The sequence below is a fragment of the Ranitomeya variabilis genome, chromosome 8, assembly GCF_051348905.1.
Source record: "Ranitomeya variabilis isolate aRanVar5 chromosome 8, aRanVar5.hap1, whole genome shotgun sequence".
In the NCBI taxonomy this organism is placed as follows: domain Eukaryota; kingdom Metazoa; phylum Chordata; class Amphibia; order Anura; family Dendrobatidae; genus Ranitomeya; species Ranitomeya variabilis.
In genome coordinates, this window is record NC_135239.1 from 540470 (window position 1) to 684648 (window position 144179).

General features: G+C 51.1%; 2 protein-coding genes across 2 annotated transcripts; one reads left to right on the forward strand and one right to left on the reverse strand.

The window, feature by feature from the left end:
- Nucleotides 1–46931: 46931 nt before the first annotated feature.
- Nucleotides 46932–56209, reverse strand: LOC143787281 (G2/mitotic-specific cyclin-B1-like). The gene is made up of 9 exons (XM_077275840.1): nucleotides 56058–56209; nucleotides 55845–55985; nucleotides 50340–50438; nucleotides 50052–50228; nucleotides 49570–49728; nucleotides 49254–49490; nucleotides 47605–47745; nucleotides 47425–47535; nucleotides 46932–47122 (listed from the first exon to the last, which is right to left on the reverse strand). Exons 1-9 carry the CDS (start codon nucleotides 56076–56078, stop codon nucleotides 47018–47020), a joined length of 1191 nt encoding a protein of 396 aa, XP_077131955.1. The 5' UTR covers nucleotides 56079–56209; the 3' UTR covers nucleotides 46932–47017.
- Nucleotides 56210–56637: 428 nt separating this feature from the next.
- On the forward strand, nucleotides 56638–111680 carry ATPAF1 (ATP synthase mitochondrial F1 complex assembly factor 1). The gene is made up of 9 exons (XM_077275841.1): nucleotides 56638–57001; nucleotides 74237–74345; nucleotides 108572–108613; nucleotides 108787–108849; nucleotides 109877–109927; nucleotides 110007–110054; nucleotides 110349–110444; nucleotides 110544–110651; nucleotides 111418–111680. Exons 1-9 carry the CDS (start codon nucleotides 56787–56789, stop codon nucleotides 111556–111558), a joined length of 873 nt encoding a protein of 290 aa, XP_077131956.1. The 5' UTR covers nucleotides 56638–56786; the 3' UTR covers nucleotides 111559–111680.
- The last annotated feature ends 32499 nt before the right edge of the window (nucleotides 111681–144179 follow it).

A 144179-nucleotide genomic window follows, 5' to 3' on the forward strand; every position in this document is an offset into this window, starting at 1 on the left:
GGATCAGCTGACGTTACTGAAACCCAATAACACTGGGTCGTATGTTTTGACTGTGCAGACGGCACTTCTGAGCCTCAACTGGCGGTGTTGGAGCACAGGAATTTAAGTTCAGGTGGTAGAAAGATGAACACAACAGGAGACCTGGATAACGTATACAGTGACCTAATTATTTAATCAGGAGGAGGAGTGGCAAATTCCTGCGAGATCCAGGCCTTGTTCATTTTCAGGAAAGTAAGCCGGTCAACGTTATCGGAGGATAGTCGCATGCGACGGTCAGTTAGTACACCACCTGCAGCACTAAAGACACGTTCCGATAATACACTGGCTGCAGGGCAAGACAGCACCTCCAATGCATACTGGCTTAGCTCTGGCCATGTATCCAGCTTTGAGACCCAAAACTTGAAATGAATCTGAAGACCCACCTCTTCCGACAAGCCTACAACCTGCAGTAACCACCGATCAACCAACCGCTGCACGATCAGCTCTATCCTCACCTACTGTATTCTCACCCATCCCTTGTAGATTGTGAGCCCTCGCGGGCAGGGTCCTCACTCCTCCTGTACCAGTTATGACTTGTATTGTTCAAGATTATTGTACTTGTTTTTATTATGTATACCCCTCCTCACTTGTAAAGCGCCATGGAATAAATGGCGCTATAACAATAAATAATAATAATAATAACTTGAAAGGGGAAGAGCCGTCTGGGAGTACAGCAAGAGGGCAAGACATGTAGTCTGTCACCATCTGACGGAACCGTTGCCTCCTGCTGACTGGAGCCGTCTGTGATGGTGTAGACTTTTGTGGGGGGCACAGAAAACTGTGCCACAGTTGGGCCATACTGGTCTTGCCTTGGGCAGAGGCACTGCTTCTGCTCCCTCTTTGTGCAGAGCCTCCACCACTGCCTGGACGCACTGAGCTGCTTTGGAATGCACTAGCAGCACTTCTCTCAGTTGGAATGGAGAAGATGATGGAATTGACCAGTGTGTCTTGGTACTCCCGCATTTTTCGCTCCCGGTTCAACGGTGTGATGAGGCTTTCTACGTTGTCCCGGTAGCGAGGATCGAGGAGGGTGAACACCCAATAATCAGACATGTTGAGAATGTGGGCGATGCGGCGGTCGTTTCTCAGGCACTGCAGCATGTAATCCACCATGTGCTGCAGACTGCCAACTGCCCAAGAAACGCTGTCCCCTGCTGGAGGCGTGATCTCTGCCTGCTCGTCATCACCCCACCCTCGCTGTACACACTGAGTACTGGACAATTCGGTAACTCCCTCCTCTGGACGGACGTCTTCCTCCTCCATTGACTCCTCCTCATCCTCCTCACAAACTGTCCCCTGCCTACGCGTTTGTGAGGAACCACGTGGCGCTGACTGTCCAGAAGATGATGGAAATGGTGAATCCTCATCCTCCACCTCTTCCACAACATCATCCCTTAGCGCTTGCAGTGATTTTTCAAGCAGGCAGATAAGGGGGACAGTCATGCTGACTAGTGCATCATCTGCACTCGCCATCCGCGTGGAATAATCAAAGGGACGCAAAACCTGGCAGACGTCATTCATAGTGGCCCACTCTGTGGTTGTGAAGTCTGTACGGCGCTGACTGCGACTTTTTTGCGCCTGAAGCAGCTGGTACTCCATTACAGCTTGCTGCTGCTCACACAACCGCTCCAACATATGTAACGTGGAATTCCACCTGGTAGGTAGGTCACATATGATGCGATGTTCCGGCAGGCGGTGTCGGCGCTGCAGAGCCGCAATGCGCGCTTTTGCCGTGCTGGAACGCCGCAAGTGAGCACACTCTAGGCGGACCTTGTGCAGCAGTGCATCAAGATCCGGATAGTCCCTCAAAAAGCTCTGCACGACCAAATTGAGCACATGTGCCAGACATGGGATGTGAGTGAGGTTGCCGAGGCCCAGAGCTGCCACCAGATTTCGGCCATTATCACACACTACCATGCCTGGCTGGAGATTCGCTGGCACAAACCACACATCGCTCTCCTGCTTGATGGCATTCCAGAGCTCCTGCGCTGTGTGGCTACGATTCCCCAAAAAAATTAATTTCAAGACGGCCTGTTGACGTTTGGCCACGGCTGTGCTCATGTCGGTCGTAACAGGTACACGTTCATCACGGGTCCATGTGGAGGTGGACTGTGACGGCTCCTGCAGCGATGATTCTGAGGAACTGGTGTAAGAGGAGGAGTCAATGCGTACAGAATGGATTCCTGCAATCCTTGGAGTGGGCAGGACACGTCCTGCGCCACTCGCACGGTCTGTACCTGGCTCAACGACATTAACCCAATGGGCAGTGAGGGAAAGGTATCGCCCCTGTCCATGTTGACTGGTCCACGCATCGGTGGTGAGGTGGACTTTGCTACTGACGGCGTTCAGTAGCGCGTGTTTTATGTGTCCCTCCACATGCTTGTGCAGGGCAGGGACGGCTTGCCTGCTGAAGTAAAAGCGGCTGGGCACATTGTACTGTGGGACTGCCAATGACATCAAGTCACGGAAGCTGTCAGTCTCCACCAGCCTGAATGACAGCATTTCCAGTGACAGCAGTTTGGCAATGCCTGCAGTCAGAGCCTGTGCTCGTGGGTGGTTTGACGAGAAAGGCCGCCTTTTCTCCCATGCCTGTACTACCGATGGCTGTAGACTGGGCTGGGAGTGTGTGGATGACTGGGAAAGTGGTGCTGCGGGTGGAATTACAGCGGGTCTCTGGACAACAGGGCCAGAGGTTCTTCCACGGCGATCCTGGGAGGAAGCCGAACCAGCTGCGTGTGAGCTAGAGGAAGAGGCAACACGAGCTGAAGAGGTGGTAGCTGCCGCTGTTGGTTGGCCTACCTCTTCAGTGTGTTTTTCTAACTCCGCCGGGTGCCTGTTGCGCACATGTTTCCACATGTTGGAGGTATTGAGGTTGCTGACATTTCGACCTCTTTTGACTTTTTGATGACACACGTTGCATCTGACATAGCAAATGTCATCTGCAACTGTGTCAAAAAAGGACCAGGCACTGCAAGTCTTGGGAGCGCCCTTTTTGGCTTTTGGAAGAGACATGCTCCTAACGGGTGCCAAAGCGGAGGCTGCAGGATCCGCAGTCTTCCCCCTCCCTCTCCCTCTTTGGGCCGTACGGGGAATCTCTTCCTCAGAGCTGCTCCCACCACCTTCCTGTCCCTCACGCCAAGATGGGTCGAGGACCTCATCATCTACACTACCCTCTGCCCCCAACTGCTCCTCCTGGGTAGTCTCAGCAGCAGAGCACGCACCAGTAAGTGGCACCTGAGTGTCATCATCAGCTGATGCGGCCTGCGATGTGGTGACCGGAGCCACTGGCCCACCCGCCTCTTCAGAGGAAGACAGTAAAAGCTGTTGGGCATCACTGCACCCTGCCTCTTCTTCCATTTCTCCAATGCTGCTTGGCTGGCCCCCTGTTTCCAAGCCAAGAGATTCAGAGAACAGAAGTAGAGACGGCTCCTGTCCTGGGCTCTCTGTCTGCCTGGGCAATTTGGCAGGTGGTGAAGAGACAGATGGCTGCTCTCCAGTGCTCTGTGTCTGAGAGGATGTGGCACTAATGGAAGTTGATGCATTAGCTGCCATCCATCCGACAACAGCTTCAATTTGGTCTTGACGCAGCAGCGGTGTACGGCGCTCTGACACAAAGCTGCGCATGAACGACTGTTGCCTGGTGAAAGTGGGTGCTGATGAGTCACCGGTGCCCGCAGCAGGCACAGAATCCCCACGTCCCCTCCCTGCTCCGCGCCCACGCCCACGCCCACGTGCCTTACTCACTGCCTTCTTCATCTTGGTTGACTGATAAAGATAAGCAGAAAAGTACTAACGGATTTGTGTGCTTATTCCTGAGCAACTCCTCCTAACAGGTATAAGAAACACTAATTTTCTAAAGTGTGGACTAGACTTTAATATGAGCTAATGTGGCCTACAGAAATGTAAAGTGGTGTCACTGGTGTGTTTGGTGAACTTTATTATTTATTTCTTTTTTGGGGGCTGAACTGACAACAGATAGAGCTGCAGTCACACAGAGACCGTGCAGACAGACGTAAACGGCGCTGCAAGGCCCAAAAACCCTCCTCTACTTTATCCTATGTAGTGTTTTTCCACAAATTAGCTGGAGACGGGTGGAAAGACACTAATAGGATTTTTTTAAATTAATTAGCAGCAGACTACACTACTTGAAAAAAAATTTAAAATTGATTTGGCGGTATGACGCAGTGAACAACCCTGAGCTGGAGACAACCAGGCTACGGCTGCTCACAGACTACAGGGCGAGCTGCAGTCACACGGAGACCGTGCAGACAGCCGTAAACGGCGCTGCAAGGCCCAAAAACCCTCCTCTACTTTATCCTATGTAGTGTTTTTCCACAAATTAGCTGGAGACGGGTGGAAAGACACTAATAGGATTTTTTTAAATTAATTAGCAGCAGACTACACTACTTGAAAAAAAATTAAAATTGATTTGGCGGTATGACGCAGTGAACAACCCTGAGCTGGAGACAACCAGGCTACGGCTGCTCACAGACTACAGGGCGAGCTGCAGTCACACGGAGACCGTGCAGACAGCCGTAAACGGCGCTGCAAGGCCCAAAAACCCTCCTCTACTTTATCCTATGTAGTGTTTTTCCACAAATTAGCTGGAGACGGGTGGAAAGACACTAATAGGATTTTTTTAAATTAATTAGCAGCAGACTACACTACTTGAAAAAAAATTAAAATTGATTTGGCGGTATGACGCAGTGAACAACCCTGAGCTGGAGACAACCAGGCTACGGCTGCTCACAGACTACAGGGCGAGCTGCAGTCACACGGAGACCGTGCAGACAGCCGTAAACGGCGCTGCAAGGCCCAAAAACCCTCCTCTACTTTATCCTATGTAGTGTTTTTCCACAAATTAGCTGGAGACGGGTGGAAAGACACTAATAGGATTTTTTTAAATTAATTAGCAGCAGACTACACTACTTGAAAAAAAAATTAAAATTGATTTGGCGGTATGACGCAGTGAACAACCCTGAGCTGGAGACAACCAGGCTACGGCTGCTCACAGACTACAGGGCGAGCTGCAGTCACACGGAGACCGTGCAGACAGCCGTAAACGGCGCTGCAAGGCCCAAAAACCCTCCTCTACTTTATCCTATGTAGTGTTTTTCCACAAATTAGCTGGAGACGGGTGGAAAGACACTAATAGGATTTTTTTAAATTAATTAGCAGCAGACTACACTACTTGAAAAAAAATTAAAATTGATTTGGCGGTATGACGCAGTGAACAACCCTGAGCTGGAGACAACCAGGCTACGGCTGCTCACAGACTACAGGGCGAGCTGCAGTCACACGGAGACCGTGCAGACAGCCGTAAACGGCGCTGCAAGGCCCAAAAACCCTCCTCTACTTTATCCTATGTAGTGTTTTTCCACAAATTAGCTGGAGACGGGTGGAAAGACACTAATAGGATTTTTTTGAATAAATTAGCAGCAGACTACACTACTTGAAAAAAAAAAAAAAAAAAGAACAGTATGAGGCAATGAACCACCCTCCCTGAACTGAATACAACCAGCTATGGATGGCCTATTTGGCTGCACTCAGACTAGAGAGTGGGCTGCACTCACACACACACACACACACAGACCTTGCAGATCGCTGTGAAAACAGCGCTACAAGGCAAAAGCAAGGTGAATAGTAGGTGAACACAGCGGTTGCTAAATTAGCCTTTGGAAAGCACAAAGAAGCAAATCGCTATCTCTAAACTGTCCCTCAGTCAGCAAACAGCGTCCTGTCACTAACTGAATTCACAGCAGAGTGATCGGAAAATGGCGCCAGCGACTTTTAAACTGCATCATGACATCATTTCAGCAGCCAATCACAGCCTTGCCAGTAGTTTCATGCCCTCCATGCTAAACAGGATGTGCCCACACTTGGAATCATTCTCATTGGCTGAATTTCGGAATTTTGAATCTGGGAACTTCCGATTCCGGTATCCGATACGCGGCAAGTATCGGAATCCCGGTATCGGAATTCCGATACCGCAAGTATCGGCCGATACCCGATACTTGCGGTATCGGAATGCTCAACACTACTCATGACTGACCTTGTGCTGTGGGGGAGGGGCACACATCTAGATGCATATCACACCCGTCTCGCAGCTAGACCCAGGACAAAAAGACAAGGGAAGACTGATGTCTCACTCACCTATCTCCCAGCCCAAAACCAAGGCACTACCCCTGTGGTGACCTCACTCAGAGGCTTAATCCTCCCCTTTCTTAGAGTTATGACAAACCATTTCTATACATAACTCGATGTATGAACCCTCGTATAAGAACGGCACAATGATCAGGATGTTCACATCAGGGGGGTTCTTTTAAGTATAAACACAGCGTAGATACACGACCCACTTATGGAGAAATCCGCTTATAGCAACTCGTTGGATTTAGCTCCTAGCAATTTCAGTGAGCTATAGATCTCTCGATGGACATCCGGAATATATAATCCTTATATCTCTAGCCCTGATCAGTGCCAGTATACATAACTTTAAAAGAACAATAGAGTACCTTGCAGTTTGGAAATGGCTTTACCAGTTTTAGCTAGTATCAGGCGGGAGGGGGGATGAGGGGCTTTGGGAGACCGGCTTTCGCAGCACAAAGCCATAAAAATTCCTGACAGCTGGTCTCATATTACACTATATAACAAGGGGGGAGGGAGGTTAAGACAGTGAAGAGCTTTCTAGGCAGAGTGAAAAGGGGGGGGGGGTCAGAAAAGCCCACAGTGTGTGTCTGAAAAGCCATGGACCTTTTAGGTATATACTCAAAACATGTTGTACAAAGAAAACGTGTGCACAGCTGACTAATGGTGCTCAGGTAGGTTCCTAAACCGTAATGAATAAAAATAGAACCGGCACTCAACTTAGTGTAAAGATTGTTGGTGATTTTATTCTATCACAAACAGTAGCATAACAAAACGTTTTGGTCCATACAAAAGACCTTCATCAGTTGCGTACTGAGGGCTGTGATACCGGGGGTAGCTGAGACCCAAAAGAACATGATCGGGGTCGGTTTTTACTGACCCCTGTGTCACGATCGCCGGTATTAACAGTTTACCGGCGAACGCAAAAAAAAAAGTGCGATGTGTCATTATCTGTCCTCTGATGTGATCGCACATCAGAGGACAGAGAAATAGGGGGATTGGGGACCCTGTCATACTTACCGGTGTCCCTGGGTCCTCCTGCTTCCCCTCCTGGCGGCCGGCTTCTTCGTCCGGTAAGAAAATGGCGGGCGCATGCGCAGTGCGTCCGCCGTGATATGCCGGCCGGTAGAGGAAGATTCTTCCTCTTGTTTCATTTTGGTCACTGTGATAGATCCTATCACAGTGATCAAAATAAAAAAAAATAGTAAATAATCCCCCCTTTATCACCCCTTTAGTTAGGAAAAGATAATAAAATAAAAAATGTATGTATTTCCATTTTCCAATTAGGGTTACAGTTGGGCTAAACTGAGTTGGGCTAAAGTTAGGGTTAGGGTTGGGGCTAAAGTTAGGGTTGGGGTTAAAGTTAGTGTTGTGGCTAAAGTTAGGGTTGGGATTAGGGTTAGGGTTGGGATTAGGGTTTGGATTAGAGTTAGGGTTGGCATTATGGTTAGGTTTGGAATTAGGGTTAGGTTTGGGATTAGGGTTAGGGGTGTATTGGGATTAGGGTTAGTTTGAGGTTAGGGTTGAGATTAGGATGATCCAGCACTCAAGAGTCAGTTTTTAGCAGGTTTGAATGACCGGGTTAAAAATTTGCTCATTGCATATCTTGCACCTGCTACGCTTGACGCTGTTATGCAATTAGCTATCTGGGTGGATAGAAGATTAAAAAGTAGACAGAATGAGGAGAAGGTTTCAATTTTTCTGGAGAGCCCCGTTGACTGTGGGGATCCGATGCAACTTGGGGCAAAGTCCTCTCACTCCCAGCGAAGGCAAAGAAGATTCTCTGAGGGGCTATGTCTTTATTGTGGTAAGGCTGACCATTTTATTAAGCAATGTGAAGGATGCATGGACAAGGAAAAGAGAAAAAAAGGTCAATCAGAATAACCCTCCCTTTCACGTTGCATTTTTACGGTCGGCAGGAGTTTCTTTTTCTGGTAGTTCTACCTGTCATGGTCATTCCATTGGTTTTCAAGTGATGGTGGACTGTGGTTCTGCACTTAATTTGATTGATCAACAATTTCTAGACAAGTGTAAGATTGATTCTGTACCTTTATCATGCCCTTTTCCTGTAGTGGCGATTGATAACACTTCTCTAGAGCATGGGTGCGTTTCTTGAAAGGTCACCGGGTTTCCACTCACTGTGATTATGGAACATCAGGAATCTTTAGATTTGTTTGTACTTGATAAATTGCCTTTTTCAGTTGTCCTGGGGTTACCCTGGTTAAAGATGCACAATCCTGTACTGGACTGGTCATCAAGTACGATAAGATCCTGGGGTCAGGAGTGTTATGGGAAATGTTGTGATATACACATTGCTGCTGTTGTGAAAAATGAGCTACCTGTAGCTATTCAGGAATTCTGGAAAGTATTTTCGGAAGTGGAGTCACAAGCTCTCCCACCTCATAGAGATTACGATTGCGCTGTTGAGTTCGTCCCAGGTGCTACTCTCCCTAAGTCTTGTTTATTTAATCTGACTATTCCCGAGAGGGAGGCCTTAAAGGAATACCTGCAGACTAGTCTTGCTGCAGGTCATATAAGACCCTCTAAGTGCCCTGTGGCAGTGGGGTTCTTTTTTGTCAAAAAAAAAGCTGGGGGTCTTAGGCCATGTCTGGATTTCAGGGAGATTAATAAGATCACTGTGCGCAATCCTTACCCATGGCCGCTATTTCCGGATTTGTTTAACCAATTAAAAAAGGAAGTAGAAAGCACTGGCGCTCCTGATAGTTCCTAGTGGGGGAACAAAAATTGCTGAATGTAGAGTGCTGCTGGTGATTGTGACAGGTGCTGTGTAGACCTGTAAAGTATATCAAATGAAAAAAAAAAGTGGTATTTACCTGCGCTGTCTACAAAAACGAACAATAAAATGAAAAATAGATGAATAAATGAATAAGAGAGCACTTACTTAATGAGTAATCATTGGTTATGCAGTGGATGTTTTAATAGGTCCTTAAAGTACTACCAGAATCTTAAGGGAACGAGAAGAAAAAAAAAAAAAGGTGTAAATGTTTGTATTGGTGAATGTAGTGAGACTAAATAGATTTATAATATATACTCACTCAGATATTAAATGGAAATGTGCAATGAAGAGACGTGATCCCTGTGTATCTGCAATTGATGCGGGTATTGTGATGACCACGGTTGCTTGATCTTCAGAGGTTTAAAGTAGATGCCCCTGCTTAAGTAGATGTACAACCTTTATAGGTATGGTTTTAAATAAATGCGGTCTAGTTTTCCCAGTACACAATGAACTTACTGCTGGTGAGAGTAGCGCAGTATATACAGTATAGTATATACTGTAGTATATACAGATATACTTTTTAAGCTTTTTTCTATAATCAATAAAGGATTTTTTTTTTTTTACATTCACCAATAGTGTTGAGCGATACCTTCCGATATCGGAAAGTATCGGTATCGGAAAGTATCGGCCGATACCGTCAAAGTATCGGATCTAATCCGATACCGATACCTGATCCCAATGCAAGTCAATGGGACGAAAATATCGGAATTAAAAGAAACCCTTTATACACTTGTAGGTTCATTCTACATGAAGGAAAACAACTAAGAATAATGTAGGATGTATTGGGGGACGTGGCGGAGATATTAAAGGCACAGAGGTTTAGCCCAATGTAATAGAATAGCAGGATTTTGCGTTTTTTTTTATGACGTTCGGCGTTAGAAAGAATTTGACTATGTTAATTTTTTTTTTAATGTCAGATATTGATGTTTCACTGCTTCCACGCCCTTCACCTTTTTTTTTACTTCTCCCACGCTTTCTTCTTAATTATCCTCATCATCAGCTTCTTTGACATCAACTTCTTCACCTTATTCATCTTCTTCTTCATCTTCTACCTATTATTTTTTGGGTTACATTGTTCATATTGTTTTTAGTTTACTATTATCTTCATCATATTCTACTTCTTCATCATATTCTTATTTGTGACAGGCATTCCCGTAGTTGTTATCTATAAAAGTTTGAAGATTACACCTTCCGTTCTGCCTGTCACAAAACAGTTACATTTGTCCGCGTTCAGTTTGGCCTGCAGCATCAGGCTTTATCCAGGGGCACCACGAGGAGGAACGGACTCACCCCCATACACTGCTTAGTCTTCTTCTGCTTATAATTTACATAATATTTTTTGCTCTGATATTTTGTGTTATGCTTAATGTCCTTCTGCTCTTTGTTCTGCAGCCTCTTGTTCTTCTGCTTCTCGGTCTTCCAGGTCGTCGTCGTCTCCAGGGTCGTCGTCTCCGGGGTCGTCGTCATCGGGGTGGTCTCCGGGGTCGTCGTCATCGGGGTGGTCTTCAGGGTCATCGTCTCCAGGGTCGTCGTCATCACGGTGGTTGTCGTCTCTGGTGTCGTCGTCATCTTAGGGGTGGTCTTCCGGGTCATCGTGTTTAGTCTCTTGAACTTGGAAATGTAGCAGAAGGTACAAGAAGGCTGAGAAAATGCCGAGAACCAGCTGATGGAACTGGAACTCGGATGGCTACCCGAAGGTCCAAGAGCCAATGGAACGACCGAGGACCAGCTGACGTTACTGGAACCCGGTTACTAAGCAGGAGGTACCTGTGCTGAAAGCACTACCAAGGACCACCTGACGTTGGTGGAACTCAGATACCCAGAGGGAGGCACCTAAGCCAAAGGCTCTGCCCGGAACCAGCTGACGGTACTGGAACCAGGATGGGGAGCAGAAGGTACAAGAGCAAAAGACACTGCCGAGAACCAGCTGACGGTGCTGGAACCCGGATGGGTAGCCGAAGGTCCAAGAGCCAATGGAACTACCGAGGACCAGCTGACGTTACTGGAACCCGGTTACTAAGCAGGAGGTACCCGTGCCTGAAAGCACTACCAAGGACCACCTGACGTTGGTGGAACTCGGATACCAAAGGGAGGCACCTAAGCCAAAGGCTCTGCCCGGAACCAGCTGACGGTACTGGAACCAGGATGGGGAGCAGAAGGTCCAAGAGCAAGTGTCTGCGTGGCTTTTGCAGGACACGTTGCCGGCTGCACAGCAGGGGAACAGCTGGCGGTGCTGGACCCCACTGACACATTGGCGAGGTGTTTGGCTCTGTGCAGCCAGCACTTCCGGACAGCAACTAGCGGTGTTGGAGCCCGGGCTCTGCAGGGGGAGCAGAGTGTAGGCCGAAGCCTACTTGAACCAATTTCAAAGGTAACCTTTAACCCCCCCTCAGGGGTTAGAAAGTAGAAGAGCCACAGCTTATGCAGCAGTAGTGCTGCACAAGTCAAAGGTTGCTCTTTTAATTTCGCTCCTTGCACACGCTGAATGAAACACGTATAACATTTAGCCCTTTATACAGTCAAACTGTGTTGGAGGCGCGAGTTCCCTTTGTAATGAGACGCAGCACAGATGTCAAGAATCCCACCTTGGTGCTGGGTGCAGCCTCCTGAGCGTTGTTATTTGCTGTACAGGAGTCTGCGCTGTCGTGTTATCCCCTGGCCTAGCGCTGTTAGCGCTGCCCATCTTCTGACATCATTTAATGTCGGCCGGTGCGGTTCGCGATGACCATGAATCCCAGCCCCGCAGTGTCTTAACATTGTAAAAACACTGCGGGGCTGGGATTCAGGGCCTGGCGCAGCACATATGTTGGCCTCTCACACTCGGGTCCTTACACCCGCTTCAGACTGTGCGGCGTCATCTGATCCCTTATCGCATGCCACGGCCATGAAGCCGCACAGTCCGAAGAAGGCGGAAGGAGAGGAGGGACAGGCGAACTGATGCACTGATCCTGCCCATCAATCACACCCTCGCAGTCCCAATAAATAAGACACCGAGGGGCGTTGTGTGGGTCAGGGCGGCCGCAGAGGCGCAGCCAGCCAAACAATGATGCCAGAAGACGGGCAGCGCTACCAAGGGGGTTGCAGCGTGTCATTACAAAGGAAAGTCACACCACCGGGACGGTTAAATGGTCACACAGAGGACACATTGCAGACGTGTTTTCAGTTCCACATGTGCGAGGAGAATACGTTTCTGAGCCACCTTGCACACATGCAGCATTACCGCTGTACAAGGTGGCTGGATAACGTAAAAACGCCTGGGGGAGGGGGGACAGGTTCCCTTCAATTTCAGTTCTTGTGTCTGCGTGGCTTTTGCAGGACACGTTGCCGGCTGCACAGCAGGGGAACAGCTGGCGGTGCTGGACCCCACTGACACATTGGCTGGTGTTTTTCTCTGTGCAGCTAGCACATCTGGGCCCCAACTGGCGGTTTGTTAGAGCCCAGGGTCAGCAGGAGGAGGAGGAGCAGGAGCAGGGGGAGGGGAGTGTAGGCCGAAGCCTGCACTGGCGGCAGCTTTGGGTCTGTTGTGTCTGCGTGGCGGTCGCAGGACACGTTGCCGGCTGCACAGCAGGGGAACAGCTGGCGGTGCTGGACCCCACTGACACATTGGCGAGGTGTTTGGCTCTGTGCAGCCAGCACTTCCGGACAGCAACTAGCGGTGTTGGAGCCCGGGCTCTGCAGGGGGAGCAGAGTGTAGGCCGAAGCCTACTTGAACCAATTTCAAAGGTAACCTTTAACCCCCCCTCAGGGGTTAGAAAGTAGAAGAGCCACAGCTTATGCAGCAGTAGTGCTGCACAAGTCAAAGGTTGCTCTTTTAATTTCGCTCCTTGCACACGCTGAATGAAACACGTATAACATTTAGCCCTTTATACAGTCAAACTGTGTTGGAGGCGCGAGTTCCCTTTGTAATGAGACGCAGCACAGATGTCAAGAATCCCACCTTGGTGCTGGGTGCAGCCTCCTGAGCGTTGTTATTTGCTGTACAGGAGTCTGCGCTGTCGTGTGATCCCCTGGCCTAGCGCTGTTAGCGCTGCCCATCTTCTGACATCATTTAATGTCGGCCGGTGCGGTTCGCGATGACCATGAATCCCAGCCCCGCAGTGTCTTAACATTGTAAAAACACTGCGGGGCTGGGATTCAGGGCCTGGCGCAGCACATATGTTGGCCTCTCACACTCGGGTCCTTACACCCGCTTCAGACTGTGCGGCGTCATCTGATCCCTTATCGCATGCCACGGCCATGAAGCCGCACAGTCCGAAGAAGGCGGAAGGAGAGGAGGGACAGGCGAACTGATGCACTGATCCTGCCCATCAATCACACCCTCGCAGTCCCAATAAATAAGACACCGAGGGGCGTTGTGTGGGTCAGGGCGGCCGCAGAGGCGCAGCCAGCCAAACAATGATGCCAGAAGACGGGCAGCGCTACCAAGGGGGTTGCAGCGTGTCATTACAAAGGAAAGTCACACCACCGGGACGGTTAAATGGTCACACAGAGGACACATTGCAGACGTGTTTTCAGTTCCACATGTGCGAGGAGAATACGTTTCTGAGCCACCTTGCACACATGTAGCATTACCGCTGTACAAGGTGGCTGGATAACGTAAAAACGCCTGGGGGAGGGGGGACAGGTTCCCTTCAATTTCAGTTCTTGTGTCTGCGTGGCTTTTGCAGGACACGATGCCGGCTGCACAGCAGGGGAACAGCTGGCGGTGCTGAACCCCACTGACACATTGGCTGGTGTTTTTCTCTGTGCAGCTAGCAGTACCGGGCCCCAACTGGCGGTGTTGGAGCCCGGGGTCAGCAGGAGGAGGAGATGGAGCAGAGTGTAGGCCGAAGCCTGCACTGGCGGCAGCTTTTGGGTCTGTTGTGCCTGCGTGGCAGTTGCAGGACACGATGCCGGCTGCACAGCAGGGGAACAGCTGGCGGTGCTGAACCCCACTGACACATTGGCTGGTGTTTTTCTCTGTGCAGCTAGCAGTACCGGGCCCCAACTGGCGGTGTTAGAGCCCAGGGTCAGCAGGAGGAGCAGGGGGAGCGGAGTGTAGGCCGAAGCCTGCACTCGAGCAAGTTGAAAGGAAACCTTTAACCCCCCCCCCCCAGGCGTTTGTAGCTGAAAGAGCCATTGTGTACAGCACTAATGCTGGAAAAGGTAAACTTAGCTCTTTTAATTATGGTCCTTGCACATGCGGAACCTAACAGTTATGAAATGTGTCCCCTCACAGCGTAAAACCGTCCGGTAGGTGGAACTTTCCTTTGTCGTGTGACGCAGCACAGCCATCATTTTTACCCCCTTGGCGCCGTGCGCCGCCTCCTCAGCGTTGTTTGAATCTGTCCCGGAGCCTGCGCTGTTAGGTTAGCCCTTGGCCATGCACACATGTTGCGGTGCCCATCTTCTGACATCATTTGGTGTCAGGCTGGCTGCGCCTGTGCGGGTGCGCTGGCCGAGATCCCGCCTCGCAGTGTCGTCTAATGTAATCCCACCGCGGGCCTGTGATCCGTGCCCGTGCGCAGTGCATATCCTCGCCTCTCACTCCCCTCCCTACGGCTTTTTCAGACCGTGCGGTGTCACGGCCGTGGCATGCTATTAGGGACCAGCTGACATCGCAAAGTCTGAAGAAGCCGTAGGGAGGGGAGTGAGAGGCGAGGATATGCACTGCGCACGGGCACGGATCACAGGCCCGCGGTGGGATTACATTAGACGACACTGCGAGGCGGGATCTCGGCCAGCGCACCCGCACAGGCGCAGCCAGCCTGACACCAAATGATGTCAGAAGACGGGCACCGCAACATGTGTGCATGGCCAAGGGCTAACCTAACAGCGCAGGCTCCGGGACAGATTCAAACAACGCTGAGGAGGCGGCGCACGGCGCCAAGGGGGTAAAAATGATGGCTGTGCTGCGTCACACGACAAAGGAAAGTTCCACCTACCGGACGGTTTTACGCTGTGAGGGGACACATTTCATAACTGTTAGGTTCCGCATGTGCAAGGAGCACCACGAAAAGAGGCACTTTTTCCCTTTGCATCATTACTGCTGCACAAGGTGGCTCCTTCAGTAACAAACGCCTGGGGGGGGGGGGGGGACAGGTTCCCTTAAAGTAAACTTGTTGTGACTGCGTGGCGGTCGCAGTACACGTTGCCGTATACACAGCAGGGGAACAGCTGGCGGTGCTGAACCCCACTAACACATTGGCGAGGTGTTTGGCTCTGTGCGTACAGCACTTCTGGACGGCAACTGGCGGTGTTGGAGCCCAGGGACAGGTGGAGGAGGTTGGAGGAGGTTGGAGGAGGTAGGAGGGATTGCCACACACACAGCAGGGGAACAGCTGACGTTACTGAACCCCAATAACAGAGGAGGGACTGTTGACTGTGCGTACAGCACTTCTGGACGGCAACTGGCGGTGTTGGAGCCCAGGGACAGGTGGAGGAGGAGGAGGAGGTTGGAGGAGGTAGGAGGGATTGCCACACACACAGCAGGGGAACAGCTGACGTTACTGAACCCCAATAACAGAGGAGGGACTGTTGACTGTGCGTACAGCACTTCTGGACGGCAACTGGCGGTGTTGGAGCCCAGGGACAGGTGGAGGAGGTTGGAGGAGGTTGGAGGAGGTAGGAGGGATTGCCACACACACAGCAGGGGAACAGCTGACGTTACTGAACCCCAATAACAGAGGAGGGACTGTTGACTGTGCGTACAGCACTTCTGGACGGCAACTGGCGGTGTTGGAGCCCAGGGACAGGTGGAGGAGGTTGGAGGAGGTTGGAGGAGGTAGGAGGGATTGCCACACACACAGCAGGGGAACAGCTGACGTTACTGAACCCCAATAACAGAGGAGGGACTGTTGACTGTGCGTACAGCACTTCTGGACGGCAACTGGCGGTGTTGGAGCCCAGGGACAGGTGGAGGAGGTTGGAGGAGGTTGGAGGAGGTAGGAGGGATTGCCACACACACAGCAGGGGAACAGCTGACGTTACTGAACCCCAATAACAGAGGAGGGACTGTTGACTGTGCGTACAGCACTTCTGGACGGCAACTGGCGGTGTTGGAGCCCAGGGACAGGTGGAGGAGGTTGGAGGAGGTTGGAGGAGGTAGGAGGGATTGCCACACACACAGCAGGGGAACAGCTGACGTTACTGAACCCCAATAACAGAGGAGGGACTGTTGACTGTGCGTACAGCACTTCTGGACGGCAACTGGCGGTGTTGGAGCCCAGGGACAGGTGGAGGAGGTTGGAGGAGGTTGGAGGAGGTAGGAGGGATTGCCACACACACAGCAGGGGAACAGCTGACGTTACTGAACCCCAATAACAGAGGAGGGACTGTTGACTGTGCGTACAGCACTTCTGGACGGCAACTGGCGGTGTTGGAGCCCAGGGACAGGTGGAGGAGGAGGAGGAGGTTGGAGGAGGTAGGAGGGATTGCCACACACACAGCAGGGGAACAGCTGACGTTACTGAACCCCAATAACAGAGGAGGGACTGTTGACTGTGCGTACAGCACTTCTGGACGGCAACTGGCTGTGTTGGAGCCCAGGGACAGGTGGAGGAGGAGGAGGAGGTTGGAGGAGGTAGGAGGGATTGCCACACACACAGCAGGGGAACAGCTGACGTTACTGAACCCCAATAACAGAGGAGGGACTGTTGACTGTGCGTACAGCACTTCTGGATGGCAACTGGCGGTGTTGGAGCCCAGGGACAGGTGGAAAAGCAGAGGAACACAATGTAGGCCGAAGCCTGAGAAAGTCGAAAGGGAACCTTTAACCCCCCCCCAAGGCGTTTGTAGCTGAAAGAGCCAGCTTGTGCAGCACAAAAGATGCAAAAGGAAAAGGTGGCTCTTTTCATCATGCTCCTTGCACACGCAGAACTAAACACTTATAAAATGTGTCCCCTGCAACCGTAAAACCGTCCCGGAGGTGGGACTTTCCTTCGTAATGTGACGCAGCACAGCCGTCATTCCTACCCCCCCGGCGCCGCGCACCGGCTCCTCAGCGTTGTTTTATTCCGTCCCGGAGCCTGCGCTGTTATGTTATCCCGTGGCCAGGCACACTTAGCGCTGCCCATCTTCTGACATCATTTGGTGTCAGGCTGGCTGCGCCTGTGCGGCCGCGCTGGCAGAGAGCCCGCCTCGCAGTGTCTTCTGATTTAATCCCACTGGGGGCCTGGGATCCATGGACATGCGCAGTGCATATCCTCGCCTCTCACTCCCCTCCCTACGGCTTCTTAAGACTGTGCGGTGTCACGGCCGTGGCATGCTATTAGGGACCAGCTGACACCGAACAGTCTGAAGAAGCCATAGGGAAATGAGTGAGAGGTGGAGGTTCAGATATGCACTGCGCATGTCCATGGATCCCAGGCCCCCAGTGGGATTAAATCAGAAGACACTGCGAGGCGGGCTCTCTGCCAGCGCGGCCGCACAGGCGCAGCCATCCTGACACCAAATGATGCCAGAAGACGGGCAGCGCTAAGTGTGCCTGGCCACGGGATAACATAACAGCGCAGGCTCCGGGACGGAATAAAACAACGCTGAGGAGCCGGTGCGCGGCGCCGGGGGGGTAGGAATGACGGCTGTGCTGCGTCACATTACGAAGGAAAGTCCCACCTCCGGGACGGTTTTACGGTTGCAGGGGACACATTTTATAAGTGTTAAGTTCTGCGTGTGCAAGGAGCTAAACAAAAATAGCTACCTTTTCCTTGTGCAGCATTACTGCTGCACAAGGTGGCTCTTTCAGTAACAAACGCCTTGGGGGGGGGGGGACAGATTCCCTTACATTTCAGTTGTTGTGTCAGCGTGGCGGTCGCATGACACATTGCCGGCTACACAGCTGGGGATCAGCTGACGTTACTGAAACCCAATAACACTGGGTCGTATGTTTTGACTGTGCAGACGGCACTTCTGAGCCTCAACTGGCGGTGTTGGAGCACAGGAATTTAAGTTCAGGTGGTAGAAAGATGAACACAACAGGAGACCTGGATAACGTATACAGTGACCTAATTATTTAATCAGGAGGAGGAGTGGCAAATTCCTGCGAGATCCAGGCCTTGTTCATTTTCAGGAAAGTAAGCCGGTCAACGTTATCGGAGGATAGTCGCATGCGACGGTCAGTTAGTACACCACCTGCAGCACTAAAGACACGTTCCGATAATACACTGGCCGCAGGGCAAGACAGCACCTCCAATGCATACTGGCTTAGCTCTGGCCATGTATCCAGCTTTGAGACCCAAAACTTGAAAGGGGAAGAGCCGTCTGGGAGTACAGCAAGAGGGCAAGACATGTAGTCTGTCACCATCTGACGGAACCGTTGCCTCCTGCTGACTGGAGCCGTCTGTGATGGTGTAGACTTTTGTGGGGGGCACAGAAAACTGTGCCACAGTTGGGCCATACTGGTCTTGCCTTGGGCAGAGGCACTGCTTCTGCTCCCTCTTTGTGCAGAGCCTCCACCACTGCCTGGACGCACTGAGCTGCTTTGGAATGCACTAGCAGCACTTCTCTCAGTTGGAATGGAGAAGATGATGGAATTGACCAGTGTGTCTTGGTACTCCCGCATTTTTCGCTCACGGTTCAACGGTGTGATGAGGCTTTCTACGTTGTCCCGGTAGCGAGGATCGAGGAGGGTGAACACCCAATAATCAGACATGTTGAGAATGTGGGCGTTGCGGCGGTCGTTTCTCAGGCACTGCAGCATGTAATCCACCATGTGCTGCAGACTGCCAACTGCCCAAGAAACGCTGTCCCCTGCTGGAGGCGTGATCTCTGCCCGCTCGTCATCACCCCACCCTCGCTGTACACACTGAGTACTGGACAATTCGGTAACTCCCTCCTCTGGACGGACGTCTTCCTCCTCCATTGACTCCTCCTCATCCTCCTCACAAACTGTCCCCTGCCTAAGCGTTTGTGAGGAACCACGTGGCGCTGACTGTCCAGAAGATGATGGAAATGGTGAATCCTCATCCTCCACCTCTTCCACAACATCATCCCTTAGCGCTTGCAGTGATTTTTCAAGCAGGCAGATAAGGGGGACAGTCATGCTGACTAGTGCATCATCTGCACTCGCCATCCGCGTGGAATAATCAAAGGGACGCAAAACCTGGCAGACGTCATTCATAGTGGCCCACTCTGTGGTTGTGAAGTCTGTACGGCGCTGAGTGCGACTTCTTTGCGCCTGAAGCAGCTGGTACTCCATTACAGCTTGCTGCTGCTCACACAACCGCTCCAACATATGTAACGTGGAATTCCACCTGGTAGGTAGGTCACATATGATGCGATGTTCCGGCAGGCGGTGTCGGCGCTGCAGAGCCGCAATGCGCGCTTTTGCCGTGCTGGAACGCCGCAAGTGAGCACACTCTAGGCGGACCTTGTGCAGCAGTGCATCAAGATCCGGATAGTCCCTCAAAAAGCTCTGCACGACCAAATTGAGCACATGTGCCAGACATGGGATGTGAGTGAGGTTGCCGAGGCCCAGAGCTGCCACCAGATTTCGGCCATTATCACACACTACCATGCCTGGCTGGAGATTCGCTGGCACAAACCACACATCGCTCTCCTGCTTGATGGCATTCCAGAGCTCCTGCGCTGTGTGGCTACGATTCCCCAAAAAAATTAATTTCAACACGGCCTGTTGACGTTTGGCCACGGCTGTGCTCATGTCGGTCGTAACAGGTACACGTTCATCACGGGTCCATGTGGAGGTGGACTGTGACGGCTCCTGCAGCGATGATTCTGAGGAACTGGTGTAAGAGGAGGAGTCAATGCGTACAGAATGGATTCCTGCAATCCTTGGAGTGGGCAGGACACGTCCTGCGCCACTCGCACGGTCTGTACCCGGCTCAATGACATTAACCCAATGGGCAGTGAGGGAAAGGTATCGCCCCTGTCCATGTTGACTGGTCCACGCATCGGTGGTGAGGTGGACCTTGCTACTGACGGCGTTCAGTAGCGCGTGTTTTATGTGTCCCTCCACATGCTTGTGCAGGGCAGGGACGGCTTGCCTGCTGAAGTAAAAGCGGCTGGGCACATTGTACTGTGGGACTGCCAATGACATCAAGTCACGGAAGCTGTCAGTCTCCACCAGCCTGAATGACAGCATTTCCAGTGACAGAAGTTTGGCAATGCCTGCAGTCAGAGCCTGTGCTCGTGGGTGGTTTGACGAGAAAGGCCGCCTTTTCTCCCATGCCTGTACTACCGATGGCTGTAGACTGGGCTGGGAGTGTGTGGATGACTGGGAAAGTGGTGCTGCGGGTGGAATTACAGCGGGTCTCTGGACAACAGGGCCAGAGGTTCTTCCACGGCGATCCTGGGAGGAAGCCGAACCAGCTGCGTGTGAGCTAGAGGAAGAGGCAACACGAGCTGAAGAGGTGGTAGCTGCCGCTGTTGGTTGGCCTACCTCTTCAGTGTGTTTTTCTAACAACGCCGGGTGCCTGGTGCGCACATGTTTCCACATGTTGGAGGTATTGAGGCTGCTGACATTTCGACCTCTTTTGACTTTTTGATGACACACGTTGCATCTGACATAGCAAATGTCATCTGCAACTGTGTCAAAAAAGGACCAGGCACTGCAAGTCTTGGGAGCGCCCTTTTTGGCTTTTGGAAGAGACATGCTCCTAACGGGTGCCAAAGCGGAGGCTGCAGGATCCGCAGTCTTCCCCCTCCCTCTCCCTCTTTGGGCCGTACGGGGAATCTCTTCCTCAGAGCTGCTCACACCACCTTCCTGTCCCTCACGCCAAGATGGGTCGAGGACCTCATCATCTACACTACCCTCTGCCCCCAACTGCTCCTCCTGGGTAGTCTCAGCAGCAGAGCACGCACCAGTAAGTGGCACCTGAGTGTCATCATCAGCTGATGCGGCCTGCGATGTGGTGACCGGAGCCACTGGCCCACCCGCCTCTTCAGAGGAAGACAGAAAAAGCTGTTGGGCATCACTGCACCCTGCCTCTTCTTCCATTTCTCCAATGCTGCTTGGCTGGCCCCCTGTTTCCAAGCCAAGAGATTCAGAGAACAGAAGTAGAGACGGCTCCTGTCCTGGGCTCTCTGTCTGCCTGGGCAATTTGGCAGGTGGTGAAGAGACAGATGGCTGCTCTCCAGTGCTCTGTGTCTGAGAGGATGTGGCACTAATGGAAGTTGATGCATTAGCTGCCATCCATCCGACAACGGCTTCAATTTGGTCTTCACGCAGCAGCGGTGTACGGCGCTCTGACACAAAGCTGCGCATGAACGACTGTTGCCTGGTGAAAGTGGGTGCTGATGAGTCACCGGTGCCCGCAGCAGGCACAGAATCCCCACGTCCCCTCCCTGCTCCGCGCCCACGCCCACGTGCCTTACTCACTGCCTTCTTCATCTTGGTTGACTGATAAAGATAAGCAGAAAAGTACTAACGGCTTTGTGTGCTTATTCCTGAGCAACTCCTCCTAACAGGTATGAGAAACACTAATTTTCTAAAGTGTGGACTAGACTTTAATATGAGCTAATGTGGCCTACACAAATGTAAAGTGGTGTAACTGGTGTGTTTGGTGAACTTTATTATTTATTTCTTTTTTGGGGGCTGAACTGACAACAGATAGAGCTGCAGTCACACAGAGACCGTGCAGACAGCCGTAAACGGCGCTGCAAGGCCCAAAAACCCTCCTCTACTTTATCCTATGTAGTGTTTTTCCACAAATTAGCTGGAGACGGGTGGAAAGACACTAATAGGATTTTTTTAAATTAATTAGCAGCAGACTACACTACTTGAAAAAAAATTAAAATTGATTTGGCGGTATGACGCAGTGAACAACCCTGAGCTGCAGACAACCAGGCTACGGCTGCTCACAGACTACAGGGCGAGCTGCAGTCACACGGAGACCGTGCAGACAGCCGTAAACGGCGCTGCAAGGCCCAAAAACCCTCCTCTACTTTATCCTATGTAGTGTTTTTCCACAAATTAGCTGGAGACGGGTGGAAAGACACTAATAGGATTTTTTTAAATTAATTAGCAGCAGACTACACTACTTGAAAAAAAATTAAAATTGATTTGGCGGTATGACGCAGTGAACAACCCTGAGCTGCAGACAACCAGGCTACGGCTGCTCACAGACTACAGGGCGAGCTGCAGTCACACGGAGACCGTGCAGACAGCCGTAAACGGCGCTGCAAGGCCCAAAAACCCTCCTCTACTTTATCCTATGTAGTGTTTTTCCACAAATTAGCTGGAGACGGGTGGAAAGACACTAATAGGATTTTTTTAAATTAATTAGCAGCAGACTACACTACTTGAAAAAAAATTAAAATTGATTTGGCGGTATGACGCAGTGAACAACCCTGAGCTGCAGACAACCAGGCTACGGCTGCTCACAGACTACAGGGCGAGCTGCAGTCACACGGAGACCGTGCAGACAGCCGTAAACGGCGCTGCAAGGCCCAAAAACCCTCCTCTACTTTATCCTATGTAGTGTTTTTCCACAAATTAGCTGGAGACGGGTGGAAAGACACTAATAGGATTTTTTTGAATAAATTAGCAGCAGACTACACTACTTGAAAAAAAAAAAAAAAAATGGACAGTATGAGGCAATGAACCACCCTCCCTGAACTGAATACAACCAGCTATGGATGGCCTATGTGGCTGCACTCAGACTAGAGAGTGGGCTGCACTCACACACACACACACACACAGACCTTGCAGATCGCTGTGAAAACAGCGCTACAAGGCAAAAGCAAGGTGAATAGTAGGTGAACACAGCGGTTGCTAAATTAGCCTTTGGAAAGCACAAAGAAGCAAATCGCTATCTCTAAACTGTCCCTCAGTCAGCAAACAGCGTCCTGTCACTAACTGAATTCACAGCAGAGTGATCGGAAAATGGCGCCAGCGACTTTTAAACTGCATCATGACATCATTTCAGCAGCCAATCACAGCCTTGCCAGTAGTTTCATGCCCTCCATGCTAAACAGGATGTGCCCACACTTGGAATCATTCTCATTGGCTGAATTTCTGAATTTTGAATCTTGGAACTTCCGATTCCGGTATCCGATACGCGGCAAGTATCGGAATACCGGTATCGGAATTCCGATACCGCAAGTATCGGCCGATACCCGATACTTGCGGTATCGGAATGCTCAACACTATTCACCAATACAAACATTTACACCTTTTTTTTTTTTTTTTCTTCTCGTTCCCTTAAGATTCTGGTAGTACTTTAAGGACCTATTAAAACATCCACTGCATAACCAATGATTACCGTATTTTTCGGACTATAAGATGCACCGGACTATAAGGCGCACCCAGGTTTTAGAGGTGGAAAATAGGGAAAAAAATATTTGAAGCAAAAAAATGTGGTAAAATATTTAATAACATACTATTATATGTGGTGTTATTATATATAATAGTATGTTATTATGTTGGAAGCTGCGGGACCAGTGTGGTGTCTGTCAAGTACTATATGAAGATGCTGGAGGGTGAGTATAAGAATGGGGGCACAGGGCTGATATTGAAAGCACCACTCCAGCACTGCAAAATAGTACTGGAGTGCTGCTTTAAAATCCCATGGGAGAACTATGACTCCCAGCATGTCCTGCAGATCCTATGACATGCTGGGAGTTATAGTTCACCAAAGGAGTGGCAGAGTGCTTTATTGTGTTTTGGAAAGACTAACCTCTTAATTGTGGCAGCCAGCCACACTGTGGTGAGGTAAAGCATCCCATGACTGCACACAGAGCCCTCCCTCTTGTTGCCTCTCCACAGCACAGGTAATGAGGAAGCTGCAGATTCTAGTGGCGAGCCTGAAGGACCTGTGATGATGTCAGGAAGAGGGAGGGCTTTGTGCTGCCATGTGATGCTCCAGCCCGCCCACTCCTGACATCATCACAGGTCCTCCTTGTGCACACTGACAGCACTCAGCTCCAGCCCAGGAAGGTACCAGCGATCTCTTCCTCCCCTGGACACATGGATCTCCCCAGCTGCTGCAGGAAGCAGCGCTGAGGAATCTATGTGTGTCGCTGCTTAAGTGCAGTATTCATTTGCTGCTCCCGGCTCACCGCTCAGCTGATAGGTGGGCGGGGAGTAGCTAATGAATATTCACTGCACTTAATCATCGGGACCACATGGTTTCCCCAACAGCTGATTCCCGGCAGTGGGGACATTTTTCTGCCACCTGAAGTGGGATATCATTGCGATCCCACTCGCTGCTGCCCCCCTCCCACATGCTACATCCCTACCATAAGACGCACCCACACTTTCCTCCCAAATTTGGAGGAAAAAAAGTGCGTCTTATGGTCAGAAAAATACGGTACTCATTAAGTAAGTGCTCTCTTATTCATTTATTCATCTGTTTAACTAATTAGTTGGAGCCAAGTGGTTCTCTAAGATCGATCTCCGTGGGGCATATAATTTGCTGCGGGTTAAAGAAGGCGATGAATTTAAGACAGCCTTTAATACCCCGGAAGGTCATTTTGAGTGTCTAGTTATGCCTTTCGGCCTTACAAATGCTCCGGCGTTCTTTCAAAATTTAATTAATGACATCCTGAGACCGTTGATCGGTAGGAGTGTGATTGTTTATTTGGATGATATTTTGATCTATTCGCCCGATCTGGAGTCACATTGGCAGAGAGTCCGTGAGGTTCTGCAGATTCTCAGAGAAAACACACTCTTTGCTAAACTGGAAAAATGCGAGTTTGCGGTACAGAAAATTTGTTTTTTGGGGTACTTTGTTTCCAGTGATGGTTTTGAGATGGACCCAGTGAAGGTTCAGTTGGTATTGGAGTGGCCTAGACCTGAATGCTTGAAGTCGATTCAGAGATTTTTGGGGTTTGCTAATTATTATAGAAAATTCATAAAGAATTTTTCTGTTATCACAAAACCCCTTACAGATCTTACTAAGAAGGGTTCCAATACTGTCCAATGGTCCCCTGAGGCTGTTAAGGCTTTTGAGCATCTCAAGGAGAGGTTTAGCTCTGCTCCTGTTTTGATCCAGATGAGACTAAGCCCTTTCTGGTAGACGTGGACGCCTCATCAGTAGAAGTGGGGGCTGTTCTGTCCCAGGAGGGAGAGGATGGGTTGCATCCCTGTGCTTTCTTTTCCAAAACATTTTCAGCGGCGGAGCTCAACTACAATGTTGGGAACCGAGAATTGCTGGCTATTAAGCTTGCATTTGAGCATTGGCAACATTTTTTGGAGGGCGCTAGACATCCTATACAAGTCTTTACTGATCACAAGAACCTGATCTGTCTGGATGCTGCTAAGCATTTGAATGCCTGTCAAGCTAGGTGGGCATTGTTTTTTGCCCGGTTCCATTTCTCTGTGACATATATACCTGAGACAAAAAATATTAAAGCTGATGCCTTGTCTCGAAGTTTCTCCCCAGCGGTTAATACTGAAAAGGAAGAATCTATTCTGTAGAGAGGAGTGGTGGCAGCATTATGTTCTGAGTTGGAAAATAGCATTCTTAAAGCCCAGGATGCAGCACCAACTAACACTCCGTATGGGAAATTATTTGTGCCTAAAGCCCTGAGGAGAGTCTTGTCATGAGTCTTGTTTGACGGGTCATCCAGGGATTGCCGAAACAAGAAAGTTGATCAGTCAGAGTTTCTGGTCGCCAGGGTGGCTAAGAGAAATTGTCAAGTGGGTGCGTCAGTGTACCGTGTGCGCTAGGTCTAAGGCTTCTCATGCTCCGGCGGCAGGGTTGCTTTGCCCTTTGGAGGTTCCTAGTTCTCCATGGACACATCTTGCAATGGATTTTATCACCGACCTGCTGGTCTCTGAGGGTTTTTCTGTTATCTGGGTCGTGGTGGACCGGTTTAGTAAGATGTGTCATCTGGTCCCGTTCAATAAATTACCCTGCGCTAAGACACTTGCCAGGGCATTTGTGAAAGAGATTGTCAGACTCCATGGTGTTCCCACGGACATTGTCTCCGATAGGGGACCACAGTTTGTGGCTCGCTTTTGGCGTGCCGTTTGTGACAGACTTAAGGTTCATTTGTCATTTTCGTCGGCCTATCATCCGCAGTCCAATGGACAGACCGAGAGGAAGAACCAGGACTTTGAGCAGTTTTTGAGATGTTTTGTAGAGGACAATCAGGAGATGTGGTCAGAATATCTACCATTAGCTGAGTTTACTCTCAATACTCATACGTCTTCTTTGGCTGGGTGTTCTAATTTCTTTTGTTGTATTTGGAAGAATCCATCTTTTGTTTTTTTCTAGGATTGGGGTGGTGGTGCCTGAGGAGGAGAGTTTTTCTGGAAATTTGGAAAGGGTTTGGACCAGTGTGCGCCATAATATTAAACAGACTAATAGGAGGTCTAAGAAATTTTTTTACAAGAAGGGAGGCCAAGTTTGTTGTTGGGGACATGGTTTGGTTGTCCTCTAGGAATCTGCGTTTGATGATCCCTTCTAAAAAGTTGGGGCCGAAGTTTGTAGGACCTTTCAAAGTGGTTCACATTGTTAATTCGGCAGCGGTGAGATTAGACATTCCTTCGTCTTGGAGAATTTATTCAGTTTTTCATGTATCTTTGCTGAAGAAGGTTGACACGCCAGATAAGGTGGCTATGCCGTCTGCTCCTCCAATTGGTGGAGACTGCGAGTTTGAGATTTCACGCATTCTTGATTCTAGGTGGCATAGAGGAGGGTTACAGTATCTTGTGTCCTGTAAGGATTTCGGTCCCGAGGACAATTCCTGGGTGAAAGCTGTGGACGTCTCAGCCTCAAGGTTAATTAAGGCTTTTCACAGATTTCCGAATAAGGCCCGGCCTAGAGGATCTGGGGGATCCTCGTTAAATAGGAGGAACTGTTAGAATCTGATTAGTTTGTTACTATCCGCCATTTTCTTTGGTCTTTTTACTCTGGTGCAGGGTTTGTCTTGGGTCAGATGTTTGTTTCACTCTTTATTAACCAGCACCTGCCTCCCAGTCCTTGCTGGACAACAGTGTTTATCTGCTTGAGCTGTAGCTTGGTGCTTTGCTTTGTGTTCTGTGTGTGTTATTTGTGCAGTACTGGTACCTCTGGTTCTGCTAGCCTTAGTTTCTGTTTTCTATTGGTTTCTGCAGCCTTCTCTGTGTTTTCTACTAGGAGGTGACCCGTTTTTTGTACCCAGTCCTTAGTTGTTTTAGGGAACCCCTTCCCCTTATCTACAGGTCTTCGCTTGCGATTAACCTAGGATCATTGGTGGGTCTATTCGCAAGGAATGGGTCCACTCCATCGTAGGGTTTCAGCCTAGTCATAGGGCAGGGTCAGTTTTCCCCCTTCTACCTTAGTCCTGTGTTAATCAAAATAAGCAAGGCCTGCACCCCCAACCAACTAAGGAACAGTGCAGAAATAATCAAGATAGGTGCCAAAATTAATTGAAAATCATATAAGAATGGAACACCATAGCAAAGTAATATTAAAAATAGCAAAAGTTTATTAGAAATACTATTACATAAAATAACCAAAACAGGATAAACTAAAACAGGGATATGACAAGGTAGACCAAAAGTAGATGGCACCACAGAGCAGAAAAAGAACCCAGTCAGGTATATACTAAAAGTGTAAAGAACATGCTCAAAGATCAGATACCAGTATTAGTGCATAGTCACAAAAGTATCAGAAATAGTGCACAGGGGGCTGTAAACCGCCCTTAAGACTTAGAGCAGAGTAAAACCAATAAAGTCACTAAGTGCTAGAAGCAAATTACCTGAGTGGGTTCTGGAGCTCTGAGGTGCCACCGTCCCCAACGCGCGTTTCGGCGCTATAAGCCTTCTTCCGGGGGATGGCATCCAGAACACACCAGAGTCTTTAAATAGGAGAACTTGCCCAGTAAAGTTAATTCAGCTGTCATAATCACCGTATAGAAGCGGCGCATGTGGACGCCGACACAACCGGAAATGGGCGCGGGCGAGGACGTCACCAGGTGAGCCAACCCAAACGCGAGGCCCCGCCCACACGAGATCACGTGAGCGGAGCCCCGCGCACAGGAACGAACACCCAGATGAAGACGCCGTCACACACGTCCAGTTACCAGGGGCAGGCGCACATGCGCACAACAGTGAGGTAAGAATTGGAGGACAGCAGCCATAATATAAAAATGGAGTGCAATACAATACATTGCAATAGTTATATGGTCATAAATAGTGCTCAGAAAAGTGAAAATGAGACCAAAACAGTGATACATGGGTATATATAAAGGGAATAATAAGAATACATGTACCAAGACATATAAAATACGCATAAGATGTACAATAAAAAGAACAATAAATACATAGAAAAACAGCAAAATGCATATTTAAAGTGCAAAACGTGAAAAATCCAGCGTGGATCCATAGTGAAGTGGCTGATTGAAGAAAGTTAGTTTTCTCCTCCAAAGCTGAATAAAGGCAAGTGAACACCAAAATAGCGACAAAACTAAAACAATGGAAAATGAAGAGTAAAGACTGTTAAAATAATAAAAGACACACCATAAATTAAGATGCCATTAAAAAACAAATCAGCAAAGGAGATCAAGGGATTTTCAAAAAGGGAATAAAGCTTAAAACCTCATTCAAACCCTGTGGCTGTAGGGTACGGAGTTTCCAGATCCAAAATGATTCTTTTTGCGCCAAAAGGCGACTCGAATTACCCCCACGTAAACCAGAAACAATGCGGTCAATGCCCTTAACCCGGAAGCCAGAGGGATCACAGGAATGAAAATTCCTGAAGTGGCGTGGAATGGTTTTTAAGGCTTCAATATTTTCCTCCTCAGCAGCAGCTAAGATGTCGCGAACATGCTCCCTTGTTCTTACCTTGAGAGCTCGCGTGGTGAGGCCTACATAGATTTTGCCACACGGGCAAGAAGCATAGTACACCACCACTGTGGTTGTACACGTAATTGCTTGTGTGATTGTGAAAGTGCGGCCATCAGAAGAAGAAAAATCTCGAGCTGTCAAGATGTTGGGGCACGCCACACATCTACCGCATGGCTGACAACCCCAGGTATTCACCCGGGGAGGCAAACCTGAAAAAATGGGAGGTGGGGGAGGGGGCACCAGGTAACTCCTTACAAGATGATCACCCAAATTTTGGGACCTACGAGCCGTAATAGAAGGTTTGGAAGGTAAATATTGCTTGAGAATGGGGTCCATCAGAAGGATCGACCAGTATTTGGAGACTACATCATACATATTTTTCCACTGGGAATGGTATTGTGTAACCAGTCTTACCTGAGTATTTTCTTTATTGGTACCAGGGGAGTAGAGGAGTTGATGTCTCCCAGTGTTTCGGGCTCTATTGTAAGCTCTCTTAAGGCACCTCTTACTGTAACCCCTCTCCAGGAAACGATCCATCATTTCACCAGCCCGTACCTCGAAGTCCTCATTGGATGTACAGAGCCTCTTAATACGGAGGAACTGGCCTACAGGAACAGAGTTGATCACATGGGGAGGGTGGGAAGACGTAGCATGCAGTACAGAATTGACTGCCGTGTCCTTACGGAAGGCATCGGCAAACAAAATACCATCAATACCCCTCCTCACAGTGACATCTAGAAAATCAATCGAATTGAAATCAAATTTAAAAGTCAAATGAATATTCAAATCATTCAAATTCAATGCAGAGAAAAAATTCTGTAACTCAAGAGGAGTACCCCGCCAGATCATAAAAATATCATCAATGTAGCGGGTCCAAAAAATGACCCGCTCCATTGATGAACCCTGATCTGACGAGAACAGGTCCTTCTCCCACAGCCCCAGGAACAAGTTAGCATAAGCTGGCGCACAGGCCGCGCCCATCGCAGTTCCCTGGAGCTGCAGGTAGAAGGACCCATTAAAAAGAAAAAATTTTTTAGTTAAAAGAAATTGTAACAGAACAAGCAAAAATTTGTTGTCACTGGAGGAGAAGCTGGTCATAGACAAAAAATACCGGACCGCCCTCAAACCATCCTGGTGGCGAATATTAGTGTACAATGACTCAACGTCACAGGTCACAAGAATCATATCATCATCAATGTGCACGGAGTCTATTTTCTTTAGAAAATCCGAAGTATCCTTCAAGTAGGAAGGAATAGTCTCCACCAGGGGCTTGAGAAACGAGTCGATATATCTGCCGATGCCCTCCGTAAGCCCACCCACCCCAGAAATAATTGGCCTACCTGAAGGGTTACGAACATTTTTGTGCACCTTTGGGAGAAGGTACAGTGTAGAAACACGTGGGTCTTTCACCAGTAGAGCATCCCGTACTTGTGTGGTAATGGTACCATCATCAATGGCCCTTTGTAAAATTTTGGACAATTCCCCCTTATAAGAAATAAGAGGGTTAAAAGTTAATTTCTTATAGCACGAGGTATCCCTAAGCATACGGAAAGCCTCTGCAAGATACATCTTTTTAGGCCAAATCACAACATTCCTGCCCTTGTCAGCCGGTTTAAAATCTGGATCTGGATCTGGAAACTCCGTACCCTACAGCCACAGGGTTTGAATGAGGTTTTAAGCTTTATTCCCTTTTTGAAAATCCCTTGATCTCCTTTGCTGATTTGTTTTTTAATGGCATCTTAATTTATGGTGTGTCTTTTATTATTTTAACAGTCTTTACTCTTCATTTTCCATTGTTTTAGTTTTGTCGCTATTTTGGTGTTCACTTGCCTTTATTCAGCTTTGGAGGAGAAAACTAACTTTCTTCAATCAGCCACTTCACTATGGATCCACGCTGGATTTTTCACGTTTTGCACTTTAAATATGCATTTTGCTGTTTTTCTATGTATTTATTGTTCTTTTTATTGTACATCTTATGCGTATTTTATATGTCTTGGTACATGTATTCTTATTATTCCCTTTATATATACCCATGTATCACTGTTTTGGTCTCATTTTCACTTTTCTGAGCACTATTTATGACCATATAACTATTGCAATGTATTGTATTGCACTCCATTTTTATATTATGGCTGCTGTCCTCCAATTCTTACCTCACTGTTGAGCGCATGTGCGCCTGCCCCTGGTAACTGGACGCGTGTGACGGCGTCTTCATCTGGGTGTTCGTTCCTGTGCGCGGGGCTCCGCTCACGTGATCTCGTGTGGGCGGGGCCTCGCGTTTGGGTTGGCTCACCTGGTGACGTCCTCACCCGCGCCCATTTCCGGTTGTGTCGGCGTCCACATGCGCCGCTTCTATACGGTGATTATGACAGCTGAATTAACTTTACTGGGCAAGTTCTCCTATTTAAAGACTCTGGTGTGTTCTGGATGCCATCCCCTGGAAGGAGGCTTATAGCGCCGAAACGCGCGTTGGGGACGGTGGCACCTCAGAGCTCCAGAACCCACTCAGGTAATTTGCTTCTAGCACTTAGTGACTTTATTGGTTTTACTCTGCTCTAAGTCTTAAGGGCGGTTTACAGCCCCCTGTGCACTATTTCTGATACTTTTGTGACTATGCACTAATACTGGTATCTGATCTTTGAGCATGTTCTTTACACTTTTAGTATATACCTGACTGGGTTCTTTTTCTGCTCTGTGGTGCCATCTACTTTTGGTCTACCTTGTCATATCCCTGTTTTAGTTTATCCTTAGTCCTGTGTTTCAGATCCGTCACACAATTCTGCATTGAAAAAGTCAAAGCTCTGCCATGCGCCCAAACTGTGGTTTACTCCGACAAATGTGGTATCGGCGTACTCAGGACTAAACTTTCGTGGTCTAATTTCTCCTGTTACCCTTGTGAAAATAAAAATTTGGGGGAGAAAATATCATTTTTGTAGAAAAATTGCGATTTTTTATTTTCACGGCTCTACGTTATAAACTTCTGTGAAGCACTTGGGGGTTTAAAGTGCTCACCACACATCTAGACAAGTTCCTTAAAGGGTCTAGTTTCAAAAATGGTGTCACTTGCGGGGGGTTTCTAGTGTTTAGGCACATAAGAGGCTCTCCAAACGCGACATGGCGTCCAATCTCAATTCCAGCCAATTCTGCATTGAAAAAGTCAAACGGAACTCCTTCTCTTCCAAGCTCTGCGGTGCACCCAAACAGTGGTTTACCTCCACATATGGGGTATCGACATACTCAGGAGAAATTGTACAATAACTTTCGTGGTCTAATTTCTCCTGTTACCCTTGTGAAAATAAGAATTTGTGGGCGAAAAGATAATTTTTGTGTAAAAAAAATAAGATTTTTTATTTTCACGGCTCTACGTTATAAACTTCTATGAAGCACTTGGGGGTCCAAAGTGCTCACCACACATCTAGATAAGTTCCTTAAGGGGGTCTAGTTTCCAAACTGGTGTCACTTGTGGGGGGTTTCCACTGTTTAGGCACATCAGGGGCTCTCCAAACGTGACATGGCGTCCAATCTCAATTCCAGCCAATTCTGCATTGAAAAAGTCAAACGGCGCTCCTTCCCTTCTGAGCTCTGCCATGCGCCCAAACAGGGGTTTACCCCCACATATGGGGTATCGGCGTATTCAGGAGAAATTGCACAACAAATTTTGTGGTTCATTTTTGCTTTTTACACTTGTGAAAATAAAAAAAATTGGCTCTGAAGTAAAATGTTTGCAAAAAAAGATAAATGTAAATTTTTTCCTTCCATTGTTCAGTTCCTGTTAAGCACATAAAGGGTTAATAAACTTCTTGAATGTGGTTTTGAGCACCTTGAGGGGTGTAGTTTTTAGAATGGTGTCAAGTTTGGGTATTTTCTGTCATGTACACCCCTCAAAGTTACTTTAAATGTGAGATGGTCCCTAAAAAAAATGGTTTTGTAAATTTTGTTGTAAAAATGAGAAATCGCTGGTCAAGTTTTAACCCTTATAACTTCCTAACAAAAAAAAAATGTTGTTTCCAAAATTGTGCTGATGTAAAGTAGACATGTGAGAAATGTTATTTATTAACTATTTTGTGTGACATATCACTCTGATTTAAGGGCATAAAAATCAGTTTGAAAATTGCAAAATTTTAAAATTTTTCGCCATATTTCCATTTCTTTCATAAATAATCACAAGTAATATCGAAGAAATGTTACCACTAACATGAAGTACAATATGTCACCAAAAAACAGTCTCAGAATCAGCGGGATCCGTTAAAGCGTTCCAGAGTTATAACCTCATAAAATGACAGTGGTCAGAATTGTAAAAATTGGCCTGGTCATTAAGTACCAAATTCGCTCTGTCACTAAGGGGTTAAGAAACACTAAAAGAAATCAAGAACAAAAAATGTGGTAGTCAGTAGTGGTTACTTTTTTATCCAAGCATAGGAGAAAAATTATGGAATCACTAAATTCTGAGGAAAAAATTATGGAATCATGGAAAAAAAAAAAGAAACCCTCCAACACGTCACTAGTATTTTGTTGCACCACCTCTGGCTTTTCTAACAGCTTGCAGTCTCTGAGGCATGGACTTAGGCCTCTTTCACACTTCCGTTTTTTTGCATCCGTCGCAATCCGTCGTTTTGGAAAAAAAACGGAACCTGCAAATATGCCCGCAGGATCGTTTTTTTCGCCATACACTTTTATTGATGACGGATTGCGGCGAATGTGCATACGTCGCATCCGTCGTGCAACGGATGCGTCGTGATTTTGTGGCCCGTCGTGACGAAAAAATATTCAAGTGAACGTTTTTTCGTCCGTCGAATCCGCCATTTCCGACCGCGCATGCGCGGCCGGAACTCCGCCCCCTTCTCCCTGGAACTCATAATGGGCAGCGGATGCGTCTGAAAACTGCATCCGCTGCCCGCATTGTGCACAACGTCCATCGGGCCGATGGTTTGCGACGGCCCCGTACTGACAGAAATGTGAAAGAGGCCTTAATGAGTGTCACACAGGACTCTTCATCACTCTGGCTCCAACTTTCTCTGATTGCTGTTGCCAGATCAGCTTTGCAGGTTGGAGCCTTGCCATCGACCATTTTCTTCAACTTCCACCAAAGATTTTCAATTGGACTGAGACTATTTGCAGGCCATGACGTTGACCTTATGTGTCTTTTTTCAAGGAATGTTTGTACAGTTTTTGCTCTATGGCAGGATGCATTATCATCTTGTAAATGATTTCATCATCCCCAAACATCCTTTCAATTGATGGGATAAGAAAAGTGTCCAAAATATCCACATGAACTTGTGCATTTATTGAAGACTAGATGGTGGCCCGATTCTAACGCATCGGGTATTTTAGAATATGTATGTATGCATGTACGTCGTGCTGTGAGTGGGGGTTAAATTCCGAGCCAATATCGCTGATTGGTCGCGCCCAGCTGGCCGATCAGCGAAGCGTGGTTCAAATCCGGCGCCAATTCGCGGACGGACTGCGCCTTCGCTGATTGGTTGTGGCCGGCCAGGCACGATCAATGACCGAAGTGGTGTTTAAATACCGCGCCAATATTGCTGACTGCTCGTGCCCGGCTGGCGCGACCAATTACCGAAGCGGTGTTTAAATCCCGTGCCAATATCGCTGATTGGTCACGGCCGGTGTCACGATATGGTATGAAATATCATAAGTTAGTTTTCTTGCTAGCATGCAGGGGCTAAACCCCCCCTCTCTCTGGTTCTCTTTCCTTCCCTGTGGTTCTAACTGTCTGTGTAGCAGAGCTTGCCTTGTGGGGGAGTTTTATTGACGGAAGGTATTTACGACGGTCATAGCTGCAAGGGAAATTTGTGTTAGCAGGAACTGTTAGAGAAACTTCTAGAATCATGAAAGTCTTTTGTTCCATTTTTGTAAGATATTACGCAAACCGTTTACGTTAAAAACACGAAAATAGATGTTCTTATTCTCTCTCGGTGGATCTATCAATGACTCTAATCACAGGCTTGTAGCTCCCTCTGGTGAAGAAGTAGGGATTGCTCTGTAAATAATAGGACATATTTGATCTCATAAGAAAGCTCATGTTAATACAAGCTGAATGCTGGGTGTGCTATGATTCTGATATGTACTGGAACGGAGTTATAAGCATTAGACCAATTTGTATTCAAAGTACTCAGACTGAAAGGTAGGAGGATCTGGAAAAGCCAGCCCTTTCTGTGATGTCACTAGCTGTAGGTCTTAAGTTTGTGGCCAGATCCCCAGTTTCTTGTTCTTGTCTTTTCCTGTGAGGCCTGAACAGCACGACAAATGAGCTGGGATGTCTGGTTGCCTGCAATGCAATGATCTGAGAATATGTGAGTGTTATCTTTTCTTCATTTAATCCTTTTATTTTCATAATTACCTTGTACATATTTGCAATTGTCTCATTTGTAACATCTTTGTAAAATATTTTATAAACACTGCCTAAAAATCATTTATGGGGTATACTCTTTAATACTAGTTCGTTCTTCCTGCCCTAAACCGTACCCTGTCTTTGAAGGGAATTTACGCTACTATTTTGGGGGTTAGCAGCCGAACCCGGTTAATCGGCGCTGGTGGCAGCTTACCGTGTGCCGGCTGTTGGGGGGTCACTGTAGCGACTGCGGCTTGATAATTATTGTTCCTGCCTGAGTGGGAGTAGTTATCGCGTTGCTGTAGTGCGCCCAATAGCCAGTACATAGCAGGCAGCCTTTCTGGCGACTAATTACCCCAGGTGCAGTACCTAATCTGACCTGAGAGTAAGGGGGGCGCCAGAGAGCTGCAAGTGTTAAGTGGAACTGTAAGCGGGATAGACACAAATCCCTGCAGTTCATGGTATATTGAAGAGCAGTGGGATACCTAAAATAAGCCCCTGCTGTAAACAAGAGGTCAATAGCCTCGTGTGTGTTTTTTCATCACATTGTGGCAGTGGAGGGATAACAGGATAAGCCCCCCTGCACATGTGATAGCCGTCTGCTGGTCTAAAGTCACCCCAATCCGTGACATATTGTGGGCAGCGGCTAAGGGATCTTGACAGTCACGGTGTGAATCGTGACAAATTGGTGGCAAGGCGGTGGGATATTAGAGCATTAGTGATTTGGTTTGAGCAATCATTCCTCTCACTAAAAACTTGCAGAAAGTTCTTGCGAGAACTCTGCGCAAATAAGTTTGGAGAACGAACTCAGTGTTTATTAGTTGTGAGACAATTGTGTACTGGTAATTATCCCTTCCCTTTTTCTTCGTTTTTCTATCCTATCTTTTATTTGGCAACTATGGTTGTGCTGGGAGAAACCTTTTATGAGCAGCAGACCAAAGACACCCTTGTGGCCTTGTGCAAGTCACAGCACATTGACTATGCAAACAAAAACAAAAGCCAACTGGTCGCAGTCCTGATGCAATGGGAAGCCGCTCTAGACCACTCACAGAGCCCAGAGGCCGCAGATGCCAGCACCAGCGAACATGGTGCTGCAGCAGAGGTCCAACCACTGAATGCTCGCCCCGTTAGCAATCCGGGCGAATTGGACCCCCACCTGCAGGCAGCCTTGAAAGAATTCCCCACTGACGACCATGAGGGACGTCGGCAGCTGATTCAGCAATACCGGCAGGAGGCTGAGGCCCGAGCCGAGCGAGAGGCCCAGCGAGAGGCCGAGAGAGCCGAGCGAGAGGCCCAGCGAGAGGCCGAGAGAGCTGAGCGAGAGGCCCAGCGAGCCGAGCGAGAGGCCCAAGCGGAGCGGGAGTACCAGCTGCAGATGGCCCAACTGCAAATGCAGGGGTCGTCCCAGTCCAGCCGTGAGCCCAGCAGCGCTCAGACGCCAAAGCCCCGGCCCGACCACTTTCCTGTTATGGAAAAGGATGGGGACTTGGACACTTTTCTGCGGGCCTTTGAGAAAGCCTGCAGGCAGTACCAGCTGCCTACACAAGAATGGGCACGGTACCTGACACCAGGGCTGAGAGGAAAAGCTCTGGAAGCGTTTGCTGCACTCCCTCAAGAACAAGATGGTGACTATGAGGCCATCAAGCAGGCTCTGATAGCCAAGTACCAGCTTACACCCGAGGTGTACCGTAAAAAGTTCCGGACCCTCCAAGGTGGCCCACACGACAGTTACAGTGATGTGGTGCATGGACTGGGGACCCACTTTGACCAGTGGACCCAAGGACTGTCAGTGACCACCTTTGTACAGCTGCGAGACCTGATGATCAAAGACCAGTTCTTCCGTCTTTGCCCAACTGAGGTGCGACAGTTTGTGATGGACAGAGAACCCAAAGACGTGACGAAAGCAGCGCAGATTGCCGATGCCTATGAGGCAAACCGTAGATCGGAAGTGCGGAAGCCAGTCACCACCAGCTGGAGAGGGGGTAAGCCTGCAGCCAACGCCAGTACCCCTGCCAGCCAACACACCAGAGGTCCTGTCCCCGTGGCCAACAGCACCAGACCTACCACCGAACTTCGGCAGTGTTACCACTGCAGGCAGACTGGACACCTCAGTCACCAATGTCCAGCCAAGCAGAAGAACCCCTCATCCCAGGCCCCAGGGCCTAATGCAGCTGTTCTTTTGGTGGGTGGTGTGGTTGGGAGGGTGTGTGACAACGTACAGCCCGTCACTGTGGGAGGTCGTGTTGCTACAGGCCTCAAGGACACCGGGGCTGAACGAACCCTCATCCGACCCGAACTGGCGGCCCCTGAAGAAATCATTCCGGGGAAAACCCTAACTGTCACTGGGATTGGGGGCATCAGCTGTCCCTTGCCAATGGCCCGGGTTTTTATTGATTGGGGTGCCGGGAGCGGGGTGAAGGAAGTGGGGCTGTCTGATAATTTGCCCACTGATGTTTTGTTGGGGACTGATTTGGGGAGGTTGGTTGCATACTTCGTGGATGACCCTCCTCCCCAATCTACTAATGAGGGTAAAGTTAACCCTGATGATGATGATGATGATGATGATGGGAAATCGCATGTGTTACCTGACCATGCTTTATCTTGTAATGATGCATCTGTTAACCATTTTTTCCCTAGGATGGATGGTGAAAATGCTGTACCTGTGCCAACTGTATCTGATAATGATGTTTCTGTGAAAGTTGATGTGTCCATAGGTACAGGAGTGCTCAGCCACGTCGCTCTGCGGAGTGAGACGGCTGAGGAACCCCTAGCAGGGGCAAGTGTCGGTGCTACAAGAAATGGGGAGATACATGGGAACCGTGAGGAAGGTGATGCCATGCAATTGACCAGTGCCACCGAGGAAGGTAACTGGCCCATAAGTAGCAATGCTCCTGAGGTAATGGGGGTGGATGGGGAGGTAGAGCCCATAGCAGCATCAGCTGATGGGTCTGTAGAAATCCCCGGGGAGACAGCCTACGTAGCTGCTGTCACCCGCAGTCAGAGTGCCCGGAACGCAGATACCTGTCTGCCTTCCGGACCCTCCTCAGTCATCAGTGTGACTGACCCAGAGGTGGACCCAGAGCAGGTCCCAGAGGGCTCCCGTGGGGAAGGGACCCTGACATCGCTTTTGGCTTCCCCTAGCCAGGAGTTTCAGGCCGCTCTGCACACAGATGCGAGCCTAGAGAGTTTGAGACAACTCGCCGGGACGTCATTCTCCGAGACTGATAAGGAGAAGGTGTTCTGGGAAGGAGGAAGGTTGTACCGGGAGACAGTACCCGGAGAATCACAAAAGGAGTGGTTGAGGGAAAGACAGCTGGTCGTCCCACAGCAATTCCGGGGTGAGTTGTTGCGGATTGCCCATGAGATCCCGCTAGCTGGACACTTGGGTATCAGCAAAACTAAGGCCCGGCTGTCTCAACACTTCTATTGGCCTAAGATGGGGACAGATGTGTCAAACTACTGCCGCTCCTGTGTCACCTGTCAAAGAGTGGGGAAGGCGGGGCCTGCTCTTAAGGCTCCCCTGATCCCTTTGCCAGTGATAGAGGAGCCTTTCCAGAGGATTGCGGTGGACATTGTGGGCCCGCTGGCCGTCACCAGCAGCTCTGGAAAGCAATATATTCTTACTGTGGTAGACTACGCTACCCGGTACCCAGAGGCAGTAGCTCTGTCGTCAATTAGGGCAGATAAGGTGGCGGATGCCCTGTTGGCCATCTTTTCACGTGTAGGATTTCCCAGGGAAATGCTTACTGATCGAGGGACCCAATTTATGTCTCACCTAATGGAGGCTCTCTGTAAGAAAATGCAGGTGAAGCACCTGGTATCGAGTGCATATCACCCACAGACCAATGGCTTGTGTGAACGCTTCAATAGTACCCTCAAACAGATGCTACGCATGCTGGTTGAGACACAAGGGCGCGACTGGGAGCGGTACCTCCCACACCTGCTATTCGCTTACCGAGAGGTTCCGCAGGCCTCGACGGGGTTCTCCCCCTTCGAGCTCCTGTACGGCAGGCGAGTCCGGGGACCCCTTGGGTTGGTAAGAGAATCCTGGGAAGAGGAGCCGAACCCTTCTGAAGTGTCCATAGTGGAGTATGTCATGCGCTTCCGTGACAAGATGCAGGCCTTGACGCAGTTGGTGCATGACAACATGACGCAGGCTCAGGCTGATCAGAAGCACTGGTACGACCAGAACGCCCGAGAGCGGACCTACCACGTGGGTCAAAAGGTGTGGGTGCTGGTTCCTGTACCAACAGATAAGCTTCAGGCAGCCTGGGAGGGCCCATACGTCGTCCACCAACAGCTCAACCCGGTCACCTACGTGGTCACGCTTGACCACGCTCGGGGTAGGCGAAAGGCCTTTCACGTCAACATGATGAAGGCTCATCACGAACGTGAACCTTTCGTCCTACCGGTCTGCAGCTTACCCGAAGACGGGGAGGAAGACACCCTCCTGGACATGCTGGCCCAAGCCAAGGCCCGTGGGTCCATTGAGGACGTGGAGGTGAGCGCCTCGCTAGATGAACCACAGCGGTTGCAGTTGCAAACCACACTGGAACCCTTCCGGGTCGTGTTCTCCAACCGGCCTGGAAGGACTGAGTTAGCGGTCCATGAGGTGGACACCGGGAATCACGCCCCACTACGGCGAACACCCTATCGAATCTCTGACCAGGTGCAGCAGATTATGCGCCAGGAGATCGATGAGATGTTACAGCTGGGGGTGATTCGACGGTCAAAGAGCGCGTGGGCCTCACCTGTAGTTCTCGTGCCAAAGAAGGACCGGACCACCCGGTTCTGCGTGGACTACAGGGGGCTCAACGCCATTACAGCCTCTGACGCGCACCCAATGCCGCGCATCGAGGAGCTGCTTGAGAAGTTAGCTGGCGCAGAATACCTGACAATAATGGATCTGAGTCGCGGATACTGGCAGATTCCCCTGAGCCCCGAGGCGCAGGAGAAGTCCGCCTTTATCACACCCTTTCGACTGTACGAGTCCACGGTCATGCCCTTCGGCATGAAGAATGCCCCTGCCACTTTCCAGCGGATGGTCAATCTCCTGCTTCAGGGACTGGAGAAGTACGCTGTGGCGTACTTAGATGACATTGCCATCTTCAGTCCCTCCTGGGATGAACACCTGCAGCATCTCGAGGAGGTGCTCGGGCGAATTCACCGAGCAGGACTGACCATCAAGCCGGGAAAGTGCCAGATGGGCATGAGGGAGGTTCACTACCTGGGGCACCGGGTAGGCGGAGGCACCCTGAAACCGGAGCCTGACAAAGTGGGCGTGATCGTGAACTGGCCCACTCCCAGGAACAAGAAACAGGTGATGTCCTTCCTGGGCACTGCAGGGTACTATAGGCGCTTCGTGCAGCACTATAGTAGCCTGGCAAAACCTTTGATGGACCTCACCAGGAAGAAGCTACCCCACATCGTCAACTGGACAGATGGCTGTGAGGGGGCCTTCCAGGCGTTGAAAACCGCACTGTGCAACGCCCCTGTGTTAAAAGCAGTCGACAGCAGTCGACCATTCTTGGTACAGACCGACGCCAGCGAGTTTGGCCTTGGTGCTGTGCTCAGCCAGGTGGACTCGGAGGACCAAGAGCACCCCGTGTTGTACCTGAGCCGGAAACTTTTGCCGAGGGAAGTGGCCTACTCCACCATTGAGAAGGAGTGCCTGGCCATAGTCTGGGCCCTGCAGCGCTTGCAGCCCTACTTGTACGGGCGCACCTTCACTGTGGTGACCGACCACGACCCTCTGCGCTGGCTAAGCACCATGTGTGGAACCAATGGCAGGTTGCTACGCTGGAGCCTTGCCCTTCAGCAATTTGACTTCACCATTAAACACAAAGCGGGCAAAGAGCATGGTAATGCAGATGGACTCTCCCGCCAGGGTGAACCCACGGAGGTGCGCATGGAGGCATACCGAGAGGTCCTGCCGCCGTAGCGCACGCCAAAAGGGGGAGGTGTCACGATATGGTATGAAATATCATAAGTTAGTTTTCTTGCTAGCATGCAGGGGCTAAACCCCCCTCTCTCTGGTTCTCTTTCCTTCCTTGTGGTTCTAACTGTCTGTGTAGCAGAGCTTGCCTTGTGGGGGAGTTTTATTGACGGAAGGTATTTACGACGGTCATAGCTGCAAGGGAAATTTGTGTTAGCAGGAACTGTTAGAGAAACTTCTAGAATCATGAAAGTCTTTTGTTCCATTTTTGTAAGATATTACGCAAACCGTTTACGTTAAAAACACGAAAATAGATGTTCTTATTCTCTCTCGGTGGATCTATCAATGACTCTAATCACAGGCTTGTAGCTCCCTCTGGTGAAGAAGTAGGGATTGCTCTGTAAATAATAGGACATATTTGATCTCATAAGAAAGCTCATGTTAATACAAGCTGAATGCCGGGTGTGCTATGATTCTGATATGTACTGGAACGGAGTTATAAGCATTAGACCAATTTGTATTCAAAGTACTCAGACTGAAAGGTAGGAGGATCTGGAAAAGCCAGCCCTTTCTGTGATGTCACTAGCTGTAGGTCTTAAGTTTGTGGCCAGATCCCCAGTTTCTTGTTCTTGTCTTTTCCTGTGAGGCCTGAACAGCACGACAAATGAGCTGGGATGTCTGGTTGCCTGCAATGCAATGATCTGAGAATATGTGAGTGTTATCTTTTCTTCATTTAATCCTTTTATTTTCATAATTACCTTGTACATATTTGCAATTGTCTCATTTGTAACATCTTTGTAAAATATTTTATAAACACTGCCTAAAAATCATTTATGGGGTATACTCTTTAATACTAGTTCGTTCTTCCTGCCCTAAACCGTACCCTGTCTTTGAAGGGAATTTACGCTACTATTTTGGGGGTTAGCAGCCGAACCCGGTTAATCGGCGCTGGTGGCAGCTTACCGTGTGCCGGCTGTTGGGGGGTCACTGTAGCGACTGCGGCTTGATAATTATTGTTCCTGCCTGAGTGGGAGTAGTTATCGCGTTGCTGTAGTGCGCCCAATAGCCAGTACATAGCAGGCAGCCTTTCTGGCGACTAATTACCCCAGGTGCAGTACCTAATCTGACCTGAGAGTAAGGGGGGCGCCAGAGAGCTGCAAGTGTTAAGTGGAACTGTAAGCGGGATAGACACAAATCCCTGCAGTTCATGGTATATTGAAGAGCAGTGGGATACCTAAAATAAGCCCCTGCTGTAAACAAGAGGTCAATAGCCTCGTGTGTGTTTTTTCATCACATTGTGGCAGTGGAGGGATAACAGGATAAGCCCCCCTGCACATGTGATAGCCGTCTGCTGGTCTAAAGTCACCCCAATCCGTGACATATTGTGGGCAGCGGCTAAGGGATCTTGACAGTCACGGTGTGAATCGTGACAGCCGGCCAGGCACGACCAATCAGCGAAGTGTGGTTCAAATCCCGTAGCCTTGTATTTTTCTGTTTAGGTGTTAATGATGGCTTTCGTTTAGCTTTTCTGTATGTAAATCCCATTTCCTTTAGGCGGTTTCTTACAGTTCGGTCACAGACGTTGACTCCAGTTTCCTCCCATTCGTTCCTCATTTGTTTTGTTGTGTATTTCCTGTTTTGGAGACATATTGCATTTAGTTTCCGGTCTTGACGCTTTGATGTCTTCCTTGGTCTACCAGTATGTTTGCCTTTAACAACCTTCCCATGTTGTTTGTATTTGGTCCAGATTTTAGACACAGCTGACTGTGAACAACCAACATCTTTTGCAACATTGCGTGATGATTTACCCTCTTTTAAGAGTTTGATAATCATCTCCTTTGTTTCATTTGGCATCTCTCGTGTTGGAGCCATGATTCATGTCAGTCCACTTGGTGCAACAGATCTCCAAGGTGTGATCACTCCTTTTTAGATGCAGACTAATGATCAGATCTAATTTGATGCAGGTGTTAGTTTTGGGAATGAAAATTTACAGGGTGATTCCATAATTTTTTCCTCAGAATTGAGTGATTCCATATTTTTCCCCTATGCTTGGATAAAAAAGTAACCATTACTGACTACCACATTTTTTGTTCTTGATTTCTTTTGGTGTTTCTTAAAGCCAGAAAGTTGCCATTTGAAATTACTTTAGTTTTGTGCCATGGCTGCGATCGGCTTTTTTTCTACAAAATTAAACAACGGAATGAACAACCTCCAAGGCCGGTGATTCCATAATTTTTGCCAGGGGTTGTATTATCGTGACATCATGAATGTGCAATTCACCCTCGGTGGTAAAGGGGTTAAACTTCTCATTGCAGAAGGACCTCCTCGGTTTCTGAAAGGGAGTAAAGGGAAATCTGAAGCCTGAGACAGAATATTATCCTGAGAAGTGAATACACGGACCCCTTGACAGGGAATGGTAGAACAGAGATTTGTACACTTGCACAACTCTTTACAGACTGGGTTAAGGAACTTTGTGGTGATGGCTGCTAGTTTGATCCCATCAGCAGAGACGTCTGCTTAAAAGAAAAAAAATTCCCGTAGCAGCTTTCTGAATCACGGAAGGTAGACAAAATGTCCCTAGATTATTTCACTCTTAACTGAGCCATAATATTAATGATCTAGCAGTACATTTACGGTCTAGCCCTGGCTTGAATCCTGATGCCCCCGAATCCCAGGCCCTTCTCAAACAATCTTTCAGCTTTCTGTCCATAGGATTCCCGAGTTACCCAATGTCGCCAAAGGGAATGAAGAGTAGCCTAGACATTTTAGAAAAACAAATATCAATTTTTGAAGCCCGGTCCCAACAGGCAGAATCGGTCAAATGGATTTTATGCTGGACACTTTAATCAATAAATCCCTTTTCCAGTTAGTCCCTTATGAAAGCACTCAAGGAAGGATGACAGAGGGGTTAAAAAGTACCCTCACACCAGCAGCTTCCAATGTTCCTGTCCCTATGGGTGATGCTCACCAGAGGTGCTTCTAGAGTGAAGATAATGTGTTTTCTTTCCGCAGCCTTAGTGTAGGGATGCAGGTGGGATTGGGGATCCTGGCCTTCCTATCTTCCAGTCAAGTGGTTGGGGCAGACACCCCTGGCAGAGGTGCCTCAGCCATCAACTAGCCAGAGAATCTTCTCCAGGTTAACACCGTATACCTGGTAGCTGCACCGCCGCCCTGAGGAAGGCTCTCGATTGCTAGTTCCTCTGATGTGTGTTCGAAGACAGAACTTATGATGTGTAAAAAGAGGGGTGAAGCTACAGGTATGGTGGGGGCTGCACAGGTAAATGCACTGTATGTGCTAGGCCTCTCAGCTGATGCAAACCTCTGTACTATCACCGGGATCCACTGTGCTGAAGCTAGGGCACACGCATGGACTATGTCTCCTGTCAGGTCCTCCGTTTTCATGTGGGCTGTGTGGTTTGGAATCAGGGTTTTTAACTTATGCCTGATCTCTCATGGTTTTGATGCCACTGTGGTAGAATAAGGCCTCTTTCACACTTCCGTCTTTTTGTTTCTGTCAAAATCCATCGTTTTGTGAAAAACGGATACTGCAAATATTTCTGCTGAATCCGTTTTTTTCTCATAGACTTGTATTAGCGATGGATGGCCTTCTGTTTCATCCGTCATGCGCTGGATCCGTCGTAAAATCGCTGTCCTACGGGCGGAGACAACGCACATAGAAATGTTTTTTGTGTACGTCGGAAAATCACCCTGCGACGCATCCTGCGCTGTCCGTCATTGACTATAATGGAAGCCTATGAACTCAGGATCCGTCACTGACCATCAAAAGCAGGAATCCAGCGATGGATGCCGTCTTTTGAAACTGAGCATGCCTGGAAGAATTTCCAGTCAGGGAAATGCTCTCTCTTTTTACTATTGATGCTGCCGACGCAGAAAATGCTAGCATTCTGGAAGCTAATTACGCTTGCAAAACACTAGTGTTAGCGGGACGGATCCTTCAAAAAAACAGATTCAGTGCATCAGTTTTTTTACAATCTGCACAGGATCCGTCTTTTCAACATTTTGACGGATTGTGACTGATTGTAAAAAACGGAAGTGTGAAAGAGGCCTAACACTCAGCTGTTTTTACTGTGGTCTCGTCACACAAGGATAAGACTGGCTACTCCACCTATAGTGAGGCATATTCTATTAACGCATCACATTATATAGAAGCTGCCCTATGAATTATCTGACTCCTTCAGGTGGGCTAATCGGATACCTGAGAATTATCAAAGGAGAAGGCTTTTTTTCTACGATGCTTACTCTCATAATCAGTCTGCATGCCAACTATGCAAGTAACGTACAAGGTAAATCCTTGCTGCCACTATACAGGCTCCTGAGCCGATTGCCTTGATAAATTCACAGATGAACTCCACCAAACATTTCAGTTTACAACTATGACTATTTAAGCCTGATTCTTACCTCTGAGCTTGGCTCTGGCCTCGTATGGCTGAACTTGGCTCTGGTCTTGTGCTGTTGAGCTGGGTTTTGGCCTCGTGCTGCAGAGGCTGGCTATTGCCTCATGACGCTAAGAAAGGTAATAGCCTCGGGTCTCTGCCCAAGCTATATATATATATATTTTATTATTATTACTCCATTTAATCCATGGGGCTTTACATGTGAGGAGGGGTATAAATAAAAAAAACAAGTACAATAATCTTGAACAATACAAGTCACAACTGGTACAGGAGGAGAGAGGACCCTGCCCGTGAGGGCTCACAATCTACAAGGGATGGGTGAGGAGAGAGGACCCTGCCCGCGAGGGCTCACAATCTACAAGGGATGGGTGAGGATACAGTAGGTGAGGATAGAGCTGGTCATGCAGCGGTTTGGTCGATCGGTGGTTACTGCAGGTTGTAGGCTTGTCGGAAGAGGTGGGTCTTCAGGTTCTTTTTGAAGGTTTCCATGGTAGGCGAGAGTCTAATGTGTTGTGGTAGAGTTCCAGAGTAGGGGGATAAGCGAGAGAAATCTTGTATACGATTGTGGGAAAAGAGGAGATAAGAGGGGAGTAGAGAAGGAGATCTTGTGAGGATCGGAGGTTGTGTGTAGGTAAGGTACCGGGAGACGAGGTCACAGATGTATAGAGGAGACAAGGCTGTGGGTGGCTTTGTACGTCATGGTTAGGGTTTGTTTAGGGTTCAGCGTGCTTGCCACATATCTAGATAAGTTCGTAGTAAGGAGGGGGGGGGGGGGGGTATGAGAGTCTAGTTTCCAAAACCGGGTTACTTGTGGGGTGGAGGATTGTTCCACTGTTTAGGCACGTCAGGGGCTCCCCCCTAAACACGAGATGGTATCTGATCTCAGTTTCAGGTTGAAGAAGTCAAAGAGCACTCCTTCCCTTACAAGTGCCTAAACAGTGTTTTTTTTCTCCATATATGGGCGGGGGGGTTATCAGCATGTTCAGGAGAAATTGCATTATATATCTTGGGGTGGGGGTGCATTTGTTTTGGTTAGCCTTATGAAAATAAATTTTAGTGAAATGAAGTTGTTCATTTTTCCCCACATTGCTGTGAAGCACCTGCAAGGTTAATAAACTTCATGAATGTTGTTTTGAGCACCTTAAGGTGTACAGTTTACAATAGTGTCACTTTTGGGTATTTTCTATCATACAGACACCTCAAAGTGACTTGAAGTGTGAGATGGTCCCAAAAAAAAAAAAAAAAAAAGTGTGCACAGTCAAGGATTCAGTACACATGATTTGTAAGCGGCCCCTGAAGACTGAGCACTGTGAGCCATCTTGTATCTGCCCCAGATCACCTGTGATTGCTCTTTTACGGCTGTCAGTACCATCAGTCTCATGTTGACCTTGTCCACCCAATAACCAGCAGAAATCTGGCTTGTTAAAATGACAACCTCTGGAGAATGAGGAGTACCCAAGCAAAGCGGCCAAGACACCGCTGTAACCACATCCAGATATTGGCGACTCATCGTCGAGAAGAAAAAGGCTACAAACAACCAGAACATCTAAAAAGAAGAACTTTATTAAAAGCAAAGACTATTTACAAGCAGCAAAGGAAAGGGCGACCACGAGAAATGTGTGCAGAGCTAGGAAAGCAGGGGGCGCGCCATCTGCAACACCACCTCTGACCGCAGCTGGGGAAGGCCACTAATCTTCATCTGTTTGCTGCTGCCATATTTATTCTTCACCGTCTAAACAAGAAGGAAGATTATTAAAGTCCAGTTTTATGCAAATCTACAAAAAAACAAATCTGAAATTGTGATCCACTCTGCCAACTTAATGAAGTCTCCAGATGACAATGGCAGCGTGGTTAGTCTCCAGCATGGCCCCTAACAGATGCCACCATTACTGCACAGCTCCTTAGATTCCTTCCCCACATACTGCTCTTCAGTTATACAATCTTATATTCTCAAATGACAATCATAACCATAAACTAAACTAAATTACACTAATCACTTCATACCCAGACAGGCGACCGACAGCCTCATCTTACCAGGTGTTTGGTGAGGCCCTTGTTCACCTTCACCACATTCTTGGCCATGTGCTGCATGACGGGCAGCAGTGCCTCTTCGTTGTATGCTGTGTAGTGCTGCAGGGTCACAGTCTGAGGACAACAAGTCACTGCTGAGTATGGAGTAGCACGAGGGTCAAGGCAGAAAAACACAAAACTTACCCAGTCACCAGCACTGAAGACCTTGAGAGACAAGCAGGAGGCAGCAGCAGCGATCTGTGAGGGCGGGTAGTGCACCATCTCATAGTCAACCATAACCAGCTCCATCAGATACTTTGCCAAACTGTGCTGCTCGGCTGTGACCTAGAGACCGAGCGGGAAAGGTCCAAGAGTGAAGAGTCCTAAAACTGACTCCATCCCTCCTACAGCATCACCACAACTGAGCCCAGCCCCAAAAGATACACTGTATACTTGGCAATGTTTTACTGTAGATGAGAACCAAGTATACAAAAAAGTGACTTGTTCCTCCCATTAGCTAAGGTACCAGCCATCATAGTTAGCAGCGGTGCTTGCAAGCAGTTTCCAGTAGTTTGTAAGCACAGCCAGCTTCAGAGCCACGAGGAAGCTTTGCCTCCGCAGCATTAGGGTGTGTAGTCCACGTGGCCACGCACGGCTGCTGTATACAGTGGTCAGTGCACTCAATACACTGCTGCGATCTAGTCAACAGCCCAGCATTATTCCATATACTCATCCAATGGATCTGCAGCTGAAGTTCACTCATCTAGTATTTCATCATAAAACATGGAGACATATTGCTACAATAAGCAATCACAAGGCGAGTCAGGGGTCTAACTGTGCCTCGTTCTCAACCTTCAGAAAACCAAGTGTGAGCAGCTAAATACAGGCCTACGTGAGCCAGGAATTAGTGCTCACAACATCCAGACACCAAGTATTGGAAATCTATATTCTATTGATTTGTACGAGGCTGAAGTTGGTCTCTTATTCAGCAATTTTCTCTTTTCTGTTTTTTATAGGTTTAACAAATAAGCATCACAATAATAACATACAATGCAGCGAGGCGCCCTGATGTGAATACTTAAAAACCGCTACAAAAACTGGCACAAAAATGGGCACCAAAGGGTTAAAAGACTTTGGGCCACTCACACTAAGAATACACAGATAGTGATGCCCTGAATCAAACCCAGGTAACCCTCCAGCCAGGCCCAAATGGGTTCTGGGCATCAGAATTGGCATCAAAGTGGGCAAACAGCAGATTTTCACAGATTTGGATAAGTAACTGATGTTTTTAAAGTGTTAAATGACTTTCAGCCACTGATCTCACACAAAGATGTCACTTAACCCCTAAAATGATCAGTTACTTACTCAGGTCTGTGATAAAAAGGCTGTTTGCCCACTTTGATGCCCAGAACCCATTTGGGCCAGGCTGGAGGGACCTGGGTTTGATGCAAGGCATCACTATGGATATTCTTAGTGTGATAGTGGCCCAAAGTCATTTAACCCTTTGATTAACGCCCTTCAGTGCCCAGTTTGATGCTCATTTTTGTGCCAGTTTTATAATTTTCGTAGCTGTTAAAGTGTATTCACATCAGGGCGCCTCGCTGCATTGTATGTTATAATTGTGATGCTTATTTGTTGTTAAACCTATAAAAAAAAACAAAAAAAACTGCTGAATAAGAAAACAAGCTCAGCCTCGTTTGATTTGTTGGATTGATCCTTGAGGACAAGTATGGCACATGGAGCCTTCCCATACAATATGGTGGCATGAATGCACCCAATCCCCACACAGAAATGATCCATCCCCCACCAGATCATCGACTGGCCATAGAGCAGCACTGATAGCTGGCTCTTACCTCTCCGACCTTGGAGGCCCTCCTGAGGAAGTGCAGGGGCAGAGGTCTTCCGATGGCAAACTTCAACACTCGGAGGATGTGCATTTCCATCTCTCTAATCTGTGCCTTTGTGTACGTGTGATCTGTTACAAATGTGAAGTCTCCAATCTCCGGAGGGTACATTTCCTCATACTTAGCAGCCAGAAACATGGCAGTCACCCCAACAAGCTGCAGCTGGTTTTTAGGTACGGGATTTTCCTGCACACACAGTTACCAGATATTAGTCAAACAGATCTGATAATTAGAGTGTATGGTCAGTGGCCTACAGTAGAGTCACCTGTAAGAATCGGTCAATGATGCCAACCGTCATGAACATTGTCTCCTGCAGCAGCCGAAACTTCATCTGGACCTGGACCAGCCAGTCAATCAGTATGGCCCGCATGTTACCAGTCACCTCCTGACCCCGGAGATAGCTTGGTCGCACTGGCTGAGCGTCCTGAAGAAGACCACAAAAAGTGGTACTGAACACAAGTTGTCAGAGCAGAAATTCAACCAGTCAGGAAAGACATTAACTCATGAGAGGACTGTAGGAGGGGAGATGCAACATGAATGAGCCAGAGAAGTCAAAGTTCAGCACCTAGATATTCCCAGTACGTGCAAGTCATACTCCCTCCCTGCAAATATCACCACATACACTGCACCCACCCTGCTGCATGGCACACTGAAGATATCACACTACTGGCATGACCATTACGGGAACGGAGGAGCAACTTCTGTAGCAGCTCCCGGACACGGGCAGATGTGGAGGCTGGTCCTCACCTCTAGGCTTCTGAGATACGAATAGATTTCCTTCACATATTCACTGCACAGCATGGGGTTCCCATCATCATCTGCATCCACATCTTCCACCTGTATGAGGACATCAGAGAAGGCCTGACACAGCTCCTCTGGGAGGCACCCTGACGTCTCCATGGGGCTGGGGGAGCTGGGCTCTACCTACAGGAAGAGAGGAACCCATCACTTAGAAGCAGCAGCTGCTGGCCGGTCACACGGGACAACCGATGACCACTGTGCCAGGTGGTGAGAGCATAGCGCTAGGCTTCATACCTGAGGAGCTTCTGCACAGACACTTTCCACTGTCTTTGGCTCGGGAACCTTCTCCGCAGTTTTCGTTTTCTTGACAACTTTAACCGCTGGTTTTACATCCTGAGAAACAAGTTATTTAGTAACTAACACAAGACGCCCCTGAAATGTAAACTTTGAGATTATCAATATGTCCAAATATTCCCACCAGAAACATCTAAAAATGTGCATAGAAAACAGATGTGTATTTTTTTTCCGCACTATTAATCCGTACCACAGCTGATGTACGGTAATACTTGACCCTAATTCACTGGTCTATTGTGCGGCCAAATCGTCTCCATGATAAATACAGTGACCATTGTGAAGCAGGATGTCTGGAATGATACCCAATATGGGACCTGGTCTCCTGACATCCCGTAGTGACCCTTCCTGTTGCCTGGGGTTGGCAGACAGCACGTCAGTGGAGCCCCCACTCACATGTAGTGTCCGGTACTGAACGTGGCCCATTTCACATCAGTATTTGTAGCCAAAACCAGGAGTGAAACAGGAAAGAAACACGTCACCCCTTGTGTACTGATCACCCAGCCCTGGTTTGGCTCCTAATACTGACCATGGCCTTATTGCCGAGATGGTCTGTAGCTCATTAGGCTACCTTCACATTTGCGTTGTGCGCCGCAGCGTCGGCGCCGCAACGCACAACGCAAACAAAAACGCAGCAAAACGCATGCACAACGCTGCGTTTTGCGACGCATGCGTCCTTTTTTTGGTTGATTTTGGACGCAGCAAAAATGCAACTTGCTGCGTCCTCTGCGCCCGGACGCGTGCGCCGCAGGGACGCATGCGGCGCAAAACGCAAGTGCGACGCATGTCCATGCGCCCCCATGTTAAATATAGGGGCGCCCGACGCATGCGGCGACGCTGCGGCGCCCGACGCTGACCGCAAATGTGAACGTAGCCTTAGAAAGGTTCATGAAGGACTGACGTAAATTACAGGAAGATGTCAACCTGCCACCACAGACGGACAAGCAAAAAAGGTTATAACCCACCACAGCGTGCTATTATGGTGGGCAAAACCTTATATGTGGAAAAGCAAGAAGAGTTCATGAGCTTGTATGTCCAGCAACCTTCCAACCAGCCATTGGCTCTGGACACCAGTAACGTGCGGACGCCCTCAGGTCTCCCAATTCTATCTCCAGGCGTTCCCTATAGTTCATCAGATTGTGGTCTGCGAGTGTCCTGCAGACAGACGGACAACGCTCACCATTCATCATGGAGACGATGAGGCCACAGAGCGGTGAATTACTACATCAGTGGTGGCACGGACTAAGGCAAGGTCACACTGGGTGTTTTGGCTGCTTTTTTTTATGCTAATTTTCAGCTGCTTTTTACAGCACCAGCAAAGCCTATGAGACTTCAGTAATCTCCTGCACACGGTGGTTTGTGTGTGATCAGGATTTTGTGCTTTGCTGCGGTCACTTTCAGCGTTCTTTAGCCATTGACTTGAATGGATGTTGAAAAACCGCAGGTATCATCTGCTGCTGAAAAGTCAAGGACATTAGCATGGACACAGAAAAATAAACGCACCAAAAACCCCACAACAAGTACGCACCTAAACCTGCGCTTTTGCCACAGCTTCTTTCCTGCCAAGATCAGGGTTAGCTGCAGAAAAATAAAGCAGCAAAAACGTCCTGTGTGAACTTACCCTAATGGTGCAGATACGGAGCGGAGCAGCACAGCGGCCGCGGGTTCTGGTGGGAAGATTTGTAAGGACTGGAAATCTTCATAAAGTGCATGATAGATAATACGTCTGTGCCCTGAGTGATACGGTCAGCGGAAACCAGGCAAGTAGGGCAAGTGCTGACCGAGGGGAGCGGAGCCCCACAGACAGACAGAGGGGGCCACGCCGCGCCCCACAGGCAGACAGACAGAGGGGGCCACGCCGCGCCCCACAGGCAGACAGACAGAGGGGGCCACGCCGCGCCCCACAGGCAGACAGACAGAGGGGGCCACGCCGCGCCCCACAGGCAGACAGACAGAGGGGGCCACACCGCACCCCACAGACAGAGGGGGCCACACCGCACCCCACAGACAGAGGGGGCCACACCGCACCCCACAGACAGAGGGGGCCACACCGCACCCCACAGACAGAGGGGGCCACACCGCACCCCACAGACAGAGGGGGCCACACCGCACCCCACAGACAGAGGGGGCCACACCGCACCCCACAGACAGAGGGGGCCACACCGCACCCCACAGACAGAGGGGGCCACACCGCACCCCACAGACAGAGGGGGCCACACCGCACCCCACAGACAGAGGGGGCCACACCGCACCCCACAGACAGAGGGGGCCACACCGCACCCCACAGACAGAGGGGGCCACACCGCACCCCACAGACAGAGGGGGCCACACCGCACCCCACAGACAGAGGGGGCCACACCGCACCCCACAGACAGAGGGGGCCACACCGCACCCCACAGACAGAGGGGGCCACACCGCACCCCACAGACAGAGGGGGCCACACCGCACCCCACAGACAGAGGGGGCCACACCGCACCCCACAGACAGAGGGGGCCACACCGCACCCCACAGACAGAGGGGGCCACACCGCACCCCACAGACAGAGGGGGCCACACCGCACCCCACAGACAGAGGGGGCCACACCGCACCCCACAGACAGAGGGGGCCACACCGCACCCCACAGACAGAGGGGGCCACACCGCACCCCACAGACAGAGGGGGCCACACCGCACCCCACAGACAGAGGGGGCCACACCGCACCCCACAGACAGAGGGGGCCACACCGCACCCCACAGACAGAGGGGGCCACACCGCACCCCACAGACAGAGGGGGCCACACCGCACCCCACAGACAGAGGGGGCCACACCGCACCCCACAGACAGAGGGGGCCACACCGCACCCCACAGACAGAGGGGGCCACACCGCACCCCACAGACAGAGGGGGCCACACCGCACCCCACAGACAGAGGGGGCCACACCGCACCCCACAGACAGAGGGGGCCACACCGCACCCCACAGACAGAGGGGGCCACACCGCACCCCACAGACAGAGGGGGCCACACCGCACCCCACAGACAGAGGGGGCCACACCGCACCCCACAGACAGAGGGGGCCACACCGCACCCCACAGACAGAGGGGGCCACACCGCACCCCACAGACAGAGGGGGCCACACCGCACCCCACAGACAGAGGGGGCCACACCGCACCCCACAGACAGAGGGGGCCACACCGCACCCCACAGACAGAGGGGGCCACACCGCACCCCACAGACAGAGGGGGCCACACCGCACCCCACAGACAGAGGGGGCCACACCGCACCCCACAGACAGAGGGGGCCACACCGCACCCCACAGACAGAGGGGGCCACACCGCACCCCACAGACAGAGGGGGCCACACCGCACCCCACAGACAGAGGGGGCCACACCGCACCCCACAGACAGAGGGGGCCACACCGCACCCCACAGACAGAGGGGGCCACACCGCACCCCACAGACAGAGGGGGCCACACCGCACCCCACAGACAGAGGGGGCCACACCGCACCCCACAGACAGAGGGGGCCACACCGCACCCCACAGACAGAGGGGGCCACACCGCACCCCACAGACAGAGGGGGCCACACCGCACCCCACAGACAGAGGGGGCCACACCGCACCCCACAGACAGAGGGGGCCACACCGCACCCCACAGACAGAGGGGGCCACACCGCACCCCACAGACAGAGGGGGCCACACCGCACCCCACAGACAGAGGGGGCCACACCGCACCCCACAGACAGAGGGGGCCACACCGCACCCCACAGACAGAGGGGGCCACACCGCACCCCACAGACAGAGGGGGCCACACCGCACCCCACAGACAGAGGGGGCCACACCGCACCCCACAGACAGAGGGGGCCACACCGCACCCCACAGACAGAGGGGGCCACACCGCACCCCACAGACAGAGGGGGCCACACCGCACCCCACAGACAGAGGGGGCCACACCGCACCCCACAGACAGAGGGGGCCACACCGCACCCCACAGACAGAGGGGGCCACACCGCACCCCACAGACAGAGGGGGCCACACCGCACCCCACAGACAGAGGGGGCCACACCGCACCCCACAGACAGAGGGGGCCACACCGCACCCCACAGACAGAGGGGGCCACACCGCACCCCACAGACAGAGGGGGCCACACCGCACCCCACAGACAGAGGGGGCCACACCGCACCCCACAGACAGAGGGGGCCACACCGCACCCCACAGACAGAGGGGGCCACACCGCACCCCACAGACAGAGGGGGCCACACCGCACCCCACAGACAGAGGGGGCCACACCGCACCCCACAGACAGAGGGGGCCACACCGCACCCCACAGACAGAGGGGGCCACACCGCACCCCACAGACAGAGGGGGCCACACCGCACCCCACAGACAGAGGGGGCCACACCGCACCCCACAGACAGAGGGGGCCACACCGCACCCCACAGACAGACGGGGCCACACCGCACCCCACAGACAGACAGAGGGGGCCACACCGCACCCCACAGACAGACAGACGGAGCCACACCGCACCCCACAGACAGACAGACGGAGCCACACCGCACCCCAGACAGAGGGGGCCACACCGCACCCCACAGACAGACAGACGGAGCCACACCGCACCCCACAGACAGACAGACAGGGCCACATCGCACCCCACAGACAGACAGAAAGGGCCACATCGCGCCCCACAGACAGACAGACAGACAGGGCCACACCGCACCCCACAGACAGACAGACAGACAGGGCCACACCGCACCCCACAGACAGACAGACAGACAGGGCCACACCGCACCCCACAGACAGACAGGGCCACACCGCACCCCACAGACAGACAGACAGGGCCACATCGCACCCCACAGACAGACAGAAAGGGCCACATCGCGCCCCACAGACAGACAGACAGACAGGGCCACACCGCACCCCACAGACAGACAGACAGGGCCACACCGCACCCCACAGACAGACAGGGCCACACCGCACCCCACAGACAGACAGACAGGGCCACATCGCACCCCACAGACAGACAGACAGGGCCACACCGCACCCCACAGACAGACAGACAGACAGGGCCACACCGCACCCCACAGACAGACAGGGCCACACCGCACCCCACAGACAGACAGACAGGGCCACATCGCGCCCCACAGACAGACAGACAGACAGGGCCACACCGCACCCCACAGACAGACAGACAGACAGGGCCACATCGCACCCCACAGACAGACAGAAAGGGCCACACCGCACCCCACAGACAGACAGACAGGGCCACATCGCACCCCACAGACAGACAGAAAGGGCCACACCGCACCCCACAGACAGAGGGGACTACACCGCACCCCACAGACAGACAGAGGGGACTACACCGCACCCCACAGACAGACAGAGGGGACTACACCGCACCCCACAGACAGACAGAGCGGACTACACCGCACCCCACAGACGGGGGCCACATCCCACCCCACAGACACGCCGCCTTACTTTTCTTAGCGAGAGCTTTGTATCGGCCTTGTTCCCGATGTCACCCAAGGCGGTGCGGGGGCGCAGGCCAGGCTTAGAGACCACCGGCCGTTTCCCCACCACCCCGCTCTTCACATTGTTCTCAACATTGGCCAGCATGTTCTGCAAAAGAAGAGTCATCAGCGAAAGGAGACTGGCGGCTTCTCTGCCTGCGGGAATGAGGCGACCACTCACCCGTGTGACTCGGGCCGCCATAACGCTTCATCCGCTCCCTTCACACTTCTGAGACGCCGCTTCCGTACAAACAGTTTAAAGCCCGCGCTCTTTTCTTCCTATTGGTTGGTTTAAAAACTCTATTTTCTGATTGGGTGATGACAGTTTCGACAGAATGCGTTACCATGGAGAAGGAGGCGAAAGGGCGGTGCCAGAGCCCTGGCAACAACGTGCGGGCAGTAATTACTGGGATATGGGAGCCTCAGCTGTTACCGGAGGTATTATAATATGAGCGCAATGGTAAGATCCCACCCGCTGCTGCTACCGTAAGCATTATAGTATGAGACCCAGCTCTCCTGCTGTACAGTAGTCTGAGAGCACGAGCGCGTAGAGTAAATGCAGAGAATTGTTACCGTATATATAGTAATATGAGGGGTTGTTACTGAATGTAATATGGCGGCCAGAGCAGCCTCTGCACACATCGTGATAGGAGGCTACAGCTGAAACTATATATCTATATGAATGGCAGTGCTGGTGCGTTATGTTCTATCACATAGGTCAGCACTGACATAGGTCACATGGGTCAGCACTGACAGGAGATAGTAGTCACATATCACGTGACTCCGCTAGTTCTGGCGTAAGGCACAGAGCGCATGCGCCATGTCTCCGTCAGAGACGTGAGGGCGCATGCGCCGTGTCTCGGCTGTATCCGGCAGGGACGCATGGTGAAATGAGCTGTCGGTTCCTGGGATGAGGTCGGGCACTGACGGAGACATGGCTGCTGCTGTGCTGCAGATGAGTCTGGGTTACAGAGGCCTCCTGGCGGTGAGGAGCAGGACTGTCGGAACTGTGGCCTTGGGACTGGTGTCCTCGCAACTCCGCACCTTCTCGGTGAGAAAGGAACCGGAACTGGAGGAAAATCCGTTCTATAGGAAATACCAGGACAAGATCCAGCAACTGCGCCGGTGCGGCCTCTAACGGTGGTTTGTGTTACTGCAGCTCCTTCCCCTCCATGTCACAGGGCCCCAGTATGTGAGGAGCTCCCTGCAGCCGCCCCCTCTCCCCTCCATGTCACAGGGCCCCAGTATGTGAGCAGCTCCCTGCAGCCGCCCCCTCTCCCCTCCATGTCACATGGCCCCAGTATGTGAGGAGTTCCCTGCAGCCGCCCCTCTCCCCTCCATGTCACATGGCCCCAGTATGTGAGGAACTCCCTGCAGCCGCCCCTCTCCCCTCCATGTCACAGGGCCCCAGTATGTGAGGAGCTCCCTGCAGCCGCCCCCTCTCCCCTCCATGTCACAGGGCCCCAGTATGTGAGCAGCTCCCTGCAGCCGCCCCCTCTCCCCTCCATGTCACAGGGCCCCAGTATGTGAGCAGCTCCCTGCAGCCGCCCCTCTCCCCTCCATGTCACAGGGCCCCAGTATGTGAGCAGCTCCCTGCAGCCGCCCCCTCTCCCCTCCATGTCACAGGGCCCCAGTATGTGAGGAGCTCCCTGCAGCCGCCCCCTCTCCCCTCCATGTCACAGGGCCCCAGTATGTGAGCAGCTCCCTGCAGCCGCCCCCTCTCCCCTCCATGTCACATGGCCCCAGTATGTGAGGAGCTCCCTGCAGCCGCCCCCTCTCCCCTCCATGTCACATGGCCCCAGTATGTGAGGAGCTCCCTGCAGCCGCCCCCTCTCCCCTCCATGTCACAGGGCCCCAGTATGTGAGCAGCTCCCTGCAGCCGCCCCCTCTCCCCTCCATGTCACAGGGCCCCAGTATGTGAGCAGCTCCCTGCAGCCGCCCCCTCTCCCCTCCATGTCACAGGGCCCCAGTATGTGAGCAGCTCCCTGCAGCCGCCCCCTCTCCCCTCCATGTCACATGGCCCCAGTATGTGAGGAGCTCCCTGCAGCCGCCCCCTCTCCCCTCCATGTCACATGGCCCCAGTATGTGAGGAGCTCCCTGCAGCCGCCCCCTCTCCCCTCCATGTCACAGGGCCCCAGTATGTGAGGAGCTCCCTGCAGCCGCCCCCTCTCCCCTCCATGTCACATGGCCCCAGTATGTGAGGAGCTCCCTGCAGCTGCCCCCTCTCCCCTCCATGTCACATGGCCCCAGTATGTGAGCAGCTCCCTGCAGCCGCCCCCTCTCCCCTCCATGTCACATGGCCCCAGTATGTGAGGAGCTCCCTGCAGCCGCCCCCTCTCCCCTCCATGTCACATGGCCCCAGTATGGGAGGAGTTCCCTGCAGCCGCCCCTCTCCCCTCCATGTCACAGGGCCCCAGTATGCGAGGAGCTTCCTGCAGTCGCCCCCTCTCCCCTCCATGTCACATGGCCCCAGTATGCGAGGAGCTTCCTGCAGCCGCCCCCTCTCCCCTCCATGTCACATGGCCCCAGTATGTGAGGAGCTCCCTGCAGCCGCCCCCTCTCCCCTGCATGTCACATGGCCCCAGTATGTGAGGAGCTCCCTGCAGTCGCCCCCTCTCCCCTCCATGTCACATGGCCCCAGTATGTGAGGAGCTCCCTGCAGCCGCCCCCTCTCCCCTCCATGTCACATGGCCCCAGTATCTGAGGAGCTCCCTGCAGCCGCCCCCTCTCCCCTCCATGTCACATGGCCCCAGTATCTGAGGAGCTCCCTGCAGCCGCCCCCTCTCCCCTCCATGTCACATGGCCCCAGTATGTGAGGAGCTCCCTGCAGCCGCCCCCTCTCCCCTCCATGTCACATGGCCCCAGTATCTGAGGAGCTCCCTGCAGCCGCCCCCTCTCCCCTCCATGTCACATGGCCCCAGTATGTGAGGAGCTCCCTGCAGCCGCCCCCTCTCCCCTCCATGCCACATGGCCCCAGTATCTGAGGAGCTCCCTGCAGCCGCCCCCTCTCCCCTCCATGTCACAGGGCCCCAGTATGTGAGGTGCTCCCTGCAGCCGCCCCCTCTCCCCTCCATGTCACAGGGCCCCAGTATGTGAGCAGCTCCCTGCAGCCGCCCCCTCTCCCCTCCATGTCACATGGCCCCAGTATGTGAGGAGCTCCCTGCAGCCGCCCCCTCTCCCCTCCATGTCACATGGCCCCAGTATGTGAGGAGCTCCCTGCAGCCGCCCCCCACTCCCCTGCATGTCACATGGCCCCAGTATGTGAGGAGCTCCCTGCAGTCGCCCCCTCTCCCCTCCATGTCACATGGCCCCAATATGTGAGGAGCTCCCTGCAGCCGCCCCCTCTCCCCTCCATGTCACATGGCCCCAGTATGTGAGGAGCTCCCTGCAGCCGCCCCCTCTCCCCTGCATGTCACATGGCCCCAGTATGTGAGGAGCTCCCTGCAGTCGCCCCCTCTCCCCTCCATGTCACATGGCCCCAGTATGTGAGGAGCTCCCTGCAGCCGCCCCCTCTCCCCTCCATGTCACAGGGCCCCAGTATGTGAGGAGCTCCCTGCAGCCGCCCCCTCTCCCCTGCATGTCACATGGCCCCAGTATGTGAGGAGCTCCCTGCAGTCGCCCCCTCTCCCCTCCATGTCACATGGCCCCAGTATCTGAGGAGCTCCCTGCAGCCGCCCCCTCTCCCCTCCATGTCACATGGCCCCAGTATGTGAGGAGCTCCCTGCAGCCGCCCCCTCTCCCCTCCATGCCACATGGCCCCAGTATCTGAGGAGTTCCCTGCAGCCGCTCCCTCTCCCCTCCATGTCACAGGGCCCCAGTATGTGAGCAGCTCCCTGCAGCCGCCCCCTCTCCCCTCCATGTCACATGGCCCCAGTATGTGAGGAGCTCCCTGCAGCCGCCCCCTCTCCCCTCCATGTCACATGGCCCCAGTATGTGAGCAGCTCCCTGCAGCCGCCCCCTCTCCCCTCCATGTCACAGGGCCCCAGTATGCGAGGAACTCCCTGAAGCCGCCCCCTCTCCCCTCCATGTCACATGGCCCCAGTATCTGAGGAGCTCCCTGCAGCCGCTCCCTCTCCCCTCCATGTCACAGGGCCCCAGTATGTGAGCAGCTCCCTGCAGCCGCCCCCTCTCCCCTCCATGTCACATGGCCCCAGTATGTGAGGAGCTCCCTGCAGCCGCCCCCTCTCCCCTCCATGTCACATGGCCCCAGTATGTGAGGAGCTCCCTGCAGCCGCCCTCTCTCCCCTCCATGTCACATGGCCCCAGTATGTGAGGAGCTCCCTGCAGCCGCCCCCCACTCCCCTGCATGTCACATGGCCCCAGTATGTGAGGAGCTCCCTGCAGCCGCCCCCTCTCCCCTCCATGTCACATGGCCCCAGTATGTGAGCAGCTCCCTGCAGCCGCCCCCTCTCCCCTCCATGTCACAGGGCCCCAGTATGCGAGGAACTCCCTGCAGCCGCCCCCTCTCCCCTCCATGTCACATGGCCCCAGTATCTGAGGAGCTCCCTGCAGCCGCCCCCTCTCCCCTCCATGTCACAGGGCCCCAGTATGTGAGGAGCTCCCTGCAGCCGCCCCCTCTCCCCTCCATGTCACAGGGCCCCAGTATGTGAGGTGCTCCCTGCAGCCGCCCTCTCTCCCCTCCATGTCACAGGGCCCCAGTATGTGAGGAGCTCCCTGCAGCCGCTCCCTCTCCCCTCCATGTCACATGGCCCCAGTATCTGAGGAGCTCCCTGCAGCCGCTCCCTCTCCCCTCCATGTCACATGGCCCCAGTATGTGAGCAGCTCACTGCAGCCGCCCCCTCTCCCCTCCATGTCACAGGGCCCCAGTATGCGAGGAACTCCCTGCAGCCGCCCCCTCTCCCCTCCATGTCACATGGCCCCAGTATCTGAGGAGCTCACTGCAGCCGCTCCCTCTCCCCTCCTTGTCACAGGGCCCCAGTATGTGAGCAGCTCCCTGCAGCCGCCCCCTCTCCCCTCCATGTCACATGGCCCCAGTATGTGAGGAGCTCCCTGCAGCCGCCCCCTCTCCCCTCCATGTCACATGGCCCCAGTATGTGAGCAGCTCCCTGCAGCCGCCCCCTCTCCCCTCCATGTCACATGGCCCCAGTATGTGAGGAGCTCCCTGCAGCCGCCCCCTCTCCCCTCCATGTCACATGGCCCCAGTATGTGAGGAGCTCCCTGCAGCCGCCCCCCACTCCCCTGCATGTCACATGGCCCCAGTATGTGAGGAGCTCCCTGCAGTCGCCCCCTCTCCCCTTCATGTCACATGGCCCCAATATGTGAGGAGCTCCCTGCAGCCGCCCCCTCTCCCCTCCATGTCACATGGCCCCAGTATGTGAGGAGCTCCCTGCAGCCGCCCCCTCTCCCCTGCATGTCACATGGCCCCAGTATGTGAGGAGCTCCCTGCAGTCGCCCCCTCTCCCCTCCATGTCACATGGCCCCAGTATGTGAGGAGCTCCCTGCAGCCGACCCCTCTCCCCTCCATGTCACATGGCCCCAGTATGTGAGGAGCTCCCTGCAGCCGCCCCCTCTCCCCTCCATGCCACATGGCCCCAGTATCTGAGGAGTTCCCTGCAGCCGCTCCCTCTCCCCTCCATGTCACAGGGCCCCAGTATGTGAGCAGCTCCCTGCAGCCGCCCCCTCTCCCCTCCATGTCACATGGCCCCAGTATGTGAGGAGCTCCCTGCAGCCGCCCCCTCTCCCCTGCATGTCACATGGCCCCAGTATGTGAGGAGCTCCCTGCAGTCGCCCCCTCTCCCCTCCATGTCACATGGCCCCAGTATGTGAGGAGCTCCCTGCAGCCGACCCCTCTCCCCTCCATGTCACATGGCCCCAGTATCTGAGGAGTTCCCTGCAGCCGCTCCCTCTCCCCTCCATGTCACAGGGCCCCAGTATGCGAGGAACTCCCTGCAGCCGCCCCCTCTCCCCTCCATGTCACATGGCCCCAGTATCTGAGGAGCTCCCTGCAGCCGCTCCCTCTCCCCTCCATGTCACAGGGCCCCTGTATGTGAGCAGCTCCCTGCAGCCGCCCCCTCTCCCCTCCATGTCACATGGCCCCAGTATGTGAGGAGCTCCCTGCAGCCGCCCCCTCTCCCCTCCATGTCACATGGCCCCAGTATGTGAGGAGCTCCCTGCAGCCGCCCCCTCTCCCCTCCATGTCACATGGCCCCAGTATGTGAGGAGCTCCCTGCAGCCGCCCCCCACTCCCCTGCATGTCACATGGCCCCAGTATGTGAGGAGCTCCCTGCAGTCGCCCCCTCTCCCCTCCATGTCACAAGGCCCCAATATGTGAGGAGCTCCCTGCAGCCGCCCCCTCTCCCCTCCATGTCACATGGCCCCAGTATGTGAGGAGCTCCCTGCAGCCGCCCCCTCTCCCCTCCATGTCACATGGCCCCAGTATGTGAGCAGCTCCCTGCAGCCGCCCCCTCTCCCCTCCATGTCACAGGGCCCCAGTATGCGAGGAACTCCCTGCAGCCGCCCCCTCTCCCCTCCATGTCACATGGCCCCAGTATCTGAGGAGCTCCCTGCAGCCGCCCCCCACTCCCCTGCATGTCACATGGCCCCAGTATGTGAGGAGCTCCCTGCAGTCGCCCCCTCTCCCCTCCATGTCACATGGCCCCAATATGTGAGGAGCTCCCTGCAGCCGCCCCCTCTCCCCTCCATGTCACAGGGCCCCAGTATGTGAGGAGCTCCCTGCAGCCGCCCCCTCTCCCCTCCATGTCACAGGGCCCCAGTATGTGAGGTGCTCCCTGCAGCCGCCCTCTCTCCCCTCCATGTCACAGGGCCCCAGTATGTGAGGAGCTCCCTGCAGCCGCTCCCTCTCCCCTCCATGTCACATGGCCCCAGTATCTGAGGAGCTCCCTGCAGCCGCTCCCTCTCCCCTCCATGTCACATGGCCCCAGTATGTGAGCAGCTCCCTGCAGCCGCCCCCTCTCCCCTCCATGTCACAGGGCCCCAGTATGCGAGGAACTCCCTGCAGCCGCCCCCTCTCCCCTCCATGTCACATGGCCCCAGTATCTGAGGAGCTCACTGCAGCCGCTCCCTCTCCCCTCCTTGTCACAGGGCCCCAGTATTGGAGCAGCTCCCTGCAGCCGCCCCCTCTCCCCTCCATGTCACATGGCCCCAGTATGTGAGCAGCTCCCTGCAGCCGCCCCCTCTCCCCTCCATGTCACAGGGCTCCAGTATGCGAGGAACTCCCTGCAGCCGCCCCCTCTCCCCTCCATGTCACATGGCCCCAGTATCTGAGGAGCTCCCTGCAGCCGCTCCCTCTCCCCTCCATGTCACAGGGCCCCAGTATGTGAGCAGCTCCCTGCAGCCGCCCCCTCTCCCCTCCATGTCACATGGCCCCAGTATGTGAGGAGCTCCCTGCAGCCGCCCCCTCTCCCCTCCATGTCACATGGCCCCAGTATGCGAGGAGCTTCCTGCAGCCGCCCCCTCTCCCCTCCATGTCACATGGCCCCAGTATGTGAGGAGCTCCCTGCAGCCGCCCCCTCTCCCCTGCATGTCACATGGCCCCAGTATCTGAGGAGCTCCCTGCAGCCGCTCCCTCTCCCCTCCATGTCACAGGGCCCCAGTATGTGAGCAGCTCCCTGCAGCTGCCCCCTCTCCCCTCCATGTCACAGTGCCCCAGTATGTGAGGTGCTCCCTGCAGCCGCCCCCTCTCCCCTCCATGTCACAGGGCCCCAGTATGTGAGGTGCTCCCTGCAGCCGCCCCCTCTCCCCTCCATGTCACAGGGCCCCAGTATGTGAGGTGCTCCCTGCAGCCGCCCCCTCTCCCCTCCATGTCACAGGGCCCCAGTATGTGAGGAGCTACCTGCAGCCGCTCCCTCTCCCCTCCATGTCACATGGCCCCAGTATCTGAGGAGCTCCCTGCAGCCGCTCCCTCTCCCCTCCATGTCACAGGGCCCCAGTATGTGAGCAGCTCCCTGCAGCCGCCCCCTCTCCCCTCCATGTCACATGGCCCCAGTATGTGAGGAGCTCCCTGCAGCCGCCCCCTCTCCCCTCCATGTCACATGGCCCCAGTATGCGAGGAGCTTCCTGCAGCCGCCCCCTCTCCCCTCCATGTCACATGGCCCCAGTATGTGAGGAGCTCCCTGCAGCCGCCCCCTCTCCCCTGCATGTCACATGGCCCCAGTATCTGAGGAGCTCCCTGCAGCCGCTCCCTCTCCCCTCCATGTCACAGGGCCCCAGTATGTGAGCAGCTCCCTGCAGCTGCCCCCTCTCCCCTCCATGTCACAGGGCCCCAGTATGTGAGGTGCTCCCTGCAGCCGCCCCCTCTCCCCTCCATGTCACAGGGCCCCAGTATGTGAGGTGCTCCCTGCAGCCGCCCCCTCTCCCCTCCATGTCACAGGGCCCCAGTATGTGAGGTGCTCCCTGCAGCCGCCCCCTCTCCCCTCCATGTCACAGGGCCCCAGTATGTGAGGAGCTACCTGCAGCCGCCCCCTCTCCCCTCCATGTCACATGGCCCCAGTATGTGAGGAGCTCCCTGCAGCCGCCCCCTCTCCCCTCCTTGTCACATGGCCCCAGTATGTGAGGAGCTCCCTGCAGCCGCCCCCTCTCCCCTCCATGTCACAGGGCCCCAGTATGTGAGGAGCTCCCTGCAGCCGCCCCCTCTCCCCTCCATGTCACATGGCCCCAGTATGTGAGGAGCTCCCTGCAGCCGCCCCCTCTCCCCTCCATGTCACAGAGCCCCAGTATGTGAGGAGCCCCCTGCAGCCGCCCCCTCTCCCCTCCATGTCACAGAGCCCCAGTATGTGAGGTGCTCCCTTCAGCCGCCCCCTCTCCCCTCCATGTCACATGGCCCCAGTATGTGAGGTGCTCCCTGCAGCCGCCCCCTCTCCCCTCCATGTCACAGGGCCCCAGTATGCGAGGAGCTCCCTGCAGCCGCCCCCTCTCCCCTCCATGTCACATGGCCCCAGTATCTGAGGAGCTCCCTGCAGCCGCTCCCTCTCCCCTCCATGTCACAGGGCCCCAGTATGTGAGCAGCTCCCTGCAGCCGCCCCCTCTCCCCTCCATGTCACATGGCCCCAGTATGTGAGGAGCTCCCTGCAGCCGCCCCCTCTCCCCTCCATGTCACATGGCCCCAGTATGCGAGGAGCTTCCTGCAGCCGCCCCCTCTCCCCTCCATGTCACATGGCCCCAGTATGTGAGGAGCTCCCTGCAGCCGCCCCCTCTCCCCTGCATGTCACATGGCCCCAGTATCTGAGGAGCTCCCTGCAGCCGCTCCCTCTCCCCTCCATGTCACAGGGCCCCAGTATGTGAGCAGCTCCCTGCAGCTGCCCCCTCTCCCCTCCATGTCACAGGGCCCCAGTATGTGAGGTGCTCCCTGCAGCCGCCCCCTCTCCCCTCCATGTCACAGGGCCCCAGTATGTGAGGTGCTCCCTGCAGCCGCCCCCTCTCCCCTCCATGTCACAGGGCCCCAGTATGTGAGGTGCTCCCTGCAGCCGCCCCCTCTCCCCTCCATGTCACAGGGCCCCAGTATGTGAGGAGCTACCTGCAGCCGCCCCCTCTCCCCTCCATGTCACATGGCCCCAGTATGTGAGGAGCTCCCTGCAGCCGCCCCCTCTCCCCTCCATGTCACAGAGCCCCAGTATGTGAGGAGCCCCCTGCAGCCGCCCCCTCTCCCCTCCATGTCACAGAGCCCCAGTATGTGAGGTGCTCCCTTCAGCCGCCCCCTCTCCCCTCCATGTCACATGGCCCCAGTATGTGAGGTGCTCCCTGCAGCCGCCCCCTCTCCCCTCCATGTCACAGGGCCCCAGTATGCGAGGAGCTCCCTGCAGCCGCCCCCTCTCCCCTCCATGTCACATGGCCCCAGTATCTGAGGAGCTCCCTGCAGCCGCTCCCTCTCCCCTCCATGTCACAGGGCCCCAGTATGTGAGCAGCTCCCTGCAGCCGCCCCCTCTCCCCTCCATGTCACATGGCCCCAGTATGTGAGGAGCTCCCTGCAGCCGCCCCCTCTCCCCTCCATGTCACATGGCCCCAGTATGCGAGGAGCTTCCTGCAGCCGCCCCCTCTCCCCTCCATGTCACATGGCCCCAGTATGTGAGGAGCTCCCTGCAGCCGCCCCCTCTCCCCTGCATGTCACATGGCCCCAGTATCTGAGGAGCTCCCTGCAGCCGCTCCCTCTCCCCTCCATGTCACAGGGCCCCAGTATGTGAGCAGCTCCCTGCAGCTGCCCCCTCTCCCCTCCATGTCACAGGGCCCCAGTATGTGAGGTGCTCCCTGCAGCCGCCCCCTCTCCCCTCCATGTCACAGGGCCCCAGTATGTGAGGTGCTCCCTGCAGCCGCCCCCTCTCCCCTCCATGTCACAGGGCCCCAGTATGTGAGGTGCTCCCTGCAGCCGCCCCCTCTCCCCTCCATGTCACAGGGCCCCAGTATGTGAGGAGCTACCTGCAGCCGCCCCCTCTCCCCTCCATGTCACATGGCCCCAGTATGTGAGGAGCTCCCTGCAGCCGCCCCCTCTCCCCTCCTTGTCACATGGCCCCAGTATGTGAGGAGCTCCCTGCAGCCGCCCCCTCTCCCCTCCATGTCACAGGGCCCCAGTATGTGAGGAGCTCCCTGCAGCCGCCCCCTCTCCCCTCCATGTCACATGGCCCCAGTATGTGAGGAGCTCCCTGCAGCCGCCCCCTCTCCCCTCCATGTCACAGAGCCCCAGTATGTGAGGAGCCCCCTGCAGCCGCCCCCTCTCCCCTCCATGTCACAGAGCCCCAGTATGTGAGGTGCTCCCTTCAGCCGCCCCCTCTCCCCTCCATGTCACATGGCCCCAGTATGTGAGGTGCTCCCTGCAGCCGCCCCCTCTCCCCTCCATGTCACAGGGCCCCAGTATGCGAGGAGCTCCCTGCAGCCGCCCCCTCTCCCCTCCATGTCACATGGCCCCAGTATCTGAGGAGCTCCCTGCAGCCGCTCCCTCTCCCCTCCATGTCACAGGGCCCCAGTATGTGAGCAGCTCCCTGCAGCCGCCCCCTCTCCCCTCCATGTCACATGGCCCCAGTATGTGAGGAGCTCCCTGCAGCCGCCCCCTCTCCCCTCCATGTCACATGGCCCCAGTATGTGAGCAGCTCCCTGCAGCCGCCCCCTCTCCCCTCCATGTCACATGGCCCCAGTATGTGAGGAGCTCCCTGCAGCCGCCCCCTCTCCCCTCCATGTCACATGGCCCCAGTATGTGAGGAGCTCCCTGCAGCCGCCCCCCACTCCCCTGCATGTCACATGGCCCCAGTATGTGAGGAGCTCCCTGCAGTCGCCCCCTCTCCCCTCCATGTCACATGGCCCCAATATGTGAGGAGCTCCCTGCAGCCGCCCCCTCTCCCCTCCATGTCACATGGCCCCAGTATGTGAGGAGCTCCCTGCAGCCGCCCCCTCTCCCCTGCATGTCACATGGCCCCAGTATGTGAGGAGCTCCCTGCAGTCGCCCCCTCTCCCCTCCATGTCACATGGCCCCAGTATGTGAGGAGCTCCCTGCAGCCGCCCCCTCTCCCCTCCATGTCACATGGCCCCAGTATCTGAGGAGCTCCCTGCAGCCGCCCCCTCTCCCCTCCATGTCACATGGCCCCAGTATGTGAGGAGCTCCCTGCAGCCGCCCCCTCTCCCCTCCATGTCACAGGGCCCCAGTATGTGAGCAGCTCCCTGCAGCCGCCCCCTCTCCCCTCCATGTCACATGGCCCCAGTATGTGAGGAGCTCCCTGCAGCCGCCCCCTCTCCCCTCCATGTCACATGGCCCCAGTATGTGAGCAGCTCCCTGCAGCCGCCCCCTCTCCCCTCCATGTCACAGGGCCCCAGTATGCGAGGAACTCCCTGCAGCCGCCCCCTCTCCCCTCCATGTCACATGGCCCCAGTATCTGAGGAGCTCCCTGCAGCCGCTCCCTCTCCCCTCCATGTCACAGGGCCCCAGTATGTGAGCAGCTCCCTGCAGCCGCCCCCTCTCCCCTCCATGTCACATGGCCCCAGTATGTGAGGAGCTCCCTGCAGCCGCCCCCTCTCCCCTCCATGTCACATGGCCCCAGTATGTGAGGAGCTCCCTGCAGCCGCCCCCTCTCCCCTCTATGTCACATGGCCCCAGTATGTGAGGAGCTCCCTGCAGCCGCCCCCCACTCCCCTGCATGTCACATGGCCCCAGTATGTGAGGAGCTCCCTGCAGTCGCCCCCTCTCCCCTCCATGTCACATGGCCCCAATATGTGAGGAGCTCCCTGCAGCCGCCCCCTCTCCCCTCCATGTCACATGGCCCCAGTATGTGAGGAGCTCCCTGCAGCCGCCCCCTCTCCCCTCCATGTCACATGGCCCCAGTATGTGAGCAGCTCCCTGCAGCCGCCCCCTCTCCCCTCCATGTCACAGGGCCCCAGTATGCGAGGAACTCCCTGCAGCCGCCCCCTCTCCCCTCCATGTCACATGGCCCCAGTATCTGAGGAGCTCCCTGCAGCCGCCCCCCACTCCCCTGCATGTCACATGGCCCCAGTATGTGAGGAGCTCCCTGCAGTCGCCCCCTCTCCCCTCCATGTCACATGGCCCCAATATGTGAGGAGCTCCCTGCAGCCGCCCCCTCTCCCCTCCATGTCACAGGGCCCCAGTATGTGAGGAGCTCCCTGCAGCCGCCCCCTCTCCCCTCCATGTCACATGGCCCCAGTATGTGAGGAGCTCCCTGCAGCCGCCCCCTCTCCCCTCCATGTCACATGGCCCCAGTATGCGAGGAGCTTCCTGCAGCCGCCCCCTCTCCCCTCCATGTCACATGGCCCCAGTATGTGAGGAGCTCCCTGCAGCCGCCCCCTCTCCCCTGCATGTCACATGGCCCCAGTATCTGAGGAGCTCCCTGCAGCCGCTCCCTCTCCCCTCCATGTCACAGGGCCCCAGTATGTGAGCAGCTCCCTGCAGCTGCCCCCTCTCCCCTCCATGTCACAGGGCCCCAGTATGTGAGGTGCTCCCTGCAGCCGCCCCCTCTCCCCTCCATGTCACAGGGCCCCAGTATGTGAGGTGCTCCCTGCAGCCGCCCCCTCTCCCCTCCATGTCACAGGGCCCCAGTATGTGAGGTGCTCCCTGCAGCCGCCCCCTCTCCCCTCCATGTCACAGGGCCCCAGTATGTGAGGAGCTACCTGCAGCCGCCCCCTCTCCCCTCCATGTCACATGGCCCCAGTATGTGAGGAGCTCCCTGCAGCCGCCCCCTCTCCCCTCCTTGTCACATGGCCCCAGTATGTGAGGAGCTCCCTGCAGCCGCCCCCTCTCCCCTCCATGTCACAGGGCCCCAGTATGTGAGGAGCTCCCTGCAGCCGCCCCCTCTCCCCTCCATGTCACATGGCCCCAGTATGTGAGGAGCTCCCTGCAGCCGCCCCCTCTCCCCTCCATGTCACAGAGCCCCAGTATGTGAGGAGCCCCCTGCAGCCGCCCCCTCTCCCCTCCATGTCACAGAGCCCCAGTATGTGAGGTGCTCCCTTCAGCCGCCCCCTCTCCCCTCCATGTCACATGGCCCCAGTATGTGAGGTGCTCCCTGCAGCCGCCCCCTCTCCCCTCCATGTCACAGGGCCCCAGTATGCGAGGAGCTCCCTGCAGCCGCCCCCTCTCCCCTCCATGTCACATGGCCCCAGTATCTGAGGAGCTCCCTGCAGCCGCTCCCTCTCCCCTCCATGTCACAGGGCCCCAGTATGTGAGCAGCTCCCTGCAGCCGCCCCCTCTCCCCTCCATGTCACATGGCCCCAGTATGCGAGGAGCTTCCTGCAGCCGCCCCCTCTCCCCTCCATGTCACATGGCCCCAGTATGTGAGGAGCTCCCTGCAGCCGCCCCCTCTCCCCTGCATGTCACATGGCCCCAGTATCTGAGGAGCTCCCTGCAGCCGCTCCCTCTCCCCTCCATGTCACAGGGCCCCAGTATGTGAGCAGCTCCCTGCAGCTGCCCCCTCTCCCCTCCATGTCACAGGGCCCCAGTATGTGAGGTGCTCCCTGCAGCCGCCCCCTCTCCCCTCCATGTCACAGGGCCCCAGTATGTGAGGTGCTCCCTGCAGCCGCCCCCTCTCCCCTCCATGTCACAGGGCCCCAGTATGTGAGGTGCTCCCTGCAGCCGCCCCCTCTCCCCTCCATGTCACAGGGCCCCAGTATGTGAGGAGCTACCTGCAGCCGCCCCCTCTCCCCTCCATGTCACATGGCCCCAGTATGTGAGGAGCTCCCTGCAGCCGCCCCCTCTCCCCTCCATGTCACAGAGCCCCAGTATGTGAGGAGCCCCCTGCAGCCGCCCCCTCTCCCCTCCATGTCACAGAGCCCCAGTATGTGAGGTGCTCCCTTCAGCCGCCCCCTCTCCCCTCCATGTCACATGGCCCCAGTATGTGAGGTGCTCCCTGCAGCCGCCCCCTCTCCCCTCCATGTCACAGGGCCCCAGTATGCGAGGAGCTCCCTGCAGCCGCCCCCTCTCCCCTCCATGTCACATGGCCCCAGTATCTGAGGAGCTCCCTGCAGCCGCTCCCTCTCCCCTCCATGTCACAGGGCCCCAGTATGTGAGCAGCTCCCTGCAGCCGCCCCCTCTCCCCTCCATGTCACATGGCCCCAGTATGTGAGGAGCTCCCTGCAGCCGCCCCCTCTCCCCTCCATGTCACATGGCCCCAGTATGCGAGGAGCTTCCTGCAGCCGCCCCCTCTCCCCTCCATGTCACATGGCCCCAGTATGTGAGGAGCTCCCTGCAGCCGCCCCCTCTCCCCTGCATGTCACATGGCCCCAGTATCTGAGGAGCTCCCTGCAGCCGCTCCCTCTCCCCTCCATGTCACAGGGCCCCAGTATGTGAGCAGCTCCCTGCAGCTGCCCCCTCTCCCCTCCATGTCACAGGGCCCCAGTATGTGAGGTGCTCCCTGCAGCCGCCCCCTCTCCCCTCCATGTCACAGGGCCCCAGTATGTGAGGTGCTCCCTGCAGCCGCCCCCTCTCCCCTCCATGTCACAGGGCCCCAGTATGTGAGGTGCTCCCTGCAGCCGCCCCCTCTCCCCTCCATGTCACAGGGCCCCAGTATGTGAGGAGCTACCTGCAGCCGCCCCCTCTCCCCTCCATGTCACATGGCCCCAGTATGTGAGGAGCTCCCTGCAGCCGCCCCCTCTCCCCTCCTTGTCACATGGCCCCAGTATGTGAGGAGCTCCCTGCAGCCGCCCCCTCTCCCCTCCATGTCACAGGGCCCCAGTATGTGAGGAGCTCCCTGCAGCCGCCCCCTCTCCCCTCCATGTCACATGGCCCCAGTATGTGAGGAGCTCCCTGCAGCCGCCCCCTCTCCCCTCCATGTCACAGAGCCCCAGTATGTGAGGAGCCCCCTGCAGCCGCCCCCTCTCCCCTCCATGTCACAGAGCCCCAGTATGTGAGGTGCTCCCTTCAGCCGCCCCCTCTCCCCTCCATGTCACATGGCCCCAGTATGTGAGGTGCTCCCTGCAGCCGCCCCCTCTCCCCTCCATGTCACAGGGCCCCAGTATGCGAGGAGCTCCCTGCAGCCGCCCCCTCTCCCCTCCATGTCACATGGCCCCAGTATCTGAGGAGCTCCCTGCAGCCGCTCCCTCTCCCCTCCATGTCACAGGGCCCCAGTATGTGAGCAGCTCCCTGCAGCCGCCCCCTCTCCCCTCCATGTCACATGGCCCCAGTATGTGAGGAGCTCCCTGCAGCCGCCCCCTCTCCCCTCCATGTCACATGGCCCCAGTATGTGAGCAGCTCCCTGCAGCCGCCCCCTCTCCCCTCCATGTCACATGGCCCCAGTATGTGAGGAGCTCCCTGCAGCCGCCCCCTCTCCCCTCCATGTCACATGGCCCCAGTATGTGAGGAGCTCCCTGCAGCCGCCCCCCACTCCCCTGCATGTCACATGGCCCCAGTATGTGAGGAGCTCCCTGCAGTCGCCCCCTCTCCCCTCCATGTCACATGGCCCCAATATGTGAGGAGCTCCCTGCAGCCGCCCCCTCTCCCCTCCATGTCACATGGCCCCAGTATGTGAGGAGCTCCCTGCAGCCGCCCCCTCTCCCCTGCATGTCACATGGCCCCAGTATGTGAGGAGCTCCCTGCAGTCGCCCCCTCTCCCCTCCATGTCACATGGCCCCAGTATGTGAGGAGCTCCCTGCAGCCGCCCCCTCTCCCCTCCATGTCACATGGCCCCAGTATCTGAGGAGCTCCCTGCAGCCGCCCCCTCTCCCCTCCATGTCACATGGCCCCAGTATGTGAGGAGCTCCCTGCAGCCGCCCCCTCTCCCCTCCATGTCACAGGGCCCCAGTATGTGAGCAGCTCCCTGCAGCCGCCCCCTCTCCCCTCCATGTCACATGGCCCCAGTATGTGAGGAGCTCCCTGCAGCCGCCCCCTCTCCCCTCCATGTCACATGGCCCCAGTATGTGAGCAGCTCCCTGCAGCCGCCCCCTCTCCCCTCCATGTCACAGGGCCCCAGTATGCGAGGAACTCCCTGCAGCCGCCCCCTCTCCCCTCCATGTCACATGGCCCCAGTATCTGAGGAGCTCCCTGCAGCCGCTCCCTCTCCCCTCCATGTCACAGGGCCCCAGTATGTGAGCAGCTCCCTGCAGCCGCCCCCTCTCCCCTCCATGTCACATGGCCCCAGTATGTGAGGAGCTCCCTGCAGCCGCCCCCTCTCCCCTCCATGTCACATGGCCCCAGTATGTGAGGAGCTCCCTGCAGCCGCCCCCTCTCCCCTCTATGTCACATGGCCCCAGTATGTGAGGAGCTCCCTGCAGCCGCCCCCCACTCCCCTGCATGTCACATGGCCCCAGTATGTGAGGAGCTCCCTGCAGTCGCCCCCTCTCCCCTCCATGTCACATGGCCCCAATATGTGAGGAGCTCCCTGCAGCCGCCCCCTCTCCCCTCCATGTCACATGGCCCCAGTATGTGAGGAGCTCCCTGCAGCCGCCCCCTCTCCCCTCCATGTCACATGGCCCCAGTATGTGAGCAGCTCCCTGCAGCCGCCCCCTCTCCCCTCCATGTCACAGGGCCCCAGTATGCGAGGAACTCCCTGCAGCCGCCCCCTCTCCCCTCCATGTCACATGGCCCCAGTATCTGAGGAGCTCCCTGCAGCCGCCCCCCACTCCCCTGCATGTCACATGGCCCCAGTATGTGAGGAGCTCCCTGCAGTCGCCCCCTCTCCCCTCCATGTCACATGGCCCCAATATGTGAGGAGCTCCCTGCAGCCGCCCCCTCTCCCCTCCATGTCACAGGGCCCCAGTATGTGAGGAGCTCCCTGCAGCCGCCCCCTCTCCCCTCCATGTCACAGGGCCCCAGTATGTGAGGTGCTCCCTGCAGCCGCCCTCTCTCCCCTCCATGTCACAGGGCCCCAGTATGTGAGGAGCTCCCTGCAGCCGCTCCCTCTCCCCTCCATGTCACATGGCCCCAGTATCTGAGGAGCACCCTGCAGCCGCTCCCTCTCCCCTCCATGTCACATGGCCCCAGTATGTGAGCAGCTCCCTGCAGCCGCCCCCTCTCCCCTCCATGTCACAGGGCCCCAGTATGCGAGGAACTCCCTGCAGCCGCCCCCTCTCCCCTCTATGTCACATGGCCCCAGTATCTGAGGAGCTCACTGCAGCCGCTCCCTCTCCCCTCCTTGTCACAGGGCCCCAGTATTGGAGCAGCTCCCTGCAGCCGCCCCCTCTCCCCTCCATGTCACATGGCCCCAGTATGTGAGCAGCTCCCTGCAGCCGCCCCCTCTCCCCTCCATGTCACAGGGCTCCAGTAAGCGAGGAACTCCCTGCAGCCGCCCCCTCTCCCCTCCATGTCACATGGCCCCAGTATCTGAGGAGCTCCCTGCAGCCGCTCCCTCTCCCCTCCATGTCACAGGGCCCCAGTATGTGAGCAGCTCCCTGCAGCCGCCCCCTCTCCCCTCCATGTCACATGGCCCCAGTATGTGAGGAGCTCCCTGCAGCCGCCCCCTCTCCCCTCCATGTCACATGGCCCCAGTATGTGATGAGCTCCCTGCAGCCGCCCCCTCTCCCCTCCATGTCACATGGCCCCAGTATGTGAGGAGCTCCCTGCAGCCGCCCCCCACTCCCCTGCATGTCACATGGCCCCAGTATGTGAGGAGCTCCCTGCAGTCGCCCCCTCTCCCCTCCATGTCACATGGCCCCAATATGTGAGGAGCTCCCTGCAGCCGCCCCCTCTCCCCTCCATGTCACAGGGCCCCAGTATGTGAGGAGTTCCCTGCAGCCGCCCCCTCTCCCCTCCATGTCACAGGGCCCCAGTATGTGAGGTGCTCCCTGCAGCCGCCCTCTCTCCCCTCCGTGTCACAGGGCCCCAGTATGTGAGGAGCTCCCTGCAGCCGCCCCCTCTCCCCTCCATGTCACATGGCCCCAGTATCTGAGGAGCTCCCTGCAGCCGCTCCCTCTCCCCTCCACGTCACAGGCGTATGGTTTGCTGTGTTATGCTTTTTACCACAGGTCAGACCCCGCAGCGTTTGTTGCTCGTATGGAGAAGAGGAAGGAGCACCATAGCCAGGCAGTTGGTTTCCCTGCGCAATCTGAACATGTGTGGTCCATGGAGGGGAAGGTAATGATTTACAGTGGGGCCAGCTTGTGCTCCCCTCAGTACAGCGCTTGATGTAAGAATATAAGTCGTCACCAATTTTCTACGTTAATCTATTTCTAAAGGTGATCTTGACATGAAATTCTCCCCAGATGTCGGTAACTATCTATCCAATCCACACAGCCAAAGAAATCACCATAGATGTCCATAAAAAAAGTGTACGAATGAGAAGGAAATGTATTGAACACATGACTGAAATGTAATGAATGTTTTCGTACAAGAGCCTTTGTTAGTGATAAAGCTTCAAGACGCCTCCGGTATAGAGAAACTAGTCACAGGCATTGCTCAGGTGGGATTTTGGCCGTTCTTCCACACACACACTATTCACATCCTGAAGCTTCCATGGCTCCTCTAGGATCTCTGAGCTTTAGTTTCTTCCATACATCTTTTTATTGGATTGAAGTCCGGTGATCGGCTCGGCCATTCTAGCAGATTTATTGTCTTTCTGACACCAGTGGAGAGTTTCCTTAGCTGTGTGTTTGTGACCATTGTCTTGCTGAAATATCCACCCTCGTTTTATCTTCATGGCAGCAGTTTTTTTTTTATCAAGAATGTCTCTGTACGAGGGGCCTGGCATGTGGCAGGACGCACACTGTGAATAGCTCTGCCGGTATCCTGTCAATTCTCCTGCTTATTGGGGGATTTCGGGCTCCTGCATGGGGTGAACTATCGGAGGAGGGTGTGCCGCATATTCTGAGCCCGAGAAGACTAGATTCCAGCAGGACAGGAGGCAAGAGTAAGCTGTGGCTCATGCAGGAACTGTGAGAGATTGCAGTGCTGCGGGCCCTTCACAGTGACCGTGGGTGCTGAGTAGGGAGCGCCTTGACATCGCGGCACGCCTGGAGCAGTATGCCAGGACGCTCCAGACCAGAGGAAGCCTCCTGGTTCCCAGCCCTGCCAGTGATACGCTGCAGGATAAGAGCAGTGCCATGCTGATGGCCACCTCCTTCTCCCCCAGTGCCCATCTTGGTTTCTCTGGCGAGACTGTGTGCGAGGGGCCTTCTGATTCTGTGAGAGGCTGCACATCTAGTTCTGACAGCTGTATTTGAGCTGTATTACAGTGCTGCTCTGCTGTCACAGACGGGAATGGACGGATGGGTTCTGTAAAGATGGATGTGTCGTGCATCAGGCAGCTGTTACATTTTAAGGACAGAGACAGGATTCTGAGTCTTGCTCGTACTTTCCCCGGATCTCTGTATTGATGGATCAAAGGTGTCGATTTTCCCAGACTTCTCTGTTGTGAATTTACTTTTTGCTCCCTCTAGTGGTTACTAGTTTTTTGACTCTGGTTTTTCTGTCATTCCTTTTATCCGCACCTGGGTCGTTAGTTAGGGGTGTTGCTATATAAGCTCCCTGGACCTTCAGTTCAATGCCTGGCAACGTAGTTATCAGAGCTAGTCTGCTGTGCTCTTGTCTACTGATCCTGGTTCCAGTTATATCAGCTAAGTCTGCCTTTTGCTTTTTGCTATTTGTTTTGGTTTTGTATTTTTGTCCAGCTTGTTCCAAATCTATATCCTGACCTTTGCTGGAAGCTCTAGGGGGCTGGTGTTCTCCCCCCGGACCGTTAGACGGTTCGGGGGTTCTTGAATTTCCAGTGTGGATTTTGATAGGGTTTTTGTTGACCATATAAGTTACCTTTCTTTATTCTGCTATCAGTAAGCGGGCCTCTCTGTGCTAAACCTGGTTCATTTCTGTGTTTGTCATTTCCTCTTACCTCACCGTCATTATTTGTGGGGGGCTTCTATCCAGCTTTGGGGTCCCCTTCTCTGGAGGCAAGAAAGGTCTTTGTTTTCCTCTACTAGGGGTAGCTAGATTCTCCGGCTGGCGCGTGTCATCTAGAATCAACGTAGGAATGATCCCCGGCTACTTCTAGTGTTGGCGTTAGGAGTAGATATATGGTCAACCCAGTTACCACTGCCCTATGAGCTGGATTTTTGTATTCTGCAGACTTCCACGTTCCTCTGAGACCCTCGCCATTGGGGTCATAACAGTTTGCCAGGCCCTGATTAAATGTTTAATGCATTGCAGAAGAGGGATTATAAGAAAGAAGATTCTGAGTTTTTTTTTTCTTCTTCCCCTTTACCTCAGAGTGGCTATGCTTGCTGCAGACATGAATGTCCAGACCTTGATTACAAGTGTGGACCAGCTGGCTACTCGTGTGCAGGGCATACAAGACTATGTTATCAGAAATCCTAGGTCAGAACCTAAAATACCGATTCCTGAACTGTTTTCCGGAGACAGGTTTAAGTTTAGGAATTTCGTGAATAATTGTATATTGTTTCTGTCCCTGAGACCCTGTTCATCTGGAGATTCTGCTCAGCAAGTAAAAATAGTTATTTCGTTCTTACGGGGCGACCCTCAGGATTGGGCTTTTTCGCTGGCGCCAGGAGATCCGGCATTGGCTGATCTTGATGCGTTTTTTCTGGCGCTCGGTTTACTTTATGAGGAACCCAATCTTGAGATTCAGGCAGAAAAGGCCTTGCTGGCTATGTCTCAGGGGCAGGACGAGGCTGAAGTGTATTGCCAAAAATTTCGGAAATGGTCCGTGCTGACACATTGGAACGAGTGTGCACTGGCCGCTAATTTTAGAAATGGCCTATCTGAAGCCATTAAGAATGTTATGGTGGGTTTTCCCATTCCCACAGGTCTCAATGATACTATGGCACTGGCTATTCAAATTGACCGGCGGTTGCGGGAGCGCAAAACCGCAAATTCCCTCATGGTGTTGTCTGAACAGACACCTAATTCGGTGCAATGTGATAGAAAAACCGCAAATTCCCTCATGGTGTTGTCTGAACAGACACCTGATTTAATGCAATGTGATAGAATCCTGACTAGAAATGAGCGGAAAATTCATAGACGCCGGAATGGCTTGTGCTACTACTGTGGTGATTCTACACATGTTATCTCAGCATGCTCTAAACGTATAGCTAAGGTTGTTAGTCCTGTCACCGTTGGTAATTTGCAACCTAAATTTATTCTGTCTGTAACTTTGATTTGCTCACTGTCATCTTATCCTGTCATGGCGTTTGTAGATTCAGGTGCTGCCCTGAGTCTTATGGATCTGTCATTTGCTAAGCACTGTGGTTTTACTCTTGAACCATTAGAAAATCCTATTCCTCTTAGGGGTATTGATGCTACACCATTGGCAGCAAATAAACCGCAGTATTGGACACAGGTTACCATGTGCATGACTCCTGAACACCGCGAGGTGATACGTTTCCTGGTTTTACATAAAATGCATGATTTGGTTGTTTTAGGGCTGCCATGGTTACAGACCCATAATCCAGTCCTGGACTGGAAGGCTATGTCAGTCTCAAGTTGGGGCTGTCGTGGTATTCATGTGGATTCCCTGCCTGTGTCTATTGCTTCTTCTACGCCTTCGGAAGTTCCGGAGTATTTGTCTGATTATCAGGATGTCTTCAGTGAGTCTGAGTCCAGTGCACTGCCTCCTCATAGGGACTGTGACTGTGCTATAGATTTGATCCCAGGCAGTAAATTTCCTAAGGGAAGACTGTTTAATCTGTCGGTACCTGAACATACCGCTATGCGTTCATATATCAAGGAGTCTCTGGAGAAAGGACATATTCGTCCGTCTTCTTCCCCTCTTGGTGCGGGATTCTTTTTTGTGGCAAAAAAGGACGGATCTTTGAGACCTTGTATTGATTATCGGCTTTTAAATAAGATCACTGTCAAATTTCAGTATCCTTTACCGCTGTTGTCTGACTTGTTTGCCCGGATTAAGGGTGCCAAGTGGTTCACCAAGATAGACCTTCGTGGTGCGTACAACCTTGTGCGCATTAAGCAAGGTGATGAATGGAAAACCGCATTCAATACGCCCGAAGGTCATTTTGAGTACTTGGTGATGCCTTTTGGGCTCTCCAATGCGCCTTCAGTTTTTCAGTCCTTTATGCATGACATTTTCCGGAAGTATCTGGATAAATTTTTGATTGTTTATCTGGATGATATTTTGGTTTTTTCTGATAATTGGGATTCACATGTGGAGCAGGTCAGGTTGGTCTTTAAAATTTTGCGTGAAAATTCTTTGTTTGTCAAGGGCTCAAAGTGTCTCTTTGGTGTGCAGAAGGTTCCCTTTTTGGGGTTCATTTTTTCCCCTTCTGCTGTGGAGATGGACCCAGTCAAGGTCCGAGCTATTCTTGATTGGACTCAGCCCTCGTCAGTTAAGAGTCTTCAGAAGTTCTTGGGCTTCGCTAACTTCTACCGTCGTTTTATCGCTAATTTTTCTAGCATTGTGAAACCTTTGACGGATATGACCAAGAAGGGCTCCGATGTAGCTAACTGGGCTCCTGCTGCCGTGGAGGCTTTCCAGGAGTTGAAACGCCGGTTTACTTCGGCGCCTGTTTTGTGCCAGCCCGATGTCTCACTTCCCTTTCAGGTTGAGGTGGATGCTTCAGAGATTGGAGCAGGGGCCGTTTTGTCGCAGAGAGGCCCTGGTTGCTCTGTTATGAAACCTTGTGCCTTTTTCTCTAGGAAGTTTTCGCCTGCCGAGCGAAATTATGATGTGGGCAATCGGGAGTTGTTGGCCATGAAATGGGCATTTGAGGAGTGGCGTCATTGGCTCGAGGGTGCTAAGCATCGTGTGGTGGTCTTGACTGATCACAAAAATCTGATGTATCTCGAGTCTGCTAAACGCCTTAATCCGAGACAGGCCCGCTGGTCATTGTTTTTCTCCCGCTTTGATTTTGTTGTCTCGTATTTACCAGGTTCAAAGAATGTGAAGGCCGATGCTCTTTCTAGGAGCTTTGTGCCTGATGCTCCTGGAGTCGCTGATCCTGTTGGTATTCTTAAAGATGGAGTTATCTTGTCAGCTATTTCTCCGGATCTGCGACGTGTGTTGCAGAGATTTCAGGCTGATAGGCCTGAGTCTTGTCCACCTGACAGACTGTTTGTTCCGGATAAGTGGACCAGCAGAGTCATTTCCGAGGTTCATTCCTCGGTGTTGGCAGGTCACCCGGGAATTTTTGGCACCAGAGATCTGGTGGCCAGGTCCTTTTGGTGGCCTTCCTTGTCAAGGGATGTGCGGTCATTTGTGCAGTCCTGTGGGACTTGTGCTCGAGCTAAGCCTTGCTGTTCTCGTGCCAGCGGTTTGCTCTTGCCCTTGCCTGTCCCGAAGAGACCTTGGACACATATCTCCATGGATTTCATTTCTGATCTTCCGCTATCTCAGGGCATGTCCGTTATCTGGGTGATTTGTGATCGCTTCTCCAAGATGGTCCATTTGGTTCCTTTGCCTAAGCTGCCTTCCTCTTCCGATCTGGTTCCTGTGTTTTTCCAGAACGTGGTTCGTTTGCACGGCATCCCTGAGAATATTGTGTCAGACAGAGGATCCCAGTTCGTTTCCAGGTTCTGGCGATCCTTTTGTAGTAGGATGGGCATTGATTTGTCGTTTTCGTCTGCTTTCCATCCTCAGACTAATGGACAGACGGAGCGAACCAATCAGACCTTGGAGGCTTATTTGAGGTGTTTTGTCTCTGCTGATCAGGACGATTGGGTGACATTCTTGCCGTTGGCTGAGTTTGCCCTTAATAATCGGGCTAGTTCCGCCACCTTGGTTTCGCCTTTTTTCTGCAACTCTGGTTTCCATCCTCGCTTTTCTTCGGGTCATGTGGAGCCTTCTGACTGTCCTGGGGTGGATTCTGTGGTGGATAGGTTGCAGCAGATCTGGAATCATGTGGTGGACAACTTGAAGTTGTCACAGGAGAAGGCTCAGCGCTTTGCCAACCGCCGCCGCGGTGTGGGTCCCCGACTACGCGTTGGGGATTTGGTATGGCTTTCTTCCCGCTTTGTTCCTATGAAGGTCTCCTCTCCCAAATTTAAACCTCGTTTTATTGGGCCTTACAAGATATTGGAAATCCTTAATCCTGTATCTTTTCGTCTGGATCTTCCTGTGTCGTTTGCTATTCACAATGTATTTCATAGGTCCTTGTTGCGGCGGTACATTGTGCCTGTAGTTCCTTCTGCTGAGCCTCCTGCTCCGGTGTTGGTTGAGGGCGAGTTGGAGTACGTGGTGGAGAAGATCTTGGATTCTCGCCTCTCCAGGCGGAGACTTCAGTACCTGGTCAAGTGGAAGGGCTATGGTCAGGAGGATAATTCCTGGGTGGTCGCCTCTGATGTTCATGCGGCCGATTTAGTTCGTGCCTTTCATGCCGCTCATCCTGATCGCCCTGGTGGTCGTGGTGAGGGTTCGGTGACCCCTCACTAAGGGGGGGGTACTGTTGTGAATTTGCTTTTTGCTCCCTCTAGTGGTTACTAGTTTTTTGACTCTGGTTTTTCTGTCATTCCTTTTATCCGCACCTGGGTCGTTAGTTAGGGGTGTTGCTATATAAGCTCCCTGGACCTTCAGTTCAATGCCTGGCAACGTAGTTATCAGAGCTAGTCTGCTGTGCTCTTGTCTACTGATCCTGGTTCCAGTTATATCAGCTAAGTCTGCCTTTTGCTTTTTGCTATTTGTTTTGGTTTTGTATTTTTGTCCAGCTTGTTCCAAATCTATATCCTGACCTTTGCTGGAAGCTCTAGGGGGCTGGTGTTCTCCCCCCGGACCGTTAGACGGTTCGGGGGTTCTTGAATTTCCAGTGTGGATTTTGATAGGGTTTTTGTTGACCATATAAGTTACCTTTCTTTATTCTGCTATCAGTAAGCGGGCCTCTCTGTGCTAAACCTGGTTCATTTCTGTGTTTGTCATTTCCTCTTACCTCACCGTCATTATTTGTGGGGGGCTTCTATCCAGCTTTGGGGTCCCCTTCTCTGGAGGCAAGAAAGGTCTTTTGTTTTCCTCTACTAGGGGTAGCTAGATTCTCCGGCTGGCGCGTGTCATCTAGAATCAACGTAGGAATGATCCCCGGCTACTTCTAGTGTTGGCGTTAGGAGTAGATATATGGTCAACCCAGTTACCACTGCCCTATGAGCTGGATTTTTGTATTCTGCAGACTTCCACGTTCCTCTGAGACCCTCGCCATTGGGGTCATAACACTTCTCCAAGGTTCAGAAGAGACGTGCCCAGTTTCAAGAAATCAAGAGGAGATTACGCCAGCTGCAAGTTCAGTATGCCATGTTATATCCTGCAATCCTCAATGAAACCCATTTTTTTGATGAGCCGAAAGATGTCTTTCGGTAGCTGGACCATCACGAACGTCAACTGAGATAATATCCATAGGTTCCATGTGTATTGCTTTTGTGTAGATTGCTGGGAAAGGATATTACTATGGCTTATGTCCTTCCTGAGTAAGCCTGGCCATTTTTTTTTGTCTTGGGAGCTTCAGCTCTCCTTGGTTAGGAACAGACCCATGCATCATGTTTGTTGCGGAGGGACTGAAGCTCATACTGCGACTGTTGCTAGTCCTTGTTCCGAGTATTATCGCTCTGATTATTTGTTGTCCCGCAATGGAAGTGGGGGGAATGGTTGAGGGATGTTATCTTTAAAGCCCTTAAGTACTATATGAATGTGATAATTTGTCTTCAGGAAACACATGCGACATTTGAAAGTGCTAAGTCTCTGAGCAAATGGTGGGGAGGTCTGTCTTTTCCGCTACCTATAGTTCCTATACCAGAGGCATCAGCATATTTATACACCGGAATCTTCCCTTTTATATGTGAGAAATCCTGGATAGACCCGGAGGGTAGATTTATCTACAATGTGCCTTGCTGTTTGGGGTCCGGGTGTGTATTGGGGCAGTGTAAGTTCCACTGCCATTGTCAATGAAAATTATGCAAATGCTTCCCATTTCCTATTGAGTACCAATCTACTCAGATTGCTATGATGGGAGATTTCAATACTTAACCCAACCCTAGATAAATATCATGGGGACTTAGTGAGTGGGGCGGGGAGAGAGACGACACTGGCTAAAGGCCCCGTCTCACATAGCGAGATCGCTGATGAGTCACAAGTTTTGTGACGCAACAGCGACCTCAGTAGCGATCTCGCTATGTGTGACACGTACCAGCGACCAGGCCCCTGCTGTGAGATCGCTGGTCGTGTCGGAATGGCCTGGACCTTTTTTTGGTCGTTGAGGTCCCGCTGACATCGCTGAATCGGTGTGTGTGACACCGATCCAGCGATGTCTTCACTGGTAACCAGGGTAAACATCGGGTTACTAAGCGCAGGGCCGCGCTTAGTAACCCGATGTTTACCCTGGTTACCATCGTAAATGTAAAAAAAACCAAACAGTACATACTCACATTCCGGTGTCCGTCAGGTCCCTTGCCGTCTGCTTCCCGCTCTGACTGACTGCCGGCCGGAAAGTAAGAGCAGATCACAGCGGTGACGTCACCGCTGTGATCTGCTTTCACTTTACGGCGGCACTCAGTCAGAGCGGGAAGCAGACGGCAAGGGACCTGAAGGACACTGGAATGTGAGTATGTACTGTTTTTTTTTTTTACTTTTACGCTGGTAACCACGGTAAACATCGGGTTACTAAGCGCGGCCCTGCGCTTAGTAACCCGATGTTTACCCTGGTTACCCGAGGACCTCGGCATCGTTGGTCGCTGGAGAGCGGTCTGTGTGACAGCTCCCCAGCGACCACACAGCGACAAAACAGCGACGCTGCAGCGATCAGCATCGTTGTCTGTATCGCTGCAGCGTCGCTGTGTGTGACGGTGCCTTAAGACACTGGGGAAATTGCAATGGTATGATATTTGGCCCACTAGGTTTCCATTGTCATGCCATAATTCATTCACTACTCCTTGTCGAGGATAGACTTGGCTATGGGGAATCGGTTTTTACTGCCATTGGTGGAAAACGATATGGCTGTTAGACGAACGTCCTTTGCGGTTAGGCCTTCTTCCTTATGCCTCAAAACTACTGGAACAACACATCCATTTTAAACTGTCCTCCCATCTATCTTCCTGCTCCCTCTTCCGACAACATCACCCAACTGAAACTGCCCTAACTAAGGTCACCAATGACCTCTTAACCGCCAAGAGCAAGCGACACTACTCTGTCCTCCTCCTCCTGGACCTGTCCTCTGCCTTTGACTCATTGGTCCATTCCCTATTATTACAGACCCTCTCATCCCTTGGCATCACAGACTTGGCCCTATCCTGGATCTCGTCATACCTAACAGACCGAACATTCAGCGTCTCCCACTCACACACCACCTCCTCACCTCGCCCCCAATCTGTCGGAGTCCCACAAGGTTCAGTCCTAGGGCCCCTGCTCTTCTCCATTTACACTTTCGGCCTGGGACAGCTCATAGAATCTCACGGCTTACAGTATCCTCTATGTTGATGACACACAGATCTACCTATCTGGACCCGATCTCACCTCCCTACTAACCAGAACCCCTCAATGTCTGTCCACTATTTCATCTTTCTTTTCCTCTAGATTTCTAAAACTTAATATGGACAAAAGAGAATTCATCATCTTTTCCCCATCTCAATCAATCCCAATCCCCGCCTCCCCCCCCAACAGACCTATCCATTAAAGTAAATGGCTGCTCACTCTCCCCAGTCCCACAAGCTCGCTGCCTCGGGGTAATCCTTGACTCTGATCTCTCCTTCAAACCACATATCCAAGCCCTTTCCACTTCCCGCTGATTTCAACTCAAAAATATTTCCTGGATCCGTACATTCCTCAACCAAGAACCTGCAAAAACCCTAGTCCATGCCCTCATCATCTCCCGCCTTGGCTACTGCAACCTCCTGTTTTCTGGCCTCCCTTCTAACACTATCACACCCCTCCAATCTATTCTAAACTGCTGCCCAACTAATCCACTTATTCCCCCCCCCCCTATTCCCCGAAGTCTCCCCTCTGTCAATCACTTCACTGGCTCCCCATCACCCAGCAACTTCAGTTCAAAACCCTGACCATGGCATACAAAGCCATCCACAGCCTGTCCCCTCCATACATCTGTGACGTGGTCTGCCGTTACTTACCTGCACGCAACCTCCGATCCTCTACTCTCCTCTTATCTCCTCTTCCCAAAATCACATACTAGATTTCTCCCGTGCATCCCCCCCGACTCTAGCACTCTCTACTCTAACATATCAGACTCTCGCCTACTGTGGAAACCTTCAAAAGGAACCTGAAGACCCACCTCTTCCGACAAGGCTACAACCTGCAGTAACCACCAAACCGCTGCACGACCAGCTCTACCCTCTCCTAGTGTATCCTCACCCATCCCTTGTAGATTGTGAACCCTCGCGGGCAGGGTCCTCTCCCTACTGTATCCTCACACATCCCTTGTAGATTGTGAGCCCTCGCGGACAGGGTCCTCTCCCCTACTGTATCCTCACCCATCCCTTGTAGATTGTGAGCCCTCGCGGGCAGGGTCCTCTCCCTACTGTATCCTCACCCATCCCTTGTAGATTGTGAGCTCTCGCGGGCAGGGTCCTCTCCCCTACTGTATCCTCACCCATCCCTTGTAGATTGTGAGCCCTCGCGGGCAGGGTCCTCTCCCCTACTGTATCCTCACGCTGCAAACACGTTTCCTGCAGCGGTGTTCCAGGTGCGCCGAACGTTTGTGGAGAAAATCTAATCTGCCCGAAGATTTCATCCATTATAAGTTCATGTTAAAAACATACAACTCTGCCCTTCACCTCTCCAAACAAACCTATTTCAACACCCTCATCACCTCGCTGTCCAATAACCCTAAACGTCTCTTTGACACTTTCCGGTCCCTACTCAACCCAAGAGAGCAGGCCCCAACCACAGATCTCCGCGCTGACGATCTGGCCAATTACTTCAAAGAAAAAATTGACCACATTCGACAGGAAATCATTTCCCAATCTCTTCATACCAAGCACTGTCCTCCCTCCCCCACTGCATCTAGTTCACTCTCTGACTTTGAACCAGTTACAGAAGAAGAAGTAAGCAGGCTCCTTGCATCTTCTCGCCCGACCACTTGCACCAGCGACCCCATTCCGTCGCATCTCCTCCAGTCCCTTTCCCCGGCTGTCACCTCTCACCTAACAAAAATATTCAACCTTTCCCTCACTTCCGGTATTTTTCCCTCCTCATTTAAGCATGCCATCATACATCCACTACTTAAAAAGCCCTCCCTCGATCAAAATTGTGCCGCTAATTATAGACCTGTCTCTAATCTTCCCTTCATCTCTAAACTCCTGGAACGCCTGGTCCACTCCCGTCTTACCCGCTATCTCTCAGATAATTCTCTTCTCGACCCTCTTCAATCTGGTTTCCGCTCTTTACACTCTACTGAAACTGCCCTCACTAAAGTCTCTAATGACCTACTAACAGCTAAATCTAATGGTCACTATTCCATGCTCATTCTCTTGGATCTCTCCGCAGCATTCGACACTGTGGATCATCAGCTCCTCCTCACTATGCTCCGCTCCATCGGCCTCAAGGACACCGTTCTCTCTTGGTTCTCCTCCTATCTCTCTGGCCGATCCTTCACTGTTTGTTTTGCTGGTTCCTCCTCCTCTCACCTTCCCCTTACTGTTGGGGTTCCTCAAGGATCAGTCCTAGGCCCCCTCCTCTTCTCTTTGTATACTGCCCCTATTGGACAAACAATCAGTAGATTTGGTTTCCAGTACCATCTCTATGCTGACGACACCCAATTATATACCTCTTCTCCTGTTATCACGCCGACCTTTTTAGAAAACACCAGTGATTGTCTTACCGCTGTCTCTAACATCATGTCCTCCCTCTATCTGAAACTGAACCTGTCAAAAACTGAACTCCTCGTGTTCTCTCCCTCTACAAACCTACCTTTGCCCGACATTGCCATCTCTGTGTGCGGTTCCACCATTACTCCAAAGCAACATGCCCGCTGCCTTGGAGTCATCCTTGATTCCGAGCTTTCATTCACCCCCCACATCCGATCACTGGCTCGCTCTTCTTATCTGCATCTCAAAAACATTTCCAGAATTCGCCCTTTTCTTACTTTCGACTCTGCAAAAACTCTTACTGTCTCACTTATTCATTCTCGTCTGGACTATTGTAACTCTCTACTAATTGGCCTACCTTTTACCAGACTCTCCCCGCTCCAATCTGTCCTGAATGCTGCTGCCAGGATCATATTCCTCGCCAACCGTTACACCGATGCCTCTACCTTGTGCCAGTCATTACACTGGCTACCCATCCAATCCAGAATCCAGTACAAAACTACTACCCTCATCCACAAAGCACTCCATGGCTCAGCACCACCCTACATCTCCTCTCTGGTCTCAGTCTACCAACCTACCCGTGCCCTCCGCTCTGCTAATGACCTCAGGTTAGCATCCTCAATAATCAGAACCTCCCACTCCCGTCTCCAAGACTTTACACGTGCGGCGCCGATTCTTTGGAATGCACTACCTAGGTTAATACAATTAATCCCCAATCCCCACAGTTTTAAGCGTGCCCTAAAAACTCATTTGTTCAGATTGGCCTACCGCCTCAACGCATTAACCTAATTATCCCTGTGTGGCCTATTAATAAAAAAACAACAACATAATCACGTTCCTCCATCATGTTCTCATACACTTTATGCAGTTAATAGCCTCTGTGTCTGTACTGTTACATACTTAGGTAGTTAACTGGTTCATGCAGCTTTACATGAACACCCGAGCCTTACACTATGGCTGGTCCAAATAACTAAAGCAATTGTTACCATCCACCTCTCGTGTCTCCCCTTTTCCTCATAGATTGTAAGCTTGCGAGCAGCAGGGCCCTCATTCCTCCTGGTATCTGTTTTGAACTGTGATTTCTGTTATGCTGTAATGTCTGTTGTCTGTATAAGTCCCCTCTATAAGTTGTAAAGCGCTGCGGAATATGTTGGCGCTATATAAATAAAATTATTATTATTATTATTATTATCCCTTGTAGATTCTGAGCCCTCGCGGACAGGGTCCTCTCCCCTACTGTATCCTCACCCATCCCTTGTAGATTGTGAGCCCTCGCGGACAGGGTCCTCTCCCCTACTGTATCCTCACCCATCCCTTGTAGATTGTGAGCCCTCGCGGGCAGGGTCCTCTCCCTTACTGTATCCTCACCCATCCCTTGTAGATTGTGAGCCCTCGCGGGCAGGGTCCTCTCTCCTACTGTACCAGTCGTGACTTGTATTATTTAAGATTGCTGTACTTGTTTGTTTTTTTTGTACACCCCTTATCGCATGTCAAGTGCCATGGAACAAATGGCATAATAATAATTATAGTATTCTGCCTGCAGCTAATAAATCTAGAGTAATGTGGAAGCTCATCCCTTACTGGTTAGCCTTGTTTCAAGATAAAGCAGATCTGCTGGAATAACAAAATAACTTTTTTCAAGGCGATATTTGCTCGGCTTCCCCGCTGATAGTCTGGGACACGAACGCTTTCCTAAGGGGTATTCTTATTAAGAAAATTTCTTACACTAAATCGAAGAGTAGGCCCCTCACTGGTGAGTTACATTGTGGAGTAGATGAGGCCGAAAAATGCCTCCCACTGAGGCGCATAAAGATAATTGGGAGGGGGCACAAAAATTAATAAATGACCATCTTCTTGAACAAGCGGAAAAAAGAGGCTTTTTATTAAGCACAAATACTACACAGAATGGGGTTGGAGCGCCCCCACACCGCCGCAGGGCCGAGGGGTACCCGGAGCCGGGCCTCTGGGTCTCAGTCCTGGGGTTGTCACGGTGGCTAGACCCGGTCCGTGGCCCTGTCTGTCAGTGGGGGACGTCCGGTGCAATAAGTGATGATGATGGTGCAGTTGTGGGGTGCAAGTCGCGGTAAATAACGAGGACACCAGGTTGCAGTCTCTTTACCTCTTTACTGAAGGTTTTGGAGACCTCAGTCCAGAGCGCTGTTAACTGGGTTGTCAGAGACCGGCCGGTCCAAAGGCACATCAGGAGTTCTCTTTACAGGTGGGAATCAGTGTCTACCTTCTAGCGCTGGATGTTGTAGTTCTTCCCTGCTGAGCTCCCGGGATAGTCCTCACAACTGTTTCTGTCTGTCTCAGATGTTCGTTCTCTCCGTCCCCCAGATGATATGGTAGGACGCACCCGTATGACGGGGTAGGCCTGGAGTTCTTCCGGGACCCTAGAGTCGCCCCTCTCCCACAACTGCCTCCGTTGTCTGCTTAGGTGTTAAGTGAGACAGCCAACCTATAATTAGCTGTCCGGCCGTGGTTTGCAGTGTACTTAAAGTCTCTTACTTGCTCGGCGTTCCGGCCACCGACTGTTTGCGCCTCAGAAGGATGTTGCCTCGGTCTAACAGCACGACTCCTTCTGGTCCCAATACTTCTTTACTGTATTCCCGTTGTGCACTGGTTAGTTCTGTTCTGAGGAGTCTGCCAGGATCCCATCCCTGACAGGTCCTCTCACTAGCTCTTCCCAGCTACTTCTCCCTGTCTTCCTGTCCAACCCCCAGTTTTACCATAGTGTGAGGAGTGGCCTACTAGATAGGACCACCCCCCCTGGTGGCCGGAGTGTGAAGTGTAGTGAGGTGTTACCTGGTCAGAGAAACTCCTTTAGTGCAATCAGACGTACCATAGCTCCCCATAGTGGCGGAGCCACAGTACTGCAACAACCAGGACTCTGGGGTGCTGCACTCCCCCCCGGTTAAATCCAGTACTCCGGGACTGGGAAAACAAGAACAATAATACATGTTAACAGAAAACACACAAATTTTTGAAATAGCATAACAATTGAACATAACAATGCTTCCCTTTATGGGAGGTGAGGATTCTTGAACGTTGCAAAAGTTAGGTCATGCACAGTTTATGACTCTCAGTTCAGTGGTTGAAACAGCGGGGACCCCGGGTAAACAAAGGGGTCCCCCTTATGAAAGTTTTTGAGCAATTCACCGTCCATTACTCTAGTGTCCACTTAAAAACCTGTAACAAAAAGATATATATACAACCATTTACAATTAAATAGCAGCCCTTATTAATACCTCCAAGTTTTGTAGCGGAGGGGGGTTTGATTTTGAGTGCTGCGTGTGGACCTTCGCAGCGCAGGGGTTGCTATTGGCCTAACAGGGCCCGCTATGCTTGCTACCGCTGGTGTAGTGCGCTGTCTTCTAACTACACTTCTAGTGAGTCTGGGTAGCACTGGCAGGTTGGGGCTCTCAGAGCTGCAGTTATCAACAGTGGGTACAGCAGATTCACTGATAGCAGAGGGAGGACTTGCCGGTTCAACGGTTGGCAGGGCTTCATCAGGTAAGGCTTGTTGAGGTAGTGGAGCCAGATGATCTGGTACCACCATTGTTTCTGGCGGGTCCGGCTGTTGAAACATTACGACAGGTACCACAACGGCTTGGTTTATCTGAGTCCAGGACTGGGGAAAGTCACCAAGGACAGTATGGAACATTTTCTCCTTTTCCACCGGCGGGGAGATTTCTGGGGCCGTGCCCCTCTTTCAACTTATCGGGGCAGACCTTAAGGTGATCCCTGGATACCGCTGTCGAGGTCTCCCCTCTGTCCTTGCTGATGAGACAGACCTTAGTGTTGTCGAAGTCGGATGGCAAGATGGTATACGGTTCCGCTTCCCATTGGTCATCGAGCTTGTGTAACCTCCTCTTTCGTTTAAGCACTTGCTCACCAGGTGACAGGGGAATCGCAGGAGCGTGTTGATTGTAGTCCCTTTCTTGTTTCTGCCTAGCCTGGGCGAGACTTCTCTCCACACACTCCTGTACTTCGCGGTATCTTCGCTTCCTTTCTGTATCCCAATCTGCCTCCGGCGAGGTATCTTCGGGTACTAGGACCCCCATGTCCAGATCAACGGGTAACCGACTAGACCTTCCTCGCATCAGGTACGCTGGAGTACAGTTGGTGGAACTTACTGGGATGTGGTTGTACATATCCACCAGGTCAGGCAATTTTGTCGGCCACAGGTTCCGTTCCTCCACAGGCAAGGTCTTCAATAAATCGATTACTACCTGGTTCATCTTCTCGCACATCCCGTTGGTTTGAGGGTGGTACGGGGTGGTTCTGATCTTCTTACACCCGTACAGCTGGCAGAATTCTTGGAACACTTCCGCTTCGAATGCAGGCCCCTGATCGGTCAGTACTTTCTCTGGGTAGCCATGGGGCCTACAAAAGTGCTGCTGGAAGGCCCTGGCGGCAGTCCTAGCCGTTAGATCCTTGACAGGCACAACCACCAAAAACCTGGAGTAGTGGTCCACGATGGTAAGGGCGTAGATATAGCCCGACCGGCTAGGTGTCAGCTTCACATGATCCAGCGCGACCAATTCGAGCGGCCGTTTGGTGATAGGCCGCAGGGGAGCCCGTTGACTGTCACGGTCCTTCCTGCGCAGACTACATGGACCACACTCCCGACACCACTTCTCAATGGTTCTCTTCATGCCAATCCAATAGAACCTCCCTCGGAGCAGCTTCTCTAGCTTCCTCCATCCGAAGTGTCCGGCTCCATCATGGTAGGCTCCCAGAACCATGGGCGCATCTCGCCTTGGCACCACTATCTGCCACACCAATTCATGAGTACGTGGGTCGATGCTCCTCCTGCACAACTTGCCATCATGGATAAACAGTTTGCTTCTCCCCTTCCACAGCTGTTGGGTTTCTTGTGGATCATCTGGGCCAGGGTGCAACCCAGCCTGCGTCAAGAGCTCCTTCACCTGACGGACCGCGGGGTCACTATCCTGGGTTTCTGCCCATCTGTGGTGGGGCAGGGGATTGAGCGTGGCATCCGGTTGGTTCTTGTGCCTATTCTTCACCTGATGAGAGTTTTGGGTGGCTTTGGGGTGATGGAATGCAGGCAGCTCCACCTCTTCAAGTGCCTCCGGGTCTTCTCCCACTTCTGGTAAATTGGGCATTCGGGACAGAGCATCGGCATTGGCATTCTGGTGTCCTGCCCGATATTTGATGGTGAAATCATAGTTGGACAGCCGGGCCATCCACCGCTGTTCCAAAGCCCCGAGTTTGGCAGTACCCAGATGCGTTAGCGGATTGTTGTCCGTAAAGACGGTGAATTTCGCGGAGGCCAGGTAGTGCTTAAACCTCTCTGTCACTGCCCAGACAAGGGCAAGGAATTCCAGTTTGAAGGAACTGTAGTTGTCAGGGTTCCTTTCCGTGGGACGGAGTTTCCTGCTGGCGTAAGCGATCACTCTTTCCTTGCCTTTCTGGACTTGAGACAGCACGGCTCCTAGTCCCACATTACTGGCATCTGTGTACAGCACAAACGGTTGGTCGTATTCGGGGTAAGCCAGTACCCCTTCTCCCGTCAGTGCCGACTTCAAACAGGTGAAGGATTCCTCCAGCTCTTCATTCCAATCAAAGGGGGTGTTCCTCCCCTTGGTCTTCTTTGGTTGGCCCACCAACAGGTTTTGCAAGGGTGCGGCCTTCTTGGTGAAATCCTTAATGAACCTCCGGTAATAGCCTACCAGCCCGAGGAACTGCCGGACTTCGTGGAGGTCACTGGGCTTTGGCCAGTCCTTAATCACTGTGACCTTGTCGGGGTCTGGGGCCAATCCTTCAGCGCTCACCACATGGCCCAGGTACTGCACTTTAGGTTTCAGCAGATGACACTTGGACGGTTTCACCTTTAAGCCAAAGTTGGATAGGGCCTCAAACACCTCGGCCAGGTGCTTCAGGTGGTCTTCGTAGGTCTTAGAGAAGACAATGACATCATCCAAATATAGCAGCACGGTTTCAAAGTTCAGGTGTCCCAGGCAGCACTCCATCATCCTCTGGAACGTTCCGTGTTGTGAATTCGGTTTGTGGGCTCCCCCGGTGGTCTGTTATGGTAGTGTCTCTTATTTGCCTTCCTCCATCTCTGATTACCTGTCGCCACCCTCTAGGGGAGTTTCCTATTTAAGGCTGCTTGGCTGTTAGTCACATGCCGGTCATCAATGTGCTAGTAGCATTCTGTTGCATTCACCTGCCTCAAGTTCCAGTTCAGCTAAGTTGAATTTTGTTTCTTGTTTTTGCTATTTTTGTCCAGCTATCTGCAATGTGACTCTTCAGTGCTGGAAGCTCTTGTGGACAGAAAATTACTACTCCAGTGGCATGAGTTGTCACTGGAGTTTAAAGTAATTTCTGGATGGTGTTTTTGAATAGTGATTTTTAGGTCGACCGTGAAGTAACACTTTCCTGTCCTTCTGCTATCTAGTAAGCGGACCTCACTGTGCTAAATCTGCTGTTCATCCTACGTATGTCATTTCCTCTGAACTCACCGTCAATATCTGTGGGGGCCTACTATCATCTTTTGGGGTTCCTCACTGGAGGTAAGGCAGGCCTGTATATTCCTCTTATAGGGGTAGTTAGATCTCCGGCTGGCGCGTGGTGTCTAGGGCATCGTAGGTACATCCCCCGGCTACTGTAAGTGTTGGGTCAGGTTCAGGTCACGGTCGACCTTAGTTTCCATCACCCGAGAGCTAGTCCGTTTTGTATTTTTATTCCCCTGGTCATTGGGGTAACCATAACAGTTCCGGGAGCATTGCACAATCCGAAGGGCATGTAGTTGAACTCACAGAGACCCATTGGTGTCGTGAAGGCCGTCTTCTCTTTGTCCGCCTCCGCTACAGGAACCTGCCAGTACCCACTGGTGAGATCTAAGGTAGAGAAGTAGTTAGCAGATTTTAAGGCAGCCAGAGACTCCTCTATCCTGGGCAGTGGGTATGCGTCCTTATGTGTAATGCGATTCAACTGCCTGTAATCAACACACATCCTCATTGTACCATCTTTCTTTTTAACAAGGACTAACGGAGCTGCCCAGGGGCTACAGCTGTCTCTCACCACCCCAGCCTCCTTCATTTCCCGCAACATGTCCTTGGCACACTGGTAATGAGCTGGGGGTACAGGGCGATATCTCTCTTTTATGGGTCGGTGATCTCCCGTGGGGATGTGATGTTGGATCCCTTTCACCTGCCCAAAATCTGAGGAGTGTTTGCTGAATATCTGCTCGTACTCGTGTACCACCCTGTAGGCCCCCTGTTTTTGATGGGATGGGGTAGAGTCAGTGCCCACATGCAATTCCCGACACCAGTCCTTCGAGGGCTCTGCAGAACCTTTGTTCTCCGCCATGTTTGACGGGACCAAGGGTTCAGGTGTCTGTATCACATTATTATTGACAGTGAACAATTTGGCGAGCGTGGTATACTTGGTGAGGTGAACCTCTTCCTCCCCACAATTGAGGACACGTACGGGCACTCTCCCCTGACGGACGTCGACATCCCCCCGGGCTGTCAGAACAGTAGGCCTATTGTCTGAATATACGGGTTCTACCAAGGCCTGGTAGTCCTTACCCCTGAGGCCTATGGCTGCTCGACACCATATTAACATTTCACTCTTGGGGGGTATCGCGATGGGGTTTGAATCACTCACAGTGACACGACCAATCTCACCACCAGTCAGCTCTACCTGCTGTCTCTGCATCAGAGCTCTGATTTCCTTCTGCAGGGCACGTTGCTCACTGTGGCCAGCGGTTTCTGCCACCTGTTGCAACAAAACAATCACTTCTGCAAGACAATTTTCTATAACATTAGTACCAAGAGTCATCATGGGATTACATTCTCGACGATCAATATCAACAATCACAATCCCTTGGGCTTTCAATTCCACCCGCCCCACTTTGATGGTGACCTCCTTATACCCCACTTGTGGCAACGGCTGACCATTACTGGCGATTATGGTGAAATCATCGTCAGGGCCACGAGTAATATCAGCGTCCTCCCAATACCGTTTGTAGAGCACGTAAGGTATAGTCGTCACCTGAGAACCGGTGTCCAGCAAAGCATTCAAGGGGATTCCATCAATCACTACAGGGAGAACTGGTCGTCCTCCAATGTACTTGGTTCTCCAATGCTGCGGGCCTGACCGTCCTACTCCTGGGGGTTGGCCCTTTGCCCCAGGGGTTGCTCGTTTAAAGGACAGTACCTTGCAAGATGGCCCACCTGGTGACATTGGCGGCAGATGGGTCGTCCGTCCTGATGGAAACGATCGCTGTCCCGGCCTCTGGTCGGTGGGGTCCTCTTCTGTCGCGTCCAGGGAACATCCTCTGGTCCGGAGGCTAGCTGGATCTTTTTCTTGGGGGCCTCCTGTAGGGACTGCACCGTCCGGGCTAGGGCAGCAACGTTCTTGGTCAGCTCCTGCATCTGAAGACGGAGTCCTGCAGGGGAGTCGTCCTCGAAGCTCTGGGCGTCGGCCTCCGCGGCAACTGGGGTATCCGATGCCACCTCCTGGTGGTATGTGAGAGCGGGGCGCCTGGGTGGTATTGCGCGGCTGGGCTGTCGCTCCTGCAATGCCTGGATAGCTTTATCTTTGAACTGCGCAAAAGTCAAGTCTGGATTTTGCATGGCCAGGAAGTGCAATTGGCCCCGCTGGTGACTGCACAGGAGCCCCTCAATGAACCGCTCCTTCAGAAGTTTATCCTCATCCTGCATGCTGCCGGGGTCACTCTGCTTAATGGCCCGCATAGCCTCCTGGAGATTAAGGGCATAGTCCCGTAAGCTATCCTGTGGCCTCTGTTTGCATCCATAAAAAGTCAGTTTAATTTCTGTAGCAGTGCGAGTATCAAAGGTGGCTTTAAGCTTGGCAAAAATCTGTTGTGCAGTTCCTTTATCCTCAGCGGGCCAGGATTTCAATTCTCTCAGAGCCGCCCCAAAGAGTTGGCCGGTTATCATATGAACCTTCTGGGGCTCTGTCAGGGGATAGAACTCGAGCAGGCTGCAGAGCCCTTCCTTAAAGTCAGTGAATGTATGCGACTCCCCAGAGTATCGTGGGAGCCAGGCCGCTCCGGGCAGGTACGGCATAGAAAAGGGCATTATGGCTTTTGTGTTAACGGCAGTGTCCGGCTGGCTGAGGGGAACAGCCGGGTTCTGCGGCAACCGGTGGTGGTATTAGGGCCGCGGCTTCGCCCGCTGCGTGGACCGGGGCTGCCCCTACGTCCGCGGCTGCGACCGCCACCTCCTCTCCTCCCGACTCAGACATGGCTGTCCCTTCCTCCCACTAACCTGCTGGAGGTCGGGGTTCCTCTTCCGGGATTGGCGCCTTACCGCGCTTTCCGTTCCGCGCTTCTTTTGGCTGGTTCCGCCCGCGTAGCTAGGGCTCCTCCCTCCGTGCGCGGCAATGGCGAATTTTGGCGGTAAATGGCACAGCACACAGTCTTTTCAATAAAGTACAGTCCAAGCACAATAAATCACAGTTCCAAGGCACACATGACCTGATTCCTCAGGCTTAAGTAGATCCTGTTCGTGACGCCAGGTTGGAGCGCCCCCACACCGCCGCAGGGCCGAGGGGTACCCGGAGCCGGGCCTCTGGGTCTCAGTCCTGGGGTTGTCACGGTGGTTAGACCCGGTCCGTGGCCCTGTCTGTCAGTGGGGGACGTCCGGTGCAATAAGTGATGATGATGGTGCAGTTGTGGGGTGCAAGTCGCGGTAAATAACGAGGACACCAGGTTGCAGTCTCTTTACCTCTTTACTGAAGGTTTTGGAGACCTCAGTCCAGAGCGCTGTTAACTGGGTTGTCAGAGACCGGCCGGTCCAAAGGCACATCAGGAGTTCTCTTTACAGGTGGGAATCAGTGTCTACCTTCTAGCGCTGGATGTTGTAGTTCTTCCCTGCTGAGCTCCCGGGATAGTCCTCACAACTGTTTCTGTCTGTCTCAGATGTTCGTTCTCTCCGTCCCCCAGATGATATGGTAGGACGCACCCGTATGACGGGGTAGGCCTGGAGTTCTTCCGGGACCCTAGAGTCGCCCCTCTCCCACAGCTGCCTCCGTTGTCTGCTTAGGTGTTAAGTGAGACAGCCAACCTATAATTAGCTGTCCGGCCGTGGTTTGCAGTGTACTTAACCCCTTCCCGACCTTTGACGCATACGCTGCGTCATGAAAGTCTGTGCCTTCCCGACCTATGACGCAGCGTATGCGTCATGGAGGGATCGCGTCCCTGCAGATCGGGTGAAGGGGTTAACTCCCATTTTACCCGATCTGCAGAGACAGGGGGAGTGGTGCTTCAGCCCAGGGGGGGTGGCTTCACCCCCCCCGTGGCTACGATCGCTCTGATTGGCTGTTGAAAGTGAAACTGCCAATCAGAGCGATTTGTAATATTTCACCTAAAAAACTGGTGAAATATTACAATCCAGCCATGGCCGATGCTGCAATAACATCGGCCATGGCTGGAAAACCTAATATGTCCCCCCCCACACCCACCGATCGCCCCCCCAGTGGTCCGTTATGGGGTCCGGTCCCCTCCGTCCGCCTGCCGGCTCCCCCGTCCTCCTGCCCGCTCCCTCCTTGTTTGAATAAACCCCCCCTGTGCTCCGATCCCCCCCCCCCTGTGCTCCGATCCACCACCCCTTCATACTTACCGATCCTCCCGGTGTCCGGCCGTCTCCTCGCTGGGCGCCGCCATCTTGGAAAATGGCGGGCGCATGCTCAGTACGCCCGCCGAATCTGCCAGTCGCATACCTCCCAACTTTAGGGGAAGGGAAAGAGGGACAAAGTCAGCGGCGCGCCCAGCGCGCCGCGGCAAATTTTAGGCCACACCCATTTCACAACTAGCCACGCCCCAACCACACCCATTTAGCACTTCTGATCACAATGTTTCGTTAACAATAATTATGAACAAAAAAATATGGCCACACACGACGCTCCATACTGTACAATGGCCATTGGCCACATTATGCTCCATACTGTATAATGGCCCCACATGATGCTGCGTACAGTATACTTGCCCCACGTGATGGTCCATACAGTATAATGGCGCCACATGATGCTTTGTACAGTATAATGGCCCCACACGATGCTGGGTATAGTATAATGGCCACACAATGCTGGGTACAGTATAATGGCCCCACACAATGCTGGGTGCAGTATAATGGCCACACATGGTTACCCCACCCCCATCATTGCCTTCTCCATCAGTACACACAAACACCTTTCACCGCGCTCCCTCGCAGCAGCCGGCAGCTTCCTTTCCCACGGCGCTGAATGGTGTCATCCAGCTGCGCCGCTGACTGCTGTATCCAGCATTACAGCTCAGTCCCCATAGAATGTAATACAGCACAGCCCCCATAGAATGTAATACAGCACAGCCCCCATAGAATATAATGCAGCACAGCCCCATAGAATATAATGCAGCACAGCCCCATAGAATATAATGCAGCACAGCCCCATAGAATATAATGCAGCACAGCCCCATAGAATATAATGCAGCACAGCCCCATAGAATATAATGCTGCACAGCCCCCATAGAATGTAACGCAGGCAGGTGGCAGCCCCCATAGAATGTAACGCAGGCAGGTGGCAGCCCCCATAGAATGTAACGCAGGCAGGTGGCAGCCCCCATAGAATGTAACGCAGGCAGGTGGCAGCCCCCATAGAATGTAAGGGGTGCTGCACCAGGTTGGTGGAGAATCCGATGGATGGGTACCAGGGGGAGAGTGGGAGCGGGGTGCGCGCACCATGGGGAGACAAAGTTTAGTTTGTCAGTCCTCCTATGCTGTCAGAGTCTCTGCTGTAACCGCAGCAGGGCAGCGCTGCATGGAGAGGGGGAGAGACACATACATTCACTTACAGTCTGGAGATCCGCTCGCTGCTCCCGCGGTCACACAGACACGGAGTGTCTCACAACTCTGCCCCCGTGCCAGAAACCAGTCCGGGTGCTGCCGCTCTGTCCTCAGAGTCCGCCCACGTCTATAGTTGAGGAGGAAGCCGGAGGCGGGCGGTGAGGCAACTCAAGGGGGCGTGGCTACAACGCAGTCCCAGGGAACGGAACGAACAGCGGGTACTAATCGGGCTCTCTCTACGTCCCGGAAGTGGGCGGGGCTTCACCGGCGGCCGCAAATTCGGGATTTTAAATGCCCGAAGCGGGACAGCGGGACCCCGGTGCCAAAGCGGGACTGTCACGCTGAAATCGGGACGGTTGGGAGGTATGCAGTCGGCAGATTCCTTACAAGTACATTTTGATCGCTGTGGTAGGTTCTATCACAGCGATCAAAATAAAAAAAATAATAAATAACCCCCCCCCCCCTTTATCACCCCCATAGGGACAATAATAAAATAAAGAAATTTTTTTTTTTTTTTTTTCCACTAGGGTTAGGGTTAGAACTAGGGGTAGGGTTAGGGGTAGGGTTAGGGTTACGGGTAGGGTTATGGCATGTGCACACAGAGCGGATCGGCCGCGGATCCGCAGCGGATCGGCAGCGGATCGGCAGCGGATCGGCAGCGGATCGGCCGCGGATCCGCAGCGGATCGGCCGCGGATCCGCAGCGGATCGGCCGCGGATCCGCAGCGGATGGGCCGCGGATCCGCAGCGGATCGGCAGCGGATCGGCAGCGGATGGGCCGCGGATCCGCAGCGGATTGGCCGCGGATCCGCAGCGGATGGGCAGCGGATCGGCCGCGGATGGGCCGCGGATCCGCAGCGGATTGGCAGCGGATCCGCAGCGGATCGGCAGCGGATTGGCCGCGGATCCGCAGCGGATGGGCCGCTGCGAATTCGAAGCAGTTTTCCATCAGGTTTACAGTACCATGTACACCTAAGGAAAACCAAATCCGCTGTGCCCATGGTGCGGAAAATTCAGTGCAGAAACGCTGCGTTGTATTTTCCGCAGCATGTCAATTCTTTGTGTGGATTCTGCAGCGTTTTACACCTGTTCCTCAATAGGAATCCGCAGGTGAAATCCGCACAAAAAAACACTGGAAATCTGCTGTAAATCCGCAGGTAAAACGCAGTGCCTTTTACCTGCAGATTTTTCAAAAATCGTGCGGAAAAATCTCACACGAATCCGCAACGTGGGCACATAGCCTTAGGGTTAGGGTTGGAATTAGAGTTAGGGTTGGAATTAGGGCTAGGGTTTGAAATAGGGTTAAGATTAGGCTTGTGGTTAGGGTTACGGATAGGGTTAGGGGTGTGTTGGGGTTACAGTTGTGGTTAGGGTTGGGATTAGGGTTACGGTTGGGATTAGGGTTAGGATTAGGGTTGGAATTAGGGTTACGGGTGTGTTGCGGTTAGGGTTGTGGTTAGGGGTGTGTTGGGGTTAGGGTTGTGATTAGGGTTATGGCTACAGTTGGGATTAGGATTAGGGGTGTGTTGGGGTTAGTGTTGAAGTTAGAATTGAGGGGTTTCCACTGTTTAGGCACATCAGGGGTCTCCAAACGCAACATGGCGCCACCATTGATTCCAGCCAATCTTGCGTTCAAAAAGTCAAATGGTGCTCCCGCCCTTCCAAGCCCCGACGTGCGCCCAAACAGTGGTTTACCCCCACATTTGGGGTACCAGCGTACTCAGGACAAACTGGGCAACAACTGTTGGGGTCCAATTTCTCCTGTTACCCTTGCAAAAAAAAAAAATTACTTGCTAAAAAATTTTTGAGGAAAGAACAATTATTTTTTATTTTCACGGCTCTGCGTTATAAACTTCTGTGAAGCACTTGGGGGTTGAAAGTGCTCACCACACATCTAGATAAGTTCCTTCGGGGGTCTAGTTTCCAAAATGGGGTCACTTGTGGGGTGTTTCTACTGTTTAGGCACATCAGGGGCTCTGCAAATGCAATGTGACGCCCGCAGACCATTCCATCAAAGTCTGCATTTCAAATGTCACTACTTCCCTTCCGAGCCCTGACGTGCGCCCAAACAGTGGTTTACCCCCACATATGGGGTATCAGCGTACTCACAACAAACTGGGCAACAAATATTGGGGTCCAAATTCTCCTGTTACCCTTGTGAAAATAAAAAATTGCTTGCTAAAACATCTTTTTTGAGGAAAGAAAAATGATTTTTTATTTTCACGGCTCTGCGTTGTAAACTTCTGTGAAGCACTTGGGGGTTGAACGTGCTCACCACACATCTAGATAAGTTCCTTCGGGGGTCTAGTTTCCAAAATGGGGTCACTTGTGGGGGGTTTCTACTGTTTAGGCATATCAGGGGCTCTGCAAACGTAACATGATGCCCGCAGACCATTCCATCAAAGTCTGCATTCCAAAACGTCACTACTTCCCTTCCGAGCCCCGGCATGTGCCCAAACAGTGGTTTACCCCCACATATGGGGTATCAGCGTACTCAGGAGAAACTGGACAACAACTTTTGGGGTCCAATTTCTCCTGTTACTCTTGCAAAAATAAAAAATTCTGGGCTAAAAAAATATTTTTGAGGAAAGGAAACACATTTATTATTTTCACGGCTCTGCGTTATAAACTTCTGTGAAGCACTTGGGGGTTCAAAGTGCTCACCACACATCTAGATAAGTTCCCTTGGGGGTCTAGTTTCCAAAATGGAGTCACTTGTGGGGAGTTCCTACTGTTTAGGCACATCAGGGGCTCTGCAAACGCAACCTGATGCCCGCAGAGCATTCCATCAAAGTCTGCATTTCAAAACGTCACTACTTCCCTTCCGAACCCCGACGTGTGCCAAAACAGTGGTTTACCCCCACATATGGGGTATCAGCGTACTCAGGAGAAACTGGACAACAACTTTTGGGGTCCAATTTCTCCTGTTACTCTTGCAAAAATAAAAAAATTCTGGGCTAAAAAAATATTTTTGAGGAAAGGAAACACATTTTTTATTTTCACGGCTCTGCGTTATAAACTTCTGTGAAGCACTTGGGGGTTCAAAGTGCTCACCACACATCTAGATTAGTTCCTTGGGAGGTCTAGTTTCCAAAATGGGGTCACTTGTGCGGGAGCTCCAATGTTTAGGCACACAGGGGCTCTCCAAACGCGATATGGTGTCCGCTAATGATTGGAGCTAATTTTCCATTCAAAAAGCCAAATGGCGTGCCTTCCCTTCCGAGCCCTGCCGTGCGCCCAAACAGTGGTTTACCCCCACATATGGGGTATCATCGTACTCAGGACAAACTGGACAACAACATTTGGGATCCAATTTCTCCTATTACCCTTGGGAAAATAAAAAATTCTGGGCTAAAAATCATTTTTGAGGAAAGAAAAATTATTTTTTTATTTTCACGGCTCTGCGTTATAAACTTCTGTGAAGCACCTGGGGGTTATAAGTGCTCACTATGCATCTAGATAAGTTCCTTGGGGGGTCTAGTTTCCAAAATGGGGTCACTTGTAGGGGAGCTCCAATGTTTAGGCACACAGGGGCTCTCCAAACGCGACATGGTGTCCGCTAACGATTGGAGCTAATTTTCCATTCAAAAAGTCAAATGGCACGCCTCCCCTTCCGAGCCTTGCCGTGCACCCAAACAGTGGTTTACCCCCACATATGAGGTATCGGCATACTCAGGAGAAATTGCCCAACAAATTTTAGGATCCATTTTATCCTGTTGCCCATGTGAAAATGAAAGAATTGAGGCTAAAAGAAATTTTGTGTGAAAAAAAAGTACTTTTTCATTTTTGCGGATCAATTTGTGAAGCACTTGGGGGTTTAAAGTGCTCACTATGCCTCTAGATGAGTTCCTTGGGGGGTCTAGTTTCCAAAATGGGGTCACTTGTGGAGGAGCTCCAATGTTTAGGCACACAGGGGCTTTCCAAACGCGACATGGTGTCCGCTAACGATGGAGATAATTTTTCATTCAAAAAGTCAAATGGCGCTCCTTCCCTTCCGAGTCTTACCATGTGCCCAAACAGTGGTTTACCCCCACATGTGAGGTATTGGTGTACTCAGGAGAAATTGCCCAACAAAATTTAGGATCCATTTTATCCTGTTGCCCATGTGAAAATGAAAAAATTGAGGCTAAAATAATTTTTTTGTGAAAAAAAAAGTACTTTTTCATTTTTACGGATCAATTTGTGAAGCACCTGGGGGTTTAAAGTGCTCACTATGCTTCTAGATAAGTTCCTTGGGGGGTCTAGTTTCCAAAATGGGGTCACTTGTGGGGGAGCTCCAATGTTTAGGCACACGGGGGCTCTCCAAACGTGACATGGTGTCCGCTAAAGATTGGAGCCAATTTTTCATTCAAAAAGTCAAATGGCGCTCCTTCCCTTCCGAGCCCTGCCGTGCGCCCAAACAGTGGTTTACCCCCACATATGAGGTATCAGCGTACTCAGGACAAATTGGACAACAACGTCCGTGGTCCAGTTTCTCCTTTTACCGCTGGGAAAATAAAAAAATTGTTGCTAAAAGATCATTTTTGTGACTAAAAAGTTAAATGTTCATTTTTTCCTTCCATGTTGCTTCTGCTGCTGTGAAACACCTGAAGGGTTAATAAACTTTTTGAATGTGGTTTTGAGCACCTTGAGGGGTGCAGTTTTTAGAATGGTGTCACTTTTGGGTATTTTCAGCCATATAGAACCCTCAAAATGACTTCAAATGTGAGGTGGTCCCTAAAAAAAATGGTTTTGTAAATTTTGTTGTAAAAATGAGAAATCACTGGTCAAATTTTAACCCTTATAACTTCCTAGCAAAAAAAAAAATTGTTTCCAAAATTGTGCTGATGTAAAGTAGACATGTGGGAAACGTTATTTATTAACTATTTTGTGTCACATAACTCTCTGGTTTAACAGAATAAAAATTCAAAATGTGAAAATTGCGAAATTTTCAAATTTTTTGCCAAATTTCCGTTTTTTTCACAAATAAACTCAGAAATTATCGACCTAAATTTACCACTAACATGAAGCCCAATATGTCACGAAAAAACAATCTCAGAATCGCTAGGATCCGTTGAAGCGTTCCTGAGTTATTACCTCATAAAGGGACACTGGTCAGAATTGAAAAAAACGGCAAGGTCATTAAGGCCAAAATAGGCTGGGTCATGAAGGGGTTAAAGTCTCTTACTTGCTCGGCGTTCCGGCCACCGACTGTTTGCGCCTCAGAAGGATGTTGCCTCGGTCTAACAGCACGACTCCTTCTGGTCCCAATACTTCTTTACTGTATTCCCGTTGTGCACTGGTTAGTTCTGTTCTGAGGAGTCTGCCAGGATCCCATCCCTGACAGGTCCTCTCACTAGCTCTTCCCAGCTACTTCTCCCTGTCTTCCTGTCCAACCCCCAGTTTTACCATAGTGTGAGGAGTGGCCTACTAGATAGGACCACCCCCCCCTGGTGGCCGGAGTGTGAAGTGTAGTGAGGTGTTACCTGGTCAGAGAAACTCCTTTAGTGCAATCAGACGTACCATAGCTCCCCATAGTGGCGGAGCCACAGTACTGCAACAACCAGGACTCTGGGGTGCTGCAGGAACGTGCAGGACATTTCATGGCTATGGTGGCTAGGGAACAGCAGGCCTCCCCGGTTATATCTGCAATTAAAATGGCAGACTGGTCCATGGTCACTGACTCGGGAGATATTGTGGGTGAATGTTATAATCATTTAATTTCCTCTAAGCTTTCTCACACATCGGAGGCTATTGATAGATACCTTGGGCAATTAGCATGACCACAATTAGCGGCAGAACAAAGGACGGCATTGGATGCGCCACTCTTGGTTAGAAGAGGCTCTGAATACCTTTCAACCAAATAAAGCGCCAGCGGAGTTATATAATAATAATTTTATTTATAGCGCCAACATATTCTGCAGCGCTTTACAAAATATATAAAGACTAGTGATGAGCGAATATACTCGTTACTCGAGATTTCCAGACCACGCTCGGGTGACCTCCAAGTATTTTTTAGGGCTCGGAGATTTAGTTTTCTTGCCGCAGCTGAATGATTTACATCTGTTAGCCAGCATAAGTACATGTGGGGGTTGCCTGGTTGTTAGGGAATCCCCACACGTAATCAAGCTGGCTAATAGCTGTAAATCATTCAGCTGCGGCAATAAAAACGAAATCTCCGAGCACTAAAAAAAATACTTGGAGGTCACCCAAACGTGCTCTGGAAATCTCCAGTAACGAGAATATTCGCTCATCGCTAATAAAGACTTAAGCTCAGTAGTATTGCCCCAACCGCTGGAGGTTTTCTGGGTGTTGCTGGAGATGGGTAGATTAATGTGTGAAGCTGCAATTGTATTAATTCCAAAACCGGGAAAGGACCCAGTCCATACTGACATCTGTAGGCCTATTTCATTGTTAGAGCTTGATGTTAAGGTTTTGGCTAAGGTACTGGCTCTGCGGCTCATGAAAGTTTTTACATATTTGGCTCATCAGAATCAGACGAGCTTTATGCCATCCAAGTCTACTGCTATAAAAATAAGATGCCTTTTTCTTAATCTCCAGATGCAGTCACTGAATGTTGGGGAGCGGGGGGTTCTGTCGCTTGACACAAAGGTGTTCGACAGCGTCGAGTGGGAGTAGGTCGCATTCTATGCGGATGACCTCCTTTTATTCCTTTGTTATATGAAAGACTCATTAATCTCTGATTGGTGAGTTTGGCGACTTTTCAGGGTTATGTATTAACTGAAAAATCTATCCTCATACTGGTGGACGATCTGTCAGACATTTACGGTGGAACAGACATGGCGGAGTGTGAGGACGGAGTTTATCTGGCTATTCAGATTTCCACTAATGTTAATTCTGTTATACCACTCAAACTAGATCCTTTATATACTAAATTTCAGAAAAAGATTAACACTTGGTGCAAGTTACCTCTGTCAGTAATTGGGCTCACAAATCTAATTAAAATGGTGCTAATGCCGCAACTGTTGTATATAGTTTACAATACTCCAGTATTGCTCCCCCAAAATACTTCTTTAACCCCTTTCCAACATCGGGCGTAATAGTACGCCGATATAGTAGTCCCTCCCTTTGATGTGGGCTCCGGCGGTGAGCCCACATCATTCCTGGCATATGTTAGCTGTTTTGAACAGCTGACATGTGCCCGGAACAGCCGCGGGTGGAATCACGATCCACCCGCAGCTATTAACCCATTAAATGCCGCTGTCAAACTCTGACAGCGGCATTTAACGTGCCCTTCCGGCAATCACGCCGGAAATCCGCCCATCAGTGACCCCCGTCATGTGATTGCAGGTCACCGATGGATTGGCATGACAACCAGAGGTCTCCTGCAGATCTCTATGGTTGTCAATGCCAACTTGCTATGAGTGCCGCCAAGTGGTCAGCGTTCATAGCAAGTGAAGTATTCTGCTACATACAGGTGATCTGATCATCGCCTCTATGGAGCAGAGCCGATCGGGTTATAGCAGCTTCTAGTCTCCCATGGACTATTGAAGCATGCCAAAAGTAAAAAAAAAAAAAAATGTTTTTAAAAATATAAAAGTTCAAATCTCCCCCCTTTTTGCCCCATTCAAAATAAAACAATTTTAAAAAATCAAACATAGACATATTTGGTATCACTGCGTTCAGAATCGCCCAATCTATCAATAAAAAAAAAAGGATTAACCTGATCGCTAAACAGCGTAGCGATAACATTTTTGGTCGCCACAACATTCCATTAAAATGCAATAACGGGTGATCAAAAGATCATATCTACACCAAAATGGTATCACTAAAAACAGCAGCTCGGTGAGCAAAAAATAAACCCTCACCCAACCCGAGATCACAAAAAATGGAGATGCTTCGGGTATCGGAAAATGGCACTTTTTTTTTCTACAAAGATTGGAATTTTCACCATTTAGATAAAAAAGGGCCTAGACATGTTTGGTGTCTATGAACTCGTAATGACCTGGAGAATCATGATGGTAGGTCAGTTTTAGCATTCAGTGAACACCGTAAGGGTATGTGCACACGATGCAGATTTAGTGTAGAATTGGTGCAGAACTTCACTGTGATTTACAGTACAATGTAAATCAATGTGAAAAAAAAAAGAAAAGCTGTGCACATGGTGCAGAAAAATCTGTGCAGAAACGCTGCAGATTTCAAAGTGCATGTCACTTTTGTGCGTTTCTGCAGTGTTTCTGCACCCCTCCATTAATAGAAATCTGCAGTGGTAAAATCTGTACAAAAACTGCACAAAAAACGCATAAACGCACCTGCGGATTCTGCCAGGAGATGCAGATTTAGTGCAGAAAATTCTGCACCACATTTCCTACGTGTGCACATAGGCTAAAAACAGCAAAACAAAAAACTGTGGGATTGCACTTCTTTTGCAATTTCACTGCACTTGGAATTTTTTTCCTGTTTTACAGTACACGACATGTTAAAACCAATGGTGTTGTTCAAAAGTACAATTTGTCCCGCAAAAAACAAGCAGTCACATGGCCATATTGACAGAAAAATAAATAAGCTATGGCTCTGAGAAGGGGGGGGGGGGAGCCTCTGGGGGTTAAGGAGTTAAATCCCAAGCCATGTTTAGGGAGTTGATATGGAACAAAAGGCATAGCCGGCATCGAGTATGAGACGCCACAAAGGGGGAAGGAGGAGGGAGGTCTGGCTGCCCCTAATCTGTGGTTGTAAATTTTGGCCTCACAATTGCAGAAACTTTAGCTGCTCCAAGGGTCTTCAATTTCTATATTACTGGAACATATGGGGGGACATCCAGACTTGCCCTTCCTGGAGGTGGAATATCAGGTTGCTTTCAAGAAGAAGCTTCCAACAGTAGTCCTTTTATGATTAAAACTTGGGAAACAAAATAAAGAAATAATAAAGAAATGCTAGACTATGTTGAATATACCCCGGTCACGCCAATCTGGCAAAACCCGAAATTACCAGAGTTGTTTTTTTTTCAGATTGGAGGGATTTATCCCCTGTATAAAGGCGGGTGTTGTTTCTAGCTCAGCTACAGTCTAATGGGATTTTCGGTGACTTTGAACAACTTAGAGATCAGTTTCCTCTTCCTAATACATTCTTTTATCAGTATCTCCAATTACGTCATACTTGGTCTGCACAGAAGGCTCTCTCCTCTAAGAATTAATAATCACTCTGTGGTCTCTAACCAGAACTCCTTAGCTGGTGCCATCTCTAGACCGGATGACTTGTGCCCAAGATGCAGGGTGGGCCCAGCGGGTATTATGCATATGTTCTGGGCATGTGGTGTAATCGGGAACTTCTGGAACTAAACCCTAATCTCTGTGGATAATGTGTTTAAACTCAACATTGCTAAACAACCTGTAGTGCATTCTGGACTCATTTGATGGTGTAACGGAGGATGGGAATGTAAGGTGGCACTTAAGAGGATTCTGTCTCTAATTAGGAAGATTATTGCATCCTACTGGTTGAAAAATACACCGCCAAGATTCAGAGAATTCATGGTTAAAATGTTTTTGCTACTTTTGGAGGAAGCGATATACAGAAAACTGAAGGCTATGCATAAATATCACAAAATATGGGTAGCTTGGAGAAATTAACATGGAATGGCTATATTATCCTTGCTGGGCTGAACTGTATGCACACTGCTAAAAAAAATAAAGGCAACACTAAAATCCCACATCCTAGATATCACTGAATGAAATATTCCAGTTGTGAATCTTTATTCATTACATAGTGGAATGGTTTGAGAATAATAAAACCTAAAAATGATCAATGTAAATCATAACTAATATCCCACGGAGGTCTGGAGTTGGAATGATGCTCAAAATCAAAGTGGAAAATGAAGTTACAGGCTGATCCAACATCAGTGGAAATGCCTCAAGACAAGGAAATGATGCTCAGTAGTGTGTGTGGTCTCAACGTGCCTGTATGATCTCCCTACAATGCCTATGCATGCTCCTGATGAGGCAGCGGATGGTCTCCTGAGGGATCTCCTAGACCTGGACTAAAGCATCCACCAACTCCTGGACAGTCTGTGGTGCAACATGACGTTGATGGATGAAATCTTGCTGGGATCACCTGGTTGTGGCCAATTTATGGTGAAATCTTGTGGGGTGAATCTGGTTGGGGTCGGTTTATGGTGAAATTATGTTCTTTCCACTTCTGGACTATGGCCCCAACAGTGCTCATTGAAACTTTCAGTAGTTTAGAAATTCTTATGTAACCAATCTCATCAGGATGTTTTACAGCAATAAAGCTGTGAAGGTCTTGAGACAGCTCACTGGTTTTACTCATCATGAGATGTTCTTTTGTGGTACCTTGGCCTATAAAAAGGTGTCTCATTACCATCAGTTGAACCAGCTGATATTATTTGTTACAAAGTGGCAGGATTGCTTTTTAATTTCTAATAGATTTCAGCTAGCGTCAGGATTTTTCAGGCCTTTTTGCTCCTCTCTTTCTTCGTGTTAACTGGTTAACCAATAAAGGTATCACTCCTAGAATACTTTTGTCATCATTGGGCAGAAAAGTATTCACATCGATTTTTCTGGCTAACACGGCACTACAATATAATTTGTTATTGTACATCATTATTACATATAATTTATGGACATCTATGGTGATTTCTTGCCTGTGGATTGGATATGTTACATCTGGAGAGAATTTCATGCCAATAGCACCTTTACAGATAGATTTACTTAGAAAATTGGTGACATGTTCAATACTTATTTCACCCAGTGCTTATATGTCAGGATGCCCCGGCCACTGACGTGTGCACAATGGTTGCCTTTACTCCTCTGATAGCTCTTGTCTTTTCCAGGTGACATCCAGTTCAGATAAAGAAGCAGTCCTGAGGAACAAGGTGAGGATGTAGTCTGAGGTGCCGCCCTTTTCCGAATCATTCTCCTGAGGTGTCACTGTGCCTACAGAAAGTAGTCGCTCGCTTATATGGGTGGGGGCCGTTATAGCACATGTTCATTATTATGAATGGGGTGCGCTGTGCAGTAATTGTCAGCTCTGCGCTTTTCTCTTTAGACTTTGAATTCGCTGCTGAATGTGGAGCTGGTGATGGACAAGAGTGCTGAAGATATTGCCCAGGTCTGAGGGTGCATGCCGCACTGGCGCCACATTATAGGTGGTGTGGTGGGAGATGGTCTATGATGGTCAGCAGGGTCACGTGAATAGGGGAGTGTGGACAGAAGATATTGTCTGTGTGAGTATACACACGGGCCGCCGGGGTACAAGGGAGTCAGGGGACATGCCACTTGCTGGGGTCATATTATAGGTGGTGTGGTGGGAGATGGTCTATGATGGTCAGCAGGGTCACGTGAATAGGGGAGTGTGGACAGAAGATATTGTCTGTGTGAGTATACACACGGGCCGCCGGGGTACAAGGGAGTCAGGGGACATGCCGCTTGCTGGGGTCATATTATAGGTGGTGTGGTGGGAGATGGTCTATGATGGTCAGCAGGGTCACGTGAATAGGGGAGTGTGGACAGAAGATATTGTCTGTGTGAGTATACACACGGGCCGCCGGGGTACAAGGGAGTCAGGGGACATGCCGCTTGCTGGGGTCATATTATAGGTGGTGTGGTGGGAGATGGTCTATGATGGTCAGCAGGGTCACGTGAATGGGGGAATGGGGGAGTGTGCACACCGCATGCACAGAAGATATTGTCTGTATGAGAGTACACACGGGACGCCGGGGTACAAGGGAGTCGGGGGACATGCCGCTTGCTGGGGTCATATTATAGGTGGTGTGGTGGGAGATGGTCTGTGATGGTCAGCAGGGTCACGTTACTGGGGGAATGGGGGAGTGTGCACACCGCATGCACAGAAGATATTGTCTGTATGAGAGTACACACTGGCCGCCGGGGTACAAGGGAGTCAGGGGACATGCCGCTTGCTGGGGTCATATTACACGGGCAGAAGGGTGAGGGATCACGCTGCCCGCCAGGATCAGGGATGAACATGCACGCCTGGGTCATGTTACAGGAGGGGAGAGGAGTCTTCCCACCAGGGTCGTGTTATAAGGGGATTAGTGCAATGTTACCCAGCAGGCAGAGGATGAGTACATATGGACGAGCCGCGGGGCGTATTACCTGTTATCTGGTTCATCTTCTAGATATGGAAAGAGTTCTTTGCCAGAAGGGACACGGTGTACGCTGTTATCCCGGTGAGTGGCAGCAAATACACAGGTGTAAAGCATGCGTGGAGCCACATAGGCCCTTCACTTTGCCCCCTCTTCTCTGCAGGGAGAAGCCTTTGACCTTGTTTGGAGCAGGTCTCGGTGCTGCCCATCTGTAAGTTGCAATGCTGTCCTGTGTACTCGAATGCATGTGGATGGTGGCATGCTCGTCATTGTGAGAGGTGAAACTGGTGTGAGACCTAGTGGGTGTGGTCTAGGGTGGTGGTGGGTGTGGTCTAGGGTGGTGGTGGGTGTGGTCTAGGGTGGTGGTGTGTGCATCTTTTTGGGGTTGATGGAGGGTGGTGGTTTATGACATTGCTGTGTGGCTGGGGTCATGTCATTATAGAGGTTTCATGATAGATAATCTAGCAGGTTGAGGGCAGATGTTTTCTCTCCTGCTTTATCGCAGTTCCTGTATGCCCTTCCCCGCCAGGATGGCTATACATTTTTTGTCGGGCAGTGGACGGGGACGGAGCTTCACTTCACTGCACTAACCAATATTCAGGTGAGGTCACTGTGGTTCTATCAAGCTGAGTGGTGGAGGGGCCGGGATGTACATGTGACTGGGCCCTAACCTCGGTAAACTAGATGTTGTGTCTTGCAGACAGTGGGTGACTCTGCACAAAGTCAGCTGATCCTGCATCATTACCGTGAGCTCCAGGCCAGCAAAGGAATTGTGTTAATGATGGGCGAGTGCGATTCCACCTTCCTGGTATAGTATTACCTCTAAAGTCACCCCTTCCCCAACATCTCTCCATCTACCGAGTGACCATCATGGCTAAAATTGTCTGTACACATGAGAGAACTGATGAGCAGATCCTTGGTCAGACAGCTATGTCTTCCCACTTAATAATAATCTTTATTTTTATATAGCGCTAACATATTCCGCAGCGCTTTACAGTTTGCACACATTATCATCGCTGTCCCCGATGAGGCTCACAATCTAAATTCCCTATCAGTATGTCTTTGGAATGTGGGAGGAAACCGGAGTACCCGGAGGAAACCCACACAAACACGGGGAGAACATAAAAACTCCTTCCAGAAGTTGTCCTTGGTGGGATTTGAACCCAGGACTCCAGCGCTGCAAGACTGCAGTGCTAACCACTGAGCCACCGTGTTGCTAGTTCTCCCACGCATACAAACACTCAGTGAGAAAGTTACTGTCAGACTCCTCACTTCAGACTCCTCACTTCAGACTCCTCACTTCAGACTCCTCACTTCAGACTCCTCACTTCAGACTCCTCACTTCAGACTCCTCACTTCAGACTCCTCACTTCAGACTCCTCACTTCAGACTCCTCACTTCAGACTCCTCACTTCAGACTCCTCACTTCAGACTCCTCACTTCAGACTCCTCACTTCAGACTCCTCATTTCAGACTCCTCACTTCAGACTCCTGTCCTCTCTCCAGATTCTCCTTCTCCTCCCTGGAATAGGTTGTGATATCTAAAGGATGATGGGAATTGTGTTTCTTTACAGAAGGTGGAGGATGCGCGGTGTCTGGCTAATCAGGTTCAGCTTTTCTACGCTAGCGATCAATTCAAACTGGTGCAGAGCTTCAACCACGATCCCAGCGCCTTCAAGTACATGGCGGTGATCTCTGCCCTGGAGCAGAGTTAGTAGGGGGGAATATGGAAGTGGATTTGTTACCTGGCAGCCAAGTCTACCATTGACCTCTCAGTGGCCATGTTGTAGGTTCATGTACGTTTATTTTTTTATATATAAATAATCTTCGTCTGGAAGCTTCTGTTTTATCATGTGACCATTTGTATGTAAGGCTGTCAACAATTTTAATGTGCAAGGTATGACTCTAATTACCAGTGTGAATTGTCCTCCTGAACAACGTGCCCTAAGAAAATATACAATAATGGTGCTGTAGGTGGTAACCGTGGGAGTGTGTCCTTGCGTCAAGAAACGAATGCATCCTCTCAGAATATTTGGCTCCCTCACCTCCTGCAATGATAAGACACACCCTAGATTTTGAGATGGAAAATAGTAAAAAATGTTTAAATATAATGGTGGTGTATCTCCCGTTATCTCAGTCTGTACCTACGCCGCCTCTGGTGGCCATTTTTGCGAAGCCCACCGCACGGAAATCTATGTGAAATGGGACTCCACTCACCAGCATCAACATCTTCTGAGATCTCAGGCACCACAGCATTGCTCCGCTCCTGCCGCTGCCCTCCTGAAGCAGCAACCCTGCTTCCTGTGACCCCACTCCACCACTGCCCCCTGGTAAGATCACTTCAGATTACAAGATAGACCCCCATTTTCCTCCAAACTTTGGAGGAAAAAAATTGTAATCCAAAAATACGATATTTAAAATGAAACAACTGAGATACAATTGAAGCTCAAGTTTAATTAAAGGGAATTGAACGCAAATATTTTTGTCAGGCTGACTCAACTCTGCTGCCTCCAATCGTCAAGACAATTATACAATTGACTGATGGACGAGGCTGCGGCTGGGTATTGGGCAACTCCACAGTGAACATATGGTATATACACCACCGACTCCAACACATGCAATGTGTGAGGGGTCGACACGCTTAGCTGCTTCTTCAGGTGGACGCAGGAACACTTTGATAGTGAAATGCCTGCTTGTTTATTAAAGTCAGCATAGACCAATGCAGGGTTCAGGAAAAACAAAAGCAGAGCCTTCCTGGCTTAATGGAAAGCAAAACAAACAAACTTCATCAGAGTCCTTTCTGTGCAAGCTCCACCTGCAGACACCTGGCAATGTCCTCTGCTCCTTCTGGAGCCACGTGGCAGTGTTCCCTCTCCCAATACACCACACAGACTGTCTCACATGTCCAGGTATTTAACCAGGACTATGTGATCACATGATCATGACGTCACCACAGGTCCTGCTAGTACACGTCAGGAGCTCTGTAGGAGGGGATACGGTGAGCACCCTCCCACCCACTCTATGGGTGGTCACATAAAGCCAACCCATTGTGACTTAAACATTAACCCTCTCAGCACTTAGCATGCTGGAGGCAAAACAATCGGGTTCTACATCACTGACTGTAGTGTACACAGTGAAATGTACCTCCCTTCCCAAAACAAGCCTGCGACTCTGTCACATATTCCCCCCCCCCTCCTCTGCCCAAAGCCGGGGTATTGGGCACCTTCAGACACTAAGCAGGGCATTCGTGAGAGAGCATCCGCATTACCATGTATCCTCCCTGGCCTATGCTCTACGTGGAAAGTGAGGTCCTGAAAGGCTAAGAACCAACCTAGTCACCCTGGCGTTCTTACCCTTCTTCGCTCTCAGCCATAGCAGAGAGGCATGGTCTGACACTAACTTAAACCTCCGGCCTAGCAGATAGTACATCAGGGTGTCTACGGCCCATTTTATAGCCAAGCACTCTTTCTCAACTATGGCGTAGTTCTTCTTGCAAGAAGAGAGTTTCAGGCTCAGGTATAGGATGAGATGCTCTTCTCCATTGATTTCCTGTGACAGCACGGCTCCCAACCCACCATCTGAAGCATCGGTCTGGACCACAAATTCTTTGCTAAAGTCTGGTGCAGTCAGAACCGGATGTTTGCACAGAGCCTGCTTGAATTCCTGAAACGCCATCTCTGTGTCAGGAGTTGTCACGATTCCCACCGTGCTGACACCAATATGTCACTGATCGGGGGTGACCTTTGGCCAGCACACGGCTATCACATGTGCAGGGGGCTTATCTTAGTTATCCCACCACTGCTACAACGTGATGAAAACGCAAACAAGGCTATTGACCTATCAGTTTACTGCAGGGGCTTATTTTAGTTATCCCACTGCTGCTACAACATAACACGAACTGCAGGCATTTATGTATATCATGCTTTCCAGTTCAGTTTCGGAACTTGCAGCTCTCAGGCGCCTCCCTTACCCTCGGGTCAGTCAGGGAACTACACCTGGGATAATTAGTCGCCAGACGGGCCGCTTCATTGTGGACTGGCTAGCAGGCACACTGCAGCGAGGGAATTATAAATGCTCAGGCCGCAGCCAGGCAGTAGCTTATAAAAACCCCGTTCCGTCGCTGCCAGGGGTACCCACCTAGCCCAGAACACACTTCACTGCCGCCAGCTCAGATTTCTCAGAGAGGGGTTCAGAGCCAACCCAATTTAGTAGCGTAATTAACTTCGGAGAACTTAGGGTTTTAAAGCAAGGAAAACGAATCTAGCAGATTTTATCATTTACTCCATAAAAGACTAGGCAGTGTTTATAAAAGGTATATAACGATTTTACAATATGAGACAATTTAAAGTATGTACAGCAATTATAAAAAAAACATGGATTAAAGAAAGATAAAACTCATATTTGCTTAGATCATTTCAGCTAACCATGCTGGTAGGCAGAGCCAAATATCCCAGTGCATCAGGGGGTCTTTCTGTAGTGAAATCCCAGGCAAGAATAAAGGCTGGGTTGAGTGCAGTAACTTATACCTGCAGGCTTGTGACATCACTAAAGGGGCTGGTTTGCCTGCACCCTCCCCTCTCCTCAGTTACAGATTTTACCAGCAATACTTATAATTCTCATATCTTAGCTTGAGAACATGGCAGAGTCACAGCACATCCATCCCTCATCTTATATCGAAATTAGCTTTCTATTGAATCCAAACATGATCTAACTATCCCACAGGGTTCAGGAGAAATCCGTTTCTCTTGGGGCCAGACTCCCGCAAGAGGCCCCATTGTGAAGCCCTATTAAATCACATTCCGAATATATCCGGAATATTCCTGTCATACACTGGCGGCACCGTAAGGCTTATTGAATATCTCTCCCATACACAGCAACCACATGGAGTTAGACAAAGAAATTCCTACGGGAGGGGGGAAGGAGCAGAGAGGAGTTTCAAGGTCTCATGCTTGTGGACAGAGCCAGCTCTGGGTTAATTGACGTTCCGACGGGAGGGGGAAAGAGCAGAGAGGAGTTTCAAGGATCCCCGCTGGGTTTCAGTTACACAGGGATTGTGCCTAGGCAAAGCGAAGTGGGAATGTGGGCAGTGGGAAAAGGAAGGGTTTGGAGCCACAGCGTGTGTGCTAACGGGAACATGAAAAATCATACGCCATGTTATACATTAATGTGACATCTCCCCTTTTTGGTGTGCGCTATGGAGGCTGGACCTCTCGGTACTCCGCCATGCGTACCTCAGCAGGTTCAACCTTGCGGGACAAGCCATCTGCATTGCCATGCTCCCTGCCCGTTTTGTGTTCGATGGTGAAGTCAAACTGCTGGAGGGCAAGGCTCCAGTGTAGCAACCTTCCGTTGGTTCCAAACATGGCGTTTAGCCAGTGCAGAGGGTTGTGGTTAGTCACCACAGTGAAGGTGCGAACGTACAAGTAGGGCTGCAAGCGCTGCAGGGCCCAGACTATGGCCAGGCACTCCTCGATGGTGGAGTAGGCCACTTCCCTCGGCAGAAGTTTCCGGCTCAGGTACAACACGGGGTGCTCTTGGTCCTCCTAGTCAACCTGGCTGAGCACAGCACCGAGGCCAAACTCGCTAGTGTCATTCTGCACCAAGAACGGTCGACTGCTTTCCACACAGAGCCGTTGCACAGTGCTGTTTTCAACACCTGGAAGGCCCCATCGCAGCTGTCGGTCCAGTTGACGATGTGGGGCAGCTTCTTCCTGGTGAGGTCCTTCAAGGGTTTTGCCAGGCTACTATAGTGCTGTACGAGGCGCCTATAGTACCCTGCAGTGCCCAGGAAGGACATCACCTGTTTCTTGGTCCTGGGGGTGGGCCAGTTCACAATCGCTCCCACTTTCTCAGGCTCTGGCTTTAGGGTGCCCCCGCCTACCCGGTGCCCCAGGTAGTGGACCTCACTCATGCCCATCTGGCACTTTCCCGGCATGATAGTCCGGCTCGGTGAATTCGCCTGAGCACCTCCTCGAGATGCTGCAGGTGTTCATCCCAGGGGGAACTGAAGATGGCAATGTCATCAAAGTACGCCACCACGTACTTCTCCAGTCCTTCAAGCAGGTGGTTGACCATCCACTGGAAAGTGGCAGGGGCATTCTTCATGCCGAAGGGCATGACCATGGACTCCTACAGTCCAAAGGGTGTGATAAAGGCGGACTTCTGCGCCTCGGGGCTCAGGGGAATCTGCCAGTATCCTCGACTCAGGTCCATTGTGGTAAGATATTATGCGCCAGCTAACCTCTCAAGCAGCTCCTCGATGGGCGGCATTGGGTGCGCGTCAGAGGCTGTGATGGCGTTGAGCCCCCTGTAGTCCACGCAGAACAGGGTGGTCCGATCCTTCATTGGCACGAGGACTACAGGTGAGGCCCACGCGCTCTTTGACCGTTGAATCACCCCCAGCTGTAACATCTCATCAATCTGGCGCATAACCTGCTGCACCTGGTCGAATATTCGATAGGGTGTTTGCCGTAGTGGGGCATGATTCCCGGTGTACACCTCGAGGACCAATAACTCAGTCCTTCCAGGTCGGTTGGAGAACACGGCCCGGAAGGGTTCCAGCTTGGTCCGCAACTGCAGCCTCGGGTTCGGTTAGTGAGGCGCTTACCTCCATGTCCTCAATGGACCCTCCGGCCTTGGGCCAGCATGTCCAGTAGGGGATCTTTCTCCCCGTCTTCGGGCAGGCTGCAGACCGGTAGGACGAAAGGTTCACGTTCGTGTTGAGCCTTCATCATGTTGACATGAAAGGTCTTTCGCCTACCCCGAGCGTGGTCAAGCGTGACCACGTAGGTGACCGGGTTGAGCTGTTGGTTGACGACGTACAGTTAGGTCCATATACATTTGGACAGAGACAACATTTTTCTCATTTTGGTTATAGACATTACCACAATGAATTTTAAACAAAACAATTCAGATGCAGTTGAAGTTCAGACTTTCAGCTTTCATTTGAGGGTATCCACATTAAAATTGGATGAAGGGTTTAGGAGTTTCAGCTCCTTAACATGTGCCACCCTGTTTTTAAAGGGACCAAAAGTAATTGGACAGATTCAATAATTTTAAATAAAATGTTCATTTCTAGTACTTGGTTGAAAACCCTTTGTTGGCAATGACTGCCTGAAGTCTTGAACTCATGGACATCACCAGACGCTGTGTTTCCACCTTTTTGATGCTCTGCCAGGCCTTCACTGCGGTGGTTTTCAGTTGCTGTTTGTTTGTGGGCCTTTCTGTCTGAAGTTTAGTCTATAACAAGTGAAATGCTGCTCAATTGGGTTGAGATCAGGTGACTGACTTGGCCATTCAAGAATATTCCACTTCTTTGCTTTAATAAACTCCTGGGTTGCTTTGGCTTCATGTTTTGGGTCATTGTCCATCTGTAGTATGAAACGACGACCAATCAGTTTTGCTGCATTTGGCTGGATCTGAGCACACAGTATGGCGGCTCTGAAGACCTCAGAATTCATTCCTGTGTCACATCATCCATAAACACTAGTGACCCAGTGCCACTGGCAGCCATGCATGCCCAAGCCATCACACTGCCTCCGCCGTGTTTTACAGATGATGTGGTAAGCTTTGGATCATGAGCTGTACCACGCCTTCGCCATACTTTTCTCTTTCCATCATTCTGGTAGAGGTTGATCTTGGTTTCATCTGTCCAAAGAATGTTCTTCCTGAACTGTGCTGGCTTTTTTAGATGTTTTTTAGCCTTTTTCTTCTTGATGCTTATGAGTGGCTGCACCGTGCAGTGAACCCTCTGTAGTTACTTTCATGCAGTCTTCTCTTTATGGTAGATTTGGATATTGATACGCCGACCTCCTGGAGAGTGTTGGTCACTTGGTTGGCTGTTGTGAAGGGGTTTCTCTTCACCATGGAGATTATTCTGCGATCACCCACCACTGTTGTCTTCCGTGGGCGCCCAGGTCTTTTTGCATTGATGAGATCACCAGTGCTTTCTTTCCTTCTCAGGATGTACCAAACTGTACATTTTGCCACTCCTAATATTGTAGCAATTTCTCGGATGTGTTTTTTCTCTGTTTTCACAGCTTAAGAATGGCTTGTTTCACCTTCATGGAGAGCTCCTTTACCGCATGTTTACTTCATAGGAAAACCTTCCAAATGCAGCACCACACCTCAAATCAACTCCAGGCCTTTTATCTGCTTAGTTGAGAATGACATAATGAAGGGATTGCCCACACCTGTCCATGAAATAGCCTTGGAGTCAATTGTCCAATTACTTTTGGTCCCTTTAAAAAACAGGGTGGCACAGGTTAAGGAGCTGAAACTCCTAAACTCTTCATCCAATTTTAATATGGATACCCTCAAATGAAAGCTAAAAGTCTGAACTTCAACTGCATCTGAATTGTTTTGTTTAAAATTAAATTGAGGTAATGTCTATAACCAAAATGAGAAAAATGTTGTCTCTGTCCAAATATATATGGACCTAACTGTATGTGTGCCTGAAGCTTATCCTTTGGTACGGGGACCAGCACCCACACCTTTTTACCCACATGGTAGGTCCGCTCCCGGGCATTCTGGTCGTACCAGTGCTTCTGATCAGCCTGAGCCTGCGTCATGTCATGCACCAACTGCTTCAAGTGCTTTATTTTTCTATAGTGCTCTGAAATTCATGTGAATGTCTTTATTTTTTTTGACCAAGGACACCCCCATCCCCCATCAACTTAGTGTCTCCCAGCAGCTGGCACAGAGTCACCATATTGATGCTGAGGACAGAGAAGACCCCTGATCCACATAGCACAGGATGGACCAGAACTGACAAGCTCCAGTGATCCCACAGCCCAAGCTTCCCATAGTAGCCAGGATTACAGGTGTGCGCCACACCAACTGCTTCAAGGTCTGCATCTTGTCATGGAAGCACATGACATACTCCACTATGGACACTTCAGAAGGGTTCGGCTCCTCTTAGGATTCTCTTACCAACCCAAAGGGTCCCCGGACTCGCCTGCCGTACAGGAGCTCAAAGGGGGAGAACCCTGTTGAGGCCTGCGGAACCTGTCGGTAAGCGAATAGCAGGTATGGGAGGTACCGCTCCCAGTCGTGTCCTTGGGTCTCAACCAGCATGCGGAGCATCTGTTTGAGGGTACCATTGAAGCGTTCACACAAGCCATTGGTCTGTGGGTGATACGCACTCGATACCAGACGCTTCACCTGCATTCTCTTACAGAGAGCCTCCATTAGGCGAGACATGAATTGGGTCCCTTGATTGGTAAGCATCTCCCTGGGATATCCTACACGTGAAAAGAACAGGGCATCCGCTACCTTATCTGCCCTAGTTTAGGACAGAGCCACTGCCTCTGGGTACCGGGTAGCGTAGTCTACCACAGTAAGGATGTATTGCTTTCCAGAGCTGCTGGGGACGGCCAGCGGGCCCACAATGTCCACCGGGATCCTCTGGAAAGGCTCCTCTATCACTGGCAAAGGGATCAGGGGAGACTTAAGAGCTGGCCCTGCTTTCCTCACTCTTTCACAGGAGCCGCAGTAGTTTGACACATCTGTCCCCATCTTGGGCCAATAGAAGTGTTGAGACAGTTGGGCCTTAGGTTTGCTGATCTCCAAGTGTCCAGCGAGTGGGATCTCATATGGGCAATACGCAACAACTCACTCCGGAATTGCTGCTGGACGACTAGCTGTCTTTCCCTCAACCACTCCTTTTGCGATTTTCCGGGTACTGTCTCCCGCTGCAACCTCCCTCGTTCCCAGAACACCCTCTCCTTGGTGGGAGTCTGGGCAAGTTGTCTCAAATTCTCTAGGCTCGCATCTGCGCGCAGAGCGGCCAGAAACTCCTGGCTAGGTGAAGCCAGAAGCAACGTCAGGGTCCCTCCCCCACAGGAACCCTCTGGGTCCCTCTCTGGTTCAGTCACAATGATGACTGAGAAGGGTCCAGAAGGCAGACCGTTATCTGCGTTCCGGGCACTCTGACTGCGGGTGACAGCAGCTACGTAGGCTGTCTCCCTGGGGATTTCCACAGACCCATCAGCCGGCAATGCTATGGGCTCTACCTCCCCATCTACCCCCATTACCTCAGGAACAGTGCTACTTATGGGCCAGTTACCTTCCTCGGTGGCACTGGTCAATTGCATGGCATCACCTTCCTCACAGTTCCCATGCACGTCCCCATTTTCTTGAGCACCCCGCAAAGTGACGTGGCTGAGCCTTCCTGCACCTGTGGACACATCAACCTTTGCGGAAAAACGGTTATCAGGTTCAGTTGGCACATTTACATCATTTTCAGCAACATTCCTAAGGAAAAAATGGTTATCAGATGCATCATTACTAGATAAAGCACGGTCAGGTAACACATGCGATTTCCCATTATCATCATTCGATCGGGGAGGAGAGTCCGGGACATAGTATGCAACCATCCTCCCCAAATCAGTCCCCAATTAAACATCAGTGGGCAAGTTGTCAGACAGCCCCACTTCCTTCACCCTGCTCCCGGCACCCCAATCTATATAAATCTGGGCCATTGGCAAGGGACAGCGGATGCCCCCAATCCTGGTAACAGGGTTTTCCCCGGAATGATCTCTTTAGGGGCCGCCAGTTCGGGTTGGATGAGGGTTCGTTCAGCCCCTGTGTCCTTGAGGCCTGTAGCGACATGGCCCCCTACGGTGACATGCTGCACATTGTCACACACCCTCCCAACCACCCCACCCACCAAGAGAACTGCTGCATTAGGCCCTGGGGCCTTAACTGGGGGGTTCTTCTGTTTCGCTGGACAGTAGGCACTGAAATGACCAGTCTGTTTGCAGTAAAAACACTGGCAGTCGGTGGTAGGTCTGGTGCTGTTGGAAACAGGGACAGGGCCTCTGTTGTGTTGGTTGGCAGGGGCACTGGCGTTGGTTGCAGGCTTACACCCTCTCCAGCTGGTGGTGGCTGGCTTCCGCACTTCTGATCTACGGTTGGCCTTGTAGGCATCGGCAATCTGCGCTGCTTTCGTCACGTCTTTGGGTTCTCTGTTCATCACGAACTGTCACACCTCAGCTGGGCAAAGATGTAAGAACTGGTCTTTGATCATCAGGTCCACATAGCTGTGCAAAGGTGGGCACTGAGTCCTTGGGTCCACTGGTCAAAGTGGGTCCCGAGTCCATGTGCCACATCGCTGTAACTGTTGTGTGGGCCACGTTGGAGGTTCCGGAACTTTCTACAGTAAACCTCTGGTGTAAACTGGTACTTTGTTATTAGGGCCTGCTTGATGGCCTCATAGTCACCATCTTGTTCTTGAGGGAGAGCAGCAAACGCCTCCAGAGCTTTGCCTTTTAGCCCTGGAGTCAGGTATCGGGTCCATTCTTCCGTAGGCAGCTGGTACTGTCTGCAGGCTTTCTCAAAGGCCCGCAGAAAAGTGTCCAAGTCCTCGTCCTTTTCCATCACAGGAAAGTGCTCGGGCCAGGGCTTCGGTATCTGAGCGCTGTTGGGCTCACTGCTCTGGGCGGTGGAGGGCATCCCGTCTGCCGGACCATCTCCAGTTCATATTCTCACTGGGCTTGACACTCGGCTTTCTCAGCCTCCCGCTCGGCTCGCTGGGCCTCTCGCTCGGCTTGGGCCCCCTGCTGGTGCTGCTGGATCAGCTGCAGACGTCCCTCATGGTCGTCAGCGGGGAGTTGTTCCAAGGCCGTCAACAGGTGGTGGTCCAATTTGCCCTGGTTGCTAGTAGGGCCGGCATTCAGTGGTTGGACCCCTGCTTCAGCACCACCTCTTGTGCTGGTTTCTGCGGCCTCTGGGCTCTGCGGCCAGGCTTGGTCTGCTTCGAATTGCACCAGTTCAGTGACCATTTCAGCCTTGGATTTTCCACGGAGGTCCAGGCCATGGTGCATGCATACTCCAACAAGTGTCCTTTTTCTGCTGGGTGTACCAGGCTTCTCCTTTTGCAGCCATAGTTGCCAAATAAAAGATAGGATAGAAAAATGAAGAGAAGCGTAGGGGATAATCACCAGTACATACAATTGTCTCAGCACTAATAAACACTGAATTCATTCTCCAAACTATTACGGCTGGGTCCTCGGGAGAACTGTGCCAGTTTTAGTGAGAGGAATGATTGCTCAAACGAGATCACTAATGCTCTATAATCCCACTGCTCTGCCACCAATATGTCACAGATCGGGGGTGACCTTTGGCCAGCACACGGCTATCACATGTGCAGGGGGCTTATCTTAGTTATCTCTCCACTGCTACAATGTGATGAAAACACACAAGGCTATTGACCTATCAATTTACCGCAGGGACTTATTTTAGTTATCCCACTGCTGCTACAATATCACGAACTGCAGGGATTTATGTATATGCCGCTTTCCAGTTCTGCTTCGGAACTTGCAGCTCTCCGGCGACCCCCTTACCCTCAGGTCAGTCAGGGAACTACACCTCTGATAATTAGTCGCCGGACGGGCCGCTTCACTGTGGACTGGCTAGCAGGCATGCTGCAGCGAGGGAATTATAAATGCTTAGGCCGCAGCCAGGCAATAGCTTATAAAACCCCGTTCCGTCGCTGCCAGCAGCCTGGAAGGAGGGGGCACGTATCACCTGACATTACCTGGGGGGGAGGGGTCACGTATCACCTGAAATCGCCTGGGGGGAGGGGGCACGTATCACCTGACATCACCGGGGGGAGATGGGTTATGTATCGCCTGGGACTAGGAGCGCGTATCACCTGACAACCCTGGGGGGCGGTGGCACGTATCGCCTGACATTACCTGGGGGGAGGGGGCACGTATCACCTGACATCACCTGTGGGATGGGAGCACGTATCACCTGGGGGGGCACGTATCACCTGACATCGCCTGGGGGAGGGGGCACCTATCACCTGACATTACCTGGGGGGAGGGGGCACGTATCAACTGACATCACCTGGGGCAGAGGGGTTACGTATCACCTAACCGCCTGCGGGGAGGAGCTCGTATCACCTGACATTACTTGGGGGGGCGGGGGCACGTATCACCTGACATCACCCTGGGGGGGGCGGTGGCACGTATCACCTGACATTACCTGGGGAGAGGGGACATGTATCACCTGACCACCTGGGGGGTGGGGGCAGGTGTCACCTGGAGGAGAGGGGGGTATGTATCACCTGACATTACCTGGGGGGGAAGAGGCACGTATCACCTGTTGGAGCAGGGCACGTATCACCTGGGGGGAGGGGGCATGTATCACATGGGGGAGAGGGGGCGCGTATCACCTGACATTACCTGGGGGAGAGGGGGCACGTATCACCTGGGGGGAGGGGGCATGTATCACCTGACATCACCTGGGGGAGGGGGCACGTATCACCTGACATCACCTGGGGGTGGGGGCACATATCACCTGGGGGGCGGGGGCACGTATCACCTGACATCACCTGGGGGTCGGGGGCACGTATCACCTGACATCGCCTGGGGGGAGGGGGCATGTATCACCTGACATCACCTGGGGAGGGGGCACGTATCACCTGGGGGAGAGGGGGTACGTATCACCTGGGGTGGTTTGGGCACATTTCACCTGACATCATCTGGGGGCGGGGGCACATATCACCTGACATCACCTGGGGGTCGGGGGCACGTATCACCTGACATCGCCTGGGGGGAGGGGGCATGTATCACCTGACATCACCTGGGGAGGGGGCACGTATCACCTGACATCACCTGGGGGTCGGGGGCACGTATCACCTGACATCGCCTGGGGGGAGGGGGCATGTATCACCTGACATCACCTGGGGAGGGGGCACGTATCACCTGACATCACCTGGGGGAGGGGGCACGTATCACCTGACATCACCTGGGGGGCGGGGGCACGTATCACCTGGGGGGCGGGGGCACGTATCACCTGACATCGCCTGGGGAGGGGGCACGTATCACCTGACATTACCTGGGGGAGGGGGCACGTATCCCCTGACATTACCTGGAGGAAAGGGGCACGCATCACCTTACATTACCTAAAGGGAGGGGGCACGTATCACCTGGGGGAGAGGGGGTACGTATCACCTGGGGTGGTTTGGGCACATTTCACCTGACATCATCTGGGGGCGGGGGCACATATCACCTGGGGGTCGGGGGCACGTATCACCTGACATCGCCTGGGGGGAGGGGGCACATATCACCTGACATTATCTGAGGGAGGGGGCACGTATCACTTGACATCACCTGGGGGGAGGGGGCACGTATCACCTGACATCGCCTGGGGGGAGGGGGCACATATCACCTGACATTATCTGAGGGAGGGGGCACGTATCACTTGACATCACCTGGGGGTCGGGGGCACGTATCACCTGACATCGCCTGGGGGGAGGGGGCACATATCACCTGACATTATCTGAGGGAGGGGGCACGTATCACTTGACATCACCTGGGGGGAGGGGGCACGTTTTACCTAACATCCCCTGGTGGTGCAGGGCACGTATCACCTGACATTACCTGGGAGGGGCACGTATCACTTGACATCACCTGGGGGAGGGGGCACGTATCACCTGACATCACCTGGGGGGCGGGGGCACGTATCACCTGACATCACCTGGGGGTCGGGGGCACGTATCACCTGACATCGCCTGGGGGGAGGGGGCATGTATCACCTGACATCGCCTGGGGGGAGGGGGCATGTATCACCTGACATCAAAAGGAAGGAGATCCAGCTCAACGATATAGTGAAAAAAATCCGTAACTTTATTCACTTCAAATCAGTCCAGCCGTGTCGGCACTGTGGTGGTGTCTGTATTTGCGACCGAGCTTATCCTGTATATATTAGCCTCCGTTTTGTGGGAGCTTGCTGTTGTTCATTTTGTTCCTCCATTCACATTTTACAGATGATTCTCATAAGGAATTCATAGCTCCATTTTTTGTGAGGTTCTATACATTACATCTTTGAATTTAATAGGCGCACATTGCTGTCTGCAATCATTCGTGTTCAATTTTAGTTAGTTTCTTGGAACATTTCTGCTCTTATCTATTTAAACTGACAAAACTAAATTAAATCAACAAATGTTCATGATTGTAAATGTACTGAATAAACTTATGTTGCCTCTTTTCATACATTATGAATTATGGCATATAGTATTATATTGCCATTATTTTTCTGACATAGGTATTTGTCAGAATCTGGTATGATCCAATGTATTATTATTATTATTAACGTTATTTTTTCGTTCAAAATTATTATTCTTCAATAAATTTTCTATATTATTTATTATTTTTCATTTTTTCTTCAATTAAATTAAATTTCATTCTCCTTTTTTCTTTTGACAATTAATTAATTAATTTTTTCTAGTGAACAAGTTTTTACATTGGATTATTCCAGATTCATACAACTATATAAATTATTTGCACCATATATTGTATATATTCAAATTTCTATAAAGTTTTACACCTTTTGTAATTTTCCTGAACTTTTATATGTAATTTTGTATATTTGTATTTTCTGTATCTCTGCTTTTCCATCTAGTTTGAATATTTGCCTTGCTTTTACAATGATGTCTGTTTTGTATTCATTCCCATGTGTCTCTACTTTGCTGGATAATTAAGCCAACCAATTGTCATACCGGTGTGTTTGCCGGATACCAGTATAAAAGTATGGGCCATGACGTATACCAAGTATCATGACTAAGGGTGCTTTGTCACCAGAAACGCGTTGATCTTGGATCTTGTTTTTATTCTTATTGCTTGCTGATGTTACGTCCTTCATCCTATATGATTTGAAGTGAATAAAGTTACGGATTTTTTTCACTATATCGTTGAGCTGGATCTCCTTCCTTTTCCTGTTTGTTCACGCCCTGACACAGCGGTTCCGTGCTCCGAGTTTCCAGGAATGTCGATTGTGGTGAGCTGGACTTTCTTTTGTTCTATATCACCTGACATCACCTGGGGGAGGGGGCACGTATCAACTGACATCACCTGGGGGCGGGGGCACATATCACCTGACATCACCTGGGGGAGGGGGCACATATCACCTGACATCACCTGGGGGCGGGGGCACATATCACCTGACATCACCTGGGGGGCGGGGGCATGTATCACCTGGGGGGCGGGGGCACGTATCACCTGACATCACCTGGGGGTCGGGGGCACGTATCACCTGACATCGCCTGGGGGGAGGGGGCATGTATCACCTGACATCACCTGGGGGAGGGGGCACGTATCACCTGACAACACCTGGGGGCGGGGGCACGTATCACCTGACATCACCTGGGGGCGGGGGCACATATCACCTGGGGGGCGGGGGCACGTATCACCTGACATCACCTGGGGGTCGGGGGCACGTATCACCTGACATCGCCTGGGGGGAGGGGGCATGTATCACCTGGGGGAGGGGGCACGTATCACCTGACATCACCTGGGGGCGGGGGCACATATCACCTGACATCACCTGGGGGGCGGGGGCATGTATCACCTGGGGGGCGGGGGCACGTATCACCTGACATCGCCTGGGGAGGGGGCACGTATCACCTGACATTACCTGGGGGAGGGGGCACGTATCACCTGACATTACCTGGAGGAAAGGGGCACGCATCACCTTACATTACCTAAAGGGAGGGGGCACGTATCACCTGGGGGAGAGGGGGTACGTATCACCTAGGGTGGTTTGGGCAAATTTCACCTGACATCATCTGGGGGCGGGGGCACATATCACCTGACATCGCCTGGGGGGAGGGGGCATGTATCACCTGACATCACCTGGGGGAGGGGGCACGTATCACCTGACATCACCTGGGGGCGGGGGCACATATCACCTGACATCACCTGGGGGGCGGGGGCACGTATCACCTGACATCGCCTGGGGAGGGGGCACGTATCACCTGACATTACCTGGGGGAGGGGGCACGTATCACCTGACAATACCTGGAGGAAAGGGGCACGCATCACCTTACATTACCTAAAGGGAGGGGGCACGTATCACCTGGGGGAGAGGGGGTACGTATCACCTGGGGTGGTTTGGGCACATTTCACCTGACATCATCTGGGGGCGGGGGCACATATCACCTGACATCACCTGGGGGTCGGGGGCACGTATCACCTGACATCGCCTGGGGGGAGGGGGCATGTATCACCTGACATCACCTGGGGGAGGGGGCACGTATCACCTGACATCACCTGGGGGCGGGGGCACATATCACCTGACATCACCTGGGGGGCGGGGGCACGTATCACCTGACATCGCCTGGGGAGGGGGCACGTATCACCTGACATTACCTGGGGAAGGGGGCACGTATCACCTGACATTACCTGGAGGAAAGGGGCACGCATCACCTTACATTACCTAAAGGGAGGGGGCATGTATCACCTGGGGGAGAGGGGGTACGTATCACCTGGGGTGGTTTGGGCACATTTCACCTGACATCATCTGGGGGCGGGGGCACGTATCACCTGACATCGCCTGGGGGGAGGGGGCATGTATCACCTGACATCACCTGGGGGAGGGGGCACATATCACCTGACATCACCTGGGGGAGGGGGCACATATCACCTGACATCACCTGGGGGGCGGGGGCACGTATCACCTGGGGGGCGGGGGCACGTATCACCTGACATCGCCTGGGGAGGGGGCACGTATCACCTGACATTACCTGGGGGAGGGGGCACGTATCACCTGACATTACCTGGAGGAAAGGGGCACGCATCACCTTACATTACCTAAAGGGAGGGGGCACGTATCACCTGGGGGAGAGGGGGTACGTATCACCTGGGGTGGTTTGGGCACATTTCACCTGACATCATCTGGGGGCGGGGGCACATATCACCTGGGGGTCGGGGGCACGTATCACCTGACATCGCCTGGGGGGAGGGGGCACATATCACCTGACATTATCTGAGGGAGGGGGCACGTATCACTTGACATCACCTGGGGGGAGGGGGCACGTTTTACCTAACATCCCCTGGTGGTGCAGGGCACGTATCACCTGACATTACCTGGGAGGGGCACGTATCACTTGACATCACCTGGGGGAGGGGGCACGTATCACCTGACATCACCTGGGGGCGGGGGCACATATCACCTGGGGGGCGGGGGCACGTATCACCTGACATCACCTGGGGGTCGGGGGCACGTATCACCTGACATCGCCTGGGGGGAGGGGGCATGTATCACCTGACATCACCTGGGGGAGGGGGCACGTATCACCTGACATCACCTGGGGGCGGGGGCACATATCACCTGACATCACCTGGGGGGCGGGGGCATGTATCACCTGGGGGGCGGGGGCACATATCACCTGGGGGGCGGGGGCACGTATCACCTGACATCACCTGGGGGTCGGGGGCACGTATCACCTGACATCGCCTGGGGGGAGGGGGCATGTATCACCTGGGGGAGGGGGCACGTATCACCTGACATCACCTGGGGGCGGGGGCACATATCACCTGGGGGGCGGGGGCACGTATCACCTGGGGGTCGGGGGCACGTATCACCTGACATCGCCTGGGGGGAGGGGGCATGTATCACCTGACATCACCTGGGGGAGGGGGCACGTATCACCTGACATCACCTGGGGGCGGGGGCACATATCACCTGACATCACCTGGGGGGCGGGGGCACGTATCACCTGGGGGGCGGGGGCACGTATCACCTGACATCGCCTGGGGAGGGGGCACGTATCACCTGACATTACCTGGGGGAGGGGGCACGTATCACCTGACATTACCTGGAGGAAAGGGGCACGCATCACCTTACATTACCTAAAGGGAGGGGGCACGTATCACCTGGGGGAGAGGGGGTACGTATCACCTAGGGTGGTTTGGGCACATTTCACCTGACATCATCTGGGGGCGGGGGCACATATCACCTGACATCGCCTGGGGGGAGGGGGCATGTATCACCTGACATCGCCTGGGGGGAGGGGGCATGTATCACCTGGGGGAGGGGGCACGTATCACCTGGGGGCGGGGGCACGTATCACCTGACATCACCTGGGGGGCGGGGGCACGTATCACCTGGGGGGCGGGGGCACGTATCACCTGACATCGCCTGGGGAGGGGGCACGTATCACCTGACATTACCTGGGGGAGGGGGCACGTATCACCTGACATTACCTGGAGGAAAGGGGCACGCATCACCTTACATTACCTAAAGGGAGGGGGCACGTATCACCTGGGGGAGAGGGGGTACGTATCACCTGGGGTGGTTTGGGCACATTTCACCTGACATCATCTGGGGGCGGGGGCACATGTCACCTGACATCACCTGGGGGTCGGGGGCACGTATCACCTGACATCGCCTGGGGGGAGGGGGCATGTATCACCTGACATCACCTGGGGGAGGGGGCACGTATCACCTGACATCACCTGGGGGCGGGGGCACATATCACCTGACATCACCTGGGGGGCGGGGGCACGTATCACCTGGGGGGGCGGGGGCACGTATCACCTGACATCGCCTGGGGAGGGGGCACGTATCACCTGACATTACCTGGGGGAGGGGGCACGTATCACCTGACATTACCTGGAGGAAAGGGGCACGCATCACCTTACATTACCTAAAGGGAGGGGGCACGTATCACCTGGGGGAGAGGGGGTACGTATCACCTGGGGTGGTTTGGGCACATTTCACCTGACATCATCTGGGGGCGGGGGCACATATCACCTGACATCACCTGGGGGTCGGGGGCACGTATCACCTGACATCGCCTGGGGGGAGGGGGCACATATCACCTGACATTATCTGAGGGAGGGGGCACGTATCACTTGACATCACCTGGGGGGAGGGGGCACGTTTTACCTAACATCCCCTGGTGGTGCAGGGCACGTATCACCTGACATTACCTGGGAGGGGCACGTATCACTTGACATTACCTGGGGGAGGGGGCACGTTTTACCTAACATCACCTTTTGGTGCAGGGCACGTATCACCCGACATTACCTGGGAGGGGCGCGTATCACCTGACATCACCTGGGGAGGGGGCAAGTATCATCTGACATCACCTGGGGGGAGGGGGCACGTATCACCTGACATTACCTGTGGGAGAGAGGGCACGTATCACCTGACATTACCTGTGGGAGAGAGGGCACGTATCACCTGACATCACCTGGGGGTGGAGGCAGGTATCACCTGACATTACGTGGAGGAGAGGGTACGCATCACCTGACTTTACCTGGGAGGGGGAGGGGCATGTTTCACCTGACATTACCTGGGGGGGCATGTATCACCTGACATCACTTTGGAGAGAGGGTGCACGTTACACCTGACAGCACCTGGGGGGAGGGGGCACGTATCACCTAACATCACCTGGGGGATAGGGGGCACGTATCACCTGACATCGCCTGGAGAGAACGGGGGCATGTATCACCTGACATCGCCTGGGAGGAGGGGGCACGTATCAGCTGACATTACCTGGGGGAGGGGGCACTTATCACCTGACATCACCTGGGGGGTGGGAGCACGTATCTCCTGACATTACCTGGGGGGAGGGGGCACGTATCACCTGCCATCGCCTGGGGGGAGGGGACACGTATCACCTGACATTACCTGGGGGGGAGGGGGTACGTATCACCTGACATCACCTGGGGGAGGGGGCACGTATCACCTGGGGGAAAGGGGTTACATATTACCTAACATCGCCTGGGGGGAGGGGGCACGTATCACCTGACATCACTTGGAGGGGCGGGGACACGTATCACCTGACATCACCCTGGGGGGACGGTGGCACGTATCACCGGACATTACCTGGGGGAGAGGGTGTATATATCACCTGACATCACCTGGGGAGAAAGGGCCGTATCACCTGGGGGTGGGGGCAGGTATCGCCTGACACTACCTGGAGAGCGAGTATGTATCACCCGACATTACCTGGGGGGGAGAGGGCACGTATCACCTGACATCACCTGTTGGAGCAGGGCACGTATTGTTGGCGGAGGATCTGAAGTGACCCTTCACGTTTGACCAAGTGATTTCCAAATTAATCCACAGGGCGTTGCCGGCAATTGAGAATGACCAGACGGAGACGTATCTCTGGGAGGATCAAAGGCAAATCTCTAACCCCCGTTTATTATGTCACACTTTTTATAGTGTTAGCAGGTTGTACTTCAGCCAATTAACATAAGAACATGCTCACAGTACTTGACCTATAAGAATACAGAAAAACCGGAAACTACATATATGGCTGTGTCTACGTGGCATAGAAAAAAAAAACATAACAGCTTGTGCGTCAAGGTCTCGCAGAACAATAAACCCTCAGTCTCATATCTTGTTCAGGCTGGAACATTCTGGCCCCACAACAACTATGAACTTTTACCTAGTTAAATAACAGAATTTTCTCGTAAACAACAAGATGGAGTCACAAGCACAAAATGAAGGCCGCTTTACTCTTTCTTACTTTTAGTCCTTCACAATCCCCCTAGATAAATTTTGTTAACTAATGTCCAGCATCAGAGGTACTATCCCAAGCTATAAGCTCGAGGGATACGGTCTTCACATGGCTGGTGCCATGTTACCAGCCATGGCTGTTGCGGCGTACCCATCCCACCTATATGCTAGAATTTACAAATAACAATTTTTGATGACGGTGGGGATCTTTAGAAGGTAGCCATGCTCTTGGCTTCAACATCTTCATCAGTTAACTTCGTGAAATCAGTGTAGAGAAGAGCAGGGGTGGCAACACTTTTGGTATTATCATTAGCTGTCCTAGTGCTGAATTTCCTAACACATACAGAAATAAACTCAGCAGTAGTAGAGAAGAGGTATCACTTGTCAAACTTAATTTGACAGGTGGGCCCGCCCCTATCAAAGTGTGTAACCCCTCCCCTCCCTGTCTGGCTGCTTTTCCCTATTGATAGTGTTTGATATTGTTATCACAGTATTTGATACATTGTTTTTATATCATATTAGATTTTCATTTTATATGTATTTGATATGAGACTGCTGCTGTAATCAGAGCAATGTATTTTATTCCCAATGATCACATATAGTGAATAGTGATGGTGTTTCTGTCAGCAAAATCTGTGTATCACAGCCTAGGTGTTGTGTTTCACGAGCTATTCCCTGCTTAAACACAGCCAAATGTGCTCATGCAAGACATACAGCAAAACAGATGTGGGAGACTTGTCTAGACATCCAGGACAGGTCAATCTCTAGGAACAGAGCAGTGTTTTTGATACTGTGATTCTCATTTTATATGCGTTTTATAACACAGCGGGCTCATTGTATGAGCATATTATGTATATCCTGTGTTTCTCCAGCATGTTATGTGAAATGCATTCTGTGTATAACAGACTAGAGGAGGTATTTCCATGCTTAAATACAACCAGATGTGTTCATGTAGGAACAGAGCAGTGCTTTTGATACTGTGATTCTCATTTTATATGAGTTTATAACACACCAGGCTCATTGTATGAGCATATTATGTATATCCTGTGTTTTTGCAGCATTATTTGATACTGTGATTCTCATTTATTTGAGTTTTATAACACATCAGGCTCATTGTATGAGCATATTATGTATATCCTGTGTTTTTGCAGCATTATTTGATACTGTGATTCTCATTTATGATTTTTTTAACACATTAGGCTCATTGTATGAGCATATTATGTACAGTTATATGAAAAAGTTTGGGCACCCCTATTAATTTTAAGCTTAATGTTTTATAAAAATTGTTTTTTTTGCAACAGCTATTTCAGTTTCATATATCTAATAACTGTTGGACACAGTAATGTTTCTGCCTTGAAATGAGGTTTATTGTACTAACAGAAAATGTGCAATGTGCATTCAAACAACATTTGACAGGTGTATAAGTATGGGCACCCTTATCATTTTCTTGTTTTAAATACTCCTACCTACTTTTTACTGACTTACTAAAGCACTTTTTTTGGTTTTGTAACCTCATTGAGCTTTGAACTTCATAGCCAGGTGTATGCAATCATGAGAAAAGCTACTTAAAGTGGCCACTTGCAAGTTGTTCTCCTGTTTGAATCTCCTCTGAAGAGTGGCATCATGGGCTACTAAAAACAACTGTCAAATGATCTGAAAACAAAGATTATTCAACATAGTTGTTCAGGGGAAGGATACAAAAAGCTGTCTAAGAGATTTAACCTGTCAATTTCCACTGTGAGGAACATAGTAAGGAAATGGAAGAACACAGGTACAGTTCTTGTTAAGGCCAGAAGTGGCAGGCCAAGAAAAACATCAGAAAGGCAGAGCAGAAGAATGGTGAGATCAGTCAAGGACAATCCTCAGACCACCTCCAGAGAGCTGCAGCATCAACTTGCTGCAGATGGTGTCACTGTGCATCGGTCAACTATACAACGCACTTTGCACAAGGAGAAGCTGTATGGGAGAGTGATGCGAAAGAAGCCGTTTCTGCAAGCACGCCACAAACAGAGTCGGCTGAGGTATGCAAAAGCACATTTGGAGAAGCCAATTTCTTTTTGGAAGAAGGTCCTGTGGACTGATGAAACCAAGATTGAGTTGTTTGGTCATACAAAAAGGCGTTATGCATGGCGGCAAAAAACACAGCATTCCAAGAAAAACACTTGCTACCCACAGTAAAATTTGGTGGAGGTTCCATCATGCTTTGGGGCTGTATGGCCAATGCCGGCACCGAGAATCTTGTTAAAGTTGAGGGACCCATGCATTCCTCTCAGTATCAGCAGATTCTTGACAATAATGTTCATGAATCAGTGACAAAGTTGAAGTTATGCAGGGGATGGATCTTTCAGCAAGACAATGATCCAAAACACCGCTCCCAATCTACTCAGGCATTCATGCAGAGGAACAATTACACTGTTCTGGAATGGCCATCCCAGTCCCCAGACCTGAATATCATTGAACATCTGTGGGATCATTTGAAGAGGGCTGTCCATGCTCGGCGATCATCAAACTTAACTGAACTGGAATTGTATTGTAAAGAGGAATGGTCAAAAATACCTTCATCCAGGAACTCATTAAAAGCTACAGGAAGCGACTAGAGGCTGTTATTTTTGCAAAAGGAGGATCTACTAAATATTAATGTCACTTTTCTGGTGAGGTGCCCATACTTATGCACCTGTCAAATTTTGTTTGAATGCAGATTGCACATTTTCTGTTAGTAATGTTTCTGCCTTGAAATGAGGTTTATTGTACTGTGTCCAACAGTTATTAGATATATGAAACTGGAATAACTGTTGCAAAAAAAACAATTTTTATAAAACATTAAGCTTAAGATTAATAGGGGTGCCCAAACTTTTTCATATAACTGTATATCCTGTGTTTTTGCAGCATTATTTGATACTGTGATTCTCATTTATGAGTTTTATAACACATCAGGCTCATTGTATGAGCATATTATGTATATCCTGTGTTTTTGCAGCATTATTTGATACTGTGATTCTCATTTATGAGTTTTATAACACATCAGGCTCATTGTATGAGCATATTATGTATATCCTGTGTTTTTGCAGCATTATTTGATACTGTGATTCTCATTTATATGAGTTTTATAACACATCAGGCTCATTGTATGAGCATATTATGTATATCCTGTGTTTTTGCAGCATTATTTGATACTGTGATTCTCATTTTATATGTGATTTATAACACATCAGGCTCATTGTATGAGCATATTATGTATATCCTGTGTTTTTGCAGCATTATTTGATACTGTAAATCTTATTTTATATGTGATTTATAACACATCAGGCTCATTGTATGGGCATATTATGTAAATGGCCATGTTACAACACCACCAAGTATAAAGCGCATGTTTATACGTTTGTAAAAAAGCAAAGACACGGAATTGTAAAAGTTTTAAAAACATTTTATTGTAATAAAATAAATACAGCTCAAAGACATTTCAATATTATAAAGTTCGTACAGAATAATATAAAAAGTGTCATTAAATACAGCTCAAAGACATTTCAATACTATAAAAATTCATACGGAATGATATAAAAAGCATCACAAGAGACCGCGGTCACGGTCTGTGTTAATATGTGATTACCAAATATGTGTGCTGACCAGCAGATAAAATAAACACAAGCACAGCCGCAGCCTGTCCTGATGGGGACAAGTGATAGTAATCGATAGAGTGCCGCACTAGAATTACTATTTCGTGGCTGTACAGCGCAATGATTTTGATTGTCAGACTATTATTATCATGTTGTTACACAATGATTTTTGGTCATTATATGATGTGTTAATTCTCAACATTATATGATACTGTAACGCTTAATAGTGTGTGATAGTATAAGTCTCAATATTATGAAAAATGTCAGACACTGTATGAGTTTTAAAGATTTTATTTAAGTATGTATCAGACACAACACAATGCATGCGGATTACAGCATGATATACAATAACATTCAGCAGGGGTGAATTTAATAAAAATAGGCTCCTTAATAATAAAATATGCTTACCAGCTGCATGTTACAAGTGTGGCTCAGGTCGTTGACCGCTACACATTTACAATGGGGCAGTGACAGCATACTTTGTCAGCGACCAGGGGCTGTGTTAGGTGTGAGATCCAGCTGCCTTTTGATATTGTTATCAGAGTATTTAGTTTTTATTTGATACAGCGATTCTCACTTTATATCATATCAATTAGATTCTCATTTTATATGAAGCTGATATGAGTTTGCGGCTGTTATCAATGCAATGAATTTTATTTGATCATGGTCTTCTCATTTTATATTTCATGTATGTGAAAGACAAACATTATAGCCTACCAGTGGATTTACTCTTGTTAGAGTGACTCTAATTTTTATATCCACACCAGTGTAATTTAGACCAAAATGATAGTGTTTCTGGCGTATCTTGTTCAGCATTTTACATGATTTTATATCCTAGCCGTGTATTTATTTGATACTCTGATTCTCATTTTATATGAGGTTTATAACACACCAGTCTCACTGTACGGGCATATTATGTATATGTCCATGTTACAACACCCTCAAGTATAAAGCGGGTGTTTCATACGTTTCTAAAAAAGCAAAGACACGGTATTGTGAAATTTTAAAAGATTTTAATGTAATAAAATAAATACATCTCAAAGACATTTCAATAATATAAAGTTTGTGCAGAATAATATAAAAAGTATCATTAAATACAGCTCAAAGACATTTCAATACTATAAAATTCTTACAGAATGATATAAAAATCATCACATGTACAATTAACATACATCATTACACTTCTTACAAAATAGATAATATACAGTTACAGTTCAGCTACAACAGCACATTTCAGCGGGATTACAGCGTGATGAACAACAGCATACAGTGGTGATGAGTTTAATAAGATATAGTATCACTGATTTTACAAGTGTTCAGAAAGTGGTGATAGCATAATTTTCCAACACTGTCAGGGTCTGTGTTAAGAGGTGTTCACCAATATGTGTTCTGGCCAGCAGATAATTAACTAATTAAAATCGCATAAAGTGTGTTAAATAGACATCATAGGGATATCGTAGTGAATCAAAGTGTATTAAATTGATTACTGATACGATTCTCACAAATTGATAACAAATTGTTATCAAAGTGACATCAAAGCGCATTAAATAGATATCACACCGAAATCGTAGTGTATCAAAGTGTATTATTACACCTATTATTATATAGGACCTTTTATTTATAGTCCCAATAATATGTATTCTCTTTTGACAATTTGATACATCTATTATTATATAGGCCCTTTTATTTATAGTACATGCATGTACTATTGGAATTGTCTGCTTCATTCTGAAGAGCACCCGATCTGAGCTTACGTGGCTGGCAGTATAATGGCTGTTGATTAACACCTGGCTCCAGGAGTGGAGCAGCCTTAGCTTTATTCAGGCAGTGCCATTTTTTTGTCTTTTTGGTCTATGGAACCTTTTCTAATCTAATTGAACAACAAAATTTATTCATACGACTTTTTTATAAAATGTAATTGATTTTGTTCAATAAATGTTATTACTTTTATCTGAAAAGTTCTCTCGTTCTTTATTTTACAAAGATTTTACAAAGATCAGTACTGTTTATAGTATCAAATTGTCAATAAAAGAGGGTCCTATATAAATACTGTAGGTGTATCAAATTGTCAATAAAAGAGAAAAATATTATTTGACTATAAATAAAAGGTTCCATAGACCAAAAAGACAAAAAACGGCAATAGTACATGCATGTAATATAAATAAAAGGGCCTATATAATAATAGATGTACCAAATTGTCAAAAGAGAATAAATATTATTGGGACTATAAATAAAAGGTCCTATATAATAATAGGTGTAATAATACACTTTGATACACTACGATTTCGGTGTGATATCTATTTAATGCGCTTTGATGTCACTTTGATAACAATTTGTTATCAATTTGTGGGAATCGTATCAGTAATCAATTTAATACACTTTGATTCACTACGATATCCCTATGATGTCTATTTAACACACTTTATGCAATTTTAATTAGTTAATTATCTGCTGGCCAGAACACATATTGGTGAACACCTCTTAACACAGACCCTGACAGTGTTGAAAATTATGCTATCACCACTTTCTGAACACTTGTTAAATCAGTGATACTATATCTTATTAAACTCATCACCACTGTATGCTGTTGTTCATCACGCTGTAATCCCGCTGAAATGTGCTGTTGTAGCTGAACTGTAACACTGTATATTATCTATTTTGTAAGAAGTGTAATGATGTATGTTAAGCTACTTTCACACTAGCGTCGTGCACTGCACGTCGCTATGCGACGTTGCAGCGCACCGACGCATAGTGTGGAAGCGCCGCACAACGGGGGCAGCGGAAGCTGTTTTACATCGCATCCGCTGCCCCATTGCGATGTGCAGGGAGGCGGGGCGGAGTTCCGGCCGCGCATGTGCGGTCGGAAAAGGCGCTATCGACGCACAAAAACACGTTACATGCAACGTTTTTTTGTGCCGACGGTCCGACGCAACCGTCGCACGACCAGGGGTGGATTAAGGGTAGCCAGGGCCCCGGGCTGTTCAGACACTGTGGGCCCCCCTGGTCACGTGACGGGGGTCACGTGACGGGGGTCACGATATACCTGAACCAGATTATTCCAGAAAAATGGCCGGGCCCTACTCTACTGTAACCTGTTAAATATTTGTTAAAATATGCAATAAAATTTAGGTATATTTTGACCAATATCACATACAAGGAACAAATACCACCGCACCATATCAAGACCACATATTACCACCACATAGTGACTGAATACCACAATACTGATCAGTAATAATAATAAAAAAAACCACAATGCTATCACCATAATTGCCAGTATTCACAGGAGATCTGTACTTAGTAAGCAGTGTCTGTGTACAGGTAATACAGAGATCTCTGGTGGTATTATACACAGGAGCTCTGTATATAATGTATAGGTAATACAGTGATCACTGGTGACATTATACACAGGAGCTCTGTATATAATGTATAGGTAATACAGTGATCACTGGTGACATTGTACACAGGACCTCTGTATATAGTATACAGTGTATAGTGTCAGTGTATAGGTAACACTGACTCACCAGAGACGTCTCTAGGTGAAGTCCTTCTTCTTTCATCCAGCACAGACCGCCATCATTTCTTCCAGCCAGGGCTTGTTTCTGCAGGAAATAACACAGTTATCTCAAGGTCCGCTTGCAGAACACATTACTTAATTTTTCCCAATTTCTACATTACACCACATGAAGAAAAAAAGGCGATATAGTGTCACTCTGCACAGTAACAGGACTGCCCCCCCCCATTTAAAACAGTATACTCAAAAAATAAAATAAATACATCACTGCAGTAATAATATCCCTTAATTAGCCCCTATGGTAATAATATTCCCCATCCTGGCCCCAGGTATCTCATTCCTGGCTCCTGCAATATGTTCTCACATCCTGCTCTCAGTCATGAGTATCCATTCTTTCTACCCCATATGATTTCCCCATCCTGCCCCATGATCCAATCCTGCCCCAGCCCCATGTCTTTCATTCTGCCCCATGTCTCCAATCATGCCCTGTATCTACATTCTGCCCATGCCTCCAGTCCTGCCCCCAGTGTGTCCAGCAATCTGCCCCAGTATGTCAAGCATCAGCATTGCCCCCAGACCAGTGTGTCCAGCAATCTGCCCCAGTGTGTCCAGCTGCCAGCATATTACCACCAGTGTGTCCAGCAATCTGCTCCAGTGTGTCCAGCAATCATCTGCTCCAGTGTGTCCTCCAGCATTGCCCCCAATGTCTCCAGCATTGCCCCAGTGTGTCCACAATCTGCCCCAGACTCCAGCATTGCCCCAGTAAGTGTCTCCAGCAATCATCTGCCTCAGTGTCTCCAGCATTGCCCCAGTGTGTCCACAATCTGCCCCAGACTCCAGCATTGCCCCAGTCAGTGTCTCCAGCAATCATCTGCCCCAGTGTGTCCTCCAGCATTGCCCCCAGTGTCTCCAGCATTGCCCCAGTGTCTCCAGCAATCATCTGCCCCAGTGTGTCCTCCAGCATTGCCCCCGGTGTCTCCAGCATTGCCCCAGTGTGTCCACAATCTGCCCCAGTCAGTGTCTCCAGCATTGCCCCAGTGTCTCCAGCAATCATTTGCCCCAGTGTGTCCTCCAGCATTGCCCCCAGTGTCTCCAGCATTGCCCCCAGTGTCCAGCATTGCCACAGTGTGTCCAGCAATGTGATCTGCCCCAGTGTGTCACTGTCACTGACTGACTGACTGCACTGCAGTGTCCAGCATTATAATCCGCCCTGGGCCCTGATTATTGTCGTTACTTAGTTAGGTCACGGTGGTTAGCAAATAACAAAAAAAAAACAAAAAAAACGAGTTCTCCTCACCTGACCTGTGCGCTCCAGCGGCGAGCTCCCTCCAACAACACGCACTCGCCGGCGACTGACAATGATGTCAGACGCCGGCGAGTCTCGCGACTTGTGTGCTGCGCTTGTGGCCGACTTCAGCTGCTAGCCTCCAATTGGCTGGCTGGCGGCTGTTAACTATTGACGTGCGGGCCCGTGCCCGCACCTCAATAGGAAACCAACACAGCGCCGCCAGTAGGGGCCCGGTGAACAGATGAGACGGGGCCCGATGCGGGCCCCCTCTCTCTGCCCACCAGGTCCGGGCCCTAATGATACTTACATCGCCAGTCAGTCAGGGGGGCACGGCCATGCACGGTGCACTGCAGACAGTAATGGCGGCGGCCGGCGGGCAATCTGTGCGGTAGCCCAGGGCCCCCCCACACCACTGGGCCCTGGGCTTCCGCCCATATTGACCCTCTGATAATCCGCCCCTGCGCACGACGGTTGCGACGAGTGGCAATGCGTCGCTAATTCAAGTCTATGGAGAAAAAACGCATCCTGCAAGCAGTTTTGCAGGATGCATTTTTTCTACAGAACGACGCATAGCGACGTGCAGTGCACGACGCTAGTGTGAAAGTAGCCTAAATTGTACATGCGATGATTTTATATCATTCTGTAAGAATTTTATAGTATTGAAATGTCTTTGAGCTGTATTTAATGATACTTTTTATATTATTCTGCACAAACTTTATATTATTGAAATGTCTTTGAGATGTATTTATTTTATTACATTAAAATCTTTTAAAATTTTACAATACGGTGTCTTTGCTTTTTTAGAAACGTATAAAACTCCCGCTTTATACTTGAGGGTGTTGTAACATGGCCATATACATAATATGCCCGTACAGTGAGACTGGTGTGTTATAAACCTCATATAAAATGAGAATCAGAGTATCAAATAAATACACTGCTAGTATATAAAATCATGTAAAATGCTGAACAAGATACGCCAGAAACACTATCATTTTGGTCTAAATTACACTGGTGTGGATATAAAAATTAGAGTCACTCTAACAAGAGTAAATCCACTGGTAGGCTATAATGTTTGTCTTTCACATACATGAAATATAAAATGAGAAGACCATGATCAAATAAAATGCATTGCATTGATAACAGCCGCAAACTCATATCAGCTTTATATAAAATGAGAATCTAATTGATATGATATAAAGTGAGAATCGCTGTATCAAATAAAAACTAAATACTCTGATAACTATATCAAAAGGCAGCTGGATCTCACACCTAAGGCTACTTTCACACTAGCGTTAACTGCATTACGTCGCAAATCCGTTTTTTGCCGAAAAAACAGATGCGTCAAAAAAAGTGAAAAACGTATGCAACGCATACAGCATTTCGACGGATCCGTCGCAAATCCGCTAAACGTTTCCGTCGAAAATACTGGATGCGTTGCATACGTTGCATCCGTTTTTACCATCCGTTGCATCCGTTTTTACGACGGATCCGTTTTTAAAATGGGAGGCTCCCAAATTTGATTGGCTACTGGAAAATATGGAAAACTATATAGTAACTGTTTTTACAGCCCATCTTTGAGGGTTTTAGTTTTGTGGCAGCGATGGAAGGTGTTCTTGTGAGGATTGCTAGTTTGGTTACCGACGTTATCTTTGAGACGAATCGCCTGGATATCATAGTGCGGGAGAAGGAGGCGGCAGCGGAAAGGCGTAGGATGCTTCTGCAGCAACGGAGACTGTGGATTCATCCGATTAATGAACTACGGATGAGGATAAAGGGATCCAAACCCTAACCCTACCCCTAACCTCACACCTAACCATTTAATGAACATTTTCTGACAGTCATAGTGCCACGTATTTGAAATATCGTGGCACTGAAATATCGTGGCACTTAAATACGTGGCACTTATATACGTGGCACTTATATACGTGGCATTTATATATGTGGCACTTAAATACGTGGCACTTATATACGTGGCACTTAAATACGTGGCACTTAAATACGTGGCACTTAAATACGTGGCACTTATATACGTGGCACTTAAATACGTGGCACTTATATACGTGGCACTTATATAAGTGCCACGTATATACGTGGCCATATATGTGGGGTTGAAGGCCCAGGCCAGGTTTATATAGATTTGGGGGTGTCTGGCCAATTGGCAACAAAATCCAGCTTCTGAGCATGCTCAGTGTAAAAAAACGTATTGCAGCGCTGCATTGCGTCGTACGACGTGTCCCGACGCATCCGTCGCTCATAGGCTTCCATTGTAGCCAACGACGTATGCCGCAGGATGCGTCGCGACACGTTTTTTAGGCGGAGACAAAAAACGCTACAAGCAACGTTTTTTGCCGACGACGTATCGCCAAATTTCGACGCATCCGTCGTAAAACGTACACGACGTATGTCAATCCGTCGCAATACGTCGCCAATACAAGTCTATGGGGAAAAAACGCATCCAGCAAAAACTTTTGCTGGATGTGTTTTTTCGAAAAAAAGACGTTTTGAGACGTAATGCAGTTAACGCTAGTGTGAAAGTAGCCTAACACAGCCCCTGGTCGCTGACAAAGTATGCTGTCACTGCCCCATTGTAAATGTGTAGCGGTCAACGACCTGAGCCACACTTGTAACATGCAGCTGGTAAGCATATTTTATTATTAAGGAGCCTATTTTTATTAAATTCACCCCTGCTGAATGTTATTGTATATCATGCTGTAATCCGCATGCATTGTGTTGTGTCTGATACATACTTAAATAAAATCTTTAAAACTCATACATTGTCTGACATTTTTCATAATATTGAGACTTATACTATCACACACTATTAAGCGTTACAGTATCATATAATGTTGAGAATTAACACATCATATAATGACCAAAAATCATTGTGTAACAACATGATAATAATAGCCTGACAATCAAAATCATTGCGCTGTACAGCCACGAAATAGTAATTCTAGTGCGGCACTCTATCGATTACTATCACTTGTCCCCATCAGGACAGGCTGCGGCTGTGCTTGTGTTTATTTTATCTGCTGGTCAGCACACATATTTGGTAATCACATATTAACACAGACCCTGACCGCGGTCTCTTGTGATGCTTTTTATATCATTCGGTATGAATTTTTATAGTATTGAAATGTCTTTGAGCTGTATTTAATGACACTTTTTATATTATTCTGTACAAACTTTATAATATTGAAATGTCTTTGAGCTGTATTTATTTTATTACAATAAAATGTTTTAAAAACTTTTACAATTCCGTGTCTTTGCTTTTTTACAAACGTATAAACATGCGCTTTATACTTGGTGGTGTTGTAACATGGCCATTTACATAATATGCCCATACAATGAGCCTGGTGTGTTATAAATCACATATAAAATGAGAATCACATTATCAAATAATGCTGCAAAAACACAGGATATACATAATATGCTCATACAATGAGCCTGATGTGTTATAAAACTCATATAAATGAGAATCACAGTATCAAATAATGCTGCAAAAACACAGGATATACATAATATGCTCATACAATGAGCCTGATGTGTTATAAAACTCATATAAATGAGAATCACAGTGTAGAGAAACGGGGTCAGTGGGTGCTCTGGTCCGCTGGCCCGGATGTCTTTAGCAAGACTGCATGGACCACGGCTCATACCACTGAACGCCCGCTCTATCTCCCCGTGGGCAATACACTACACAGACAACACAGGGTTAAGGTAAAACAGTGCGGCAATACTTTATTGAACCACAACACACAATAGCAAACAGAACAATCCCACCATGACTGGAATTGTTTGGTCACATGGGCGCATATAAAATATCACTGCGTCTGCATGTATTTCCAGTATGACATGATGTCGGAGCTCCCAGGGTCGCTACTCCATCTGTGGATGAACGCACAGAGAAGGGGTAACGACAAGCATAGGGAGATGACCAAGAACTGTCCATAGAGTCCAAACAAGGTCCAAAGCCAGTTGACACGAGAGTCACCACCTGGCTTATCTGACCATCTCCATGGAACCAGGCAACCAGCGGGTCCCAAACCTGGCTTTCTCCAAACAGATCCATGGTTCAGAGATGGTCTCTGGATCAGATCTGTGTCCTTCCAACCGGAGCCGAAAACCCCTAGGTTGTATCCTATAGAATCCTAGATCAGTGTCCCTCGTGATGGTGCCATGATGAATTGGCTGCAGTCCTTTCTCTTGTCTGTTGGGTGGTTTGCAGAATGTCCGGATGGTATCTCTGTATTACTTCAGACTCCCAGGATCTGATCTCTGAGTCTTTTTATACCCAAGACATGTAAGCTATTTTTAGAATTACCCAGGGTCTTTCAGTCCAACATCAAGATAAGGTAAACAATGGTGATGGGATTAAGTAGCACTATTACCATATAAGCACACATCAATAAACAAAGCTTAACCCACTCAATGTACAGTCACTATTACAGACTTAAGGTACCGTCACACTAAGCGACGCTGCAGCGATAGCGACAACGATGCCGATCGCTGCAGCGTCGCTGTTTGATCGCTGGAGAGCTGTCACACAGACCGCTCTCCAGCGACCAACGATGCCGAGGTCCCCGGGTAACCAGGGTAAACATCGGGTTGCTAAGCGCAGGGCCGCGCTTAGTAACCCGATGTTTACCCTGGTTACCA

What these genes read in the sequence shown, in the direction of transcription:
- LOC143787281 (XM_077275840.1), bottom strand. Translation starts at nt 56,078, where the DNA reads ATGGCGGCCCGAGTCACACGG. An exon ending in CAAAGCTCTCGCTAAGAAAA is followed by an intron (nt 50,439 to 55,844) that starts GTAAGGCGGCGT and finishes CTTGTTTCTCAG; the next exon opens with GATGTAAAACCAGCGGTTAA. An exon ending in AGGGCCTCACCAAACACCTG is followed by an intron (nt 47,123 to 47,424) that starts GTAAGATGAGGC and finishes CTTCTTGTTTAG; the next exon opens with ACGGTGAAGAATAAATATGG.
- ATPAF1 (XM_077275841.1), top strand. Translation starts at nt 56,787, where the DNA reads ATGAGGTCGGGCACTGACGGAGACATGGCTGCTGCTGTGCTGCAGATG. An exon ending in AAGCAGTCCTGAGGAACAAG is followed by an intron (nt 108,614 to 108,786) that starts GTGAGGATGTAG and finishes TTTTCTCTTTAG; the next exon opens with ACTTTGAATTCGCTGCTGAA. An exon ending in CGGTGTACGCTGTTATCCCG is followed by an intron (nt 109,928 to 110,006) that starts GTGAGTGGCAGC and finishes TCTTCTCTGCAG; the next exon opens with GGAGAAGCCTTTGACCTTGT.